The following is a 144179-nucleotide window of genomic DNA, read 5'->3' as shown; positions in this document are numbered from 1 at the left end:
GCCTGAAGGTTATAGTTTGCAGACTCCAGTTATAGGTTTTTTGTGATACCTTCAAACATCTGGTTAAATAAGTTCTATTCCTAGTTTGTGAAGTTTTTTTTTCCCCTTTTTGCTGAATGGATATTAATTTTATGAGATGCTTTTTTGCATCTCTTGGAATGATGATATTATGATATAATTTTTCTCTTTTTAATCTGTGGTTTTTTTGTTTTGTTTTGTTTGTTTGTTTGTTTTCTGATACAGTCTCATTCTCTTGCCCAGGCTGGAGTGCAGTGGCATAATCTTGGCTCACTACAACCTCCACTTCCTGGGTTGAAACAATTCTCCTGCCTCAGCCTCCCGAGTAGCTGGGATTACAGGCACCCACCACGACTTCCAGCTAATGTTTTTATTTTTAGTAGAGATAGGGTCTCACCATGTTGGCCAGGTTGGTCTCAAACTCCTGACCTCCAGTGATTCACCCACCTTGGCCTCCCAAAAAGTGCTGGGATTACAAGCATGAGGCACTGTCCTGAGCCTCTTTTAATCTGTTAGTGTAATGAATTACAACAATTGACTTCAATGTTAAACCAACTTTGCATTCCTGTTGTAAACAGAACTTAGTCATGGTACATTACCTTTTTTATTCATTGCTAGATTTGGTTACTAACATTTTGTTTAGAAATTTGGCATCTATCCATTATTGATACTGGCCTGTCATTTTCATTTTTTCTACTCCTTGTGTCTGGTTATGCTAACCTCGTAAAATATACTGGGCACTGTTTCTTCTTTCTGTACTCTAGACTAGCTTGTGTACATTTGGGTTTATTTGTTCCTTAAATTCCATGGAACTCAACATTAAAATTGTCTGGGCCTAAAGTGTTTTTTTAATGAGAAAATTTTTGACTACTGATTCATTTTTTAGGTCATTATAGAATGAATTCAGTGTTAGATTTATGTAGGAAGTTGTTCATTTTATGTAAATTTTTGGCAGAGAATTGTTCATACTATTCTCTTAATCTCTCCTGAATATGTATTATTTCCCCTTGTTATTCCTAAGGTAGTTTATTTGTACCTTCATTCTTCTTCGTCATTCTTATCAGAGATTGAGTCAATTTTTTTAAAGGACAATTTTTTGTTGTGTTAATCTTTTCTATTGTATTTGTTTTCTGTTTTGTTAATATCTGCCTTTTTCTTTATTTCCCTCTTTGACTTTCTCTGGGTTTATTTTGCTGTACTATCTCTAATTTTATTTAAGTTACTAATTCTCAGCCTTACTTCTTTGCTAGTGTAAGCGTTTTTTTTTTTTTTTATTATACTTTAAGTTCTAGGGTACATGTGCATAATGTGCAGGTTTGTTACATATGTATACTTGTGCCATGTTGGTGTGCTGCACCCATCAACTCGTCAGCACCCATCAACTCGTCATTTACATCAGTTTTAACTCCCAATGCAATCCCTCCCCCCACCCGCCCATAATAGGCCCCGGTGTGTGATGTTCCCCTTCCCGAGTCCAAGTGATCTCACTGTTCGGTTCCCACCTGTGAGTGAGAACATGCGGTGTTTGGTTTTCTGTTCTTGTGATAGTTTGCTAAGAATGATGGTTTCCAGCTGCATCCACGTCCCTACAAAGGACACAGACTCATCCTTTTTTATGGCTGCATAGTATTCCATGGTGTATATGTGCCACATTTTCTTAATCCAGTCTGTCACTGATGGACATTTGGGTTGATTCCAAGTCTTTGCTATTGTGAATAGTGCCGCAATAAACATACGTGTGCATGTGTCTTTATAGCAACATGATTTATAATCCTTTGGGTATACACCCAGTAATGGCATGGCTGGGTCATATGGTACTTCTAGTTCTAGATCCTTAAGGAATCGCCATATTGTTTTCCATAATGGTTGAACTAGTTTACAATCCCACCAACAGTGTAAAAATGTTCCTATTTCTCCACATCCTCTCCAGCACCTGTTGTTTCCTGACTTTTTAATGATTGCCATTCTAACTGGTGTGAGATGGTATCTCATTGTGGTTTTGATTTGCATTTCTCTGATGGCCAGTGATGATGAGCATTTTTTCATGTGTCTGTTGGCTGTATGCATGTCTTCTTTTGAGAAATGTCTGTTCATATCCTTTGCCCACTTTTTGATGGGGTTGTTTGTTTTTTTTCTTGTGAATTTGTTTGAGTTCTTTGTAGGTTCTGGATATTAGTCCCTTGTCAGATGAGTAGATTGCAAAAATTTTCTCCCATTCTGTAGGTTGCCTGTTCACTCTGATGGTAGTTTCTTTTGCTGTGCAGAAGCTCTTTAGTTTAATTAGATCCCATTTGTCAATTTTGGCTTTTGTTGCCATTGCTTTTGATGTTTTAGATATGAAGTCCTTGCCCATGCCTATGTCCTGAATGGTATTACCTAGATTTTCTTCTAGGGTTTTTATGGTATTAGGTCTAACATTTAAGTCTCTAATCCATCTTGAATTAATTTTCGTATAAGGAGTAAGGAAAGGATCCAGTTTCAGCTTTCTACTTATGGCTAGCCAATTTTCCCAGCACCATTTATTAAATAGGGAATCCTTTCCCTGTTTCTTATTTTTCTCAGGTTTGTCAAAGATCAGATGGCTGTAAATGTGTGGTATTATTTCTGAGGACTCTGTTCTGTTCCATTGGTCTATATCTCTGTTTTGGTACCAGTACCATGCTGTTTTGATTACTGTAGCCTTGTAGTATAGTTTGAGGTCAGGTAGCGTGATGCCTCCAGCTTTGTTCTTTTGACTTAGGATTGTCTTGGCAATGTAGGCTCTTTTTTGGTTCCATACGAACTTTAAAGCAGTTTTTCCCAATTCTGTGAAGAAACTCATTGGTAGCTTGATGGGGATGGCATTGAATCTATAAATTACCTTGGGCAATATGGCCATTTTCATGATATTGATTCTTCCTATCCATGAGCATGGTATGTTCTTCCATTTGTTTGTGTCCTCTTTGATTTCACTGAGCAGTGGTTTGTAGTTCTCCTTGAAGAGGTCCTTTACATCCCTTGTAAGTTGGATTCCTAGGTATTTTATTCTCTTTGAAGCAATTGTGAATGGAAGTTCATTCATGATTTGGCTGTTTCTTTGTCTGTTACTGGTGTATAAGAATGCTTGTGATTTTTACACATTAATTTTGTATCCTGAGACTTTGCTGAAGTTGCTTATCAGCTTAAGGAGATTTTGGGGTGAGATGACTGTCTCTCAGACCATAGTGCAATCAGACTAGAACTCAGGACTAAGAAGCTCAATTAAACCGCTCAACTACATGGAAACTGAACAACCTGCTCCCGAATGACTACTGGGTACATAACGAAATGAAGGCAGAAATAAAGATGTTCTTTGAAACCAATGAGAACAAAGATACAACATACCAGAATCTCTGGGACACATTTAAAGCAGTGTGTAGAGGGAAATTTATAGCACTAAATGCCCACAAGAGAAAGCTGGAAAGATCTAAAGTTGGCACTCTAACCTCACAATTAAAAGAACTAGAGAAGCAAGAGCAAACACATTCAAAAGCTAGCAGAAGGCAAGAAATAACTAAGATCAGAGCAGAACTGAAGGAGATAGAGACACAAAAAACCCTCCAAAAAATCAGTGAATCTGTCTTATTTCATACTTTGTATTTGACTCAATGTGGTAGACAAAATTCGAAGACGACACCCCCACAGTGACCCACACCTTAAGCAATCCCCTCCTCTTCAGTGCAGGTAGGACCCGTAACTCAGTAGAATATGGCAAAGATGATAGGATGTCACTTCTGTGATTCTGTTATGTGGCAAAAGTGAAGGGATTTTCCCCCTGTTAGATTAAGGTTTTTGTTCCTTAAAAGAGAGTGGGAAAATAAGTCTAGGAAGATTTTCTGCAGTGACTGCTGTTTCTCTCCCCAAGCCACACCAAGGTAGGAAAGGGATTCTCTCTGCTCTTCCCTATATGTTGTTGTAGATGAGGAAAAGCCTGCGAGAAGTACAAACTCCCCAGGCCCTCAGGTCCAGCACAGACCTGAGCACATCACTAGTCCACACTCAGTCTTTAGGAAATTAACAAATATTTATAGCATAATCTTATCAATTTATATGGCATTCCATGGCATCTTTCCCAAGTAAGCAAGTGCTCAGATACTTATCTCTCTCCAGATTTCAGGTTAGTTGTTTGCTCCGTGTCCTCGGTTTTCTCATTAGTTCAAGAAAAATCATTAATGTGCAGATTGTTCAGCTTTTTTCTTCTTGTAATGGTGAGAGCTGTGTTCTTTCCATCTCTGTCTCTCAGCTGAAACAGTAAGTTTGTTTTCTTTTTATGTGTGGTTTCATTTTTTGAACTTTTAAATTTTGAAAACCTTAGCATCTACAAAAAATATACTGTAATAAGCCCATATGTTCCCATCACCTACGCTGTAGCGATCATCAGCTCAGAACCCGTGTTATTTCACCTATATATCCACTCACTCTCCTAGGTTGTTTTGATGCAAACCCCAGACACCATATAATTTTATCCATAAATATTTGAGTATGTATCTAAAAGATAGACTTTTAACACCACAACAATACTATTATGCTTTAAAAAATAATAACAGGCTGGGTGCTGTGGTTGATGTCTGTAATCCCAGCACTTTGGGAGTCCGAGGTGGACGGATCACGAGGTCAGGAGATCGAGACCATTCTGGCCAACATGGTGAAACCCCATCTCTACTAAAATACAAAACAAAAAAAATTAGCCAGGAGTGGGGGTGTGTGCTTATAGTCCCAGCTACTTGGAAGACTGAGGCAAGGGAATCGAACCTAGGAGGCGGAGGTTACCGTGAGCCGAATTTGTACCACTGCACTCCAGCCTGGTGACAGAGTGAGACTCTGTCTCAAAAAAAAAAAAAATTAATTAATAACACTTCTTTAGTAACAAATATCTAATGTTTAGATTTCCCCACTGTTTCCTTTTTGAGTTTGTTAGAATTGGTATTAGAAGGCCAGCAGTCTCCTTCAACTCAGTGCCAGGGTTCAGGAGGTCCCGGAAGTTTCCTTGCAAGTCGTCTAGTTGAGGAGTAGCCATTGAGAGAATCCCAGATTCTCAAGCATGATCTCTTAGAGCTTTGTTTTCTGCCCCAGCACCCATGATGTGGTTTAAAACAAAACTATGGACTATTGGGCAAAAGCCAGACTGACTGCTCTGCTTACCAAATACCAATGCCATAATAATGGGTCTGGATTTTTTTCCTTGAGAAATGCTGGGAGCCATAGACCAGTTTTTAGTTGGGAATTTTTGTCATCATACTGACACTATACAGACTACACTGACAACAGGGAGGACACTTATAAGACAGTTGCAGTAATCGGGGAAGCAGTAATTAAGACATGATTCTAAGACAGCAGAGAGAGCATATGGAATACATTTAAGAGATCATTAGAAAGTAGAATCTCAGCCGGGCACGGTAGTTCACCCCTGTAATCCCAGCACTTTGGGAGGCCGAGGCAGGCGGATCCCGAGGTCAGGAGTTTGAGACCAGCCTGGCCAATATGGTGAAACCCTGTCTCTACTAAAAATACAAAAAGTAACTAGGCGTGGTGGCGTGCACCGTACTCCTAGCTATTCTGGAGGCTGAGGCAGAAGAATTGCTTGAACCCAGGAGGCGGGGTTGCAGTGAGCCAAAATCGTGCCACTGCACTCCAGCCTGGGTGACAGAGCGAGACTCTGTCACAAAAAAAAAAAAAAAAAAGAAAGTAGAATCTCCAGGACTTGGTGACTGAGTGGATGATGTGAAGAGCACATCATTCACAGAAATATAATGGGATGAAGTGCAGGTTTTCTTTAGGGCTGGAGGTAATAAAAGACAGGAGTTTATTGTTTGGCTGTGTTTGACTTGAGGTGCTTTTGGAACATCTAGTATATTTAATAGACACTTGGAAATAAGTATCTGTGTCAGCAAAGAGGTCTGGGCTGAAAATAGATTTGGGAGTCATCGGGGAAGCAGTGAATATGATTGAGAGACACAGGGCTATTATGTAGATAAAAGGACTAGGAATAGAGCTGCTTCCTTTAGAATAAATCTGTTATCTGCTCTGTATTATACTTTGCTATCTGGGAATCTGTTCCTCAATGTTTGACTCACAGGTGTATTTTCATTTTTAGCGATTGTACTTTTTAACTGAAAATTTAAAATTTGTTTCTATTATTCAGCATGAGTATAAATTACTAATTATATTTTGAGATAAGAATGGGGTTTCTTGAAAGTACAAATCATATATTTTAATATATCTTTTTAATGTATTTTATATATTATATTTATAATAAAGTAAAATATAAATACATATTATTTACATATTATATATTTTAATATATTTCCTAAATATTAGATGTTTTCATTTTTCCAATAGCAACTATAACCCTGTAACTTTTTGCCTCCATAAAGTTAATTTATTATTTTATCTATATGTTTATTGACTCCATTTAGAATTCATAGTAACTTGCAGTTTGCCTACATTTTTTATAAGCCCTGATAATAAATATTTTAGATACACTCAGATTGTCTTACAAGCCTTATTTTGGGCAGTATATTTGGATAATTGAATGCGTGTTATGGTTAACAGACACCTGTTATGGTTATAATTTGTGTTCACTGTAAAGGCTGCTATAGTTAAAATACGGGCTTTAACCTCTGATTGTATTAGCCCTTTATATATATTATAAAGGTCATATATCAAAAACCTTTTATGATAATTACCCATATTCTCTTGCCACTTTTCTTCTCTCATACTCTGACTCACATGCTGTCACCCTCAGAACCCTCCTAAGCCCTTCCAGTCTTCACCCTGTAACTCTGAGTCATTCACTACTTAGTCAGTGCTCCCTTACTACTCATTTGCTTCACTGGTGTAGCACTTACTGTGTGCTTTTAAGATTAAGTGAATATGTGGCTGTGATCTATATTTCTGAATAAATCTAGAAAAGAGGCAGGAGCAGTGGCTCACACCTGTGATCCCAACACTTTGAGAGACTGAGACAGACAGATCACTTGAGCCCAGGAGTTTGAGGCCAGCCTGGACAACATGGCAAAACTCCGTCTCTACGAAAAAATACTTCCCCCCGCCGCCGCCAAAAAAAAAAAAAAAAGCCAAGCATGATGGTGCACATCTGTGGACCCAGCTACTCAGGAGGCTGAGGCAGGCAGATTAATTGAACTCAGGAGGTCGTGGCTGCAGTGAGCCATGATCAGACCACTGCACTCCAGTCTGGGCAACAAAGTGAGATTAAAAAAAAAAAAAATCTGGGAAACTTTTTAAAAACAATATAAAATAGTGAAAATCAAGAGTTATGTTTCTTTTATATATAATTTGAAACCTTTTTGCAAACCAATGTTAGATTTTAAAATAATTTATACCCATCCAGTTCTACAATTGAATTGACTCTTCAACTGTTTAAAAATCTGACAATTGGAAAATTATTGTACATTATGTCTTCTGACATCCTTAAAAAAGATTGATTTAGACTGAGTTCTGTATTGTAAAATTCTTGACATGAAAGTATGATGAGTATATAAATTACGTTATGGCTATTACTTTACATAAATCCTGAAATCACAGAAACAGTGCACAACAAACCTCATAAACTAAGAATGACATAACAAAGTGAGTGTTCAGGGTACCACCAGACTCTGCTCCATTGGCACATAACTGATGAACCCTTTTCTGATTTCAGAACTTCTTTACAGTGATCTGCTATTCATGTTTTGGGATTCTGCCAGTGTGTTAACATATATTCTGCACAAATATCTTTATCCCAGTTTTCTGATATTCATAACTAAGGAAACAAGATGCAGATTGGTGCAGTGGATTTTATACTGTAGTCTACTGGTTTCCAAGGAAAGAAAAAATAGGATACAAGGTAGAAATTATAAGATACAAAAATGAGAAAAATTTCATGCTTCCAATAAGTTCAGAAGCAATTTTTCCATCCCATTTCAGAGAGATAGCTTAACATATGCTCTACCCTTTAGAAAGACTTTCTTTGGTGTTTCATTTTGTTTATTAAATAACCATTACTGATAAAATTTCTTTACAGGCAATCATAATGCCTTATGCATTTCTTTCTCCTTCCTCTGATCTCAGTTTGTGCTATTCTTCTAAGTGTAAATAATTCCCGTGCTTATTAATTAATTGCACTATAGGATATTTTTAGACTGTACTTAGAAATTTCTTCTTTGGGAGCTAAACTCTTCTGGTACATAAGCTGTAGTGTGAGTATCATTTAGGACTATTTACAAAAACTAACATCTTGAAGTCATTTACCAAATAGTACCCTAGTGACTCAACATTTAATGTCGGCATACTTACTTGCTTTGAGTACTTTTGTCTTGTATTTGGAATAAGGTTGTAAAGCAGTTGGAAAGGAAAGGTGATTTGACATATTTTAGGTAGTAGTCACAATGTCCAGTTATCTGCAGTTTTTTGCTTTGATAAATCAGAACTTTAGGTTAGCTGACTTATTTGTTCCCAGAAAAAGAGTTAAAATCAGTTTAAGATTTTTTATGCTGTAAAAAAAATCTAAAATCATATAATTTTCAAATAAGTTTTAAAATAGACAATATGATAAAGTGGCAAAGAACATGGGCTCTGCCTCTGTTCAAATCTGTGAGACTCGGCACCTCAGAGCAGTGTTTTTATCTGTAAAATAGAGTAATAATTGTATTACCACCCAGAAGTTGATGTTAGGATTAAATGAGCTATACAAGAAAATTAACTAGTACAGTACCTTGCACATAGTAAGCACACCATATGTATTAGTAGCAGTGATAGAAGTTCTCATTATTCCTCTTCTATTCAATGTCAAGAGCAGTACCTTGCATACAGGAAGCACTTGGCTTTTTCCTTACTCAGCTTGTCCATCTTCTCCTTGTTGTTCCTTCCAATGAGGTTATAAGACAGATATAACTGGCTAAATCCTAGTGATTTTTACCTCAATTTCTGTAACCTCCTTGTAATTTCCCCTCTACCTAATGAAAGTGCCTCAGAGTTTTGCAAAGGATATACAGATGTGTCCATAAGGGCTGAAGTATAGGCAAAGCTTCTTAGACATTTTCAGTTTATAAAAGAATAAAATATTATCTGTGTTTTTAAACTTTACAGATAACCTGTAGAAATGGTTTTCCTGAAGTTAAGCCAAAAAGAAATGGAGCAAGTCAAAATGCTTCCCTTTTCAAAGTATTACCCCCACCCCAATGAAAAGAAGTTGAGAAATATATATGAAATTTTTGTGGAATAAATATTTATTAATTATATTTAAATTATCAATTACCTAAGCCAGGGCTCCATACATTATGAGGAGAAGTTCCTTTTCGTTTCTTTAAATGCTTGACATCACAGAGGGATGGCTTACACTGTACTCTCCAATAGTGACAAGACAGGACGGTGAGGATGATGCCATTAATAGTGGTGGAGAAGGGCATTGGTGCTCACAATTTGTGTGGAAACTTTCAGATAAAACTGAGATCTCCCAATAGATCTTATATGCAAGTTTAAGATCCCAAAAATAGGTATGTTATTCATCTTTTTTTAATTTCAGAAAGGAAATTTATTGCTCTACTACTTATATTTGGAATTAAATTTTAATCTTAGTTTAAATACTTGACTGGAACTTCAAATAAAATATTAACATCTTCAGGAACATATCAGTTAATTTTGTAAATCCTTGAGGCTATCATTTTTTTAATGTATAATCTCAAAATCCCCAGTTACATGAATTTGTAATGCAGTTGATGACTGTCATGTCAAATGTTCTTAGCCCTTAGGTGAACCACAAATTGAGGATGACATGTTAAAAGAAGAAATGAATGGATTTTCATCCTTTGCAAGGGCACTAAGCCTACATAAACCCGATAAAGTCATCACAAATGGTCCTGAGAAGAACTCCAGTTCCTCCCTGTCCAGTGTGGATTATGCAGCCTCCGGGCCCCGGAAACCGGGCTCTGGAACCCTGTATGGCAGAAGGCCCAGAAGCACATTCCCAAATTCCCACCGGTTTCAGTTAGTCATTTCGAAAGCACCCAGTGGGGATCTTTTGGATAAACATGCTGAACTCTTTTCTAACAAACAATTGCCATTCACTCCCCGCACTTTAAAAACAGAAGCAAAATCTTTCCTGTCACAGTATCGCTATTATACACCTGCCAAAAGAAAAAAGGATTTTACAGATCAACGGATAGAAGCTGAAACCCAAACTGAATTAAGGTATGACACATCAACAACCAATAGTAAATCCTTCAGGAAATTAAATGAAAATTAATGAATTAATATTCCTTGTTTGCTGCTGCCAGCCTTAAGATCTGATAGTGCCCTTTGGATTGGAATGAGATGAATGTGACTTTTCCTTTTCTGTGTGTCACTAGAACTATCAAAGTAATTGCTGAAAAATAGCAAAAAAATATTAAACTGGTCAAGTGCCTTATAAGTATGAATTACATATTTTATTGTTTCAAGCATGGTTCAAGAATTGTGTATGTTTTTAAATATTATACTTTCAGAGAATTCTTAAAATATGTCATCAGACAGCATTGTGTAAATATGCATATTGATTCATGTTAAAAGTGACGAAAATATGGGCTATAGAGGGAAAGAAACTAACCCTTTATCCATCTACCCCTCTGCTCCGTTCCCTACAGATATTCAGGCCAGTCTTCATAGCAACAACTGCCAAGAATAATTTTAAATTGGGATAATTTCTGGAAATTAAGTATAATTTGCCTCAATAATGTTTTCAAATACAATAGTGCCTGGCACAAGGTGAATGTTCAATAAAAGTTTGCCAAATGACTGAAGAAAAAACAAATCTTGTCAAGTTTTGAGATTTAGCAGATTTGTATTATGATTGTTTTTCTAGTATTACATAAACAATTTAACCGGCACTAGGTTTTAGTTGTTTTAGAAAGTGAAAACAATTTAAGATTAGTATTTTTTTTCTTTGGATATAGGTAAGAGGTACAGTAATATCAGATGAGTCTGCAGATATTTTATCAAATAAAATCAAATAATTCAAAATTATGTATTTTATAAGAACAGATGGATCTCATTCTTTTATGTTTGAGTTTATTTTTTCTAGCCAGTAAACCTTGTTACCACAGTGCTTATATTTTGAAGGATTAACAATTATTTATTTTAAATTATTACAGCTTTAAATCTGAGTTGGGGACAGCTGAGACTAAAAATGTGACAGAATCAGAAATGAACATAAAGCAGGTAATAAGTATGAAACCTTTTAGTATTGCTGCATTTGAATTACAGATATTTTTCTGTAAATAGAATATGTACAGCTATTTAGACTGTGAAGAATAATCTGTTGGTGGCACTTATCATACATGATATAGCCAGTATACAGAAGGTCTGCCTGTTTACAAATGGTTATAGCTCTCTCTGAATGGCCAGGTGGATCCTGCCAAATCTGGGAAGTCATTTGTTACTAACATCTTTCCTAGATGATTGGTTGGCTGGCTGGACAGATGGAAGGATCAGTAAAATACCTTAAGTATTGTTTTCAAAGGTGCAGACCTGGATTACTAGAGGAGCCAGCAGAGTAGTGCAGAAGTTGAGTTTTTATACCTTTTTTTTTTTTTTTTTGTAAAGAATTGCCACATATTATATGATTGGAAAGTATACATTTTATAAGAATAAGTAGCTATTATTATGTTTGCCTCTACTTTTTCTAGACCATAAAGCTGTTTATTACAGGGTTTATATTTTGAATTCTTAGCATCATTTCTTTTAAAATATTGCAACTTTGAGTCTGATTTTGAGACAAATTGTTTTATTTTTGGAGTGTCAGTCTTGCACTTGTGTCCTGACTTAAATTTGTTGTTTATAAAAATGGTTTGTCTATTAAAATGTCAAACACAGATCCAGAGATAGAAGAATAAAATATAATCATACTCAACTTACTCCTTCCCTTCTGAAAATGGGTAGAAGGTGGTCGTTTTCCATCTCAGCCATTAATGCTGTTTGACACAGGGCCCTGCCACTTAAGGCCCAAGGACAAATCACTTATCCTCTGAGATGAATTTCCTCATCTGAATTTCCGCATCTAGAAAGCTGAATTTCCTCATCTAGAAAAACTGTACTTAACTTGCAGGATTATTAGGAGGAGTAAATGATGTAGGCAAAGTACCTAGCCTGGGCTAGGGCTTAATAGACTACCTTGAAATTTTGGGAAAGAGTTAACTCTGCAGATAACTACATAAACATGAAACAATATTTATTTACAATCCTGCAAGAAAATGTGTGTCCCCATATTCCATAGTCAGTGCCATCAGTACTTCACTTGAAGAAGCCAGTGGAGTATTAACTGCAATAGATCCACATTTTAACAGCACCTTTAAAACTGTAAAGCAGTGAACATAAATTGTCATGGTAAAGATTAACTCTAACGATGTGAGTAAATGCTTGGCACAGTTTGTGGTGCATAGTAAGGAGTCTATAAAAGTAAGCTGCCATTATTTCTGTTTGTTAATATTATTGTTCATGCTGCCAGCGCTACCACTGCTTCTACATATTTGACATGTTGGCATGTAAAACAGATGAGCTTTTTGAATTTCTGAATAATGAGACTTTGTTCCCTCAGATTTACTTAAAAGTTGAAAATTTGCTTCATTTTTCCCTTTATATGTTTATTTATGGCAATTTCTTAATATTATTTAAATGCCACTCATTAAAATACAAAAAATAAGTCATTTTATCTTTAAGAAAAATGTGCTGAATGGATAGAAAAATTATTCTAAAATATTCTTTGTCATACTGTATAATTTTTATCTATTGGATATCTCTGTTCACTTAAAATTTCTTATATTTCTGCTTTCATAATGTATTTTTAAGCAAAAATGAAGATTTTTTTTTATTGCATCCCCAGGCATCTAACTGTGTGACATATGATGCCAAAGAAAAAATAGCCCTTTTACCTTTACAAGGGCATGACTTAACATGGGATGAGATTAAGGATGATGCTCTTCAGCATTCCTCGCCAAGGTACACAGTTCACAGGAGAAATAATTTCAACTGTCTTTAACTGCCTTCTTGTATAACAGACATATAGTGTTTGCCGCATAAGTACTATTTAATTGCATGCTGTAATCTGTTTTGGTGTGATGTAATTCAATAACAGTTTTAGTTTTACCAAGGAAATTTTACAAATTTTAGTGCCTAGTAAAAGTTTAAATGAGTTAATTTTGCTAATTCATTAGTAAAGGAAAAAGCCACACCAACTTGTATTATTTGTTGTTACTATTCATTAAAAAAATAATTTTCCCCAAGACAGATCCTCTGGCAGTGATGCTAACCAGTTTACATGCCACAAATAATGCTGAAGAGCTTTACTATTTGAGAAGTCATAATTTGTGATTTTGAATATTCATATATGCTAGTGCTTGACCTATCTGTGCTATATGAAGACACTATTTATTTATTTATTTATTTATGAGACAGAGTCTCTCTCTGTTGTCCAGGCTGGAGTGCAGTGGTGCGGTCTGAGCTCACTGCAATGGAGCCACTCTTTAAAAATTACTCATCATGTTGAGTAATTAAGGAATATTATACATTAATTAGCAGGTAGTAGAAAACCTAAAAGATGCCTTGATAGTTTCAGTTGTCAAATGTATTTCCAGTGTCAGAGAATGGATATGAAATGCAGGGCGGGGAAGGGGGTAGAAGAAAGGAAGGAGTAGAGATTAAAAAGAGGGCAAGAACGAGGTGTTAATGTAGCAGATCACTAGGAAAGTACACACAATGCCCTCAGGCTCTGGCTTCTCCCTCAGGCCTTTGCTAGGGAGATCTCACCTGCTAAGGCCATGGAGAGTTCATTGTTAACTTCTCTGTCTTTGAAATTTCTGGTGTTTCAACACATATAACTTGTTATTTATTAATATAAACTGCTCTTGAGCCAGTCTTCATTGAATATTAAGAATGACTTAAGAAAAGGAATATTTATCTTTTCTAATACTTTCTAAAAGAAGTAAAGTAAAATAGTATAATTGAGTATACCTGAATAAAATTTAGCTTCAAATTAATTATTGGTAACATAATTGAGTAACAAAATTTATCATGATGACCAGCTTTAAAAATACTTTCATAGTAATGTATCTATATCTAGCATTATCTATACATTAACCTTAGTCAAATTGTCACTGTTTATACTAGAGAAATGCCACAGTGTAGTTTTGAAAAGAATTGTGAATTTATAAGTAGAAGAGTAGTTTAAAAACCTGTCTTTGCTGCTTACTAATATTAACCTTGGAAAGTTATTCTTAGCCTTTCTGACACTTGGTGAACTCATCAGTAAATAGTAAAAATAATACACAGCCAACATACCTGACTGGGTTGTTTAGAATATTAAATTAGATATAGATATGAGAGTGCTTTAAAAATTGCTGAAACGTGTAATTACAGGTTGAACATCCCACATTTGAAAATCCATAAGTCACAATACTCCAAAATCTGACGTGACACCCAAAGGAAATGCTCAAAGGAAATGAGACACCCAAAGGAAATGAGTAGAGATGCTCAACTACTAAGTATATAATGGAAATATTCCAAAATCCAAAATCTGAAACACTTAGGTTCCAAGAAGGATATTCAGTCTGTACTAATATACAATGTTACTGAATACTTACTGTATGCCAACCATTGTTTTGCTCAACTACTTTAACTTCCTCTTTCTAGGGCAGTGTGTCAGTATTCCCTGAAGCCCCCTGCAACTAGTAAAATCTACTCTGAGTAAGAGCTTTTTTACCTCTTCGTTTTGCATAGTGGAATTAAGAATTAAGAATCATAGAAACCATTATTAAATAAGTCAGGATTGACCAATAATCTCTTTTTTTAAAACTGGCAAGTAATAAATGTACATATTCGTGGAGTACCTAGTGATGTTTTGATACTTACACTGTACAGTGATTAAAACAGTTTAATTAGTATATCCATCATCTCAAAGGTTTTATCATTTCTTTGTGTTGGAAACATTGAGTATCCTTCTTCTAGCTATTTGAAACTATATATTATTGTTAACCATAGTAGTCATCCTATAGTGGTATATAACACTAGAACTTACTCCACCTATCTAGCTATAATTTTGTATCTTGTAACAAATCTCACCTTGTCCCTCACTCCCGTCTACCCTTCCCAGCCTCCAGTATCCTCTGTTCTACCCTCTACTTCTATGAAATCAACTGTTTTTAGCTTCCACATATGAGTGAGAACATGCGGTGTTTAACTTTCTATTGCTGTCTTATTTCACCAGCATCCATCCGTGTTCCATCCATGTTGCCACAAATAACATGATTTTATTTGTTTTTATGGCTGAATAGTATTTCATGGTGTATATATACATTTTCTTTATCCATTCATCTGTGAACACTAATCTGTCTTACAACCAGCTTTGGGATATCAACCATATAATACATGCTAAATTTGAGAAAATGACCTGAATAATTTTCTCAAATTTATTTGAGAAATAATAACTTAACTTTCTGGAGCAATTGTCAATCACGTCGTTTTTATCTCCAGTAGAAGTCTGTCCCTAAGCTAATACCTGATGCTTTTTAATAATTAGTATCCATAATTCTTATTTATAAGTAAAAATAATAAAATAATAAAGAAGAGTTTTAGAGAAATACAGACTTTTAGTAGTTCAGATACTCTTTCCAGAGGTTTCTAATCTCAGCAGTTCTTTGCAGATATTTTACTCGTAGATTTTAATGTTGTTTTAATTAAGTTACTTTTTTAGGGAAAATAATTTATAAAATTTTACTTATTTTTAAATATGCTGTTTTTAAACAAGCAAGACCCTATGAATCAGTTTGAAAGTGTAACTTTTTATTAAACATTTAGATCTATTATTTGATTTGCTTATTAACTCTTCCCTTATATTTTCTTATTCAGTAATTTAGTTACTTGCTACTTAACATTTGATACTAATTCACTAATTTCAGCTAATTAAAACCAAACATACAATAATATCCTAACTTTCTTATAATAGCTACTAAAATATAGTTATAATAGGGAAGTGTGTTCAAGTAGTTAAAAATTACCACAATATTTATGTTCACAAATTTTCCTTTGAGATTTTTGTCTCCAAATGTTTTGAGAGAAAAAATAAATTTTTCTGCTTAGTGAGTTTCTCAACCTTAAGATGAGAAGATGCTGGCCTAGGGCTAGGAGAGGACTTCTTAGTTGAAGCTCCTGCTTCTCTGGACAACTTTCCTTTTCCTTCTTGCAAATGCTTTGCGGAGGGGCTTGTACCTCTGCTGCTGGACCTGGTCAGGAGCCAGAGGAAATTTAAAACATTCCTCGAGAGTGCTTGTTCCCAGTGGATTGCATTTGATTGCCCCTTGTCATTCGTTGGTCTCTTTTTGTGTTGTTTAATTCTGCTTATTTTTTACTGCTATGGATGTTGCAGATATCTTTGAAATTTTACTCTGTTAGGTCATTATCTTTAATAAATATTTATCCTTGCATAATTTGAGAAGGTAGACGTGTTTGTTTTGTAATATTCCCCTTAGTAATATGAGATAGAAGTACATTGGTAATGGTAGAGATAGATATTTCTAATTAGGTACTAATGTTTCTTCTAGTTTTCAGAATAAGTAAGCAATAATTTTTATGCTGTATATTGCCTTCCCTTTACAGCAAAGAAGAACTATTGTATCTGAGTTTCATTGAAGATGTAACAGATGAAATTTTGAAACTTGGTTTATTTTCAAACAGGTTAGTTTTTTAAAATTGTGTTATGGCAATTCAGGAGTACATTAAATATTCTTCATATTTCTTCATATGATGTTAAAATTTTAAAGTTATTTTCCCATATTAGGAAATGAAAAAATATATTGCTTTCTTGGAAACTTATTATTGTAATTGATAGCAAGTTGTAAAGAATGTTTAATTCATACTCTAAGGGAAGTTCACCACTTGGGAGAATTAAAGAATAGAGCTTTTATTCACTTTAATATTATATCCCTTGTATTATAAGTGACTCGTGAAGGAAGATCTTTACCACTTATTTGCAAAGCTCCATAATTCCATTTTACTATCTAAAACTGTCATGAGAATCAAAGGCAATCATTTTTGGTACAACCGTTATTAGTATTAGATCTAGTAAAATGAGAACAAATTAAGAGCTAGGTTTGTGTGCCGCAAGTTAAATGAAAAGTTTGCAAAACCAGATTAGCTATTGCATAGCTTAAGGAAACTGTGTGTCCTGAATTTAGCTTGAACATTTATGTATCTAAGATTCTTTGAGCACTGGGCTCTACTTTATGTTATGTAACCTAGGACCCTATTATGTATACTACTTGCTTTCTCTGTCGTAATAATATGCCAAACGTAGACATTTCTAATAAATTATTTCTATCCTTTACATCAAGTTTTTTAAAAAATTAAAGCAAACATTTTCATTATTGGCATAAAAAGGCATATGAAAAAGACCTAAGATTTTTGATATTAATTTTGTTGACCGCTTTCGTTTTAAAAAGTTGGTAAATAATATTCACATAATATGGGTAAAGAGTTTCAGGATACATAATGAAAAGTTTTGGCAATCTGTATCACGGTATGAATCTTAACACTACTTAACACTACTCAGTCGTGCACTTAATGGTTAAGATGATAAGTTTTGTTGGTTTTTGCCACCACAAGAAAAAAAATACACATACAAAATCGTATTTATGCTTAAAATTTTGTTTTTATCAAGTATAAGACTATTACAGCATTTTTATAAAAGTACCAAAAACCAGAATCAACCTAAATGTTTAATGGTAAATGTTTGGTTGAATAAACTGTGGGCTATATATGAAATGTAAGGTCTGTTTAGGGATTAAAAATGATGTTGAAGTGAATTTACAGATACAGAAAGATGTTAAAGATATGTGTCGTTGATTAGAAAAAACAAAATAGGGCTGGGCGCAGTGGCTGATGCCTGTAATCCCAGCACTTTGGGAGTCCGAGGCGGGTGGATCATGAGGTCAGGAGATCGAGGCTATCCTGGCTAACATGGTGAAACCCCATCTCTATTAAAAACACACAAAAACTTAGCCAGGCCTGGTGGCAGGTGCCTGTAGTCCTAGCTATAGGCTGAGGTAGGAGAATGGCATGAACCCGAGAGGCGGAGCTTGCAGTGAGCTGAGATCGCACCTCGACATTACAGCCTGGGCGACAGAGCGAGACTCTGTCTCAGAAAAAATAAAGAAAAAGATAGAAGAAAAAAACAAGATAGATACCCAAATAGTATGTATCATTTAATTACAATTTGGTAAAGAAATACAAATGAATAGGCCGGGCGCGGTGGCTCAAGCCTGTAATCCCAGCACTTTGGGAGGCCGAGACGGGCGGATCACGAGGTCAGGAGATTGAGACCATCCTGGCCAACGCGCTGAAACCCCGTCTCTACTAAAAATACAAAAAACTAGCCGGGCGTGGTGGCGGGCGCCTGTAGTCCCAGCTACTCCGGAGGCTGAGGCAGGAGAATGGCGTAAACCCGGGAGGCGGAGCTTGCAGTGAGCTGAGATCAGGCCACTGCACTCCAGCTCGGGCGACAGAGCAAGACTCCGTCTCCAAAAAAAAAAAAAAAAAAAAAAAAAGAAATACAAATGAATAGAAAAAATGCCTAGTAGTGAATATTCTAAAATGTTAACAATAGTTGTAAAAAGTAGAATACAGATTTCTTGGGTTTTAAAAAAATTGTGAAATAATTCAGAACTACTAACTCTGAGGTTGGCTCATAACTTCACTGATGCTAGCAAATGATAACAAAGGAAATTAGTTGTTTTTTAAGAAACTGTTGCTACATTCCTGTGATAGAGAGGTGAGCATGGTGCTTTAGAATGAAGACATTCTGTGGAGCCAGACACATGTGGGTTAAGTTCCCCTAATGGTTTTTGACCTCAGGGGAGAGGAAATTACCATCTTAGAGATGTGGCTTTCTCATCTTTAAAATGGTTTTTACACTATCTTTCCCTCCCTACATTGATCAGAATTAGAGGTAAAATGATTATTATGGCTAGCACAGTAGCACTTAATGGAACTTAATAAGTGATAACATTTAAGTTATTATGTGGATTTACCATCAGTGGGAATTTTTAAATTTTTTCATTACTTTTTAAAATTTTGTGACGTACACAATAGGTGTATATAAGGGTCCATGAGATGTTTTGATACAGGCAAGCATTGTGAAATAAGGACGTCACGGAAAATGGGGTATCCATCCTCTCAAGCATTTATCCTTTGAGTTACAAACAATCTGACTACATTCTTTAAGTTATTTTAAATGTACAATTAAGTTATTATTTGACTGTAGTTACCCTGTGGTGCTATCAAATGGTCTTATTGATTCTTTCTATGTTTTGTACCCATTAACTACCCCTCTTCCCCTGCAGCCCTCCACTACCCTTCCCAGCCTCTGTTAACCATCCTTCTACTCTCTATGTCCGTGAGTTCAATTGTTTTGATTTTTAGATCCCACAAATCAGTGGGAGCATGCAATGTTTGTCTTTCTGTGCCAGACTTATTTCACTTAACATAATGATCTCCATTTCCATCCATATTGTTGCAGATGACAGGATCCTACTTTTTTATGACTGAATAGTACTCCATGGTGTATATGTCCTACCTTTTTTTATCCATTCATTTGTTAATGGACACTTAGGCTGCTTCCAAATCTTAGCTATTGTGAACAGTGCTACAACAAACATAAAAATGCAGATATCTCTTCGATATCCTTACTTCCTTCCTTTTGGGATTGCTGGAGCATATGGTAGCTCAATTTCTAGTTTTTTGAGGAACCTCCAAACTGTTCTCCATAGGGGTTGAACTAATAGTTTACATTCTGCTAATAGTGTGCAAGGATTCCCTTTTCTCCACATCGTCACCAGCATTTATTATTGCTTGTTTTTGCATATAAGCCATTTTAACTGGAGTGAGATGATATCTCATTGTAGTTTTGATTTGCATTTCTCTGATGATCAGTGATGTGGAACACCTTTTTATATTCCTGTTTACAATTCATATGTCTTTTGAGAATTGTCTATTCAAATATTTTGTCCATTTTTTTGATTGGATTATTAGATTTTTCCCTATAAACCTAATAGTAAATAGTTGTTTGAGCTCCTTATATATTCTGGTTATTAATTCCTTGTCAGAGGGGTAGTTTGCAAATACTTTCTCCCGTTCTGTGGATTGTTTCTTCACTTTGTTGGTTATATCCTTTGCTGTGCAGAAGCTTTTTAACTTATGATCTCATTTGTCCATGTTTGCTTTTTTGCCTGTGCTTGTAGGATATTACTCAAGAAGTCTTTGCCAGACTAGTCCCTAGAGATTTTCTCCCAATGTTTTCATTTAGTAGTTCCATAGTTTCAGAACTTATATTTAAGCCTTTCATCTATTTTGATTTGATTTTTGTATGTGGTGAGAGATAGGGGTCTAGTTTCATTCTTTTGCATATGGGTATCCAGTTTTCCCATCACCATTTATTGAAGAGACTGCCTTTTCCCCAGTGTATGTTCTTGGCAACTTTGTCAAAAATGAGTTCGCTGTGGGTGTGTGGATTTGTTTCTGAGTTCTCTATTCTGTTCCATTGGTCTGTGTGTCTGTTTTTATGCCTGACCATGCTGTTTTGGTTACTATAGCTCCGTAGTATATTTTGAAGTCAGGTAATATGATCCCACCAGTTTTGTTCTTTTTACTTAGGATAGCTTTGGCTATGCTGGGTCTTTTGTGGTTTCATATATATTTTAGGATTTTTTTTTTTCTATTTCTGTGAATAATGTCACTGGTATTTTGGTAGGGATTGCATTGACTCTGTAGATTGCTTTGGATGGTGTGGATGTTTTAACAATATTGATTCTTCCAATCCATGAATTTGGAATATTTTTCCTTTTTTTTTTTTTTTTTGGTGTCCTTTTCCATTTTGTTCATTGGTGTTTTATACTTTAATATAGGAATTTTTTTAAAGTATAATTTAGGAAGGACTATAAAATATCTCTGTAAAAGGCTTTTCTTTAGGGTTTGGCTGTGTGTGTGTGTGTGTGTGTAAAGATGGGGGTAGAGAGGCTTTGGGTGTTTGCATATGTCTGTGAGATAAACAGCTTTTTGGAGGTGGGGTGAGAAAAAGGAGAATTTTATTCAAAGAAATAAAAGTAGCATACAGTCTTTCAGAAATATGTAACGTGAAGCAAATGCACAATGGAAGAACATAGAACAGGAAAGCATTAGTCTTCAGCTTTACAGAGAAAAAGAATAATCTAAAACACATTTTTCAACCTTTATAGTTTTAGTGTTATGTGGCTAGTTTATATTTAGATGATTTTCTGATTTTGAGACATTAACATTTTTGTTTATCATTTGTAGGTTTTTAGAACGACTGTTCGAGCGACATATAAAACAAAATAAACATTTGGAGGAGGTTTGTCTTTCCCTATAACTTCATTAGAAAAATTCTAATGTAAAAATAATTTTACGGTTTTTTCATACCTTCAAACAATACATTAAAAGCAAGTGCTTTTTTTTCCCTTGAACTTTTTTGAGGGTGGTGGTGGGAGAAGTGAAAGGAAAAGTATTAATCCTGTGAGATTTGCAGCACTGCAGTCAAAATTTAATTTGACTCAATTAATGTAATGATTCTCATCTTTTCTTAATCCTAGGAAAAAATGCGCCACCTGCTGCATGTCCTGAAGGTAGACTTAGGCTGCACATCGGAGGAAAACTCGGTAAAACAAAATGATGTTGATATGTTGAATTTATTTGATTTTGAAAAGGCTAGGAATTCAGAACCAAATGAATTAAAACATGAAAGTGAAGTAACTATTCAGCAGGAACGTCAAGAATACCAAAAGGCTTTGGATATGTTATCGTCTGCACCAAAAGATGAGAACGAGATATTCTCTTCACCAACTGAATTTTTCATGCCTATTTATAAATCAAAGCATTCAGAAGGGGTTATAATTCAGCAGGTGAATGATGAAACGATTCTTGAACCTTCAACTTTGGATGAAAATAATCCAAGTATTTCAGACAGTTTAACAGATCAGGAAACTTCTGTGAATGTCATTGAAGGTGACAGTGACCCTGAAAAGGTTGAGATTTCAAATGGATTATGCAGTCTTAACACATCACTCTCCCATTCTGTTCAGCTCTCCAGTGTTGAAGGTGATAATAATCATGACATGGAATTATCAACTCTTAAAATCATGGAAATGAGCATTGAGGACTGCCCTTTGGATGTTTAATCTTCATTAATAAATACCTCAAATGGCCAGTAACTCAATATTACTTTTCTTCCTTTTTTAAAGTATGTGTATAAGATTTCTGTGTTAGTTTTCTGTGCTGCAATAATAAGTTACCAGAAACCTAGTGCCCTACCATGCCACACGTTTATTTATCCCATAGTTTCTGCAGATCAGGAGTGTAGGCACAGCTTAGTTGGGTCCTCTGCCCTGGGTCTCACAAGGCTACCCCACAATCAAGGCAGTGACTGGGGCTGTGTTCTCATTTAGAGGCTTGTTGGCAGAATTATCTTCCTTGCAGCTGTAGATTTGAGGGCTTCGTTGTCTTGCTGACCAATGGCTAGAGGCTGCCTGTAGTTCTCTGCCACTTGGCCCTTTCCTTAGGGAAGCTATAACATGGCTGCTTGCTTTTTTAAGGATATCAGGAAAACCAGAGAGATTCTGCCAACAAGATGGAGTCTTATATAATGTAACATAATCACAGGAGTGACTTTCTATCACCTTTGCCATGTTCTTTTGGGTAGAAGCAAGTCACAGGTCTTGCCCACACTTAAGGATTGGGAATATATACAAGGGTGTGAATGCCAGAACACAGCAATCACTGGGGTCATCTGAGGACCTGCTGGCCACAATTTCTAAAATCACTTTTCAGAGGAAACATATTTTACCCATGTTCTCAGAGGAACATTTTTACCCAGACATAAGCGGTTTTGTACGCTATGGGAAATGGTTTGTGATCTGGTGTGGGTCTTGAAGCATTGGACCTTGTCTGCAATATCTTTAATTTCGTTTTTCTTGCTTTCCTGCAATATCTACAGCCTCGAGGACCTTTCAGTTGTCAGTGACCCAGGGAATTCTGTCAGCTAGCTGAGATGTTGTCTCTTCTTGTGAGTGCAAACATTTAGTCAGACCTGTCTGAAGCCCTGCCCTCCCCTCCCCTTGTAGCTCATGAATGAGACCCTTACTATTAGAACATGGCCCAGAAGATCCATGTCTAATTATACCTTTTCAACTATTTACAATAATATAATTGAATATTCATGTGCCCGTTATGTACAAAGTTTCATGCCTAGATACTGTGGAGGATAAAAACAATAACCCGTTTTGTTTTTATAAGCTATATTTTAATTTTATGTTTAAAAAAATGCAACCCAAGTATTCTTCTAAAAACTTAGCAGTGACTTCCAAGTATCCTGTTCTTTAACTCAGGCTTTTATCATCCTTTGTCCGAAGCAGTGTTTCCCAAAGGGTGGTATATACCCCTGGAGAGCAGAGAGTTGATTTTTAGTGGTATGTGGATGACAAGTCCATCTCATTCATGGGATGCTGACCATTACCACTGTCTTCAGGATTCAGATGCAGGCACAACCTGCAAAGCACAATATGGTGGGACTGAGCACCCAACCCACTTCTCACCCCCACTGTCAGAATCCCCAACTCACCCTGCTGAAACCCCTCCTTGGCACACCTGCCCCTCAGCCCTCACCTCTGGACTTCTTCCCTTTAACCCTCTAAGCAACACCGTCTCTCCCCTCTTGCAGTCCTCCTAAACCTCCTGAAATAACCTTAGCTCTATTCTTGGTTCCCAGCCTGGGTCTCCCAATCTGTTAGATCTTTACCCCTGTATTTGCTTCTTGGGTTCTATTGTTCCTCAACCCCAGGGTTCCTTTCTTCAGTCCCAAACTCACTCTTTCACAAACCCCCTCTTCCCATTCCCCATGAAACTACCCCAGACCTACTGGCCTGGCCCAAGTTTTCCTTTCTTGGCTGTAGCTACCATCTGTCTTTCTGGAGGCATTCTCAGAAATTTTCTCCTGGCTGGTTTCTCCAACACTTTGATCCGGGCCCCAGACCTGCCCTATTTGACATGTCCAGTCTTCTTCATGCTCGAACTCTGGGTACAGCTTCTTGTCTCTGGGGCCATGACCCATCCTAACTTGGATACCTATTAGGACGATTTGTTGTTATCCTTTAGTTTCTCTTTAAGTTTTAAAAGGTGAGTTAATTTAAATATTAAAAATGATTCTTGAAAAAAGCAAACAACCCCATCAAAAAGTGGGCAAAGGATATGAACAAACACTTCTCAAAACACATTCATACAGCCAACAGACACATGAAAAAATATTCATCATCACTCGCCATCAGAGTAATGCAAATCAAAACCACAATGAGATACTATCTCACACCAGTTACAATGGCAATCATTAAAAAATCAGGAAACAACAGGTGCTGGAGAGGATGTGGAGAAATAGGAACACTTTTACACTGTTGGTGGGACTGTAAACTAGTTCAACCATTGTGGAAAACAGTGTGGCGATTCCTCAAGGATCTAGAACTAGAAATACCATTTGACCCAGCCATCGCATTACTGGGTATATACCCAAAGGATTATGAATCATGCTGCTTATAAAGATACATGCACACGTATGTTTATTGCGGCACTATTCACAATAGTAAAGACTTGGAATCAACCCAAATGTCCATCAGTGACAGACTGGATTAAGAAAATGTGGCACATATACACCATGGAATACTATGCAGCCATAAAAAAGGATGAGTTTGTATCCTTTCTAGGGACATGGATGCAGCTGGAAACCATCATTCTTAGCAAACTATCGCAAGAACAGAAAACCAAACACCGCATGTTCTCACTCATAGGAGGGAATTGAACAATGAGAACACTTGGACACAGGAAGGGGAACATCACACACCGGGGCCTGTTGTTGGGAGGGGACTCGGGGGAGGGATAGCATTAGGAGATATACCTAATGTAAATGATGAGTTAATGGGTACAGCACACCAACATGGCACAAGTATACATATGTAACAAACCTGCACGTTGTGCACATGTACCCTAGAACTTAAAGTATAATAATTTTAAAAAAATTATCCTTGAATGTGGCAAAAGTATTATAATATGAAGGTAGGATGTGAGTGGTAAGTTTGGGAAACAGCACTTAAACTTTCTAGCAGCATCTTTTTTTTTTTTTTTTTATCCCTAAGACATCTTGTTAACATCAAGCAACATCTTTATATCTTCCCCTCTTCCTTCTCACACAGCCCATCAACTGAAGCTGAGAGGCATGATGAATGCTAGCGTGCCTGCTGAGCCAGGTTGCCTGGATTTGATTGCTTTTAAGCTGGGTTTGATTCCTTTTAAGCTGACTTTGAGCTGGGTTACTGAGCTTGTGTGTATTTTCTCGTATCTTGGATGGGGGTAATTATAGAACTTTTATCATAGAGTGCAAGAATTAAATGAGCTTGCATGAGAATTAAATACAGGCTGCTGCTACTTTTTTTTTTTTTTTTTTTTGGCTTTTTTATTTCAGTAGGATTTTGGGAACAGGTGATGTTTGGTTACATGAATTAAGTTCTTCAGAGGTGACTTCTGAGATTTTGGTGCACCCAGCCCCCAGTGTGTAGTCTTTTATCCCTCACTCCCCTCCTACGCTTTACCCCCAGCCCCCAAAGTGCATTGTATTACTCTTATGCCTTTGCATCCTCGTAGCTTAGCTCCCACTTATGAGTGAGAACATACAATGTTTGGTTTTCCAGCCCTGAGTTACTTCACTTACAATAATGGTCTCCAGTTCCATCTAGGTTGCTGCAAATGCCATTATTTCATTCCTTTTTATGGCTGAGTAGTATTCAATTGTGTGTGTGTGTATGTATATATACACATCACATTTTATTTATCCATTCGTTGATCAATGGGCATTTGGGCTGGTTCCATATTTTTGCAGTTGTGAATTGTACTGCTATAAACATGCATGTACAAGTTACATTTTCTGTATAATGACTTCTTTTCCTCTGGGTAGATACGCAGGAGTGGGATTGCTGGATCAAATGGTAGATCTACATTTAGTTCTTTTTTTTTTTTTAACCTTGTTTTATCATGCTTTGTTTTATTGTACTTTGCAGATACTGCAGTTTTACAAATTGAAGGTTTGTGGCAACCCTGCATCCTTGGAGCAAATCTGTCAGCACCATTTTTCCAACAGTACATGCTCACTTTGTGTCTTTGTATCACATTTTGGTAATGCTTGCAATATTTCAAACTTTTTATTATTATTTTTATTTTTTATTATACTTAAGTTCTAGGGTACATGTGCACAACGTGCAGGTTTGTTACATATGTATACGTGTGCCATGTTGGTGTGCTGTACCCATTAACTTGTCATTTACACTAGGTATATCTCCTAATGCTATCCCTTCCCCCTCCCCCTACCCCACAACAGGCCCCGGTGTGTGATGTTCCCCTTCCTGTGTCCAAGTGATCTCATTGTTCAGTTCCCACCTATGAGTGAGAACATGCAGTGTTTGGTTTTCTGTTCTTGTGATAGTTTGCTGAGAATGATGGTTTCCAGCTGCATCCATGTCCCTAGAAAGGACACAAACTCATCCTTTTTTATGGCTGCATAGTATTCCATGGTGTATATGTGCCACAATTTCTTAATCCAGTCTGTCATTGATGGACATTTGGGTTGGTTCCAAGTCTTTACTATTGTGGATAGTGCCACAATAAACATATGTGTGCAAGTGTCTTTATAGCAGCATGATTTATAATCCTTTGGGTATATACCCAGTCATGGGAAGGCTGGGTCAAATGGTATTTCTAGTTCTAGATCTTTGAGGAATCGCCACACTGTCTTCCACAATGGTTAAACTAGTTTACAGTCCCACCAACAGTGTAAAAGTGTTCCTATTTCTCCACATCCTCTCCAGCACCTGTTGTTTCCTGACTTTGTAATGATCTCCATTCTAACTGGTATGAGATGGTATCTCATTGTGGTTTTGATTTGCATTTCTCTGATGGCTCGCAATGATGAGCGTTCTTTCATGTGTCTGTTGGCTGCATAAATGTCTTCTTTTGAGAAGTGTCTGCTCATGTACTTTGTCCACTTTTTGATGGTTTTTTTTTTTTTTCCTTGTAAATTTGTTTGAGTTCTTTGTAGGTTCTGGATATTAGCCCTTTGTCAGATGAGTAGATTGCAAAAATTTTCTCCCATTCTGTAGGTTGCCTGTGCACTGTGATGGTAGTTTCTTTTGCTGTGCAGAAGCTCTTTAGTTTAATTAGATAGTATTTATCAATTTTGGCTTTTGCTGCCATTGCTTTTGGTGTTTTAGACATGAAGTCCTTGCCCATGCCTTGCCCTGAATGGTAGCCTAGGTTTTCTTCTAGGGTTTTTATGATATTAGGTCTAACATTTAAGTCTCTAATCCATCTTGGATTAATTTTCGTATAAGGAGTAAGGAAAGGATCCAGTTTCAGCTTTCTACTTATGGCTAGCCAATTTTCCCAGCACCATTTATTAAATAGGGAATCCTTTCCCCATTTCTTGTTTCTCTCAGGTTTGTCAAAGATCATATGGTTGTAGATGTGTGGTATTATTTCTGAGGGTTCTGTTCTGTTCCATTGGTCTATAGCTCTGTTTTGGTACCAGTACCATGCTGTTTTGGATACTGTAGCATTGTAGTATAGTTTGAGGTCAGGTAGCGTGATGCCTCCAGCTTTGTTCTTTTGACTTAGGATTGGCTTGGCAATGCGGGCTCTTTTTTGGTTCCATATGAACTTTAAAGTAGTTTTTTCCAGTTCTGTGAAGAAAGCCATTGGTAGCTTAATGGGGATGGCATTGAATCTATAAATTACCTTGGGCAGTATGGCCATTATCACAATATTGATTCTTCCTATCCATGAGCATGGAATGTTCTTCCATTTGTTTGTGTCCTCTTTTATTTCATTGAGCAGTGGTTTGTAGTTCTCCTTGAAGAGGTCCTTCACATCCCTTGTAAGTTGGATTCGTAGGTATTTTATTCTCTTGGAAGCAATTGTGAATGGGAGTTCACTCATCATTTGGCTGTCTGTTATTGGTGTATAAGAATGCTAGTGATTTTTGCACATTGATTTTGTATTCTGAGACTTTGCTGAAGTTGCTTATCATCTTAAGAAGATTTTGGGCAGAGACGATGGGGTTTTCTAAACATACAATTATGTCATCTGCAAACAGAGACAATTTGACTTCCTCTTTTCCTAATTGAATACCATTTATTTCTTTCTCTTGCCTGATTGCCCTGGCCAGAACTTCCAACACTACGTTGAATAGGAGTGATGAGAGAGGGCATCCCTGTCTTGTGCTAGTTTTCAAGGGGAATGCTTCCAGTTTTTGCCCATTCAATATGATATTTGCTGTGGGTTTGTCATAAATAACTCTTATTGTTTTGAGATATGTTCCATCAACACCGAATTTATTGAGCGTTTTTATCATGAAGGGCTGTTGAATTTTGTCAAAAGCCTTTTCTGCATCTGTTGAGATAATCATGTGGTTTTTGTCTTTGGTTCTCTTTATATGCTGGATTACATTTATTGATTTGCATATGTTGAACCAGCGTTACATCCCAAGGATGAAGCCCACTTGATCATGGTGGATAAGCTTTTTGATGTGCTGCTGGATTCAGTTTACCAGTATTTTGTTGAGGATTTTGGCATCGATGTTCATCGGGGATATTGGTCTAAAATTCTCTTTTTTTGTTGTATCTTTGCCAGGCTTTGGTATCAGGATGAAATTGGCCTCATAAAATGATTTAGGGAGGATTCCCTCTTTTTCTGTTGTTTGGAATAATTTCAGAAGGAATGATACCAGCTCCTCCTTGTACCTCTGGTAGAATTCGGCTGTGAATCCATCTGGTCCTGGACTTTTTTTGGTTGGTAGGCTATTAATTATTGCCTCAATTTCAGAGCCTGCTATTGGTCTATTCAGGGATTCAACTTCTTCCTGGATTATTCTTGGGAGAGTGTATGTGTCCAGGAATGTATCCATTTCTTCTAGGTTTTCTAGTTTATTTTCGTAGAGGTGTTTATAGTATTCTCTGATGGTAGTTTGTATTTCTGTGGGGTCAGTGGTGATATCCCCTTTATCATTTTTTAATCATGTATATTTGATTCTTCTCTCTTTTCTTCTTTTTTAGTCTTGCTAGCAGTCTACCAATTTTGTTGATCTTTTCAAAAAACCAGCTCCTGGATTCATTGATTTTTTTTGAAGGGTTTTTTGTGTCTCTGTCTCCTTCAGTTCTGCTCTGATCTTAGTTATTTCTTGCCTTCTGCTAGCTTTTGAATGTGTTTGCTCTTGCCTCTCTAGTTCTTTTAATTGTGATGTTAGGGTGTCAATTTTAGATCTTTCCTGCTTTCACCTGTGGGCATTTAGTACTATAAATTTCCATCTACACACTGCTTTAAATGTGTCCCAGAGATTCTGGTATGTTGTATCTTTGTTCTCATTGGTTTCAATGAACATCTTTATTTCTGCCTTCATTTTGTTATGTACCCAGTAGTCATTCAGGAGCAGGTTGTTCAGTTTCCATGTAGTTGAGCGGTTTTGATTGAGTTTCTTAGTCCTGAGTTCTAGTTTGATTGCACTGTGGTCTGAGAGACAGTTTGTTATAATTTCTGTTCCTGTACATTTGCTGAGGAGTGCTTTACTTCCAACTATGTGGTCAATTTTGGAATAAGTGCGATGTGGTGCTGAGAAGAATGTATATGCTGTTGATTTGGGGTGGAGAGTTCTGTAGATGTCTATTAGGTCTACTTGGTGCAGAGTTGAGTTCAATTCCTAGATATCCTTGTTGACTTTCTGTTTCGTTGATCTGTCTAATGTTGACGGTGGGGTGTTAAAGTCTCTCATTATTATTGTGCGCGAGTCTAAGTCTCTTTGTAAGTCTCTAAGGACTTTATGAATCTAGGTGCTCCTGTATTGGGTGCATATATATTTAGGATAGTTAGCTCTTCTTGTTGAATTGATCCCTTTACCATTATGTAATGGCCTTCTTTGTCTCTTTTGATCTTTGTTGATTTAAAGTCTGTTTTATCAGAGACTAGGATTGCAACCCCTGCCTTTTTTTGTTTTCCATTTGCTTGGTAGATCTTCCTCTGTCCCTTTATTTTGAGCCTATGTGTGTCTCTGCATGTGAGATGGGTCTCCTGGATACAGCAAACTGATGGGTCTTGACTCTTTTCCAGTTTGCCATTCTGTGTCTTTTAATTGGAGCATTTAGCCCATTTACATTTAAGGTTAATATTGTCATGTGTGAACTTGATCCTGTCATTATGATGTTAGCTGGTTATTTTGCTCATTAGTTGATGCAGTTTCTTCCTAGCATTGATGGTCTTTAGATTTTGGCATGTTTTTGCAGTGGCTGGTACAGGTTGTTCCTTTCCATGTTTAGTGCTTCCTTCAGGAGCTGTTGTAGGGCAGGCCTGGTTGTGACACAGTCTCTCAGCATTTGCTTATCTGTAAAGGATTTTATTTCTCCTTCACTTATGAAACTTAGTTTGGCTGGATATGAAATTCTGGGTTGAAAATTCTGTTCTTTAAGAATGTTGAATATTGGCCCCCACTCTCTTCTGGCTTGTAGAGTTTCTGCCAAGAGATCTGCTGTTAGTCTGATGGGCTTCCCTTTGTGAGTAACCCGACCTTTCTCTCTGGCTGCCCTTAACATTTTTGCCTTCATTTCAACTTTGATGAATCTGACAATTATGTGTTTTGGAGTTCTTCTTCTCGAGGAGTATCTTTGTGGCATTCTCTGTATTTCCTGAATTTGAATGTTGGCCTGCCTTGCTAGGTTGGGGAAGTTCTCCTGGATAATGTCCGCAGAGTGTTTTCCAACTTGGTTCCATTCTCCCCGTCACTTTCAGGTACACTAATCAGACATAGATTTGGTTTTTTCACATAGTCCCATATTTCTTGGAGGCTTTGTTCATTTCTTGTTATTCTTTTTTCTCTAAACTTCTCTTCTCGCTTCATTTCATTCATTTGACCTTCAATCACTGATACCCTTTCTTCCAGTTGATTGAGTTGGTTACTGAAGCTTGTGCATTTGTTATGTAGTTCTCGTGTCATGGTTTTCATCTCTATCAATTTGTTTAAGAACTTCTCTGCATTGGTTATCTAGTTAGCCATTCATCAAATCTTTTTTCAAGGTTTTTAGTTTCTTTGCGCTGGTTTCGTAATTCCTTCTTTAGCTTGGAGAAGTTTGTCTGGAGTCTTCTCTCAACTCGTCAAAGTCATTCTCCGTCCAGCTTTGTTCCCTTGCTGGCGAGGAGCTGCATTCCTTTGGAGGGGGAGAGGTGCTCTGATTTTTAGAATTTCCAGCTTTTATGTACTGCTTTTTCCCCAAATTTGTGGTTTTATCTACATTTGGTCTTTGATGATGGTGACGTACAGATGGGGTTTTGGTGTGGATGTCCTTTCTGTTTATTTTTCCTTCTAACAGTCAGGACCCTCAGCTGCAGGTCTGCTGGAGTTTACTAGAGGTCCACTCCAGACCCTGTTTGCCTTGGTATCAGTAGGGGAGGCTGCAGAAGAGTGAATATTGCTTAACAGTAAATGTTGCTGTCTGATTGTTCCTCTGAAAGCTTCGTCTCAGAGGTGTACCAGCTGTGTGAGGTGTGAGGTGTCAGTCTGCCCCTAGTGGGTGATGTCTGCCAGTTAGGCTACTCGGGGGTCAGGGACCCACTTTAGCAAACAATCTGTCTGTTGTTAGATCTCAGACTCCATGCTGGGAAAACCACTACTCTCTTCAAAACTGTCAGAGAGGGATATTTATATCTGGAGAGGTTTCTGCTGCCTTTTGTTTGGCTATGCCCTGTCCCCAGAGGTGGAGTCTACAGAGGCAGGCAGGCCTCCTTGAGCTGTGGTGAGCTCCACCCAGTTCTAGCTTCCAGGCCGCTTTGTTTACCTACTTAAGCCTCAGCAATGGCGGGCGCCCCTCCCCCAGCCTCGCTGCCACCTTGCAGTTAGATCTTATACTGCTATGCTAGCAGTGATGGAGGCTCCGTGGGCATGGGACCCTCCGAGCCAGGTGCAGGATATAAGCTCCTGGTGTGCTGTTTGCTAAAGTCCTTGGTAAAGCACAGTATTACGGTGGGAGTGACCCAATTTTCCAGGTGTTGTGTGTCACAGTTGCCCTTGGCTAGAAAAGGGAATTCCCTTCCCGGGTAAGGCGATGCCTCACCCTGCTTCGGCTCTCGCTCACTGGGCTGCACCCACGGTCCTGCACCCACTGTCCAACACGCCCCAGTGAGATGAACCCGGTACCTCAGTTGGAAATGCAGAAATCACCAGTCTTCTGTGTCGCTCACACTGGGAGCTGGAGGCTGGAGCTGTTCCTATTCGGCCATCTTGGTGTGGATCCTACCTTTAGTTCTTGAAGGAATCTCCACATTGTTTTCCATAGTGGTTGCACTAGTTTACATTCCTACTAACAGTGTAAAAGTGTTCCTTTTTCACCACATCCACACCAATATCCACTATTTTTTTTAATTTTCTGATTATGGCCATTCTTGGAGGAGTAAGGTGGTATCACATTGTGGTTTTGATTTGCATTTCCTTGATAATAAGTGAAGTTGAACATTTTTTCATATGTTTTTTGGCTATTTGTATATCTGCTTTTGAGAATTATCTGTTCATGTCCTTAGCCCACTGTTGATGGGACTGAGAGGTGACAACGTGCTAGCAGCCCTCCCTCTCGGTGCCTCCTTGGCCTCAGCGTCCACTCTGGCAGCACTTGAGGAGCCCTTCAGCCTGCCACGGCACTGTGGGAGCCCCTCTCTGGGCTGGCTGAGGCCAGAGCTGCCTCCCTCTGCTTGCGGGGAGGTGTGGAGGGAGAGGCATGGGTGGGAACCAGGGCTGCCCGCAGTGTTTCCCGGCCAGTGCGAGTTCCGGAGGCGCGGACTCCTCCCAGCACATGGAGCGGCCAGCTGGCATCTTAGGCCCAGAGCAGTGAGGGGCTTAGCACCCTGGCCAGCAGGTGCGGAGGTTGCGCCAGGTCCCCCAGCAGTGCTGGCCGCTGGCGCCACACTCAAATTCTCGCTGGGCCTTAGCTTCCACCCCGCTGGGCAGGGCTCCGGACCTGCAGCCTGCCATGTCTGAGCTCCTCCCCCTGCCGTGGGCTCCCGCACAGCCTGAGCCTCCCCGACGGGCACCGCCCCCTGCTCCATGGCACCCCATCCCTTGGACAGCCCAAGGGCTGAGGAGCGCAGGTGGCGCTCGGGACTGGCGGGCAGCTCAGCCTGCAGCCCTGGTGCAGGATCCACTGGGTGAAGCCAGCTGGGCTCCTGAACTGGATGGGGACTTGGAGAACTTTTATATCTAGCTGGAGGATTGTATGTGCACCAGTCAGCACTCTGTATCTAGCTCAGGGTTTGTGAATACACCAACTGGTACTCTGTATCTAGCTAACTCTGTATCTAACTAACTAGCACTCTGTGACTCTGTAGCTCAAGGATTGTAAGCACACTGTCAAAACACACCAGTCAGCTCTCTGTAAAATAGACCAATCAGCTGTCTGTAAAATGGACCAATCAGGAGGGTGTGGGTGGGGCCAGATAAGGGAATAAAAGCCTGCGCCAGCAGTGGCAACCCGCTTGGGTGCCCTTGCACAGGGTGGAAGCTGTATTTTTTCACTCTTTGCAATAAATCTTGCTGCTGCTCACTCTTTGGGTCCATGCTGCGTTTATGAGCTGTAACACTCACAGCTTCACTCCTGAAGCCAGCGAGACCACGAACCCACCAGGAAGAACAAACAACTCCAGACATGCTGTAATACTCACCATGAAGGTCTGCAGCTTCACTCCTGACAGCGAGACCACGAACCCACCAGAAGGAAGAAGCTCCAGACACATCTGAGTGTCTGAAGGAACAAACTCTGGACACATCATCTTTAAGAACTGTAACACTCATTGCAAGGGTCCGCGGCTTCATTCTTGAAGTCAGTGAGACCAAGAACTCACCAATTCCAGACACAGGATTTTTTTTTTTTTCTTGCTGATTTGTTTGAGTTCCTTGTAGATTCTGGATATTAGTCCTTTGTCAGTTGTATAGATTGCAAAGATTTTCTCCCACTCTGTGGGTTGTCTGTTTACTGGTGATTTGCTGTGCAGAAGCATTTTAGTTTACCTGAGTCCCATCTGTTTATCTGCTTTTGTTGCATTTGCTTTTGGGTTCTTGGTCATGAACACTTTGCCTAAGCCAGTGTCTACAAGGGTTTTTCCAATGTTATCTTCTAGAATTTTTATAGTTTCAGGTCTTAGATTTAAGTCTCTGATCCATCTTGAGTTGATTTTTCTATAAGGTGAGAGATGAGGATCGAGTTTCGTTCTTCTACATGTGACTTGCCAATTGTCCCAGCACCATTTGTTGAATAGCTTTGTTGACTGCAAGTATTTGGCTTCATTTCTGGGTTCTCTATTCCATTCCTTTGGTCTATATGCTTTTTTTTTTTTTTTTTTTTTTTGGCAGAGTCTCACTCTGTCACCCAGGCTGGAGTGCAGTGGCACGATCTGGGCTCACTGCAAATTCTGCCTCCTGGGATCAAGTGATTCTCCTACCTCACAGCCTTCCAGTAGCTGGGATTACAGGTGCCTGCCATCATGCCCAGTTACTTTTTGTAGTTTTAGTTTTGTAGTTTCTAGTTTTAGTAGAGACGGGTTTCACCATGTTGGCCAGGCTGGTTTCAAACTCCAGCATAGAAGGTATGTCCCTTTTTATGCTGATTTTGCTGAGGGTTTTAATCATAAAAGGATGCTGGATTTTGTCAAATGCTTTTTCTGGTCTGTTCAGATGATCATGTGATGTTTGTTTTTAATTCTGTTTATGTGGTAGGTCACATTTATTGATTTTCAGATGTTAAACCATCCCCGCAGCCCTGGTATGAAACCCACTTGATCTAATGGATTATCTTTTTGATATGCTGTTGCATTTGGTTAGCTAGGATTTTGTTGAGGATTTTTGCATCTGTGTTCATCAGGGATATTGGTCCATAGTTTTGTTTTCTTGATATGTCCTTTCCTGGTTTTGGTATTAGGGTGATACTGGCCTCATAGAATGATTTAGGGAGGATTCCCTCTTTATCTTTCGGAATAGTGTCAATAGGATTTGTACCAATTCTTCTTTGAATGTCTGATAGAATTCAGCTGTGAATTCACCTGGTCCTGGACTTTTTTTTTTTTTTGTCGGGTTTTTTTTTTTTTTTTTTTTTTTTGACAGAGTCTTGCTCTGTCACCTAGGCTGGAGTGCAGTGGCACGATCTCTGCTCACTGCTGCAACCTCCACTTCTTGGGTTCAAGCGACTCTTCTGCCTCAGCCTCCCAAGTAGCTGGGATTACAGGTGCCCACCACTGTGCAAGGCTAATTTTTGTATTTTTAGTAGAGACAGCGTTTCACCATGTTGGCCAGGCTGGTCTCTTGAACTCCTGACCTCGTAATCCACCCGCCTCAACCTTCCAAAGTGCTGGGATTACAGGTATGAGCCACTGCGCCAAGCCTATTTTTGTTGGTAATTTTTAAATTACCATTTCAATCTTACTGCTTGTTATTGGTCCATTCAGAGTTTCTATTTCTTCCTATTTAATCTAGGAGGGTTGTATATTTCCAGGAATGTATCCATCTCTAGGTTTTTTAGTTTATGCATGTAAAGCTGTTCATAGTAGCCTTGAAACATCTTTTTTGTTTCTGTGGTATCGGTTGTAGTATGTCCTGCTTGTTTCTAATTGAGTTTCTTTGGATCTTCTCTCTCATTTTCTTGGTTAATCTCACTAATGGTCTATCAATTTCATTTATCTTTTCAAAGAACCAGCTTTTTGTTTCATTTATCTTTTATATTGTGGTTTTTTTTTGTGGGGGGGTTCAATTTCATTTAATTCTGCTCTGGTCTTGGTTATTTCTTTACTTCTACTGGGTTTGGGTTTGTTTGATTGTTTCTCTAACTCCTTGAGGTGTGACCTTAGATTGTCTGTCTATGCTCTTTCAGACTTTTTGATGTAGGCATTTAATGCTATGAACTTTACTCTTAGTTCTGCCTTTGCTGTATTCCAGAGGTTTTGATAGTTGTTGTCACTATTATCATTCAGTTCAAATAATTTTTTTTTTTTTTTTTTTTTTTTGAGACGGAGTCTCGCTCTGTCGCCCGGGCTGGAGTGCAGTGGCCGGATCTCAGCCCACTGCAAGCTCCGCCTCCCGGGTTCACGCCATTCTCCCGCCTCAGCCTCCCGAGTAGCTGGGACCACAGGCGCCGCCGCCTCGCCCGGCTAGTTTTTTGTAGTTTTTAGTAGAGACGGGGTTTCACCCTTTTCACCAGGATGGTCTCGATCTCCTGACCTCGTGATCCGCCCGTCTCGGCCTCCCAAAGTGCTGGGATTACAGGCTTGAGCCACCGCGCCCGGCCAAAATAATTTTTTAAATTTCCATCTTGATTTCATTGTTGACTCGATCATTCAGGAGCAGGTTACTGAATTTCCATCTATTGGCATGGTTTTGAGGGTTCCTTTTGGAGTTGATTTTTAATTTTATTCTACTGTGGTCTGTGAGAGTACTTGGTATGATTTTTATTTTTAAAAATGTATTGAGACTTGTGGCCTATCATATATGGTCTATCTTGGAGAATGTTTCATGTGCTGATTAATAGAATGTATACTCTGCAGTTTTTGGGTAGAATGTTCTGTAAGTATCTGTTAAGTCCATTTGTTCTAGGGTATAGTTTAAGTCCATTGTTTCTTTGTTGACTTTTTGTCTTGATGACCTGTCTAGTGCTATCAGTGGAGTATTAAAGTCCCTCACTATTATTGTGTTGCCATTTATCTTATTTCTTAGGTCTAGTAGTAATTGTTTTATAAATTTGGGAGCTCCAGAATGAGGTGCATATATACATTTAGGATTGTGATATTTTCCTGCTAGACTAGTCCTTTTATCATCATATAGTTCCCCTCTTTGTCATTTTTAACTGCTGTTGATTAAAAGTTTGTGTGATATAAAAATAGCTACTCCTGCTTGCTTTTGTTGTCCATTTGCATGGAAAGATATTCCATGGGTAACAAATATCCCATTGGTATTTTGTTAGTAACTTTTTAATTACCATTTCAATCTTGCTGCTTATTATTGGCCTGTTCAAAGTTTCTGTTTCTTGCTGGCTTAATCTAGGAGGGTTGGATATTTCCAGGAATTTATCCAACTCCTCTAGGTTTTCTAGCTATTCCATTCAAGATATTCCATCCAAATGGACACCAAAAGCAAGCAGGAGTTAGCTATTCCACCCCTTTACCTCAGTTTATGTGAGTCTTTATGTGTCAGGTGGGTCTCTTGAAGATAGAATATACTTGGTTGATGAAGTCGTATCCATTCTACCATTTCATATCTTTTAGGTGGAGCATTTAGGCCATTTACATTCAATGTTAGTATTGAGATGTGAGGTACTTTTCTATTCATCATACTGTTTGTTGCCTGAATGCCTTAGTGTTTTTTTTTCCATTGTATTGCAGTGAAAAATTATAGGTCCTGTGAGATTTATGCTTTAAGGATATTCTATTTTGATGATTTCGAGGATTTACGAATTAGAGCTCCCCTTTTAGCAGTTCTTTTTTTTTTTTTTTTTCTGAGACGGAGTCTTGCTCAGTCGCCCAGGCTGGAGTGCAGTGGCGTGATCTCGGCTCACTGCAAGCTCCGCCTCCTGGGTTCACGCGATTCTCCTGCCTCAGCCTCCCGAGTAGCTGGGACTACAGGTGTCTGCCACCACACCCGGCTAATTTTTTTTTTGTATTTTTAGTAGAGACAGGGTTTCACCATGTTAGCCAGGATGGTCTCAATCTCCTGACCTTGTGATCCACCTGCCTCAGCCTCCCAAAGTGCTGGGATTACAGGTGTGAGCCACTGCGCCTGGCCTTTAGTAGTTCTTTTAGTGCTGGCTTGGTAGTGGCAAATTCTCCCAGCATTTGTTTGTCTGAAAAAGACTGTATCTTTCCTTCATTTATGAAGCTTAATTTTGCTGGATACAAAATTCTTGGCTGATAATTGCTTTGTTTAAGGAAGTTAAATATAGAACCCCAGTCCCTTTTAGCTTGTAGGGTTTCTGCTGAGAAATCTGCTATTAATCTGATAGGTTTTCTTTTATAGGTTATGTGATGCTTTTGCCTCATAGCTCCTAAGAGTCTTTCCTTTTTCTTGACTTTAGATAACCTGATGACTATGTGCCCAGGCAATGATCTTTTTGTGATGAATTTCCCAGGTGTTCTTTGAATTTATTGTATTTGGATGTCTAGATCTCTAGCAGAGCTGAGAAAGTTTTCTTCAATTATTCCCTCAGATATGTTTTCCAAACTTCTAGGTTTCTCTTCTTCCTCAGGAACACCAATTATTCTCAGGTTTGGTGATTTAACATAATCCCAAACTTCTTGGAGGTTTTGATCATTTTTTTTAAATTCCTTTTTGTCTTTGTCAGATTAATTTGAAAGCCTTGTCTTTGAGCTTTGAAGTTCCTTTCTTCCACTTGTTCAGTTCTGTTGCTGAGATCTTCCAATGCATTTTGCATTTCTCTAAGTGTGTTCTTCATTTCTAGAAATTGTGCTTTTTGTTTTGTTTTGAGATGGAGATTCACTCTTGTCACCCAGGCTGGAGTGCAATCGCAAAATCTTGGCTACCTGCAACCTCTGCCTCCCAGGTTCAAGCGATTCTCCTATCTCAGCCTCCCAAGTAGCTGGGATTACAGGTGCCCGCCACCACACCTGACTAATTTTTGTATTTTTAGTAGAGACAGGGTTCACCACGTTGGCCAGGCTGGTTTTGAACTCCATCTGCCTCAGCCTCCCAAACTGCTGGGATTGCAGGCGTAAGCCACCACGCCCCAGCCATGATTGTTTTTTACTTATGCTATTTCACTGGAGATTTTTCCATTCTTATCCTATATCTTTTTTTTTTTCTTTGAGAAGGAGTCTTGCTCTGTCACCCAGGCTGGAGTGCAGTGGCACAATCTCGGCTCACTGCAACCTCTGCCTCTCCAGATTTAAGCAATTCTCCTGCCTCAGCCTCCCCAGTAGCTGGGACTACAGGTGCCCACCACCATGCCCAGCTAATTTTTGTATTTTTAGTAGAGACAGGGTTTTGCCATGTTGGCCAGGCTGGTCTTGATCTCCTGACCTCAAGTGATCCACCTGCCTCGGCCTCCTAAAGTGTTGGGATTACAGGCCTGAGCCACCACACCCGGCCCTATATCATTTTTTAAATTTCTTTAAGTTAGACTTCACCCTTCTCTGGTGCCTCCTTGATTGACTTAATAGTTGATCTTCTGAATTCTTTTTTCTGGCAATTCAGAGATTTTATCTTGGCTTGGATCCACTGTTGGTGAGCTAGTGTGATCTTTTGGGGTGTTAAAAAACCTTGTTTTGTCATATTATCAGAATTGTTTTTCTGGTTCCTTCTCATTTGGGTAGAGTATGTGAGGGAAGATCTAGGACTCAAGGGCTGCTGTTCAGATTCCTTTTGTACCACGGGTTGCTCCTTTGGTGTGGTGCTCTCCCCTTTTCCCTAAGGATGGTGCATCCTGAGAGCCAAAATGCAGTGACTGTTATTTTTCTTCTAGATCTAGTCACCCAGCAGAGCTACTGGGCTCTGGGCTGATGCTGGGGAGTGTCTGCAAAAAGTCCTGAGATGTGATTTATCTTCAGGTCTTTCAGCCATGGATACCAGCACCTGCTCAAGTGGAGGTAGCAGGAGAGTGAAGTGGACCCTGTGAGGGTCCTTGGTTGTATTTTTGTTAAGTGCACTGGTTTTGTGTTGGTTGGCCTTTACTTTCTGTAAAGTTTCCCCACAAAACACTGACCAGTTTAACTTCAGTTGCTTTCTGAGTGTGAGCCACTGCCCGACAGGAGTGAGAATTTATTCTCCGATCTCACCAGCAGGGTGCAGTAGGGAGAAAAGTTGCCCTATAATTTCTTGGAGTACAGAACACATACAGATATGGTTTGGTTCTGTACCACTGCTTACCTTTCAGGGCCCCTGTGGTTTGAGTAAGCTTTGGGGGCACAAACTAAAAGTTAACACCAAGAGTATTGCTTCCATGGGTAAATATTACTAAAAGTCAACATACAAGTGAACTTTTAGAGCGTATTTTTTATTTGGGAACTACCTGAAATACACAGAAAACTATGCCACCACTTTAACAATCCAAGGACTTCAAATGTTTTCTAAAATCCTCTCTACCCAAGTATCCCCAAAATATGCAAACTTTGATCTGAATTTCCTAACATTTCCTCATTTTTCGTTTGTTTTTTTTGAGACAAGAGTCTTACTCTGGAGTGCAGAGGCGAGATCTCGGCTCACTGCAACCTTTGCCTCCCAGGTTCAAGCAATTCTCCTGCCTCCGCCTCCCTGAGTAGCTGGGATTACAGACACGTGCCACCATGCCCAGCTAAGTTTTGTATTTTTAGTAGAGATGGGGTTTCACCATGTTGGCCAGGCTGGTCTCTTAACTCCCAACATCGTGATCCACCTGCCTCGGCCTCGGCCTCCCAAAGTGCTGGGATTATAGGGGTGAGCCACCACGACCGGCCGTCCTCATTTTTCTATAAATAATTTTAGATAGTAGGGTAAGTGGAGCTCTTATCTACAGGAATTTGAAAAGCTCATATTGAGAAATGGTTTCCCAGGCAAATTTCTAACGCAGCTATTCCTCTACTTTTGAAATGTCCATCCCTCAGCTCAAAAGAAAGCCCCCTGCAATTTAGATTCTTTAAAAAAAAAATTAAACTGGAAAGGGATAGTTTTAGCTTGTTCACATGAAATCTTGCTGATAAGCAAGTTCAACTACATTTCTATCCAAAAGAGTTCCTTTAAAAAGTCTGACTTACAGCCAGGCACAGTGGCTCATGCCTGTAATCCCAACACTTTGGGAGGCCGAGGCGGGCGGATCCCCTGAGGTCAGGAGTTTGAGACGAGCCTGGCCAACATGGTGAAACCCCATCTCTACTAAAAATAAAAAATTAGCCGAGCGTAATGGTGCACATCTGTAATCCCAGTTACTTGGGAGGCCAAGGCAGGAGAATCACTTGAACCCAGAAGGCAGAGGTTGCAGTGAGCCAAGATCATGCCATTGCACTCCAGTCTGGGCCATGGAGCAAAACTCCGTCTCCAAAAAAACAAACAAACAAAAAAAAGTCTTACTTACAATAGTAATTCCTGTTTCCATTTGTTCATGCAGATCTCAAACAATAAACCTGCTCTTGTCAAGTTGCAGCTAATCTGCAGTTTATTTTACAGTACATAGTTGTATATTTAAATTTTCTTAATATTGTGAACATTAACATCTCAACCACTCTGAAATGACTATTGTCTTCTGATGGTGAAAGCTTCACAGAAAAGCTGGCCACGTCATGCTGTCATCACTCAGTCCCACAACACCACACTCTCCTCTCTCCTGTATTTCTGACTAGACATTGCTTTCTGGACGTTTCTAAGGAAGCACAGGCCCAGCTTCTAATTTGGCCAAAGGGTTTTAAAGACTAAATTCTAGCATTTTCTGAATGCTTCACAGTAGATGTTCCAGAAGAAATTAATAATAGATGGCTACAATAAGCATTCCAAATGATATTCTAAAATGAGTACTTTCTGGCCGGACACAGTGACTCACGCCTATAATCCCAGCACTTTGGGAGGCCAAGGCAGACAGATCACTTGAGGTCAGGTGTTGGAGACCAGCCTGGCCAACATGGTGAAACCCCGTCTCCACTAAAAATACAAAACTTAGCCGGGCATAGTGGTGCATGCCTGTAATCCCAGCTACTCAGGGGCTGAGGCAGAAGAATGGCTCGAACCCAGGAGGCAGAGGTTGCAGTGAGCTGAGATCGTGCCACTGCACTGTAGCCTGGGCAACAGAGCAAGGCTCCATCTCAAAAATAAAAAATAAAATGAGTACTTTCTGTGCTCAAAACTATCAGCTAAACTATTTCATCAAAAGACCCCACTAATCAGGAAAACTGATGCCAAAGATACCAAAATTGATCAGTGGAAAACACTGGTTTATAACTCTACGTTTTGTAGAAGTGCACATTTTGATAATTTGTATTAAAGACACTAAGATACATGAAGCACTGTGTAAGTTTGGCAGACATTAATATACTAATTTCAGAGGCGGTAAACCTATGAACCCTCAATGTTCTAGTTTGCTCTTGAAAATCACACTATTTCAAAGCTTAGTAATGTGGATAGATTTTTATTCAGAAATCCTTTCATATTCACTAACTGCAATTAAAAGTTTAAAATTACATGGCTCTTAGGAACGATGTCAAACATGCAACATTTTAAGACTGATAGATTTAAACAGTAATTTTGCCCTCAGAAGTTTACTTATCAAATTATTACAACAGGAACACAAATAGACCATATATTACTCTTTAATTAGATTTGTTTTATAATATGTTCTTGTCAATGAGCTACGTCAAACTGTTTAAACCTGATAGAAAAGCATTTTCACAAAAACGTACCATGGAGAGGGAGGGGGAAGGGAAGAAGCACTTTTTCTAGAGATGGGAAATAGTCCCAGTAAAAAATTCTTACTCCTTTCTTCTAAGGAGCTCGTTCTGAATATTTTCACTTAGTTCTATTGTTCTTTAAACAGGACTTTAAAAAGAATTTTGTATTTACAAAATTTACATTTTGTTGCTACAAAATGTAATTTACGTTGTAAAATAAAAATGTAAAATTTTAATTTTGTTCCTACATGAGAAGTGTGCATACTGTCGATTAGTTTTCATTAATATCTTCTGAGTTTCCTCTTAGGTGGTTGGTTTCTGAGTAAGGCAGAGTTAGGCTGGTGCACACACTATTTAGGAAGTCCTGTCTCGTGGCTGACAACATACTTGTAGTGCTCAAAGAAGTGAGTTAAGGAGTGACATGGGAATCAAAATGATGCCTAGAATAGTGTAATTTAGGAAACAGCCCTAGATTTGATATTTTGGAAGCTTTTCATTTTAAGAAGAGACCCCAAAAAGAAGGAAAAAGGAAAGGGTTCCTCCACTAAATATTCCATTCATCCGTACCTACTCAACGGTCATTCTGACGAGGCCATCTTAATCTGGGCCAGAGATGACACTCTCCCCCTGTAACTCAGCCTGGTTCTGTCTGTTGGGATGTGCCTAAACGGGATGGGTGAGGGGGCACTAAACAGCTAACACCTACCAGGGAATTAAGGAGCTAAAATGCAAGTACCTCTTGAATACCATAGCAATCTCTGTGCACAAATTTGGACTGTACTTTGTGGGAGAAGAGGTGAAAACTATTATTAACTATTCCCTTCCTTCAACCAAAAGGAAAAATAAGCCTCTTCAAGGCTTCTTTTAATGATACTATAATGCTGAATTTATGTATGAAAAAGAAACAATACAGGTTTAGGTGGGAAAAACCCCAAGGAAACAGAGTAAGTCACTGGCTGTGAGAGGACTTGAATTCCCTGGGGACAGTGCTGTGGGGTCAGCCCCCATACTTCAAGCCCCTGCTCTCCATCCCAGCACCTCAGTCTGAGTATAGATAATACTGCATTTTTGTAAAGACAAAGCCTTCATGCATTTACCGTCACACTCCCCCTACTCTTGTCCTAGTCATCTTACATACTCTTAGTCCTTAATCTCTCCCAAAACACTTCTCAGGGCCCACTGTTATTGTGCCATCTACAAAACAACACATACATAAAAACTCAGATACGTTTTTAACAAAAAAAGTGCTTAAAACCACCCTAGGCAATTGTTTTTCACTTCATTTTCAACCAATAAAATCAAATTCATTTAGATATGAGTAATACTGAAAACATAATGTTTATTCTCTTACATTTTAAATAATGTGCCTTCATCCCCAACTTTACATTAACTGACTCATTTCAGTATCTAAATAAGTTGAGCTCTCATTTGAAAAATGGAGAAGGTACAACTATATACAATTTTTAGGATAAAAAATGTTCTGGATAGAAAAATCCTTTTGATGTTTCAAAATAACACTTATAGATTCTCAGTATAGTTTTCAGTTTGGTAACTAAACCATTAAGTAACCAAGGTTTTCAAAAAATTACAAAAGATAACAACATGATTTTTAAATACAAAGTTATATAGGAGCCACTCATATCTGTGGATCATCCCTACACAAAGTTGCTTCTCACTAGAAAATCCCTAAATATTTATCATAAAATAAAACTCCATTATCAAAAATTAGTTTAAGATAGAAATCTATGCGCTTTAATGATTGCCAGAATTGCCCAGCATAGCTTCAGTAAAATAGAGCATTGTCTAGAAAGTACAATCTCCAAAATGTGTGCAAGTACTGCAAACCGGACAGACCAGGGCAGGGCAAGGCCCTTGAAACCAAGTCCTCCTTGAGCACCTTTCCCAGGTTAGAAACCCGTCTTCAGCCTGTGCTTCGCACATTTCCTTCAGTGCGCTGCCATTCAGACTGCACCATTTACGTCCCAGTGCCACGCTGCGTGGATCAAGTGTCAAGGGGGGAAAAGTATGAGTTAGGCAAGCGCTTTTTTTTTAAAGCTGTAAACGCTTCACATGACTGGCCCCGTAAGAAATCTGGGAGCTTAGATGAGCCTGGAGCTTTTCAGGAACTGGATGAGGACTCTGTACACAAACGTGTACTGGCAGAGAGTCTGCACCAGCATCATTCTCTGTTGCCTCAGCATGTCCAGTACTCTCGGGATGTCCAGTACCTAGGTTGAGAGAAATGGTAATGAAGATAATGCGTTCCCCTTGGGAGAGAGAAAGGATGGGAGGACACTAGTGTCCTGGCAGAAACCTGGTTAGGAGATGCACACAGTCTCTTTTCCACCTTAACATCTTCTAGAAATAAGCCATGATTGCCTACTTCTGATTTTCGGATTAGTTTTAACTATAAATAGAATGTCCATGCAGACTATTGCTTCAACATTCCCTGGGTATAGCTCACTGACTCTGTATGGTTGGACATAATTACCGTATCTCACTAAATACCAAGATTCTACAAAAACATAGTGTGCTATCAATATCTAGCTATTTCCCTCAAGGGCTCTGGGCAGCATGAATCATCCTTGAAATGTAAACAGAAAAAAAGAGTTCTGAGCTCAAATTTGAAAAATCTTGGGCAAGTAAAACAAAATTAAACAGCTTTATTTATCGTATGACTTCTCAGTCTTTAATATGCTAATTAGTACTGAGACTCTCCAAGAAGACACAGCCTTTTGCAGGGAACATTAGTAACATCTTGAGGCCACCAGAGTCCAAGGAAATGTGCACAAAAAGAGCTATTAGGTCACTACGTCCCTCTCTTCCCCAGCCTTGTTTCCACCCAAAAAGGCCAGGTGATCATAAGTGCCATCACCTCATTGTGTTCCAGGCAGGCGATCATGATCTCCGACAAAATAACCACGCCAGTCCTTCCTACCCCAGCACTGCAGTGGACCAACAACGGAGGGTTTGGGCTTTGGGGATCACTTGTGCTATTTGTATGGCGTCGAACAGACTGGATCTCTTCAAGATACGCTGTGGAAAATCAAAGAAATAGAAAAATACTCAAGGATCAAGGCGTATCACATTGACGACTCAATCTTCATATTCTCTCCACTGATTAACAGGACTGCAGATAAAGAGCACTGGGTACCAGTGAACCAAACCCAACCACCAAGTCACTACCTCTGCCCACTTTCTGGTCTACAAAATGAAATGGGGGAGATACTCAGTCAGTTGTGGCATTCTACTCACTACCAAATCATAATTTATAAACCTCTTATTAACCCTCCCCAAAACACTTGTATTTTTTATGTTAAAACAAGTCCAAAGCTTATATGAGAGAACATAAAGGAAATATTTCAGAAACATAAATGTTCCTCTCTGTTTAACAGCTCCAGAGGCAGCTGTCCTGGGAACAAACTTAAAGTCACTCACATAAAAATCCCTTGAGGTCTTCTGGACAGCCATGCTCAGGCCAGTCTGTATACTGGAGGTGCCAGACGGTCCTCTCTTGCCCGGTAAGGAGGTGCTTCATCTTCAGGCCCGTGGTGGCATAGCAGCCAGAGTCTGTGCGGAAGCGGGTCGTGATCTTAAACCTTCCATAGGTGACAGTGTTGTGCCTGGAACCAAGTCGTGGCCAATACCTAAAGCTCTTCTCCCTTCCACCCTCCTGTTAAAGACGAGCACGGTTAAATGACTCGAGGTCCGGCAATGGATGCCCTTCTCACACAGATGGCACATCTGAAACAAAACCACAACCCTACCCTGCCTTTTTCTCCACAGGTCAGGATTCTAGATGATTAACATTAACTGTTCTTCAGAGGCTGAGAAAATCACTTAAGAGAAATGAATACCTACCTCTTCTGCTGTCACCATTGCTATAATTGCAATTCCCTGTTCCCATACCATCTGCCAAAAATCTTGACAGGTATTCTGTAATGGTCCCTGTGTGGCAATATAATCCCATTCAATTCCACTGACAGAGACCTGGGATTAGAAAAAGTTAAAAAAATTGACATGTGTGTATAATATACATAGGTATGTATGCATACATTCATGGTAGTACTAAAAAAGTTGTTTAAAAAAGTAAAAAAGTAGTAAACTGGATTATTCAGCAGAATAAGGAAAGACTTTTCATCTTTTCCCTTGTGAATACAATTTGCATTACTGACATTTTTATAAACTTAGGTACTGTGAATATACATAATATCTATGCAACCTGCTAACCTTGCTGAATCTCAGTTCTCATTTATAAAATAAAAATGCTGCCTACCCTCATAGGGTCGTTGTGAGGACTGAGTCAGTATCTATGGTACCTGGTATATAACTCAATAAGTAGCTATTATTACAGCCATGGTTCCTCTTCTTTAAAAAAAAAAAAAAAAAACTTCCTACTTAAGATAGTCTCACCTCTGAACTTCTGAGTCAAGGTCACTCTCCACAAAAATATTAAGTTTTCACTTAAGATTTAAATTCCTTGAGAGCAGTCTAATACAACAGTAATTACTAGATTTGCAGTTAAGAGACCTGGGTTAAATCTTGGCTTCACCAATGTTGAGTGATGACAATAACTGTCTCCAAACGCTCACTAAATGTAAAACCCAGTGCCAAGCCTTGTGCCACATGTACTCTCACTCAGGGCTGCCAGTCCCCTAGTCACTGCTCCACATCATCTCACTGAGCACCCAGTGGCTGCCACTGTGAATGAGTAGCAGATTATAACAGTGAATAAGTACTAGGGAAGAGGAGGGGGCTAGTGAGAAGCCGGCAGGGTAGGTGTCATCATTTATTTATTTCCATATAACTGAGATGAGGTCACACAACACAGCTTATAAAGTGAGGTCCCACTTCATTTTAGATCTAGGAGTCAGACCCAGGTCTATCAAATTCTTTCCTCTATTCTGCAAGTGGCTGCTGAAGATTTTGAAATATCACTACAGAACTACAGTATCATTCATTCTTATCCATCTAGTCATAAGAGACTGGATGAGTTATTTCAAAGAAATGCTCGGTTTTTAAGTAAAGTATGCTGATATTATATTTAAAAATAAAATAGTATGTGCATAGATTCCCAAAAGCCATCAAGGGGTACTGGCATTCACAGGCAGACTTCCAGGCTCCAGAAAGCCTTGGTGTCAGCTTGTTCCCTTCTCAAATAATACTTGCAAACTAAAGAAAAAAAAACACCACCTGTCCACACTTACTCCTTCACTCACCATGAGATTTCTCCTTCCCAAAATAAAGAATTGAATGTGGCCAGCATGAACAAAGGGTACAATGAGGAAGAGGGAACATCTGGCTTTATCCTATCATGTGTTGTGAATCATCATTTTGTCCATTTTCATGGCAGTGATATTACCCCAGATAAGGTGCCAAGAACATACACTGGGAAGGAGACACATAGTCTCTTAAATACATGGGGTGGGAAAACTTGATACCATAAGCAGAAAAATAAAACTAGACCCCCTATCTCTCATCATAAACATTACCCCAGTTTAATGACATTATACTGGTTCCAGGAAAAAAGCACTTCTTCAAAGAACAAAATGATACTTAAAAATTATTACAAAGAGTATGCAAAGAGAACAGATGGCAACTTTTGAAAGCTTTTGTGAACGCCATCAAAAAGCCAAGACACTTCTGTTACATAAAAATGTATGTCGGTATGTGATGAGGAAAAACCAGCAATTCAGTGGCTTCCAGAAGAATTTATGAGCTAAAAAGAGGTCTTCAGATTTAGAAGGACAAAGTTCTAAAGCCAGGCAACAGAAGGTCAAGGCCGTAGGGAGCCATGATCACACCACTGCACTCCACCAGTCTGGGCGACAGAGCAAGACTCCATCTCAAAAAAGGCAAAAGAAAAAAAGCCAGGCAAATAAGTGTGCCCTGAGTGTTGGGGGCAGAGTGGTTTCGCACATGGAGAGACATGACTTTGGCTCTGTCTGACAGACACTTTTTACCTAGCACTGGTGTGTGGATTTCCCAGCTTGTAGTACAGTTTGTCACAAATGTTCAAAACTAGAGTGTTTATCTAAAACAATAAAATGAAAATAAATTTTAAAGTATCTGCATTCTAAACAGACATGAATATAATTCTTACCATTCTTGTAATTTAACTGAAACTGCATGTGCTGTTTATTACTTGAGGCGTTCCTCTCACCTTAATATGTGATGCATTGATGTAACCAGTGTTGTTTTCTTTAGTTGGGACCAACTCCACTCTCGCATCGTCATAAGGAAGAACATCTTGGAATCGATTTCTTTCTGCATTTTCAGGGAGTCGTGCTGTTGAGCACTCCCCATCAACCAGCCGTTTCTTAAGAATTCTTTCATATTCTGTGAATACCATTCCTTGTTCTAATCGTTGTTCCAGAATTTTACACTACAAAACAGAATATGTGGAATAACATGAATACAGCCACATGTCGTGGCTACCTTTTGACTGTATATTTGGAATTTTGTTTTCTGCTTCACATCTAGCACTGTCTAATATTGAAAATTCTAGGTTGGGCACAGTGGCTCATGCCTGTAATCCTAGCACTTTGGGAGGCCAAGGAGGGAGGATCACTTGCGCCTAAGAGTTCAGGACCAGCCTGAGCAACACAGTGAGACCCCATCCCTGCAAAAAATTAAAAAATGAGCCAGGTGTGGTGGTGCATGCCTGTGGTCCCAGCTACTTGGGAGGATGAGGCAAGAGGACTGCTTGAGCCCAGGAGGTTCAGGCTGCAGTGAACCATGAGGTTCACTATCTCAAAAAAACCAAAACAAATAAAAACAAAAACAAAATTCTAGGTGAAAACAAAGTTAAAATTTTAACAAGCCACAACAACAAGAGTTAAAAGAACAAAAGACAATCATTTTGGTGAGAAATATAATGCAAAGTTTTGTTTAAAGTTGAAAATTGGCCTAAAGAAATTTGTTGAATTCATTTTCTCTAGATCTGTGGTCAATTTTGTGACCCCTAATAGATGGAATTCTCCTGGGGAACAGTAAATCTAGGGGACGGATAATGAGTTCCAACATCTATGAACACGTTTTCATTTTATATCATACGATATATAAAAGACTAAAGCAGTAGGAAATATTGGAAACTACCTCCAGGATCCCGTTGTAAAGCAAATGTATGCCTATTTGATTTAGATGTAATAAAACCTCTTAGAAAATACACCTCAGGCACAATAGGAAGTTTTGAAAAATTGAGAAACTACTCTCGAGGTAAGCTTTCAATATAATAAAGTCAATGTCTGCTGTCTTTCCTATGTATGCTCCTGTATTCTTGTAGATTTCTTCTCACTTTAAGGCCATCAAAATCAAGACTGCCCCAAAAGGCCAGGAGAAGGTAAAAAAGAACACTGAGAAACAAACAAAAAAATCAGCATTCAAACCTGAAATTATCTATAGACATTAGCTATACATTTGCCCCAATTTTGAGGCCCATATTACAAAATTCCTTAACAATCATTTATTATTAAATTGCGTTAGAAAATTCACCAAAAGCTCATGAAGGCATTTGCGTAGTATTTACCGGTTGTTCCAGAGAAGGCACAAAGCCCCGTGTGCCCCCATACGTACCCTTTCATCATTTGTTGCTCTGGTAGCCACTTCCTTTCCTTCATCAGGCAGAGGCACTCGAGATAGGGAGAGTCCGTTTAGGGCAGCCAGTTTAAGAGGACCAATTTTTTTTGCATCTACTCGAGTCTTTTTCATTCCCTGTAAAAGAATTTATAGTATATATGAAATATACACAAATACAACCCCTGTGAAAAGAAATTTCAATGCACTGAAGACCAGGAACACACAAAGGGAGTGTTCTCCTTTCACAATAAACCCAGAAAGATTACACTCCTTCACACACCACTTGTTTACCAAACATTAGTAGGAAGACATTCCTTTCAAGGCCAAAGCCCTGATAAGTCTTCCAGATAGAAGGTTTTGAAACACGATTGGTTACAAAGTTCTGTTGTAATGAAAGGTGAGGCTCCAGGCAGACCGCATTCCTTTTAAAACAAGACAGATGTAAAAAATCAGCTGAAGTCCAAAAAAAAAAAAAGCTTTAAATGCAATCACTTGACTATAATAAGCTTTTATCGTTTTTTGTTTTTGTTTTGTTTTTTTGAGACAGGGTCTCACTCTGTCACCCAGGCTGGATGGAATACAGTGGCACCATCCTAGCTCACTGCAGCCTCAACCTCCAGTCTCAAGCAATCCCACCTGAACCTCTCGAGTACCTGGGAATACCAGCACATGCCACCATGCCCAACTAATCTCTGTGTTTTTTGCAGAGATGGGGTCTCACTATGTTGCACAGGCTGGTCTCGAACTCCCAAACTTAAGCAATCCTCCTGTGGTGGCCTCCCAAAGTGCTCGAGATTACAGGCATGTGCCACTATGCCTGGCCAGCTTTTATAATTTTTAAAATAAATTCTTTAAGTCATTCTGAAAAAATTAAATGCTTTCTGCAGCAGCCCCCTTTGTGTGTTGAAGCTCCCTCCTCATATGCTACTCTACGTTCTAGCGCAGACTTGGATGACCCGGGTTAGATCACACTACCTCTCAGAACGGCTACATTTTTAAACAAGGAAAATAAAACAGAGCTAAAATCTCCATCATGACACCAGGAGGACAGGACAGAAGAGAAGGCATCAACAAAATCTTATCTCCTGAAATCAGGTGCTTCCTAAAGTTATTATTAGAGCATGATTTTCCTCTCTGAGAATAATAAGCATAAGAACGCTAAGTTGACCAGGCGCGGGGGCTCACACCTGTAATCCTAGCATTTTGGGAGGCCGAGGCGAGCGGATCATGAGGTCAGGAGATTGAGACCATCTTGGCCAACATGGTGAAACCCCATCTCTACTAAAAATACAAAAATTAGCTGGGTGTGGTGGCGCATGCCTGTAATCCCAGCTACTAGGGAGGCTGAGGCAGGAGAATGGCTTGAACCCAGGAGGCAGAGATTACAGTGAGCTGAGATCGTGCTACTGCACTCCAGCCTGGGGGCAGAGTGAGACTCCGTCTCAAAAAAAAAATGCTAAGTTTCGTTGGATATACTGCACTTCCTTGGAAGACATCAATATGATGAGTAGCCCCAACCGGAAAAAAATGTTTCTGCCCTGTAAACAAAATCAGTGTTATTCCAGCTCTCTCAACCTGTAACAGGCCAGGAAGCCCCATGATAATGGCGCAAGAACAGAGGGAAAAGGCATCTTGGTAAGAGGGGAAAAAATCCTAAAAGATTGCTGCTATAATTGGAGACTATGATTGGTACCTAACTCAAAAGGCTAAGTGGATTAATTTTTAATTTTATAATTCATATTTGATAATGAGTTCCCCACATAATGCAGTCTAGACTAGAAACAGCAGAGGCCTGGGTTCACATCTGGCCTCTAACTGACCAACTTCTTTCAGGCAAGTCACTTTTCCTCTGTAAGCCTCACCTAGACAGAAAGAGACAGATACACTCAGACACAGGCATACAGACTAAAAAGTTCCTGCTTAGGCTGAAATTTAATGGTTCTAACGTGCAGAAAACAGTGATGTGCTGGTAATATTTAACAACTGGCTCTTAGAAGGAAGTTTTGATTGGTATTTGCCCATATCCATGGTGTAAATACTCCCATCACAGCCAATTTCAAACTGTTAATGTCACATCAATTGGCTCACAAGATTCCTGAAAATTTAAGTCGGCTCTTGCCAGCCAATATGAGCTAGCTCCCGCACTTCTCTGCCTGAAAATGACTCAAAATATCCCACACTGGGACACGCTGGATAAAGTTGATTGGCTGTGAGGTCAGTTCAAAGCCAGTAATGGAAGAATGTTGTATGTAGTCAAAACTAGCCTTGAATATGCCTTAATTAGCCCTTAGAATATAAGCATACGATTTTAATGCATACCCTGCACAGTGATTTCTTATGTGAGAACCACTGCACTAAAGGGTACAACAAAAAGAAAATCTTTATGTAGATGTATGAGCGCCCAAACCAGTCTGCCTTTAAGATAACAATCAGGTCGCTGGAGGTGGAGATGGGTGGAGAATTCTAAAATCATTCCTACTTGTCTGCAGTTTATTTCACTGTTTTTAATACTAAACCTCCATAACCTTAATTCACATTAGAAAATTTGTTGTAACCATTAAGATAATGGCAACCCCATGTTACTATGAAAGGTCAGAGGAGACAACAGGGGATTGGCCTCTTCCACTCTTGAAAACCATTAAGTTAAATGTATGATGGCACCTCACAGTAATGTTAATATTGACTAAGCTCTTTCAATGTGCCAGAACCTCATTTTATTCCCCCAACAATTCTCTGGGGTCCTCTCATTTACAAATGTAAAAACTGAGTCACAGAGAGATTAAATAGCTTGTCTGAGGCCACATGGCTGCCTCTTTTATAAGGTAATCAGTGTCAAAACAAATAAAAGCAAATCTTTGGTTAAAATCAGTTATGCTGAATCATATAATTCAGGAGGCATTTTTTCATGCCTAACTGCATGTGGGACATAATGCCATGAAGCAGGCAGAGCAGGGATGACCGTCCTCATGATCTGAGGTTATCTGATGTGGTAGCTGAGGTTCTGACGCATGAAGGGTCCTGACCGTGTCACCACGAACTAACAAATGGCAGGCTCTAGACTCAGCCCCAAGGTTTTTAACTCGTAGGACCTTTGCTCTTTCCTGTGACCACAGTTGCCATACCCATTCTTTAAGTAGAATCCTTTAAGCAAAAAGGACCAAAACCATAATTCACATAATTTTACTAATATTGTGGTCTTAAAAGTAAATGGGAGAGAAAAGTTCTTTTAAGAGAACCAAACTGATCAACGTCCTCAGATTTAACTGGCCCTACCAGACCCCATTCAAAACATACAGGGATAAAATAGGCCTGAGTACTGCTAGCTGTAGCATTTGGGGAAAGTACTTGAGTCACCATAAAAACAGACAGTTCTTGGAGGGGGACGGAGCAAGATGGCCGAATAGGAACAGCTCCAGTCTCCAACTCCCAGCGCAAGCGACACAGAAGACCAGTGAGTTCTGCATTTTCAACTGAGGTACTGGGGTCATCTCACTAGGGAGTGCCAGACAATCGGTGCTGGTCAGCTGCTGCAGCCCGACCAGCGAGAGCTGAAGCAGGGCAAGGCATCGCCTCACCTGGGAAGCGCAAGGGGGAAGGGAATCCCTTTTCCTAGCCAGGGGAACTGAGACACACAACACCTGGAAAATCGGATAACTCCCACCCCAATACTGCGCTTTAAGCAAACGGGCACACCAGGAGATTATATCCCACACCTGGCCAGGAGGGTCCCACTCCCACAGAGCCTCCCTCATTGCTAGCACAGCAGTCTGCGATCTAACTGCAAGGCAGCAGCGAGGCTGGGGGAGGGGCGCCCACCATTGCTGAGGCTTAAGTAGGTAAACAAAGCCCCTGGGAAGCTTGAACTGGGTGGAGCTCACAGCAGCTCAAGGAAGCCTGCCTGTCTCTGTAGACTCCACCTCTGGGGACAGGGCACAGCTAAACAACAACAACAAAAAAAGCAACAGAAACCTCTGCAGACGCAAACGACTCTGTCTGACACCTTTGAAGAGAGCAGTGGATCTCTCAACATGGAGGTTGAGATCTGAGAAGGGGCAGACTGTCTGCTCAAGTGGGTCCCTGACCCCTGAGTAGCCTAACTGGGAGACATCCCCCACTAGGGGCAGTCTGACACCCGACACCTCACACGGTGGAGTACACCCCTGAGAGGAAGCTTCCAAAGTAAGAATCAGACAGGTACACTCGCTGTTCAGCAATATTCTATCTTCTGCAACCTCTGCTGCTGATACCCAGGCAAACAGGGTCTGGAGTGGACCTCAAACAATCTCCAACAGACCTACAGCTGAGGGTCCTGACTGTTAGAAGGAAAACTATCAAACAGGAAGGACACCTATACCAAAACCCCATCAGTACGTCACTATCATCAAGGACCAGAGGCAGATAAAACCACAAAGATGGGGAAAAAGCAAGGCAGAAAAGCTGGAAATTCAAAAAATAAGAGCGCATCTCCCCCTGCAAAGGAATGCAGCTCATCGCCAGCAACGGATCAAAGCTGGTCAGAGAATGACTTTGACGAGATGAGAGAAGAAGGCTTCAGTCCATCAAACTTCTCAAAGCTAAAGGAGGAATTACGTACCCAGTGCAAAGAAACTAAAAATCTTGAAAAAAGAGTGGAAGAACTGATAGCTAGAATAATTAATGCAGAGAAGGTCATAAACGAAATGACAGAGATGAAAACCATGACACGAGAAATATGTGACAAATGCACAAGCTTCAGTAACCGACTTGATCAACTGGAAGAAAGTGTATCAGTGATTGAGGATCAAATGAATGAAATGAAGCGAGAAGAGAAACCAAAGGAAAAAAGAAGAAAAAGAAATGAACAAAGCCTGCAAGAAGTATGGGATTATGTAAAAAGACCAAATCTACGTCTGATTGGGGTGCCTGAAAGTGAGGGGGGAAATGGAACCAAGTTGGAAAACACTCTTCAGGATATCATCCAGGAGAACTTCCCCAACCTAGTAGGGCAGGCCAACATTCAAATTCAGGAAATACAGAGAATGCCACAAAGATACTCCTCGAGAAGAGCAACTCCAAGACACATAATTGCCAGATTCACCAAAGTTGAAATGAAGGAAAAAATCTTAAGGGCAGCCAGAGAGAAAGGTCGGGTTACCCACAAAGGGAAGCCCATCAGACTAACAGCAGATCTCTCAGCAGAAACTCTACAAGCCAGAAGAGAGTGGGGGCCAATATTCAACATTCTTAAAGAAAAGAATTTTAAACCCAGAATTTCATATCCAGCCAAACTAAATTTCATAAGTGAAGGAGAAATAAAATCCTTTACAGATAAGCAAATGCTTAGAGATTTTGTCACCACCAGGCCTGCCTTACAAGAGACCCTGAAGGAAGCACTAAACATGGAAAGGAACAACCCGTACCAGCCATTGCAAAAACATGCCAAAATGTAAAGACCATCGAGGCTAGGAAGAAACTGCATCAACTAACGAACAAAATAACCAGTTAATATCATAATGGCAGGATCAAGTTCACACATAACAATATTAACCTTAAATGTAAATGGACTAAATGCTCCAATTAAAAGGCACAGACTGGCAAACTGGATAAAGAGTCAAGACCCATCAGTCTGCTGTCTTCAGGAGACCCATCTCACATGCAGAGACATACATAGGCTCAAAATAAAGGGATGGAGGAAGATCTACCAAGCAAATGGAGAACAAAAAAAAGCAGGGGTTGCAATCCTAGTCTCTGATAAAACAGACTTTAAACCATCAAAGATCAAAAGAGACAAAGAAGGCCATTACATAATGGTAAAGGGATCAATTCAACAGGAAGAGCTAACTATCCTAAATATATATGCACCCAATACAGGAGCACCCAGATTCATAAAGCAAGTCCTTAGAGACTTACAAAGAGACTTAGACTCCCATACAATAATAATGGGAGACTTCAACACTCCACTGTCAACATTAGACAGATCAACGAGATAGGAAGTTAACAAGGATATCTAGGAATTGAACTCATCTCTGCACCAAGCGGACCTAATAGACATCTACAGAACTCTCCACCCCAAATCAACAGCATATACATTCTTCTCAGCACCACATCGCACTTATTCCAAAATTGACCACATAATTGGAAGTAAAGCACTCCTCAGCAAATGTACAAGAACAGAAATTATAACAAACTGTCTCTCAGACCACAGTGCAATCAAACTAGAACTCAGGACTAAGAAACTCAATCAAAACCGCTCAACTACATGGAAACTGAACAACCTGCTCCTGAATGCCTACTGGGTACATAACGAAATGAAGGCAGAAATAAAGATGTTCTTTGAAACCAATGAGAACAAAGATACAACATACCAGAACCCCTGGGACACATTTAAAGCAGTGTGTAGAGGGAAATTTATAGCACTAAATGCCCACAAGAGAAAGCTGGAAAGATCTAAAATTGATACTCTAACATCACAATTAAAAGAACTAGAGAGGCAAGAGCAAACACATTCAAAAGCGAGCAGAAGGCAAGAAATAACTAAGATCAGAGCAGAACTGAAGGAGATAGAGACATAAAAAACCCTCCAAAAAATCAATGAATCCAGGAGTTGGTTTTTTGAAAAGATCAACAAAATTGACAGACCGCTAGCAAGACTAATAAAGAAGAAAAGAGAGAAGAATCAAATAGACGTAATAAAAAATGATAAAGGGGATATCACCACCGACCCCACAGAAATACAAACTACCATCAGAGAATACTATAAACACCTCTACGCAAATAAACTAGAAAATCTAGAAGAAATGGATAATTTCCTGGACACTTACACTCTTCCAAGACTAAACCAGGAAGAAGGTGAATCCCTGAATAGACCAGTAGCAGGCTCTGAAATTGAGGCAATAATTAATAGCCTACCAACCAAAAAAAGTCCAGGACCAGATGGATTCACAGCTGAATTCTACCAGAGGTACAAGGAGGAGCTGGTACCATTCCTTCTGAAACTATTCCAATCAATAGAAAAAGAGGGAATCCTCCCTAACTCATTTTATGAGGCCAACATCATCCTGATACCAAAGCCTGGCAGAGACACAACAAAAAAAGAGAATTTTAGACCAATATCCCTGATGAACATCGATGCAAAAATCCTCAATAAAATACTGGCAAACCAGATTCAGCAGCACATCAAAAAGCTTATCCACCATGATCAAGTGGGCTTCATCCGTGGGATGCAAAGCTGGTTCAACATTCGCAAATCAATAAACGTAATCCAGCATATAAACAGAACCAAAGACAAAAACCACATGATTATCTCAATGGATGCAGAAAAGGCTTTTGACAAAATTCAACAGCCCTTCATGCTAAAAACGCTCAACAAATTCGGTATTGATGGAACGTACCTCAAAATAATAAGAGCTATTTATGACAAACCCACAGCCAGTATCATACTGAATGTGCAAAAACTGGAAAAATTCCCTTTGAAAACTGGCACAAGACAGGGATGCCCTCTCTCACCACTCCTATTCAACATAGTGTTGGAAGTTCTGGCTAGGGCAATCAGGCAAGAGAAAGAAATAAAGGGTATTCAGTTAGGAAAAGAAGAAGTCAAATTGTCCCTGGTTGCAGATGACATGATTGTATATTTAGAAAACCCCATTGTCTCAGCCCAAAATCTCAAGCTGATAAGCAACTTCAGCAAAGTCTCAGGATACAAAATCAATGTGCAAAAATCACAAACATTCTTATACACCAGTAACAGACAAACAGAGAGCCAAATCATGAATGAACTTCCATTCACAATTGCTTCAAAGAGAATAAAATACCTAGGAATCCAACTTACAAGGGATGTAAAGGACCTCTTCAAGGAGAACTACAAACCACTGCTCAGTGAAAGAGGACACAAACAAATGGAAGAACATACCATGCTCATGGATAGGAAGAATCAATATCGTGAAAATGGCCATACTGCCCAAGGTTAGTTATAGATTCAATGCCATCCCCATCAAGCTACCAATGAGTTTCTTCACAGAATTGGAAAAAACTGCTTTAAAGTTCACATGGAACCAAAAAAGAGCCCGCATTGCCAAGACAATCCTAAGTCAAAAGAACAAAGCTGGAGGCATCACGCTACCTGACTTCAAACTATACTACAAGGCTACAGTAACCAAAACAGCATGGTACTGGTACCAAAACAGAGCTATAGACCAATGGAACAGAACAGAGTCCTCAGAAATAATACCACACATCTACAACCATATGATCTTTGACAAACCTGAGAGAAACAAGAAATGGGGAAAGGATTCCCTATTTAATAAATGGTGCTGGGAAAATTGGCTAGCCATAAGTAGAAAGCTGAAACTGGATCCTTTCCTTACTCCTTATACGAAAATTAATTCAAGATGGATTACAGACTTAAATGTTAGACCTAATACCATAAAAACCCTAGAAGAAAACCTAGGTAGTACCATTCAGGACATAGGCATGGGCAAGGACTTCATGTCTAAAACACCAAAAGCAACAGCAGCAAAAGCCAAAATTGACAAATGGGATTTAATTAAACTAAATAGCTTCTGCACAGCAAAAGAAACTACCATCAGAGTGAACAGGCAACCTACAGAATGGGAGAAAATTTTTGCAATCTACTCATCTGACAAAGAGCTAATATCCAGAATCTACAAAGAACTCAAACAAATTTACAAGAAAAAAACAACCCCATCAAAAAGTGGGCAAAGGATATGAACAGACATTTCTCAAAAGAAGACATGCATACAGCCAACAGACACATGAAAAAATGCTCATCATCACTGGCCATCAGAGAAATGCAAATCAAAACCACAATGAGATACCATCTCACATCAGTTAGAATGGCAATCATTAAAAAGTCAGGAAACAACAGGTGCTGGAGAGGATGTGGAGAAATAGGAACACTTTTACACTGTTGGTGGGACTGTAAACTAGTTTAACCATTATGGAAAACAGTATGGCGATTCCTCAAGGATCTAGAACTAGATGTACCATATGACCCAGCCATCCCACTACTGGGTATATACCTAAAGGATTATAAATCATGCTGCTATAAAGACACATGCACACGTATGTTTACTGCGGCACTATTCACAATAGCAAAGACTTGGAATCAACCCAAATGTCCATCTGTGACAGACTGGATTAAGAAAATGTGGCACATATACACCATGGAATACTATGCAGCCATAAAAAAAGGATGAGTTTGTGTCCTTTGTAGGGACATGGATGCAGTTGGAAACCATCATTCTTAGCAAACTATCACAAGAACAGAAAACCAAACACTGCATGTTCTCACTCATAGGTGGCAACTGAACAATGAGATCACTTGGACTCGGGAAGGGGAACATCACACACCGGGGCCTATCATGGGGAGGGGGGAGGGAGAAGGGATTGCATTGGGAGTTATACCTGATATAAATGACGAATTGATGGGTACTGACGAGTTGATGGGTGCAGCACACCAACATGGCTCAAGTATACATATGTAACAAACCTGCCCGTTATGCACATGTACCCTAGAACTTAAAGTATAATTAAAAAAAAAAAAAAAAAACAGTTCTTATTGCAATGGGAGGGTGTGAAGTATAAAAGGACTCTGTCCAGCTGGCTCCGGGATTCAGGTAGAGTTACTTTGGAAAATCTACCCACATCTTATCCCTGAATCACTGCTCCCTACACTCTTAAATCTGTGTCCGCTGAAGGCATTGGCCTTTACTGTTCAGGTACGTGAGTTATGTTGTACACTTGTGAAAAACTTAAAAATCAACTTAAAATTCAAACCCAAAACTTATTAAAAGAAAGCAAATTTAGGCCAGGTGTGGTGGCTCACACCTGTAATCCCAGCACTTTGGGAAGCTGAGGCAGGCAGATCAGGAGGTCAGGAGATGGAGACCATCCTGGCTAACACGGTGAAACCCCATCTCTACTAAAAATACAAAAAATTAACCGGGTATGGTGGCGGGTGCCTATAGTCCCAGCTACTCGTGAGGCTGAGGCAAGGGAATTGCTTGAACCCGGGAGGCAGAGGAGGCAGTGAGGCGAGATCGCACCACTGCACTCCAGCCTGGGCAACAGAGCAAGACTCTTCTCAAAAGAAAAAAAAAAGCAAATTTAAATCTATGGTACTTTTTTTGTTAAGTAGGTTTTTGTACATTAATCTCTTTCATAAGCACTATAATAGTGTGGGTTTTTTCCTGTTTAGCAAGATGTTTGCAGCATCTTAAAGGATCTCATACACTAGGCCAGAACCACACTTGAAATGAGCCCTCCTGTCTGAGTTTGCAATTTAGCAGTGACGGGGGGAGGAGAACCCTAGTTGCCAGGACACTGGAAGCCAATGGGAGATAGGATGGAGGCCCTAATTAAGTTAGCCTGACTCAAGTGCAGGGCATGAGGAGTGGAGATGTGGGCCAGAAAAAGCTGGAAGCCTGAGCACTGTAACAAAATAACTTCGGGTGGACACACTTCATCACAAGGCCACAAATGCTTAGTCCCAGGTTGAGGACTGAGTTTAAAAGTTTCAGTGAAAGACAGACTAGCAAGGCTTCAACAAGTAATTATGACTTAATAGAATATATACAGTATACTTCAATGCAGAACATACATTGACAATGTAGATGATAACAGAACGGGCTGCTAAGTATGGGTTTAAAATTCCAGTTCAGTCACTCATTAGTCATGTGACCTTGAAAAGTTAGTTAATATCTAAGTCTGTTTCTTCAAGTGTAAAACAGGCATAACAATAGGCTTACTGTAAATAGACCAGAAAAGTAGAGGAAACGCTTGGCCCATGGTAAATGCTCCAAGGATGGCAGCTAGAGATGACGCTACTATGTTTTATATTTTGCTTCAAAGTAGGTAAAAAGTGTTTAATTCATATTTATTTATTAGGCTGAATATTAAAGAACTGCATCTTCTACAAGGGACTTTCCTTAGATTTTCAGTTGAATTCATTTTCTTTTAAATTTAAGAAACCTGGACGTCTCAGGATTTGCCTTGACAAAATGCCATCTTCCCAACTCCAGGATCACTCTGGAGAATCACAGCCAAGATATGTAAACTATATCCACACACACTCCAACCTGGAGAATTATATTAGGATTGGGAACACTTTCCTGGATGCTTTTCTCAGATTATCTCTTCAACAAACTAAACAAATGCACTCCTGGGGTGCTGCATCACCCACAGTATTTTTAATGGGTGGCTAAAGCAATCCTGGCTAAAGTTATGAAATCTTAACTGTCTTTCCCTTAACACTGCGTTACTAAAACCTTTTATCTTTTCCATTCCTTTCGACAAAGCCCTGTGAATTTACCTTTTCACTTCATCTATAATAATTATCTCCAATAAAACCACTAAAATTCAAGTGGATCCCCATGATTTCCATATGTAAATTTAAATGTGTTCAAAATTAGACAAAAAGACAGTGACGTGGGGGAATGAAGAACGTTAGAAGAACAAGAGGAGCTGAAAAACACGGGACGTGATGAGTCAAAGAACCGCCAGGGCGAAGGCGCGGTCCCCTGGCCGGGCACTGCTCGCTGCGTGGCTTACCCCCAGGGGCGGGAGCCCTTCCACGATGTTCTTCTTTCCAGAGAGGAGGTCCGACACCGGCCTCTTCTTCAGGGAGTCCCTCCGGGTTCGGTAGCGGCCAGACGTGGTGAGGTCGGACTCCGACATGGAGGGCGTCAGCAGCCCATCTCTCCAGGGCCGCTGGGCCTCTGCGGTCGTGCGGACGGGACTACTGTCCATCATCCTCTTCTCTGAGTCCGGGACGTGGGCCTTGGGCTCGAGGATGTGCAGGGGCCCCGCGAGCAGGGCGCGAGGGCAGCCAGGTGGGTCCTGGGTCAGGCCAGGCCGGGGCTCGCGAGCACGTCCAGGGGTCGCCCGGGTCCCGCTCTCCTCCTCGAAGTCCTCGTCCTCTTCCTCCTCGCTGCTGTGGATCAGCATGGTGGCGTCTGACAGGGACTTCTCATGGCCGTATCTCAAACCCTCCGCCTCCTCCGGCCCTTCCAGCTTCGTTCTCTCCGTGAAAACGCTGGGCTGGGAGCCCGCCGAGAGGACTCGCGGCACCACCTCCGCCGCCGACGCGGACAGGGTCCGCTCCTTGAGCCGCAGGCCCTCCAGGCAGTGGCTAAGCCCGGCCACCTCGATGCTGTTCCGCTTGTGCAGCTGCGCGTGGCGCGCGGCGGTGAGGGGCTCGCTGACTTCCTGCAGCGAGTGCGCCACGGGCAAGCTGTCCTCCTGGAACGTCTGCACCGAGTGGTGCACGCGCCGCGTGATGAGGTCGGGGTTGCTGCTGCTGATGTACAAGTGGCGGGACAGGTCGGGCGTGCTGTTGGCTGGCCTGGGGGGCGGGTAAGGTGGGGGTGGCCGGTACACCTGCGTCCGCATGATGTTGGGGGCCGGGTAGTCCTGCGCCTGCAGCTGCGCGTTCGTCAGCTCGGGCACGCTGACCGCGCCCACCACGGGCCGCCGCTCGACTGGGTAGGGGTAGGGAGACGGGCTGTGGAAGCTGTAGCTCAGGCTGAACGGGCAGTGCGCGGTCGGCGGCGAGGGGAGCTGCGCGTGCTCGCGGATCTCGGGCTGGCTGTAGACCAGCGCCGCGGGCCTGCTGTAGGCGTACGAGCTGCCGATGTTGAGGTTTCGCAGCGAGTGGCTCTGCCGTTCCGCATGCACCAGGCCCCTGTTGAGCTGCTTCATCACAGTCTCATAGTCTGGGGTGGGGCGGTAGGACGGGGGTATCAGGGCGCTGTGCCGATGGGATGGGACGTAGTCAGGCCTCATGACGTCACTCCCGGTGATGCTTGGGTTGGACGACATGGGTGAGGGCTGCAAGTAGGGCTGAGGATTATTTAAGGAGTTGGTGCTGTGTGCACTGTAGACACTGCCGTTACGAATCCGACCATTGAGGTCAATCTGGCCTCTATCCAAGCTTGTCTGAGAGTGACAGTAGTATCCGTTCTGGTTGGGCACAAAGAGGTTATCTAGAAAAAGAATGAGTTCAAAATGAGATTTTTTTTAATTGGATTAATTACTCCAACCAAATATTGAGATCGGCCCTTACCTCTGAGGACATTTTGAACACAGCTTGTAAAAATCCATGCTAAAATGACCTAGCTTTAGCCACACTATCTGAGTGACCCTGGGAGTTCGGCTTCCTCATCTATAGGATGGGGATGGCTCTGCCTACTTAAGGGGTGGCATTCATTGGGTGACAAAGTAAGACCCTGTCTTAAACCACACACACAGCAGACCAGCAGACTTTTTGGAACTCTGGGGAAGTTGAGGCAGAGATACCATTCAAGGCACTGGGCTGGGGACTCTTTCTTCCCTGGGTAGGGATGTGGCCTTGCTGCTGCTGAGCCAGTTCAAGCACCGGCTGTCTGTAAGCATTTCCTTAATGGAATTTTTGATTGATTGTTCTTCCCAAATGAATACACCAGCTTCGACTGTAAAAGGGTAATGGTATAGCAAGATCTGAGCTTCTCTGGTCCAACAGTGTCATCAGCAGCCACACAGCCCATAAAGTGTCCAGAGCCAAGAGGAGTCACATTAAAACAGCAGCAGCTGCCCCCTGCCCTGGCCCCCATGTTTCAGGAAGATCCAGACCTGCAGCTAACAGAATCAGTTTAACCTAATCTTACAATAGCTATGCATGTGTCCCTGCCCAGGGATGACAGGGGCCATGTTTCTTCTAGTCAATTTGTAGCTCACCTGCCTTCTGTTACTGAGGATGATTTCTAACCCTAGATGATTTCTAACACTCAGCAGCCAACTCCTTCAAATAACAATTTCCTCTGAAAGGCATTATTTTTGTGCTTCAAAAGTTCCATAGTGATTTAAGTGATACTTAATATGCCACAATGGGGTGGGTACAATTTATTCTGGTGGCACATAAGGCTGTGAGGAAATAGCATTCAAACCTCCATGGTATTCTTCTGCTGACACATAGCACTTCCTTGTCACTGTGCTTTCCTTGTCTATGCAAAGCTTGGTCATGGCTCCATCTCTGCAATCCCCCTTTTCTCACTGCTGTCACAGCTTGGGCCCCTACCCCAGGCTTGTCTGAACTAGCTCTATATCCACCTAGTCTCCCTGCTTCTGCACCCCACAAACCATCTAGCCATTTATGGGACTGTTATGTGGAAAAGGCAATATACTGAGAATAGAAGGGGAAAAAGACAGTTGGAATACAGGCAAGAAAAGGGGAAAGGTATGCATGAAATCACCATAATTCAAGGAAGGGAGAAGAGATAAAAGGTTACAGGAGTCCAGAGGAAGGAATGATCATTTCCAGCCTGGGTTGGGTTGATGGGGACAAGGAAGAGAGAACCAAGAACCACCTCGCAGAAGACATGGCAGTTAAGGGGACTTGAGGGGTAAGTGGGTGAGGTGGGCATGTCCAGCTTCCATCAGAAGTGAGGTCTCTCAACCTCTCAGAGCAGGCAGGATTACGCCTCCTCACCCCTTGATACCAGGCACAGCAATGCGACTAGTAATGGTCAAGGGTAAGTGCGCAGAGGGTTAAAAGCCAGCTTCCAGGCTCTCTTCCAGCTGCAACACTGACCAACAACATTCCAGAGAGAAGAGGCTCTCCAGCTCAAGCTCCTACTGCAGACTCCCAGGGGGCAGAGCCCTCCTGCTAGTGCAGTGTGCAATGGACAGGTGACCCTTACTATTACTTCCCTGAGAGTTTGGAATGGAATATTTTCTCAGCACAGCACAGCCCTGCCTATCCGGTCTGGATGGCATGTGAACATAAGGGTGCATGGGGTAAGGGTACCTGGGGGTGCAGAGCAGCACTGGCAAAGCCAGGGAGCACCCCCGGGCAAGATGGGGTGGCTGGAGTGTCAGATAGCTACAGAGGAATAAAATAACTTGGGAAGTAAGGGTGGAAGAGCAGGCTCAGTGAATATTGTGTGAAGTCTCGAACACTAGGCAAAAGAATGATCCTGTAGCCAGGCACGGTGGCTCATGCCTGTAACACCAGCACTTTGGGAGGTGAGGCGGGCAGATCACCTGAGGCTGGGAGTTCAAGACCAGCCTGACCAACATGGAGAAACCCCATCTCTACTAAAAATACAAAATTAGCTGGGTGTGGTGCCATGCCTGTAATCCCAGCTACTTGGGAGGCTGGGGCAGGAAAATCACTTGAACCTAGGAGGTGGAGGTTGCAGTGAGCTAAAATCACACCACTGCACTCTAGCCTGGGCAACAAGAGCGAAACTCTGTCTCCGAAAAGAAAAGTTAAATGTGGATGAGACCCCTGGGAAGCTCACAGAGGGAAGGAAGAGGCCACAGGACAGACCTGCAGGGCACACCAAACAATACTGATGGGAAGCAGGAGGGAAAAACCCAGCATGCCAGAAGGAGAGTTTCCAGAAGGTACAAAGGCTTGAACGTGATGGTGAGGGGATGTGGGGGTGCCAGGAGCCTTGGAGAGGGCTGCTTTAACAGAGTGGCAAAGGCAGAAGAGTGGGTGGTAACCAGCAAGCAGAAGCAGCACACAAAGAGTACTCTTAGAAGTCATTGAGAAAGGATGGGTGTGGTGGCTCATGCCTGTAATCCCAGGACTTTGGGAGGCTGAGTTGGGCAGAACACGAGGTCAGGAGATCGAGACCACCCTGGCTAACACGGTGAAACCCTGTCTCTACTAAAAATAAAAAAAATTAGCCATGTGTGGTGGCGGGGGCCTGTAGTCCCAGCTACTCGGGAGGCTGAGGCAGGAAAACAGCGTGAACCTGGGAGGCAGAGCTTGCAGTGAGTCGAGACCCCACCACTGCACTCCAGCCTGGGTGACAGAGCGAGACTCTGTCTCAAAAAAAAAAGAAGTCAGTGAGAAAGGAAAGCAGATCACTCAAACCATCACTTAAAGCGAGGAGAACAAACAATATTAGGATGTTTATAGACAGAGGAAAGAGAATGAAGGGCGAAATGAGACACAATGCAGAGGACAGCCAGGTCCCGGAAGTGGGAGGGGCCAGGATTGCAAGTACCAGACAAGGGCAGAACGCGAGAGGGAGGAAATAGAAGAACATGGCGAGGGGGGCACTCTCGGGCTCTACATCCAAAGCCCTCCTCCCTACTACCCACCTCACTGCATGAAAACGCTCATCTTTACACCAGGGCCGACACAAGCAATAGTCACATCCCACCTTCTGGTCCCTTCATGCATCACTCCCTACCAGGTCCTTACCCGAGAGGGAACCTGGACCACTCTACTCTCCAAACACGCACTGCTTCATTCTGAGCATGGCGTTCACTATCCCCAAAACTAGGAACAGCAACCCCAGTCAAGTCCCTGCCTTTCTACCTGCCGAAATCCACCCATCTTTTCAGATACAGAAAGTTCTTCTCAGTCTCCCCAATGTGATGAGTCTTTCTTCCATTGAGGAGCATGGTAATTGCACATGCTGTCTCAGAAAAACTATCATATTCAAGTTATTTGTGCCAGGAGTGGTGGCTCAGGCCTATAATCCCAGCACTTGGAAAGGCAGAGGCAGGAGGACAGCCTGGGCCCAGGAGATTGAGACCAGACTGAACATATAGCAAGACCCCATTCTCCACAAAAAGGGGTTCGGGGGAGAAAGACAAAGTTATTTGTACACCTGTCTTCAACTATCAGATTCTAAGTTTTTTTTTTTTTTATTTTTTATTTTATTTGAGATAGTCTCCCGCTATCATCCAGGCTGGAATGCAGTAGCGCAATCTTGGCTCACTGCAACCTCCACCCCCACCTTGGGCTTAAGCAATTCTCCCACCTCAGCCTCCTGAGTAGCCAGGACCACAGGCGCATACCACCACGCCCAGTTTTTTTTGTTTGTTTTTTTTTTTTTTTTTGATAGAGACTGGGTCTGGCCCTGTGGCCCAGGTTGAAGATAAGCTTCTTAAGATGTGGAAATACTCATCTGCATAAACCTCCTTAGCATTTGGTATAGCCCCACTGCTTAAACTTCAGCTTGGGAGTTTGTTACAAATACAATTCCTTATACTTCTCAAGTGAAAACTGCAGTAGTCACATGTTTAACTTTTACAACAGGAAAGCCTCTGGCAGGGGAAGAAAAGTAACCCTGGGAATTCTTTGTCAGATAGCAAAGAAGCACTTAAAGGCTAATAGAGTGGTGGTAAAAGGACATGGGAACCAGTTTGATAGTTTCCCATTGGCCAAATTTGAGATCAGTGGCGCATCAAAATTTGATACTGCATTTTTTTTACATATATTCAAGAACCCGAATATATGTAGTGGCTCACACCTGTAATCCCAGCAATCTGGGAGGCTGAGGGGGGGGGCGGATCACCTGAGGTCAGGAGTTTGAGACCAGTCTGGCCAACATGGCGAAATCCCATCTCTACTAAAAATTACAAAAATTAGCCAGGCATGGTGGCGCACCTGTAGTCCCAGCTACTTGGGAAGCTGAGGCACCAGAATCGCTTGAATCTGGTAGGTGGATGTTGCAGTGAGCTGAGACACGCCACTGCACTCTAGCCTGGGTGACAGATTGAGACTTTGTCTCAAAAAAAAAAAAAAAAAAAAAAAAAAACTGGATATATTGGCTTCTTTTATGAATCCAGGATAGCTATTATCATGATGCAATTTGGGGTGCAACTTCAGCCAAAAACTGTCCAGGTTTCACAATCTCCAAGCATTCACAGATTTATCCATAGTAATAACTATATAAGGCATGGCAGAAACAGTGTACTTTACCTTGGGAAGAAGCATATGGTTCTGTATAATGTCCATTATAGTGCAGCTGTGGTGGGGGAGGCATCACGTAGGGCTGGGGTTTAGGCTAAGAAATGGAGAGTTGGACACAGGGTTAAAACACATTGCTTATATAATACAGGTAAAGTTATTATCCACTGGATTCTTTCTGTTAAAAATAAACTTCTGGTCCGGGCGCGGTGGCTCAAGCCTGTAATCCCAGCACTTTGGGAGGCCGAGACGGGTGGATCACGAGGTCAGGAGATCGAGACCATCCTGGCTAACACGGTGAAACCCCATCTCTACTAAAAAATACAAAAAAACTAGCTGGGCGATGTGGCGGGCGCCTGTAGTCCCAGTTACTCAGTTACTCGGGAGGCTGAGGCAGGAGAATGGCGTAAACCCAGGAGGTGGAGCTTGCAGTGAGCTGAGATCTGGCCACTGCACTCCAGCCCAGGCTACAGAGCGAGACTCCGTCTCAAAAAAAAAAAAACAACTTCTGAAGGAATTAAATATATTATATATAGAAAATAAACATGAAGACACAGTGTTTCTATGTTTCCCCAAATGGCAATGCCAAGCCCTATGACTGATACCAAGGGCATTAGGCTCCACAAGAAAATCTGCATCTAAAAAGCTTAGAGCAAGAAGGAATAGATACAGATTTCCTTGTATAAACATTTGAACATAAGAAGCTTATATGTATTATAATCAATCTTATTAAAGTCATCTAATATTTTAAATATATACCAGCTTAGGATTACTCTTAAGTTCTTAATATTAAGGTCAGACCTAATATTCAAATATGTATAATATAATAATATAAATACTAGATTGGACCTATGGGAAAAAATCACCATTTCTTTGGTTAAAAATGATGAAATATCAATACACTTTTATGGTTCAAACTCAAAATTAACAGTATTGAAAGCATATTTTATTAAGGAAAAACATCACTAAAATACAAAAGCAATCATATTTTCCTTGTTTCTTACCAGAGACATCCTTGAAGAAGACCTCCTCCTGATTGGGTTCACTGTGACAGTCTGAGTTTGCCTATAAAATAGGATGTCTCTGAGAAGAGCACATACACATTGTCTCTTAAATTCTACCAAAACAAGATTAGGAACGTAAAATAATAAATCTTCTAAGGCAAAAAAAAAAGACAAGCTATCTAAGTCATGAAGTCAGAGAAAAGAAGGGAGTTTTTTTTTAACCAAAAAAAAATAGCTGGGAGTGGTGGTATGCGCCTGTTTCTCTCTCAGTCCTTTCCTGCTACCCCAACCCCTCAACCTGCCCTGTGGTTTCAGGCTCCCCACACAGTATCATCACCTGGACCCACAAAGGGATCAGAGCATCTTTGCCAGGCCCATCCAAGTAAACCTTTGGATTAGCCATAAGCAGTGGGGAAAGAGACAAGGCTGTATCACCCACACACTTGCCACAGGAGAAGTGGGATTCAGTGCAAATGCAAATGTGTTTTCTCCTGTGCATTGGGGGAGCCCTGGATCTCTCCACCAACCTTCCTCCTGGGGAACCATCCACTGTCAACCCAGAAGCCTCAAGCAGTAAGAACTGCCTTTAATTAAAAGCCTGTTAACCACAGACCACAAACATAATAAAGAAATGAATTTATAATTTTAGTGACAAGAAACTACATTTCCAAGTGCAGTAAGCATGCTCCTGTAGTCCCAGCCTCTTGGGAGCATCTTGGGCCCAGGAGTTCAAGACCAGCCCAGACAACATAGCAAGACCCCATCTTTTAAAAAACTCAAATATAAAAAAAAATTCAAACATATATATTTTTAAAATCTACATTTCCTCTAAGGAATCAAAGGAAAGCAAGGCACAAGATTTGGTTCAGTGAGCCAATGGTAAACCCATTTATCTTTCTTTGCAAGAAATTTTTGATTTGTTTTGAATATACTTTTTAAAAAACACCTAGTGGCTCACACCTGTAATCCCAAACTTTCAGAGGACAAGGCAGGTGGATCACCTGAAGTCAGGAGTTTGAGACCAGCCTGGCCAATATGGTGAAACCTCGTTTCTACTGAAAATACAAAAACTAGCTGGGAGTGGTGGTGGGTGCCTATACCGAGCTACTCGGGAGTCTGAGGCAGGGGAGTCACTTGAACCCAGGAGGCAGAGGCTGCAGTGAGCTGAGATTGCGCCATTGCACTCCAGCCTGGGCAACAAGAGCGAGATTCCAGTCAAAAAAAAAAAAAAAAAAGCACCTAAATGTATTAGGGAGTGCTGACGAATACTCATCTGATAATGTGAGATTTTAAACTATTCACATGGTAAGTTCTATCTTTAAATAAACAATAAAGTAAAAAAAGGAACAAGAAACAGAAAAGCCCATTTGTAACTTGATTTTAAATACAGTCAAGATTTTTTTTTTCTTCTGTGTGGTTTTACTGCAAGATCTGGGAACCTACACACTTGAATTCTTGGCTTTGTGGATAACATGTAGTTTGTCAAAGCACTTTTTCTTAGACCTTTTACCACCTATTCCTGGTTCATGTACTTATGTAACATATAATTACTGATTAAAAAAGTATTTTGTGACCTTTGGTTACAGTGTTCTAAGGACTAATTACTAGAAAATCCATCATGACAAAGTGAATATTCAATCCATTTAAGCAAATTTACCATAATATCAAGCCTCACGTCTCATAAATTAACATTACTCTTAACACTCTGAAAACTAGTATATTCAAAAACCCTGAATATTAACTTATTTTTATAAGACTCTTGAGATAAAAAGAAAACTAGTACATACTAGTTTTAACATCAGGTGTTTACAACTGCTTTTACTAGCTTTTATAAATAATTTCATATTCCTTGTTATTGGAAAGTATTCAGGCTGTTAATGAAAAATAAATGTCTCTTTTCCAAAAGATATTCCATTCTTCCAGTATTTATTTTGGTGAGACAAGTCTGCGTGGTGTGTCTGGGTTTTAAAACAAAAAACAAAAAAACAAATACTCTTTAACTGCACATTAATATATTCCTTAAAATTAGTGCCCACAAATTAGCTGGACATGGTGGCAGGCGTCTGTAATCCCAGCTACTCAGGAGGCTGGGGCAGGAGAATCGCTTGAACCAAGGGGGCGGAGGTTGCAGTGAACTGAAATCACGCCACTGCACTCCAGCCTGGGAGACAGAGTGAGACTCCGTCTCAAAAAAAAAAAAAAAAAAAAAAAAAAGATAGTACCCAGAATTTGAAGACACTGCATTTTTGCAGCCTTGAAATTTACTTTGTCTCTGGTTATTCTTCATTGTCAGGACTAGATTTAGGCAAACTGGGTCCTCTGAATATTGTGTTCAGTCTAGCAGAGACTCACTGTCCAGATGGACTGAACTTAAACTTTTAAAGTACTATAAATTCACAAGGGTTGCCGACAGAATTCTCTGTCAACGAACTCCAACAACATGTCTATAATTGCCCAGCCTGGGGCAAAAATAAAACACAAAACCCAAGGATGCAGAGCTTCAGCACATGGGCGGCCCTCCCACACTGATAGCTATCTTGGCGCTCTTGCCAGCAGCACCCAGTGTGGAGGCGAACACTGCCCACTGTAGTAGCCGGCTCTACTAACAAAACAAACTACAAAAGCATGTACCTGCCAAAGTGCTTGACCCAGGCAGCCACACCATCAGTTCTAATAGTCTAACCTTCTCTTTCTTCTTGGCGTTGTTCTAATAAATGCAGTTTACTCCGAGACCAACTATCCTCAACTTGGCAGACAAGAGAAAACCATGTAACTATTGGTTGTGGTTTCCAAACGTTTTGGGCAGTTACTATGTTGCTGGGTGCTGCTAAATAACTGAGAAGAAATCACTAGAATCTGTGCACCAAAGAAGACAAAATAAAAATTAAAAAGGCTGAGCCAGGCATGGTGGCGTATGCCTGTGTAGTCCCAGCGACTTGGGAGGCTGAGGCGGGAGGATCCCTTGAATCCAGGAGTTCATGGCTGTAGTGCACTATGATCACATCTGTGAATTCCCACCATATTCTACCTGGGAAACTGGGACACTAGGACCTTGTGTCTTTAAAAAAAAAAAAAAAGAAAGAAAACAGGCTGCCAGCCCAAGTAAAATCAATATTACGTATTGAAACTGTGCTAAGGACTGTACGAGATTATCTCGTGGAATGTGAACACCAACCCCACAAGGGAGGTCCAGTTATCCTGATTTTACAGATAAGGAAAGTGATACGTAGGTTCAGTAAGTTGCTCCTGGTCACATGGCAAACAAGTAGTAGAACCGGCATTTGAACCAGCAGGTCTGTCGGATTCCTGAGTGTATGTGTCTAACAATCATGTATTCAACCTGCTCCCCAGCCCCAACTAATCTGTAAGCTCCATTGGAGGCAAGATGTGGTATCCCTGGTGCCTTTGCTGAGCAAGTGAATGACTAACAAGTGAGGACTAAAGTGATGCTTATTACTAAGCATTTACAGCTGAGCTTATATTTCTAAGCCTCGTCTGAATTTTGCTTTTTAAGTTTCCTTTCTTATATGATGAAAGGGAGTTAAGATTTTGACAAACAAACAAAAAAAAATGCCATTGATAGCTCATAAACTAATAGATAGTTCAAGGAATAGATTCCTTCCTGTAATCCCAGGTACTTAGGAGGCTGAGATGTAAGGATTGCTTGAGGCCAGGGGTTTATGACCAGCCTGGGCAACATAGCAAGACCCCATCTCTAAAAAACTAAAAAAAAAAAATTAGCCAGGCATGGTGGCACACGCTTATAATCCTGGCTACTCCAGAAGCTGAGGGCTGAGGCCACTGGATCCCTTGAGCCCAGGAGTCTGAGGTTACAGTGAGCTATGATCACACCACTGCACTCCAACCTGGAAGACAGAGTAAGACCCCATCTCTTTAAAAAAAAAAAAAAAAAAAAAGTGTTAGATGGTGGAAATACCTAGCAAATGTTTGTCTCAATGACTTACCTTTTGAGCTCACTATAGTAAGGGTAAGGAAGAATAAATGCTCTCCTCCCAGCCTACACTTGGGTAGACCAGGGCTACATCCAAGCTGCTTACAGGTCACTGACTTGGCTCTGAGATGCCTGCTCCTACTGTTCACCCCCTACCAAACCCCGCCTTAGGTGTAGCTTCCTGGCATTGTGGGCAAGAGGAACAAAGCCAGCAGAGACCATCTAACTGGGAAGGAATACTGATGGAGGGAGAGGCCCTGGCATCACTCCATCCCCATGACATGTGTGATTTTCTTGTTTTTGGAGACGGGGTCTTGCTTGGTCACCCAGGCTGGAGTGCAGTGGTGTGATCCTGGCTCACTGCAACCTTCACCTCCCAGGCTCAAGCGATTCTCCTACCTCAGGCTTCCGAGCAGCTGGGATTATAGGCGCCCGCCACCATGTCTGGCTAAGTTTTGCATTTTTAGTAGAGATGGGGTTTCACCATGTTGGCCAGGCTAGTCTTGAACTCCTGGCCTCAGATAATCCACCTGCCTCAGCCTCCCAAAGTGCTGGGATTACAGGCATGAATCACCGCACCCGGCCGACATGTGTGGTTTTCTAGGGTGACACTGACCTTTATCCATCTAAGAACCCACTCAGAAAAAGCCGCTGCCTCTCCTCAGCTCCACCAGGGGTCCATGTCCCCATACCCAGAGGTCCCACTGTCTGGCCTTGTGGCTGCTCCTCCACTCCCCTCCCACCTCTTCCTGCCCTGCTCCTTCACATGGATCCATGGGAACTACTGGGTCCTCTCCACACTTCTGGGACTCAGGGGACTGGAATGGGATAGGGGCTGTTCCATCTTCTTCCAGACTTCCTATAGTCTCTTCAAGCCCTGCAGTAGGCCAAGAAGAAGACAGGGTAAATCCTTTCCCTTTCCAGGCAGGGCCTACTCCAGTCAGTCTCCTGATTACAAAAGTCTCCGGAACCAAGGTGGACACTGGCTGCTATGTTCACCGACACCCCTGAGTTGCAGGGAGCACTCACCAGTCATCTCACTGCGCTCAGCGAGTGGCCTGCTGCGGTCTGAAATACACGTTTCCCTTCTGGAGAAAGTCTCTTGAACCCTCTATCACTTGGCTTTGCAGGTTCAAGGATACCATCCTCACTTTCCCTCAAAGAAAAGGCCAAGGGAGCCCCCTACACCAAGGGGCCTCTCAAGACTCCCCGACTCTCCCAGCCTTTTTCTTATATAAATCAGGGAAGCTGATTACAGCATGACCAGTTCTGGGGCTTGGAGTGAGAGAGAGTGGGTTTGAAGCAGATTTCTGACCTAACAGGTTGGCATTATTATCTCATTTAATTTCCAATTCGACCCTAAAGGAATATTAAGGATAAAAGTCTCATTATCCTCACTTTATAATTTTTAAAAGACAGATTGTTATCCATCTAACATTTTTAAGGTTTGGATAACGATCATTCTGTTATCTAAGGTACTTTGTTAGGGGGTGGAGGGGGAAGGCTGTTGGATCATGCCATTGTATAAATACTAAAATATAGTTATCTGGGTCCAGGTTAGATGAGTCACATAAGGCCATCCCAAACAACAATAAACTACAGATCAGGACTGCAGGTGAAGGGGACATCCTGGGATTACAGTTCCCCTTTCTGTGCAAGTCGAGTCTATCTCCTGGGCCACTAGTCACCCCAGCCCAAACCAGAAGCCACTGTCCAGTTCCAGGCCAGTTGCAGTTTTGTTAAATGCCTATCACGCTTTAGTTTACCCATCTGGCCCATGATAACAAGTCTACCAATACTTCAGAATCATAATATTGGAACATGACTAAACAGTCTATATTGAGAGCCTTTAAAACATGGTCGTAACAATTAAAGTTCTTTTCATTTTATTATCAAGCAAAATTTTAAAAGCTAATATTGAAAGCTTCATTTACTTTACGTGGGAAACAAACACTCACAATGAAATATTATTAGTTCCCTACAGAATGAATCATAAGTAATTACATAGGAATAGCTCATGGAAATTGACTGCCACAATCTATCGGATATATAGAGATTGAAAACAAACTTTGGAAAACAGCCCTTTAAACATAATTATTCCATTTTGAAAAGAATCAGGTGTTTCTTATTTAGGTATAATATATGCAACTGATGATATTAATGTAGTTTTATTCACACTTGCCAATAAATAGCAATATTCCAAAAACTAGAGCTGAATTTCTAAGACTGAATCATTCACCATAATCAATCATTTGTTGCTTTTCCCTCTTCCCTCTTTTACTTATTACAAGTTGTTAATTTGCAAAAAAAAAAAAAAAAAAAAAAAAAAGGCACTAACCACCAGCCAATATGGATGCCTCATGGAAAGGGATTATGTTTTATGGTTTATTCAGATTGTAGATTCTCCACTATTTTCCAGAGAAGAAATGAACTGAGGTAATAATGGCTCGATATTATGAACTTATTAAAGTCTTTAAAATGAAAATGCTGTGGTTCAACAGACTGCATTATCTACTGCTTGAATCTTAGAACTTACTTCTGCATAGAAATCATGCCACATATGGCTGGATAACCAGGCCAGCCCCGGGGAACCCCAAAGGCAACGAGCACTGTTGAACATCACCACCAGGGGGAACACTTTCATATGCAAATACACCCAGGCAGCTAGCGGAAACCAGTTCCCACATTTACAAAGAAAGCAGGTTCCGGCCGGGCGCGGTGGCTCAAGCCTGTAATCCCAGCACTTTGGGAGGCCGAGACAGGCGGATCACGAGGTCAGGAGATCGAGACCATCCTGGCTAATACGGTGAAACTCCCGTCTCTACTAAAAAATACAAAAAAATAGCCGGGCGAGGTGGCGGGCGCCTGTAGTCCCAGCTACTTGGGAGGCTGAGGCAGGAGAATGGCGTAAACCCGGGGGGCGGAGCTTGCAGTGAGCTGAGATCCGGCCACTGAACTCCAGCCTGGGCGACAGAGCAAGACTCCGTCTCAAAAAAAAAAAAAAAAAAAAAAAAAAAAAAAGAAAGAAAGCAGGTTCCTCCTCCCTGTCAGTGCTTACGAAAATCCCATCACCAGAACAGTGGTGGGGACTCGGATGCAAACATGGTGCAGGGGAAGGCAGAGAAGAGACAGGGACTCGGCCACACGTGCAAACCACTGGGCAGCTCCCTGTCCGGGTGGGCATCTCTGCATGTTATCTTTACACTGTTGTTCCTGCCCAGAGTTTCTCTCACACCCTGCAAGACAGAAGGCACTTCCATAGCCTTTCTCCTTCCTTCCTGGTACTAAGGGGCAAAATGCCCTTGTTACACTTTCCCTCCACCCCGTGCCTCATTTACAATCTGTAATAAAAGGAAGAGACAAAGGAGCAAAAGGGCTCTTCTCCCCTGTGACTCCCATCACTGCCACACTCCAGCTCCCATCGTTCACTAAGCCCTTACACACCGGGCACCTTGCCAGATAGGGGACACGAAGATGAGGAAGAGGGGACCCTGCCCTCATGGAGCTCCATCAAACAAGAGAGAAAGATCAAATCCACATGAAAAGAGCAGGCAGGAACTACTCTAAGAGGCTAGCACAGCAGTTAAGAGCACAGACTCGAGTCTTGCTGCTCCACTTACTAGTTGTGTGGCAGGGCAAGACATTTCACTTCTCTAAGTCTCCATACCTTCATCAATAATGGGATAGTAATAATTGTGCCCAACAGGGTTACTGTAAGGATTAAAGAAAATAAAAGCTCTCAGTATAATGCTTGACATAGAGCAAGCATTTACTAAATTATTGTTACGAATTATTCAGATCATTGTTACAAAAGACAGAAAAAAACAGAACTTTCAGAGTGGTATTGAGGACTATACAAACTGTATGCTTGGTAGTGTCTACAGGGGCTGTATTTTAAACTCAATCTTGAAGAATGACTAAGTCTGTCAGAGAAGGGAAGGAAGGACATTTTAGCAAAGGCCTGGGCTGGGAGCATTCACATGATAAGGAAAGACTTTTTCCTGGAGTCAGACTCCAAGGCCACTGGGCTTGGGCAGCTAAGTCCAGAGAAGGACCTGAGGAGTCTGCCCTTAATCCTGTAGCCAGGACAGGGCAGGTGAGAGGCACATACTCAGATTTGTTCCTGACATGTAACTTCAACAGCAGTGCTACATATTTTGCTTATCTATCTAGAAGACTGCATACAGGTGAGATAGGGCATGGGGGGCCAAGTGGGAGGCAGCTCCAGGAGGCGCCTCCAGAAATGGTGCAAGGACAAGAGGACAGCTTAAAGAAAGGTTGTGAGAATTGAACGAAACATTTCAGGCCTCAGCTTAGATGTCACTTGGCTGGGTAGCCTTTCCTATCTTGGCAGTTCTGGGTGAGGTACCATTTTCCTAAGGGATCTTACAGCACCAGCACCAAGACATCTCGAATCAGAGCTCTTAACACTTGTATCTACAGATTAGTTGAACAAATTAATTAAGGCCGATAGTGAGCCAGGCCCTTGCTTGACACGGGGAATATAGCACTGAAGGCAGGGAAGAATGTCTGTCCTCATGCACTGCTGTAGAGCTTACCTGCTGGCAGGGGATATAGGCAAACAAGCAAACAAACAAATACAGAAATTCACATGGTGCTAAGTGCTATAAAGAACAAAACAAAGTTAGAGGGCAAAGAGACAGATTGTAGTGGAAGGGGAGTACCATAGGACAATCAGGGACAGCCTCTGAAGAGGGTCATATCTGACCAGACAGCAGATAGCAGGCTGTAATGAGGGAGCAAGGCAGGTGGAGACCTGGGAAAACAGCAAGGACAGTGTCCCCTAGGGCGAGGCACATCTGTAGCCTAGCCAGGATACCACTGTGGCTGGAACAGAGCAAGCAAGGAGGAGGATAAAAGACACAAGGTTGGAACCAGACAAGCACCACACTGTGTATGGTTTCATACTTTTATTAGAAGTAAAATGGGGCCAGGCATGGTGGCTCACACTTGTCTAGCACTTTGGGAAGCCGGGGCAGGAGGATCCCTCAAGTCCAGAAGTTTGAGACCAGTCTGGACAACATAAGGAGATCCCGCCTCTATAAAAAATATCAAAAAATTAACCAGGTGTGGTGGTACACAACCATCTACTCAGGAGGCGGAGGTGGGAGGATCACCTGAGCCCAAGGAGGTTGAGAGGCTGCTGTGAGCCATGATCATGCCACTGTACTTAGCCTGGGTGACAGAGCTGACTCAAAAACAAACTAAAAAAATTACTTAAAAAAAGAAGTGGAATGCCAAAGGAGGGTTAAGAAGAGTGACAGGATCTGGGCTGGGTGCTGTGGCTCATGCCTGTAATCCTGGCACTTTGGGAGGCCGAGGTGGGTAGATCACGAGGTCAGGAGTTTGAGACCATCCTGGCCAACATGGTGAAACCCCATCTCTACTAAAAATACAAAAAATTAGCTGGGCGTGGTGGCACGCACCTGTAGTCCTAGCTACTCAGGAGGCTGAGGCAGGAGAATCACTTGAACCCGGGAGGCGGAGGCTGCAGTGAGCCAAGATCATGCCATTGCACTCTAGCCTGGGCAACAGAGCAAGACTCTTATCTCAAAAAAAAAAAAAGAGTGACAGGATCTGATTCAGGTTAAAATGAGATCATTCTGGCTGACATATGGAAAATAAGCTACAGGTAGTGAAGGCACAGAAACAAGAAAGTCAGAAGGCTACCATAATATTCTGACGAGAAGCAGTGGCAGCTAGCACCAAGCTGCTAGCACGAGTGGTAAAAATGGTCAGGTTTCATACCACATCCAATTCATCAGCAAGTTCTGCCAGCTGTACCTTCAGAATACACAGGCAGTAGTATATATTCACCACAACTTTCAGAGTGGTATTGAGGACTAAGCAAACTAAATGCTTGCGGTAGGGTGCAGAAGTCAAGAGCTCAGGGAGGGCCGGGCACGGCGACTCACATCTGTAATCCCAGCACTTTGGGAGGCCGAGGCAGGCAGATCACCTGAGGTCGGGAGTTCAAGACCAGCCTGGCCAACATGAAGAAACCCTGTCTCTACTGAAAATACAAAATTAGCGGTGTGTGGTGGCACATGCCTGTAATCCCAGCTACTCGGGAGGCTGAGGCAGGAGAATCACTTGAACCAGGAGCTCAGCGGGAGGACAGGCTAGGAGAAGCCCCCTAGAGGAGCGGATTTGGAGAAAAGGCCTCAGGACCAAACCAGCGAACGTGACTGAGAAGAAACAGTCTAGAAAGAGGAAGCCTAGCAGCAGGTGGTGTCCTGGCAGCCAAAGAGCAGGATTCAGGAAGGATGGAATGAGCTGTCGGAGGATCAGTACTGCAGAGCGGTCAAGTGAAAGAACTCATAAAATGATCACTGGACAAAAGTCACCTCACCACAACAAGCAGTGTCAGTAAGGTGGAAGCTTAGGGGAAACAGGATGGAAGGAAGGAAATAAACAAGCATACACAACTCTCTTGAGGCAACCTGCTATTAAGGAAAGCACAGATATGGTGCAGAGGCTGGAGGGGAATAGAGATGAAGGACAATATTTTACATGTGCAATATCACCGTGTGCTTTATTGATCCGTCAGACAGTGAAAAACCCATGTAGGCTAAGAAAAATGCACACCAGGAAGGAGGGGCACAAATTCTTCAGGTGGCTGGAAAAGCTGAATAATCTTTAATGATTCAAAATGCTGACCAGAGGATTGATTTAAACAAATAAAGGATATTATTCCCTTTTTACCTTTCAAGAATTAGAACCGTTCTCGTAACTAGTTGAAATAAATCTTAGAGGCATACAATGTAGTTATTAGAAGTTGGTCCAAAGCTAAAATGAGGAAAATAGCTACAGGATCAAAAAAAAAATATCAATTGATAAAATGTCTTTCTTGATGATACAGTATACTCAAGATTACAATTTCTAAATTCATTATTTTTGATAATTTCCACGAGCAGGACATACTTACAGGTTACACTGGTTTAGTCTGTAAAACTTGTGTCGCGCAACACAGAGTCTCCAAATGTATTTTGCAGTTTCCATGTCTTCCTAGCAAACAAAATAGGCATAAAGCAGTATGAAAGCACACACACAACTTGATACATTTAATGCAGAGTTTGTCTAAATACATAATGGGTGACATCATATGACAAAGTCACTTTCAGGACACTATAAGCCTTTCATTTTCCAACACTATGCCCATGGTATGAATACTACAAGTAGGATTTAACTTAGGAAGACAAAACAATCTGTTCTAACAGTGTGATTCTCATATTAAACAGTTTCAAAATGACATGGGAATCTAAAAACTATAAAAATACCAACTTTTATTCTTGCCAAATATACTCAGACATTTTTAAACAAAAATATGACTCAGTAACTCAATATTGCCTTTGTCAAGAGAGCAAAAGCAAATAACTGTTAAATAACATTTCTTCAGAGCTATTCATTTATCCATGAAATTTAAGATATCAATGCTTACTTTCTCCCCCACTTAACCCCTGAGGTTTAATTTAAAGGTTATCATGATCCGACAGTAGTTATCCAAAGACTCATTCATTCAGCATTTACTGAGCAGCCATTTTTTGCCAACTGCCATTTTGCAAAATGCTATATGATAAAACAGCATGTTTTATACAATTACGAAATATTGTAATTTTAATGCTGCCCTGCCTCCAAACACATACAAGCATGCAGAAGTAGAACTTGTTAACTTTTAGGAAAAACATTCCATGCAGACCCCTAATGTTTACTCACAGTTTGAAATTGGATGGTCTCCTCTTTATTTGCCAGTTCTAATGCAAAAAAGGACTTGTTGTGGGACATGTTGGCAATGTCATGCCACCTAAAGAACAGCAAATAGAGAACGGCAATGTGAGTGCCTGTGGGCAAAACAAGGAGATAGAATATACAAGTTTTCCCTAAGCCTGACGTGTAAGTTAGCATTTGGTGACATTTTTGAGAAAAACAAAAAACAAAAAACACGAGACCAGCCTGGCCAACATGGTGAAACCCTGTCTCTATTAAAAATACAAAAACTAGGCCAGGCATGGTGGCTCACACCTGCAATCCCAGCATTTTGGGAGGCCGAGGCAGGTGGATCACCTGAGGTCAGGAGTTTCAGACTCCTGGCCAACATGGTGAAACCCTGTCTCTACTAATACAAAAAAGTTAGCTGGGCGTGGTGGTAGGCACCTGCAATCCCGGCTACTTGGGAGGCTGAGGCAGGAGAATTGCTTGAACCCAGGAGGTGGAGGTTGTAGTGAGCTGAGACAGCACCATTGCACTCCAGCCTAGGCAACAAAAACGAAACTCCGTCTTTAAAAAAAAAAAAAATTACAAAAACTAGGCCAGGTGAGGTGGCAAGCACCTGTAATCCCAGCTACTCAGGAGGCTGAGGCAGAAGAATCATTCCTCTGAACCCAGGAGGCAGAGGTTGCAGTGAGCTGAGACAGCACCATTGCACTCCAGCCTAGGCAACAAAAACAAAACTCTGTCTTAAAAAAAAAAAAAAGAAATTACAAAAACAAGGCCAGGCAAGGTGGCAGGCACCTGTAATCCCAGCTACTCAGGAGGCTGAGGCAGAAGAATCGTCTGAACCCAGGAGGCAGAGGTTGCAGTGAGCCAAGATTGCACCATTGCATACCAGCCTGGGCAACAGAGCGAGACTCCGTCTCAAAAAAAAAAAAAAAAAACAGTGGTTTTAATCAGCTAGCATGAATGTTCTAATTGAAGTGACAGCAGCTAGTTGTAAAAGGTAAACTCATGTATACTAAATGAGGGAAAAGAGAATTTAAAAGATGTAAAATGTATCATTCTCATGTGTCAGATTTGCTTGATGGAAGATCCCTGTCTTAGCTGATTGCCAATGCCTTATTTACTCATTCAACAAAATAAAAGACACCTATTATAACAATGCCAGAAATTGCAGTCGGTCCTAGGGACACTAAGATTAGTGAAGTACAGTGCTTCCCTCAAAAGAGCACAGGTGATGGCCGGGCGTGGTGGCTCAAGCCTGTAATCCCAGCACTTTGGGAGGCCGAGACGGGTGGATCACGAGGTCAGGAGATCGAGACCATCCTGGTCTACACGGTGAAACCCCGTCTCTACTAAAAATACAAAAAACTAGCCGGGCGAGATGGCGGGCGCCTGTGGTCCCAGCTACTCGGGAGGCTGAGGCAGGAGAATGGTGTAGACCCGGGAGGCGGAGCTTGTAGTGAGCCGAGATCGCGCCACTGCACTCCAGCCTGGGCGACAGAGCGAGACTCCGTCTCAAAAAAAAAAAAAAAAAAAAAAAAAAGAGCACAGGTGGAGGGGAAAGGTGGGAGAAAGAACACAGAAGCCAGTAAGAACCTTTAAGTGCTGCAGGTATTAAAATAAGGCACAAAAGTTGGGGAGGTGTGCTCTGAAAAGCTTCAGGGTGAAGATAAATTTGAAATGCCAGGAACTCAAAGAGTGAACTATTCTGGAAGTGATCACTACGATTCAAAATCTCATACTTTCTAATTTTATCATATTAGCTTTTATATGTTAATATTTGATTTTATTACATAATCTCAGAATGTCATAAAAAGAAAAAATTATGGAAGAAAAAATTTTATCCTTCTCCATTAGATTTATTTTAAATGTATTAAAATAAATCAACTTAGTAGTGATTCAGTGTTTGTTAAATCTAAAGATTATTAGCATCACAGTAAGGCAACTGTGAAAATTCCCATCCAGTGATAAAGGAAGCCAGGCAGATGCCTCAAGTTTCCATGTGACACTTTGGGCACCATCAGAGCCCTGCCCTTCAGGTGAAGCCACAGATCAATTTTCCTCTCCTCCCCCTGACCCCCAACTCAGCATGTTGGGAAGGGTTAATATAAGTGGTGTGGGGACAAGAGAGCAACTGCCAAAGGGGAGCCACCCAGCTCAGGGCAATGCATTCTAGAAGTGGGGTTCTGCTCCCCAAGTGATGGGTACTCTCTGAGGTCATAATCACCATGGAGAATTCATGGCTCAAGAGGCAGTAAAGCAAAGGAAGTGAGGGAGGAGATGTCAGTTTAGAGAAAAAGCTCTTCAAAGGCAAAACTAGTTCTCAAGAAGAAATGGTAGGAGTGGTTTAGAAAGCTTGAGTAATGTGTGTGTTGCGATGCTGGCAGTGAGTAGGGGGTGGAGAGAATAAAAGCATTTAATACAGTAATTAAGAGCCCACACATAAAGTGGAGGACCCCAAGTTATAGTCCTAGTTATGCCAATTAATAACTGAGGGACCATGGACAAATCACAACTTTTCTAAGCCTCAATTATCACATGTGCAAAGAGGTGGTGATACCTACTGCTGAGAGTGTTATGAAGATTACACTAAAAAAATTCACATAAAATGCTCAGCATAGTTTATCTGACTCATGATAAGCACTCAACAAATGGTAGACATGAAGGAACCAAAAATCAAAAGTTATAGAATATGTTTTCCTGCCTTATAAAAACAATATAAGCTTTTGGTTGGACACCATGGCTCACGCCTGTAATCCCATCACCTTTGGAGGCCAAAGAGGGAGAATCGCTTGAGTCCAGGAGTTAGAGACCAGCCTGGGCAACACAGCGAGACCTCATCTCTATAAAATAAAATAAATAATAAATATAAATGTAAAAACAATATAAACTTTTAATTTTCACTACTCTGTACCCAATTTACTGAACTGGGTAAATAGAATCTCAGAGTAAAACTGCAAGTATTTCTACGAAATGAACTTTGGATTTTCCAAATTACAGATTTTAAGGAATTAAAGGCAGGGATTGTACAATATGGACCAACTTACTATCTTTAAGATACAAATTAGAACACAGAATACTATAAAGGAAATTAAAATCACCTGTAGTTTCATTGTTCGGAGTCAGTTACTATTAGTACATTGCTACATATGCTTTCCATCTTTCTTCACATTCCAAGATTTCCACAAATGAATAGTATCTTTTTTTATATCAGCAAAAAAACCAACATTATAAAAAATTATTGAAATTTGCTTAGATACTGGTATTTTAGGAATTTTGGTACAAAACTAGAGTCAAAACAAAGATCTATATTTTTCATAGGAAAAAGCCCTATAGGCCGGGCACAGTGGGCTCACCCCTGGAATCCCAGCACTCTGGGAGGCAGGCAGATAGCCTTAGCCCAAGAGTTTGAGACTAGCCTGGGCAACATGGCGAAGCTGTCTCTACAAAAAATACAAAAATGAGCCAGGCATGGTGGCATTAGCCTGTAGTCCTAGCTACTCAGGAAGCTGGGATGGGAGGATCACTTCAGCCTGGGAGGTCAAGGCTGCAGTGAGTGGTGACTATACCACTGTACTCTAGCCTGGGCAACAGAGTGAGACCTTGTCTCACAGTAAATAAATTAACCAATAAATAGTGCTGGAAACCACAGCTCAAATTAAAAATTCACATCAAAACAAAGAATGGCCTCCATATGGCACAAAAAGGGTCACACATTTTTAAGCATTTTATAATAGGCCGTCATTATAGGCATTATATTCTGGAAATTTCGTTTTGAAGAAAGTGGCTTACTGAAAAGGACTGTTGCATTCCAATGGTATTTTTTTTTCTAGGAAAGGAATTATTTCCATTTTTTAATGAGACCTTGGTATAGACTTGTGAACAATTTAACTGCTGTAAGTACTAAAAAAATATATCACCAACAGGAGTCATAGAAAATATACAAAAAGAGGTAAGAAAAATACCTAAATACCACAGGATGCCTTCCATTCTTGTGTTTCACAAAGATACCTTCAAGACACGCTCCAATGGATATGTCACTTCCTTGGCTATCCTAAAAGGAGAAAGCAAAAGAAGAAACACCCAGGAAGCAGATGCAGAGGAACTGCTGCTACAGAGTTCCCTGGACTGGCTTCCCAGATGCAGAAAGTTCAGAAGATCTACAGAGTAACTATGCAGGAAGACAAAAGTCTGAATGAGATCTATGATCTTATAGATATGTATAAAAATTGAAAAAGTTTGGCCCTCCTTAGGAACTCTATTTCAAGACCATTTCAAAGTATGAACCACAAAATGGGAATGCATTTTGCCACAAAATTTTGGTCACCAGGACCTCGGCTTTTAAGTTTCCAGAGTTTTGCATGTCCTCAGCCTTTGCACATAAGGACATCCTTGGATTTCCCCACGATTTTCTCAAATTTGTGAGCCTAACTTTAAAGAACCCCAGCCACTGAGCCACAGTTACCTTAGCAGGGTAGCTCTCTTCTCCATAGCCATCCATTCTCTCTACCTCCTGCATGTATAGCATTTCAGCATCAGGAGCTGCGAGCCCTCTATAACCCAAAAGAAGCAAGATTGTTCACAAAGCAAGCTTAAAATGGTTTAAAATAAAGCTTTTCTTAAAACCTATGTATCAATTTAGCATAGGACATTACAAACATTTCAAGTTTCTAAGCATCTATAATTGGTTATATCAACATATTGATATTTACTGAAAACCAGTATGTGTAAAGCACCGTACTGAATGCTGAGGGTATCACATGAGATCCTGCTCTCTATACTTAAGGCAGATGAGTGGGAAGGTAGGGGATAAAAAAACTTCCTAAAAAAATCTTCAGGTGAAATCTTGAACTTCTCTTAAATCACCAAGTAATTGCTTATTATCCCAAATATCAGGGCTGGGCACGGTGACTCATGCCTGTAACCTCAGCACCTTGGGAAGCCAAGGAGAAAGGACCACCCGAGGCCAGCAGTTTGAGACCAGCCTGGGCAACATAGTGAGACCTTATCACTACAAAAAAAAAAAAAAAAAATGTTTAAATTAGCCAGGCATGGTGGTGCAACATCTATAGTCCCAGCTGCTTGGAAGGTTGAGGTGGGAAGACTGCTTGAACCCAGGAGTTCAAGGATGCAGTGAGCTATGATTGCTCCACTGCACACCAGTCTGGGCAACAAAAACAAAAAACAAAAAACAAAAAACAAAAACAAAAACAACAAAATATCAGGCATTACTGAGAATTATGTGCTAAATGTTGAATACAGGGAATAAGGGTATGAGGAGGCTACATGAAAACCCCTTTTCGCTCAGGTGAGTGGAGTGCAGCACTACTAGGATGGGTAGGAAGGCAGCGTGGGTACAGGAGGAGTGCCCAAGTGCATGCAGACTTGCATCTCCAGCCTCATCTTTCGATGCTCCCCTCTGTGCTCAAGGCACCCACACTGCAGCCATCCCAAACTCTGCCATCTCTTCAGATAGAGTATGTTCCCTAGCCCCTCTGGGCTTTTGCACATGAGAATCCCTCTTCTTGGTATGCCTGTGACTCACTTGTGGATCTGGCCAATCCCTAATATCCTTCAAGACTCTGTCTATGTATCATTTCCTCTGGGTCGCCTTCTGGGATTCCCCAGTGCCCCAATTCTGTGTAGTCCCAACACATTCCACCCGTACCCCTCTAACTGCACTCATTATCTTCTTATATGTATTATCATTACTATAGTGGGTTGTCCTGCCAGCCCTCATATTGCAGGGCTGGGAATGCACACTTAGAAGACAAGAAATTATTCTATTTATCTTTGTGCCATAGCATCCAGCACTCTTACTCTGCCTAATACAGAGTAAGAACACTAAGCTATCTTTTAAAGAAATGCACAAATGAATAAATGGAAGTGACAAAAGTCAGGGCAATGTGTGCCTGAGTCAGGATCAATTAAGCTAAAAAAGAAATGGTTCATGTGGACAGCAGAAGGTAAAGCTGGGAAGGCAGGATTTAACCAATTTATGGGAGGCCTTTAATCCCAGAGTAATGAACTCGGGCTAGCAGGAAGCATGAAAATACCCACAAGCACGTGGAAGGAGAAGGAGAGAGGTAAGAGGAAAGTGATATGCTAGGGAGATTAATCTTTTGTGAGCCACTGTGTGGATTTGAGTGGAGAGAGACTAGAAGCAAAAGTTTATTTTATTTGGAAGGGGATAAGCAATAGGTTCTAACGAAACTGACCTGCTTTCAATTCCCACCTTTACCACATGTAGAGGTAACTAAATCTTTCTCTTTTTTTGGCTCTGTCACCAGGTTGGAGTGCAGTGGCACCATCTCAGCTCATTGCAACCTCTGCCTCCCGGGTTCAAGCAAATCCCCTGCCTCAGCCTTCTGAGTAGCTGAGACTACCGGTGTATGCCACAACATCTGGCTAATATTTTGTATTTTAGTGGAGACAGGGTTTCATCATGTTTGCCAGGATATTCTCGATCTCCTGACTTCATGATCTGCCCACCTCAGCCTCCCAAAGTGCTGGGATTATAGGCTTGAGCCACTGCTGCCGGCCAGAGATAACTAAATCTTTTTGAGTTTGGTTTCCCCATCTGTAAGATAGAGATAATAATGTTTATCTTAATGAGTAGTTATAAGAATTTAATGGTAGAGTACAGACAGTCCTCAACTTATGATGGTTCAACTGAATGACTTTTCAACTTTACAATGGTACAAAGGTGATACAAATTCAGTAGGAATTGTACTTCGAGGACCCGTACAACTATTCTGTTTTTCACTTTCAGTACTGTATTCAACAAATTATATGAGATATTCAACATTATAAAATATATTACAGGCTTTGTGTTAGATGATTTTGCCCAACCGTATGCTGATGTAAGTGTTCTGAGAACAGGTAGGGTAGGCTAGGCTAAGCTATGATGTTCAGCAGGACTGGTCTATTAAATACATCTTGACTTACAGTATTTTCAACTTACTATGGGTTTATCAGGACTTAACCCCATCCTAAGTCAAGGAGCATCTGTATGTGGAAATGTGTGGTAGTTGGTTTAGAATGAAACCTAGCATTCTCTAGAAGAGTATTTTTTCTTATAGGCAACACAGAGATTCACCATGAAAGAATGTCAATATGTACAAGTATACAAAGGTATGCAGAAGCATAGTTCAGAGTAATAAGCACCATAGCTCTTAGCGTAGCTCCCCAGATGACAGACACAGCTTCCGTAGGTATACAGAGGGAAGTAACCCTGGACTTGCTAAGCTATATCATAAAAGAAAACAAATCATCCTAATTTTACATTAACCTATACAGGATGAGGTTATCAAATAAACCTTTACTATACACAGTAAAAAATGGGCACCCATCAATGACTGGCTGCTTTCAACTTCCTCAGTGTCCTCACTGCTAAAAAAGGACAATAAATGAGTAATATGAGTAAGTGCTTACTTAGAACAGCACATGGCACATAGTGAGTACTATGTAAATGTTGGCTACTTGTAATAGCAGTGGCAGTAATGTTCCAAATTTAGTTGGGCAAATACATATTAATCATGTAAATTAAATATTTAATTGAATATTTCAAATTCAAGCAGACATTGGTTCTATGCTATTTCCATGTCTTATTTCTTAGAGTTACCTGTATTTCTGATGTAGTAAGGCCACTTTTTGGGTTGCTTCTTCCAGTACTTTTTCATCTTGTAACCATCCCTGAAGAAAACACACAGTGGTAAGTACGTGACAATTCACCCAAATTTCTTAGAAGGAATCATGGCTATTGACTGTTAATGACTCTTGTCACTATCTGGCAAAATTATGACTATTGTTAATATATGGGAGCTTTGCTTACATAGGTAATCACCTTTCTAAGGAATTAAGTGGCTTCTTCACAGGAGCCAAAAAAAAAAAAAAAACTTGCCCCACCTTCTCAATTCATCCCTGGGAAAGTTTCAGCTCAGTTATTTCAAGTTGGTGACAGTAGTCAGCCAGTCCTGAGCCCAGCAAGATAAAAACATCTTATGTGTTCTCTGGCTGGCTGTATAGACACTCAGAAGAGCATACCACACCTTCCTTAGTTGTTGCAATGCAGTTTCCATGTCCTTTCCATCAGTAATGACTTTATAAAAGTAGAAGGCAGTGTCTTTGTCATCTACTTTTTAAATTGTTGATGAGAAGTGACATTCATTCCTCAATATAATTTTGTAAGCTTTCAAAACTTCAGTTAAAAGCAAAACCTGTGCATGCTTCCTGAGAAGCTGAAAATGAATCCCTCTTTTTAAACTCACATTCAAATAGAAAACAAATATCTCTAGGCACAGTGCAGTCACTATAGACTCTTCAGATTCTGTGGGTTCACAAGGACCAAGATGACTACAATGGAGAAAGCAGTCACACTTGAGATGTTTATAAGAGGGAATTTTTTTTTATAATCCTATTCCTGACAGTAAGTCTATCATACGGATTTCATTTCAGGGATTATTAAGGGTATAGGAATGAACTGTTTGTTTTAAAAAGCTCAGTGTCAAAAGAAGTCTTACCACAGGAAACAAGGCAAATTTCTGAAGAAAGTCCTGGGATTCATACTGATCAAAGTCACCAAAATCAGCTATATAGAATGACAAAAACTCACATGTTAATTATATTTAAATTTCATTGCAAAATATGCGCAACAAAATTCAACATGCCGTATATATAGATGGTATGCTAATATTTCAGAAGTCAAATTTTTTATAACTATAAAAAGTATATTTTAAAAGTATCTTTTTAAAAATGTTAATTAGGCAGACATGAGTCTTAGCTTGGAAAAATGCCTATGAATTAAATAAAAAAACAAGTTGCAAGCTATATGTAATATGATCTCATTTTTATAGTTAAAATGCAAACAAAACCTACTCTGTAATCATATATGCTTGCTTATGTACAGAAAAATATCAAGGAGAAACCAAATTGTCAACAGTAGTGATGAAATGGACTTAGAACACTTGAATATATTACAGCAAGATATATTTGTTTTGAAATTTTTAATTTTTTTAAAAAATTGACAATTCAGAAAAATGCTTACGAAAAAGTAATTCTTAAAGCCAAAAAGGATACTTAAGAAAATCCAAAGTACCTTGAAAAGGAATGTGGCTGTATGTGCATCAGGCATTTGTTTAAAAATGATGCATGTCTCCATGCCTGCTAATAGCTGAAGGAGTTTTATTAATAATTATTCTGATTAAATTTCACTCCCAAGGCGAAATGCCAGTTATTGTTTGAAATAACGCCCCGTCAGAAACCTTCCCGGCCAGGCACAGTGGCTCACACCTATAATCCCAGCACTTCAGTAAGCCAAGGAGGGAGGAGAGCTTGAGCCCAAGAGATAGCAAGACCCTATCTCTACAGAAAAGTTTAAAAATTAGCCAGGATGGTAGCGCACACCTGTAGTCACAGCTACTTGGGAGGCTCAGGTGGGAGGTTCACTTGAGCCCAGTAGGTTGTGGCTGCAGTGCGCCACGATCACATCACTGCACTCGAGCCGAGGCAACAGAGTAAGACTGTCTCCAGAAAAAAGAAAATACACACATACATGTAAATACATGTATATCAGACAGGTAAAAATGAAAAAAATAAATAATTCAAAAATGCTGGTGAAATGCAGAATCTTTATTTATATACGTACATTTTAAAGATAAGGTCTTGCTGTGTTGCCCAGGCTGGTCTCGAACTCCTGGACTCAAGCAATCCTCCCATGTTGGCCTCCCAAAGTGCTGGGATTAGAGGCATGAGACACCACACCCAGCCATCTTTATCTATTATGATTGATGCTATTACTGCATAATCCAGGACAACCATTTAAGAAACCAAACAAGTGGGAGTGTGGTGAGGGATAAAAGACTATATATGGGGTACAGGGTACACTGTTCAGGTGATGGGTACACCCAAATTTCAGAAATCACCACTAAAGAATTAATTCATGTAACCATGGCCAGGCACAGTGGCTCACAGCTGTAATCCCAGCACTTTGGAAGGCTGAGGCAGGTGGATCACCTGAGGTCAGGAGTTTGAGACCAGCCTGGCCAACATGTTGAAACCCCATCTCTACTAAAAATACAAAAATTAGTTGGGTGTGTGGGGTGGCAGGTATCTGCAATCCCATGTACTCAGGAAGCTGAGGCAGGAGAATTGCTTGAACCCAGGAGGCGGAGGTTGCAGTGAGCTGAGATCGTGCCACTGCACTCCAGCCTGGTCCACAGAGTGAGACTCCATCTCAAAAAAAAAAGTAACTAAATAAATAAGAACTTATTCATGTAACCAAACACCACCTGTTCCCCAAAAACCTATTGAAATAAGTAAATAAGAAGAAACCACACAAATGAAGTGTACTTAAACTATAAGTGAATATAACCTCATCAAACTCACTGACTGGCATGTCTTTCTTCTTAAAATATGACCTATTAGCAGATAAAGTCTTTGAACTAGATGACTACATAGCATAGTATTAATAAATGTATATGTATATAGTCATATGTCACTTAATGATGGGAATATGTTGAGAAAGGCATCATTAGGAGATGTGCAAACATCAGAGTACACTTACACGAACCTAGGTGGTGTAGCCTACTACACACCTAGGCTATACTGTATAGACTATTGCTCATAGAAGCCTGTACAGTATGTTACTGTACTGAATACTGTAGGCAATTGTAACACAATGATATTTGTGTATCTAAACACAGAAAAGGTACACTAAAAATACAGTGTTATAATTTTATGGGACCACTGTCTTATATGAGGTCTTTTGTTGACCGAAACGTCATTTGGTATGTGATTGAATATATGTGTGTGTATACTTCTATTTATTGTATTGTTTCCTCTGTTGACATATAACATGATTAACTTCCAGAAGTCTCACATTTCATTGAGGTATTCCAAGTTCATTTTTTCCCAAAAGGAAGCCCCTTGGATAACAGAATATTTCGCTAATATGTAAATACTACTAAAGATGTATATAGACAGTCAGTTAACTTAAAAATCCCTTGCTATTTTGTTGCAACACATTTTAATCTGATAGAACTATTTCATTATGAATTGATCTTATTTACCTTGAACAGCTAAGCCTGCTAGCTGAATTGCTTGTTCTAAGGTACAAGTAATACTTCCTTCCAAGATATCTTTCTTCAGTTGCAGATAATACTGATACCTATAAAAAAAAAAATGTCAGTTTTATAAGGTTAATGTCAATATTATCTCATTGAGACACAATGCATTTAACCATAATTTGGTAGAGAAGCATAAACCAGCAAAACAAAACCTTAATCCCACTTTTTTTTTTTTTTTTTTAAGATAGGGTCTCCCTCTGTTGCCCAGGCTCAAGTGCAGTGGCATGATCACTGCTCACTGTAGCCTCGACCTCCCTAAGCTTAGGTGATCCTCGCACCTCAGCTTCCTGAGTAGCTGGGACTACAGATGCACACCACTATGCCTGGCAAATTTTTCTATTTTTTGTAGAGATGGAGTTTCACCATGTTGCCCAGGCTAGTCTCAAACTCCTGGGCTCAAGTAATCCTAGTGCTTGGATTCAAAATGCTGGGACTACAGACATGAACCACCATGCAGAGCCCCTAGATGGTTTCAAACAAGGATGACAAAGTCCTCAACCATATGACACTTACACATACACTTTAATCAATCTAATGAGTTACTTATCCCAGATTATAGTCATTTCAAAACTAAAACGATCCTATAAGACAATTAGTCATCTGCTCCATGCCCTGTAAAACAGTCCCTACAATTTCTTTTTAGTTGGAGAAATGGAAAGCCAGTGGCCAATCTTTACTTTAAAAACTGACTAGTAACTTGGTAATATAAGACTTTGCTTACCTTGTTTGGTGGAAGTTCCCTAGCACTGGAAAGTAAAGCCAGAGAAAAATGGTTTCTGATATTTCAGACCAGGCTGATATTAAAATATTTCTGATGAAATCCCTCAAAACAGCTGTTAAGATGCTTTCTTAATATCTGGTAATGTGGGTTTACTTCTGTTTACCACCCTGTTTGTACTTTCAATATATAGGGCATCAGTTACCAGAACAAGGTTTAGAGTCAAGCAGACCTGAACTCTCCAAATTAGTATGCTGCATGAACTTGGGCAAGTCATAATCTGTGAATTCAAATTCTATCGCCAGTAAAATGAGGGTACCATCACCCCTTCACAGGACTGAACATATTCCAATAATAATATATGTAAATGACTAAGAGCATAGCCGGCAAACAGCAGCTGTATCAATCACATACTTGAAGCCACTCACTTCTCCATTTTGATAAAACTCGAAGGTGAAGATTTACTACTTCCTTTTATTTATTTGCTCAACAGGTAATTACTGGGGTCTACTATATGTTAAGCATTATTCTAGATGCTGGGGATACAGTGCTAAATGGAGATCACAGACACTCTGCCAGAGCAGTCTATGGAGCCATCTGGAATCCAAAATGTCCTCCATATTTGGTGCCTGTGAAGTGCAACCCAGTTACAGTTCATGTTTGAATTCCTCTGAGAGCCCACCCCTTTAATCATTTCATATGAGTCTTCATCATCTTATTTCAGCCACAGACATGTAAACTTCTGTTCTTTATTACCGAAGAACCTGACCAAAACACCATCCATTCAAGTAAGAAGAATTTGGATCCACCTTTTCCCCTTCCACCTGCTAACAGCCAAACCCATGGATTTCCCTCCATTAGCTAATGGGATGCTGGCAGTTGTGGGATCCATCAGACAGAAAAACTTGAGATTTTCTATAAAGCAGCTCTTTTCAAAAGCTTATCTGAGGAAGATTGTGTTTAGGGAAGTCTGTCTATTGAACATGCTATTCACAGAGTCCATTCTAAATATTCTAGGCCTTTTCCTTAAATCAAAAACACTAGAAAGGGCCAGGTGCGGCGGCTCACACCTATAATCCCAGCACTTTGGGAGGCCAAGGCAGGCGGATCACTTGAGGTCAGGAGTTGGAGACCAGGCTGGCCAACATGGTGAAACCCCATCTCTAGTAAAAATACAAAAATTAGCCAGGCGTGGTGGCACACACCTGTAGTCCCAGCTACTTGGGAGGCTGAGGCGGGAGAATCGCTTGAATCCAGGAAGCGGAGGTTGCAGTGAGCTGAGATGGTGCCATTGCACTCCAGCCTGGGCATCACAGAGAGACTCCGTCTCAAAAAACAAAAAACATGAAAAGCAATATACTTGAACCCAATTAATGTAGCCTTCCACAGCCTTACATTGTACTGTTACGAGAATTGTACATATTTGCTTTAACTTATTCATTTCTGGTTCACTGTCTTACATAAAATCACACCTGAAAGTTTCTGTTTAAATGATATACCAGGAAAATGTGTCATGCCTGAAAAGAGGTATGCTTCTCTGTGTTACATAATGAATGATGGAACTCAGATTTCTTCTTTTGCTTTGGCAGCCATTAAGCTCACAGCTAAAATCCAGGCATAGTCACAATCATTATTATCCCTCTTAATTGCTTTCTCCACTATTTAATAATAGCTACCTTTAAGTGATGAAGAGCTGGAGCTCAGAGATTAAGCAACATGCTCAAATGCATAGAGCTAGACTGAGATGGAGTTTGAATCCCCAGGTCCGAATGACCCAAAGGTCTTGTTCTTAACCACGACAAATCTATAGTTATAGATGTTTCTAGTATTTTTATTCATTTAGTATTTTACACGACAGTCCACAAAACACAATGGTTGAGAGCAAGGACTCAGGAGCCAGCCTGCTTCAGTCCCAATTCCGTACATACTAGCAGTGTGACCTTGGGCAAGGTGTTCAACCCTTCTGTGTCTTGGTTTCCTCATCTACGAAACAGAGATAATAGCACCTACATCATAGGATTTGTTATGAGAATTAAATTAATAAAGTACTTGGGACAGTGTTTAATATACAGTAAAAAACATAAGCGGTTATTATATGTTATTGTATTATCCCTCAAATCCTTTAATGGAAGCAACTAGGGATGGATGAATGGACGGATGGATGGATGGATGGATGGATGGATACACAGACAGATAGTTTTTTTTTTTTTTTTTTTTGAGACAGGGTCTTGCTCTATAGTCCAGGCTGGAGTGCAGTGGCATAATCATGGCTCACTACAGCCTCAACCTCCTGGACTCAAGTGATCCTCAAGCCTCAGCCTCCTGAGTAGCTGGGACCACAGGTGTACACCACCACACCTGGCTAAATTGTTTTTAATTTTTTATAGAAACAGGTCTCAAACTCCTGAGCTCAAGCGATCCTCCCACCTCGGCCATCCAAAGTGCCTGGATTACAGGCATGAGCCACTACACCCAGCCATAAATATATTTTTCTTAAAGAAGTATTTACTGTAGGAGCAGATGGCCAAGAAATTTCACTTCAGTGGTATTATCACTCTTTGCTAAAATTTCTATATATTGGTGGGGCTGAAGATGGCTTATAAATATGTTATTTCAATATTTTTGCAGGCCGGGTACGGTGGCTCATGCCTGTAATCCTAGCACTTTGGGAGACCGAGGCGGGTGGATCATGAGGTCAGAAGATTGAGACCATCGTAGCCAACATGGTGAAACCCCATCTCTACTAAAAATACAAAAATTAGTCGGGCATGGTGGTGAGCACCTGCAATCCCAGCTATTTCAGAGGCTGAGGCAGGAGAATCGCTTGAACCCGGGAGTCGGACGTTGCAGTGAGCCAAGATCACGCCACTGCACTCCAGCCTGGCAACTGAGCAACAAGAAGAATGAAATAATAGGAAAAAAACAAAGCAGTAATAAAATGTAACACGCAGACCTGAATTCAAAACTGTCAGCCAAGGAACAAAAGAAATTGCACATTTTAATTCAAAAGCAAGTATTGTATAAACTTGCCCGAAAGTAAAAATATGCTGATCAAATATTTTATCTAAATCTTTATCAAGTTACTGATCAACTTTCCAATATAAAATATTTCATACAATATATGACAAGAATTATATAATAAATTAGGTGACCCCATTTTGCACAACAGAAATTCCAAATAATGTATGAAGAGGCAGCTTTTTCTCTTCATCTGTTTTTCTTAGACTAGTAATAGAAGGCAATGTGTAGGCAGTGGCATTTTTATTTTTTAAGTGTTATTTTGGAAATTCTGAAATATATGTATAGATATTAAGTATAGTGACCCCATCTCCTTATCATGGTGCCTCACCCATCAACCTTATGCTTACCATGTTTTCTCCATCCATCCTCTCCTGTGCCCCCTCCACCACCAGTGTTTTACAGCAAATCCCAGACGTCATGCCACCTGTAAGTACTTCAGTACATATCCCTAAAAGGTAAGCTTTATTTTTTAAAAACGTAACTACATTTTTATCACACCCAACAAAACGAATATCTTCATACTGAGTACTCAATACCTGATTCGTATGCAATTTTCATGATGGCCTCAAAAATGCATTTTTACAATTTTCTTAAATTAGAATCCAAACAAGGTCTACAGATTACATTTAATGGATATTTCTAAATCTCTCTTGCTATAAAAAAGAAAGTTTTTATTCCCTTTTATTTTCATGTTATTAACAGAAATGGAACCATTTGTCATGTAGAATTTCCTACCTTCTGGACTTTTGTGGTCGTAGTCTCCTGGGGTCATTTGGCAAGTTTACATGCTCTCACATTTTTCCTGAAAACTGATCATTAGATTTAGAGCAGCACTGTCTAAAAGAACATTCTACAGTGATAGAAATTATCTGTATCTGCGCTGCCCAATATAGTAGCCATTAGCCGCATGTGGCTATTCAGTACCTGAACTGTAGCTAGTGCAAGAAAAATTTTAATTGTATTAATTTTAATTAACTATAAATAGCCACATATAGCTAACAACTACCTTACTGAACAGTGCAGACTAGAGGCTTGCTTTGATACAAGTTCATTTTAGTCATTTAACCTGGTGGTGCCTGGTACTTCCTGATGCATCACATCAGAAGAAATGGTATTTGGTTGTCCCACTTACAGTGATGCCGACATTGCACACTGAGTTCAGATGATGCCAGCCTGTTCCTTTTACCCAAAGGTTTTAGCCAATACTGATGATTGTTACCTCTTTATACAATCTATAAAGATAGGATAAACTTACTGCCATTCAGAATAATGAATTGTATTCTAGTAAGTTTCAAAGGTGACCAATGAGGTTATTTTTTTAAGTATTATGAATTCGTGAATTTTAAAAGATATATTTGATGTGTTTTAATTCATGCAGTTGTGTTCTTTTTTTTGTTTGTTTTATTTTGTTTGAGATGGGGTCTCACCGTTGTCCAGGCTGGAGTATAGTGGCACAATCTCAGCTCACTGCAACCTCTGCCTCCCAGGTTCAAGCGATTCTCCTGCCTCAGCCTCCTGAGTAGCTGGGATTAGAGGCGGGCACCACCACGCTCGGCTAATTTTTGTATTTTTAGTTGAGACGGGGTTTCACCATGTTGGCCAGGCTGGTCTCAAACTCCTGACTTCAAGTGATCCAACCGCCTCGGCCTCCCAAAGTACTAGGATTACAGGCGTGAGCCACCGTGCCCAGCCTAGTTGTTTTCTTTATGATAGTAGAAATTTCCAGGCTTTGTGCAGTAGCAGTATCGTAGCCAGTGAGGTTCAAATGAGGCACAATTATTGATGATTGAAACAAAATTTCCTCTTTTGCAAGTAAAAACTCCAGGCACCAGAGTGTTTGTTTGCTCTGCCATGTGAGGACCCAGCCGGAAGTTCTGCAAGCCAGGAAGGGAGCCCTCATGAGACCTCAACTATGCTCAGATCTCCAAACTGAGAAAATACATCAGCTACTCAGTCTATAATATTTTGTTATGGCAGCTCACACTAAGATATGTTCACAGGTCGTTTTTGCTAGATATATAATCATTGCCTCCTATTTCCTTTCCTTGAGGATGTTAAATGTTACTTTTTGTCTGTTGGCATGAAGTGTTTTTCCAGAAGTCTGACACCAATCTTATTTTCTTAATTTTATAACAGCTTTAGTGTGGGTGCCCAATTTCTGGTGACTCTGCAGAATGTGTTGGCACTGACTGCTCTGGACTGACCATGCCAGGTACACAGTATGTCTTTTTAATACAGAGCTTCAAGTCATTTTCCTTTCAAGGAAGTTTTTAAAATGTGTTATAGCTAGAATATAGAATTTGTTATATAGTTTTTGGAATTTGTTCTTTGCCAATGTTTTGACTTAGATCATACTGTTAGAAGAATGTTTTGGCTTTTTCCTTTAGGGAATCCTATTACATCTATTTTTTAATCTTGTCTTCTATACTTTTATAGTTTCTATCATTTCAAAATTTCTAGTTGTTTTTGCAGCTATTTTCATATTCACCTGTTACATAGCCAAATTATTCCCAAGCTTTTCTAATTCAGATTTAAATGGTTCTTTCATATCATCTGTTATTTTCTTAATTTTTAAAGTTCATTTTGTAGTATTAGGTGCCAGTTTTCTGCTGCTTTGTGGTCGTATTTTTCTGTTAAGTCTGTACTTTCTAAAGGTATATTATTCAGATTGTTGTTCTCCCCCTTTGTTTTCTTTTTTCTTTTTTTTTTTTTTTCCGAAACAGAGTTTCACTCTTGGTGCCCAGGCTGGAGTGCAGCAGTGCCAACTCAGCTCACTGCAACCTCAGCCTCCTGAGTTCAAGCAATTCTCCTGCCTCAGCCTCCCAAGTAGCTGGGATTAGAAGCGTGTGCCACCACACTTGGCTAATTTTGTATTTTTAGTAGAGACAGGGTTTCTCCATGTTGATCAGGCTGATCTTGAACTCCTGACCTCAGGTGATCTGCCCCCCTCGGCCTCCCAAAGTGCTGGGATTACAGGTGTAAGCCACCACGCACCACTCCCCCTTTGTTTTCTTACAATATCTTTGGGTGGGTTTTTTTTAAACACCATTTTTGAGGTATAATTGGCATACAAATAAGCTGTTCAAATTTCAAGTGTACAATTTGGACACATGCATATATCCATGAAACCATCACTACAAGATGAGGAACATACCACCTGTAAAAGTTTGCTTGCACCCCTCATAATCTGTCTATCCAATTCCTACCCCGTTCCTAGGAAACCACTCATCTGCTTTCTGACTATGGATGTGATAGAACTCCGGATATCTTGGACCAAAAGGTAACCTAGTACATGGGAAGGACACACTGAGGATACTGGAGCACTAAGAGAAAGAGCGAGCGTCCGTGAAGACTCTGTGGAGCTGTCAGACAAGCTCTGCAAGGCTGACTTCTGAACTTCTCTCACAGAAGTCAATGATATTTAGGGTTTTTGTTATATATAGCTATACTTAATCCTTACTGATACAACTTCTCTATCAGGCACTCCTATACCTAATCAACGAGCAATCCTACTGATTGACTCTAATAGGCCCATTCTCTCTCAATACAGTTAATGCCTTTCTGTTCAGTTCTATATTGTAAACCTACGCCTAGATTATGGCACAGGTATTCCTAAACTGGTCTCCTGCCTATAGTTTTGCCATCTTTGATCTACCTTCTATGATGGGTGATCTTTGTAAAATATAAATTTAATGATTCCATTAAATTTGAAAATCTCTTCCTCATTGTACCATGACTTTATTGATAATGCCTATTTTTTAAATCTCCTTTCTAAGTAATACCTGAAACTTCCTGAAGACACGTAATCATTTTGATTACTCCCCCTGCTTTGCAAAAACTATTCTCTCTAGAACATTTCTAAAGTCAATTTAAATGTCAGTCTCTCTACCTTTCCTGTTCAAGTTCCCCTTGCCCCACCCCAGGAATCCACAGCTTTAATTAAAGCATTTATTATCATGGGATACTGTAACTATTTATATGAACTGCCAATTCCACCAGACTGTGAGCAGCTCCTCCAGGGTGGGATTAAAGCATATTCACCTCCCACTCTATTCAACACAGTTCTTAAGAGAGTATCTTCAGTAAATGTTTAAATGAGTTAAAGTGATCAGTTCAGGCTTTTTCCTTCTGGTTTCCATTTTCTCTTCATTATTTCTATCTCAGACTTTTACAGCCAGTTTGTGTTTATCCCTACCACTGGATCCTTACTGCTTTGACTTTCCATTCTCTCCTAATCATTAACTGGCAGACTCAAACAGCACTCCACAAACACGGGACAGTACCAGGTTCTCACTGTCCGCAAGGTACTGTGTAAGATATCATTAAGTAAAGCTAAAGAAAACATGGGCTTAAAACCTAGGAAAAAGATACCTGCAAAAATCCTAATAATAGGGTATGACAATTACAATCTTAACACAAGTAGAATCAAATTCTAGGTCGTAAGCCAAAACTCATTCTGTCCTGGGGTCATAGATGCTTCTTGGAGGAGGTACCTTCTGAACCACAACTCAGGAGGCAAACAGGATTCCAGTAAATACATGTGAGAGAAAGATCTAGGACACAAAGACGAAAGGGCATGCTGTATGTTTCGGGCCCTTGAAGTAGCTCAGCTTGGCTCAAAAGTAACATTAAATAGGCTTAAAAAGATAAGGCAGTGATGGGATTCAGAGAACTTTGAAAAGTAGGCTCAAGAACTCAAATTCTATTCCTTTTTTCATTGTCTTCAGGGGGAAAAAGAATAAGAACACTTAGTTCCTCTATTCTGCTCCTTAATATCATCTTCCCTTTCTGCTTTTGTACCTATTAAGTGCACTTATCGGCCAAAATTTCCTGATCTTAAACACTTCCCTCCCTCTCCTCTGTACTCCCTCCCCAGTCTGTCTACAGAATATAGCTAGAGGAAGAGAATTCTAGGAGCCTTTCAGCACATTTCCTTGAGGAATGAACACAGACTTTGTGACTAATTTTCTAAAATATCTTCTCTCCTTTCCTAATTACAAAGGATCAGAAACAACACAAACATTAAAGGTAACATCACTACAGGAAGAGTGCACAGCTAGAGTAAATCCATCATTCTTCCCTTTAATTATTCCTTTGTGCCTAGTGAACCCATAAGTTACCCAACATGTAGTAAAACACTCTGACATGCCACATATGAGAACCTCTTTGTAATATCATAGCTAAAAATGTGGGGCGAGAGGCAAAGTTTCAAACTTATCTTCTGACTTCAACCTTAGTTTCACTTTTTACATCTCACTAGACTATTTCCTAAAAACAAACGGCATGTAATTTCTCACCTGGTAATCTCCTGCTGCAGCTGAGAAACTGAAGGCACATAAAACACCACTCCAAAATAGACGGTCGGTTCCAATGCATATTTATCCAGCTGCTTCTTCAAAGGTTTTTCCAAATCTACCCACCGGCGCTGATTTTGCTTGTTGTAGTACCAGAGGCTGAAGTAAGTGACCTAGAAAGACAGAAGGTCACTGAAGGAGGCAATAACATACAAAAGGATTTCAATGACTTCAGCCGCACTAATCCATGAACCAAGAACAAATGACAGCAGTCTCTTATTGCCTTTCTTCTCAGAGAGGAACAGCAGCAAAAACTGAAGGAAAGGAAGGAGGTAAGACCTATCTGTAACTAGCTACTCATATTCAGGAAACAGGCAAAAATCCAATTGCACTTGCATATCATTTACTGAACTCTGCCCCAAAAAAATGCATTCATGACCTAGACACTAGAATGTAGTGGGTTTTATATGCAGGTTTTAAAAACAACAATTTTATATGCAGGTTTTAAAAACAACAACAATACAGAAGAATTTATTCTTGGTTTTTCTATTACTAAAACACTAAATATGTCATATATATGTATATATACATATATACGTGTATTTGTCATATATGTATATATACATCTATACATACATGTATTTATCATATATGTATATATGTATATTTATCATACATATATACCATATATACACATATACACATATATGTATATACATATATTTGAGATAGAGTCTCACTCTGTTGCCCAGGCTACAGTGCAGTGGCGCAATCTCAGCTCACTGCAACCTCCACCTCCCAGGTTCAAGGCATTCTCCTGCCTCAGCCTCCAGAATAGCCAAGATTATAGCATGCACCAGCACACCCAGCTAATTTTTTGTATTTTTAGTAGAGAGAGGGTTTACCATGTCGGTCAGGCTGATCTCAAACTGCTGACATCAGCTGATCCACCCACCTCGGCCTCCCAAAGTGCTAGGTGTATAGGCATGAGCCACTGCACTCAGTCTCATAATTTATATTTTTAAATAATCACAACTGGGGTTCTACCCAGTGGAATGCTGAGTAAACAGTGTTAAACCAACTTTTCACTACTCTTAGTTTTGGTTTCTATAAAAGAAATTATTTTTTGTAAGTACCATGAATTCCAGTATTCAGTTCTAGTATTCAGATGCAATTGCAACTCTTCTTTACCCCTTTGTCCTCAAAATTTCATTAGATATACATTTAAAACAATTATAATGCTGTGAAGGTGAATTAACTCTCTCTACACACACACACACACACACACACACACACACACACACACACACACAGTGCATGAGAAAAGCTATGACTAATCCTTAGTGTATTACTCAGAAGTTTAAAGAAAATGCCCAGATGTCTTAGCATTTATATCTCACTGGCTGTGTAATGAAACTGTTAAGGTAAATCAATACTAGCCCTGGGCCTGGTCAACCTGAAAGGGTATTAATGCACTTATGTGACAGCCTCAAGCCACTGCTAATACTTGCCTCAAAATCAATCTACAGATCAAGACAATTGGAAAATCACCACTTTGTAGCTGTAAACTCCAGAAAAACACTGTCCCAACAGAACTTAGTGTGATGATAGAAATGATCTACATCTCACTGTCCAATAAAGCAGCCACTAGCCACATGTGGCTACTGAGCAACTGAAATGTGGTAGTGCCACCGAGGAGCTGTATTTTTAATATTATACAAGTTTAATTGACTTAAATAGCTACAAGTATCTAGTGGCTACTGTATTGGACAGTATAGATTTAAAGCAACAAGAAAACTGAGAAATAATAGGCCATTTCTTTGAACTGCAATCGTTATTCAAGTAAAAAATAAAACTTTAATCTGCAAGGGAAAAGATTATGCAAACATGCCCTCAATAGTCATTTTATTATTTTTTAACAAGGTAAGAACTATACCTTTAAAATGACTTGATCAAATAAATTCAACAAGAATGAGGAATGTGCCCATTTTCCCCTATATCCACAAGTCCCTAGAATACTGCTGGAATTCAATAAATTTTGTTGAATGAAAAGAGGGAATATTCTCTTGCTTCTTAGTTGCCACCCAAGTCATCACACAAGAATGGAATATTTTGAACATTTCCTATGTACCTGGTTCTATTCCAAGAACTGTAGAGATACCATAGATTAAATCACCATCACTAATTTATGACGTAGGTATTTTTTATCTGTGTAAAACCTCAAAGCCAGTGTTTCCCCCAAGTATTGTCCCTGGACTACCTCTATCAGAAGTACCTAGAGGGTTTCCTGGGCCCTAAAAAGCTACTAAACTCCTAGGTAATTCTTGTGTCCTTTAAAGTTGGATAACTTTGCACTACACTACACTGCTCCTCCAAAGTTATGCAAGAGAAAGTTATATAAAACCTTATCTTTGGCTGGGCATGGTGGCTCACACCTGGAATGCCAGCACTTTAGGAGGTTGAAGTGGGAAGATTTCTTGAGCCCAGGAGTTTGAGACCAATCTGGGCAACATGGCAAAACACTGCCTCTGCAAAAAATACAAAAAATTAGCCAGAAGTGGTAGCGTGCGCCTGTAGTCTCATCTACTTGGCAGGTTGATCACTTGAACCCAGGAGGTAGACAGAGGCTGCAGTAAGCTAAGATTGCATCACTGCACTCCAGCCTGGGTAACAAAGTGAGACCCTGCCTTAAAAAATAATAATAATAATAATAAATCCTTGACAAGCTGCATGGAAATAAAATTTTTGAAAATCCAAGCACATTGTAATATTTCTGAAAGGCCAAGTCCCATTGTTAATTATATTCTGAAGTTATGACATTTTAAAATGAATTGCTTATTATCTGTAAGCACAGAATATGTGTCACACATTTATAGAAAACAAGAACTGTTCTTTTCTTCTTTTAAACTGAAACTTATAGAAAACAAAAATCTGGTTTAATAGAAAGAGCTTGATGCTGAAGTCCAAAGTTCTGAGTTTGATTTCCAGCAGTTACTTACTAGGAGTGAAATGGTAAAGTCAATCAGTCCAATTTGGTTTTCTCAAGTGTCAAATAAAGTAATACCTCCCTCACAATGCTATCATGAGGACTGGATAAGGGAAAACTATGTAAGTGCATTTTCGTACTAGAAAACCATTATATTTTATTTTTTGAGAGAGAGTCTCACTCTATCACTTAGGCGGGAGTGTACTGGCATGATCACAGTTCACTGCAACTTCGAACTCTCAGGCTCAAGTGATCCTTCCACCCCAAACTCCTAAGTAGTTAGACAGCAGATGCATGCCAACACACTAGTAAATTTTTTTTTTTTTTTTTTTTTGGTCAAGACAGGGTCTCACTATGTTGCCCAGGCTGGTCTTAAACTCCCAGCTTCAAATGATCCTCCTGTCTCAGCTTCTCAAAGTGCTGGGATTATAGGAGTATGCCACCGTGCCAGCCTGAAAACCACTATATATTTTTAAATATTATTTAGTTCACTCATTCTCTCCACTACCAACAAAATCAATTATTGACTCCTCCCCTCAGAAGACTTTTAAAATTACCTACATGTATTTGGTTACAGCAAAAAACATTTCTGTTACTATGTTTGTTTTCTGCTCCATCTTAGAACACAAGTTTTGGACTGAATGTACCACATTTGGTCTATAATGCCAGATTAGGAATCCTTTAGGATCTAAAACAGTTTGGTATGTCTTTTTTTTTTTTCTTTTTTTTTGATATGGAGTTTCACTCTTGTTGCCCAGGCTAGAGTGCAATGGTGCAATCTCAGCTCACTGCAACCTCTGCCTTCCGGTTTCAAGCGATTCTCCTGCCTCAGCCTCCTGAGTAGCTAGGATTATAGGCACCTGCCACCACGCCCAGTTAATTTTTTTTTTTTTTTTTTTTTTTTTTTTTTTTTTTTAGTAGAGACGGGGTTTCACCATGTTGGCCAGGCTGGTCTTGAACTCTTGATTTTGTGATCTGCCTGCCTCAGCCTCCCAAAGTGCTGGGATTATAGGCATGAGCCACCGCACCCAGCTGTATGTCACCATTTTTAACCAAAATGAAAAGGTCTTAAAAATACACTTTGAATAAATTAACTTTCCCTTTAAATACAGTTGGACTAGACTGTTCCAAATACAAAAACAGAATTATAAAATTTTAGGTTTATTGTATAATTTGTGGTTGTACCATTTGTGAATGGACTGTAATATAATTAAAATAACAGCCAAACAATCTGCTAGCATTCTGTTAAAAAGTACATTCTGAAAGGAAAACTGTTAAAATGTGCTAACTTCATCAGTGCATCTATTACTCATGCAACATGAATTAGAAAATCAAATAGAACTGAACAAATACATTTGTTGAAATTGCATCATAATTAGTTTTTCACAAATTATAGACCACAGAAGAGAGTAGCAAGAACCTTATCTAAAGGTACAAACAGCTGAAAAGAATGGTAGGCTTAGGCCGGGCATGGTGAATTGCACCTGTAATCCCAGCACTTTGAGAGGCTGAGGCCAGTGGATCACTTGAGGTCAGGAGTTCGAGACTGGCCTGGCCAACATGGTGAAACTCCACCTCTACTAAAAATACAAAAAATGAGCCGAGTATGGTGGAGGGTGCCTGTAATCCCAGCTACTCAGGAGGCTGAGACAAGAGAATCGCTTGAACCCAGGAGGCGGAAGTGAGCCGAGATCGTGCCACTGCACCACTGCACTTCAGTCTGGGCAACAGAGCAAGATGGTCTCAAAAAGAAAAGAAAAGAAAAGAAAAAAGAATGGTGGACTCAGTAAATTCTTTGTTGGTTAGCTCTTTTAAATAAAGGAGTCTAAGATTTGGGACATTTGAATATTGACTTTGTAGCTTGTCATGGATAGATTATTTACAGGACTTTCTTGTGCATAACTATTGTAGTTAAAGTATTTGCTTTGGGATCTGCCCCAATGTTCAAGTTCTATCTTAAGAAGTAGTGAAAGCTAGCCAAAAATCAAATTTGTATCTTGTTAAATACCTCTAAGGAGGTATTATATTTCTAAAATTGCTGCTAGAAATGTTTATATACATATGGGTAACTAAATTATTGTAACATTATAATCCTGGGATTGAAAGCTCTCTTAGAATGTCTACACATATATAATCAAGTTACAACATCTGACTCCATGAGATTTTATGACTATAATATCATCTGTTTCTAAAATAGGTAGGTGGAACTTGAACAACGAAATATTGTGATTAAATTCTCATCAGGCAAGGATTTTTCCTGGATAAGACCTTTTTTTTTTTTTTTTTTTGGCTTGTCTTGAATAACAACCTTAAGAATCTGAATAATTAACTTTCCAAAATAATTTAAAATCCATTCAAAAAACAAACAAGATGGGGGATGAGCACGAAAATCAAAGAAAAGGAGAGAATACTTTCTAACTCAATCAATAGGCCAGCATTACCCCAATACCAAAGCCAGACAAAAGATAACCACAAGAAAACTATAGCCCGACATCCCTTATAAATATAGATGCAAAAATTATAAGCAAATATTAACAAACTGAGTCTAACAGCACACTAAAAGGATTACACACCACGACTAAGTGGGATTCATCCCAGGACTGCAAGGGTGGTAAAACATACCCCCCAAAATCATTATACCACATTGCTAAGACAAAAGAAATAAAACACACATGACCATCTCAATTGATTCAGAAAAAGCATTTGACAAAATCCAACATCCTTAATGATAAAATAAAACACCTAGAAAACTAGGAATAGAAGAATAGAGAAGAGCTTCTCAACACGTCAATGAGCACTTAGGAAAAATCCACAGCTAATACCATACTCCATGGTGAAAGACTGAAAGCTTTCCCCCTAAGATCAGTAACAAGACAAGGATGCCCATGTTCACCACTGCCATTTGACGTTGTACTGAAGATTCTAACCAGAGCAATTATGCAAGAAAAATAAAAGTCATTTAAACTGGAAAGAAGTAGTAAAACTATCTCTATGCATAGACGAAAAAATCCTATACTTAGAAAATCCTTCAAATCCATCCCCCAACCCTGACAGACACACACACACCCCTACTCGAGATAATAAATTCAGTGAAATTTGCAGGGTACAAAATCAACATGCAAAAAATCAGCTGCTATATACCAGCAATGTACATGTCAAAAAAAGAAAACAATTCCCTTTATAGTAATATCCGAAAGAACAAAATATGTAGGAATAAATTTGACCAAGAAGGTGAAAAGGCATATACTGAACACAACTAAACAGTGCTAAAAGAAATTAAGGAAAATCTAAATAAATAGAAAGATATCCCATGCTCATATATTGAAATACTTAATATTGTTAAGGTACAGCAGTACTACCCAAAGTAATCTTCAAATTCAAATGCAATACCTATCACAATTCCAATATGCTTTTTCCTAGAGATGAAAAGCCAAACCTCAAATTCACATGGGCCTGCAAGGGGCTCCATCCACATAGCCAAAACAATACTGAAAAGGAATAACAAAATTGGAGGACTCACACTTCCTTGTTTCAAACCTTATTACAAGGCTATAGTAATCAAAACAGTGTGTTGGCCGGGCGTGGTGGCTCAAGCCTGTAATCCCAGCACTTTGGGAGGCCGAGACGGGCGGATCACGAGGTCAGAAGATCGAGACCATCCTGGCTAACACGGTGAAACCCCGTCTCTACTAAAAATACAAAAGCTAGCCGGGCGAGGTGGCGGGCACCTGTAGTCTCAGCTACTTGGGAGGCTGAGGCAGGAGAATGGCATAAACCCGGGAGGCGGAGCTTGCAGTGAGCTGAGATCCGGCCACTGCACTCCAGTCCCGGCAACAGAGTGAGACTCTGCCTCAAAAAAAAAAAAAAAAAAAAAAAAACAGTGTGGTACTGGCATAAGGAGAGACATATAGACAAATAGAATAGAGAGTCCAGAAATGAACCTATGTATCTACAGTCAACTGATTTTAAATAAGGGTGCCAAGACCAGCTGGTGGGAAAAAGAATACTCTCTTTAACAAATAGTGCTGGGACAACTGAAGATCCACATAGAAAAGAATGAAGTTGGATCCCTACTCCACACCATATATATAAATTAAGTAAATATAAGAAGTGCCCCGTAAAATAGTTTAGAAGAAAACATTAGGGTAAATCTCTGTGATCTTGAACTTGGGAATAAATGTTTGAATATAACACCAAAAACATGAGCAACAAAGAAAAAAATAGATCAACTTATTTCAAAATTACAAAACTTGCCAGGCACAGTGGCTCATGCCTGTAATCCTAGCACTTTGGGAGGCTAAAGTGGGAGAAACTTGAGGTCAAGAGTTCGAGACCAGCCTGGGCAACAAAGCAAGACACTGTCTCTACAAAAAATTTTAAAGTTAGCTGGGTGTGGTGGCACACACCTGTAGTCCCAGCTACTCAAGAGGCTAAAGTGGGAGGATCACTTGGGCTCAGGAGACCAAGGCTTCAGTGAGCTATAATTATACCACTGCATTCCAGCCTGGGCGATGGAGCAAGACCCTCTTAAACACACACACATACACACACGCACAAAATTTAGAACTTTCATGCAAAAAACCATATCAGGCTAGGCATGGTCACTCACAGCTATAAACCTAACATTTTGGGAGGCTGAGGCAGAAGGATTGCTTGAGCTCAGAAGTTTGAGACAATCCTGGACAACACAGTGAGACCTTGCCTCCATAAAAACTAAAATTAGCTGAGTATGGTGGCACACACCTGTAGTCCCAGCTATTTAAGTGGCTGACGTGGAAGGATCACTTTAAGCCCAACAGATCAAGGCTGCAGTGAGCCATGATTGTGCCACTGCACTTCAACCTGGGCAACAGAGCAAGACCCTGTCTCAAAAAAATAATAATAATAAATGAAGAAAGTAAAAAAAAATCTACAGAACAAAGGAGAAAATATTTGCAAATTATCTATCTGATAAAGGTCTACTATTTGAAATGTATAAAATAACTCTTACGTTCAAAAAGAAACAACCCAACTTTAAAATGGGCAAAGAACTTAGACCCTTTTTGAAAAAAGATATGAATGGCCAACAAGCACATGAAAAGATGCTCAACATTATTGGTCATTAGGGAAATGCAACTCAGAACCATAATGAGATACCACTTCATACCAACTAGGATGGCTGTAATTTAAAAAAAAAGGAAGTAAACATTGATGAGGAGCAACTGGAACCCTTATACATTGCCAGTAGGAACAGAAAATGGTTCAGCTGCTGTGGAAAAGTTTGGTGGATCCTCAAAATACTAAATATAGAATCACCAGATGATCCAGCAATTCCTTTCCTAGGTACATACCCAAAAGAACTGAAAAACAGGTGCTGAAGCAAACACATGTATATGCATATGCACAGCAGGACTATCTGCAGGTGGAAACAAGCCAAATGTCCATCAATAGATGAATGGATAAACAAGCTTGTGGTGTATAAATATAATGAATATTCAGCCATAAAACACAATGATGTATTGGTTCATGCTACAATGTGGATGACATTCAAAAATATTATGCTAAGCAAAAGCAGCCAGAAGACGAATATTGTATAATTCTGTTTATATGAAATATCCAAATAAATCTCACAGGTGTGGTGGCTCACACCTGTATATCCAAGGTGCTTGGAGGCCAAGGCAGGAGAATTGCTTGAGGCCAGGAGTTCAAGACTAAAATATATAAATTCAGAGAGACAGACAGAAAGTAAATTGGTGGTTGCCAGGGGCAGGGAAGAATAGAGAATGACTGCCTATGGGATACAGAATTTCCTTTGGGGGTGATAAAAATTTTTTACAACTAGATAGTATTATAAATGTACTAAATGCCAATGAGCTGTTTACTTTAAAATGGTTAGTTGTGGCCAGGCACAGTGGCTCACATCTATAATCCCAGCACTTTGGGAGGCTGAGGCAGATCATGAGGTCAGGAGTTCAAGACCAGCCTGACCAACATGGTGAAACCCTGTTTCTACTAAATATACAAAAAAAAAATAGCTGGGCATGGTGGCATGCGCCTGTAATCCCAGCTACTTGGGAGGCTAAGACAGGGGAACTGCTTGAACCCGGGAAGCAGAGGTTGCAGTGAGCCAAGATCACACCACTGCACTTCAGCTTGGGCAACAGAGCGAGACTATCTCAAAAAAAAAAAAAAAAAAAATGGTTAGTTGTACATTATGTGAATTTTGTCTCAGTAAAAAAATGTTTTTAAAGATCAGAAATATTCGTAATAAAAATCAAGTAAATAATTTTATTTTTATTACAATAATTTTTGGGGAACAGGTGGTGTTTGGTTACATGAATAAATTCTTTAGTGGTGATTTCTAAGATTTTGGTGCACCCATCACCTGAGTAGTATACACTGTACCCAATCTGTAGTGTTTTTATCACTCACTCCTTTTATTCCCACCCTTCCCCTGGAAACTCCAAAGTCCATAATATCATTCTCATGCCTTTGCAACCCCACAGCTTAGCTCCCACTTATAAATGAGAACATATGATGTTTGATTTTCCATTCCTGAGTTATTCACTTAGTATAAAGGTCTCCAACTCCATCTAGGTTGCTGCAAATGCCGTTATTTCGTTCCTGAGTAGTATTCCATGGTGTGTGTGTGTGTGTGTGTGTGTGTGTGTGTGTGTGTGTGTGTGTCACATTTTCCTTATCCACTAATTGGTTGATGGACATTTAGGCTGGTTCCATATTTCTGCAATTGCGAATTGTGCTACTATAAACATGGGTGTGCAAATGTCTTTTTCATACAGTGACTTATTTTCCTCCTAGTAGATACCCAGTAGTGGGATTGCTGGATCAAATGGTAGTTCTACTTTTAGTTCTTTAAGGAAGCTCCACATTATTTTCCATAGTGGTTGTACTAGTTTACATTACCACCAGCAGTGTAAAAGTGTTCCCTTCTCACCACATTGATACCAACATCTATTATTCTTTGATTTTTTTTTTTTATAATGGCCATTATTGCAGGAGTAAGGTGGTATAGCACTGTGGTTTTATTTGCATTTTCCTCATAATTAGTGATGTTGACCAGTTTTCCATAAGTTTGTTGGCCATTTGTATATCTTCTTTTGAGAATTGTCTATTCATGTCTTTAGCCCATGTTTTGATAGGATTATTTGGTTTTTTTTCACTGCTTTGTCTGAGTTTCTTGTGGATTCTGGGTATTAGTCCTTTGTCAGATGCATAGTTTGCAAATACTTTCTCCCTCTCTGTGGACTGTCTGTTTACTGATTACTTCTTTTGCTGTGCAGAAGCCTTTTAGTTTAACTAAATCTCATCTATTTATCTTTGTTTTCGTTGCATTTGTTTTCGGGTTATTGGTCACGAACTCTTTGCCTAGGCCAATGTCTAGAAGGATTTTTCTGATGTTATCATTCAGAATTTTAATAGTTTCAGGTCTTAGATGTAAGTCTTTGAACCTGCTTGAGTTGATTTTTATATAAGGTGAGAGATGAGGATCCAGTTTCATTCTTCTATATATGGCTTGTCAATTATCCCAGCACCATTTGCTGAATAGGGTGTCCTTTCCCCACTTTATGTTTTTGTTTGCTTTGCTAAAGATCAGTTCGCTGTGAGTATTTGGCTTTATTTATGGGTTCTCTATTCTGTTCCATTGACCTATGTTTTTATACCAGTACCATGCTGTTTTGGTAATTATAGGCTTGCAGTCCAGCTGAAAGTCAGGTAATGTGATGCCTCCATATTTGTTCTTTCTACTTAGTCTTGCTTTGGCTATGGGGGCTCTTTTTTGGTTCCATGTAAATTTTAGGATTGTTTTTTCTAGTTCTGTGAAGAAAGATGATGGTATTTTGATGGGAATTGCATTGAATTTATATATTGCTTTTGGCAATATGGTCATTTTCACAATATTGATTCTATCCATCCATGAGCATGGGATGTGTTTCTATTCGTTTGTGTCATCTATGATTTCTTTCAGCAGTGTTTTGTAGTTTTCCTTGTAGAGATCTTTCACCTCCTTGGCTAGGTATATTCCTGAGTATTTCATTTCTTTTTCCAGCTGTTACAAAAGAAGTTGAGTTCTTGATTTCATTCTCAGTTTCCTCACTGTTGGTGTATAGCAGTGCTACTGATTTGTGTACATGAACTTTGTATCCTAAAACTTTACTGATATGGTTTGGCTGTGTCCTCACCTAAATCTCATCTTGAATTTCCACGTTGTGGGAGGGACCTGGTGGGAGGTAACTCAATCATGGGGGCAGCTCTTTCTGGTGATAGTGAGTAAGTCTCATGAGATCTGATGGTTTTAAAAATAGGCGTTTCCCTACACAAACTCTCTTCTCTTGTCTGCCACCATGTGAGACACGCCTTTCATCTTCCACCATGATTGTGAGGCCTTTCCAACCATGTGGAACTGTAAGTCCATTAAACCTTTCTTTTGTAAATTGCCCAGTCTTGGCTATGACTATCAGCAGCATGAAAACAAACTAAAACATTTACTGAATTCATTTATCAATATAGGACCTTTTTGGAAGAGTCTTTGGGGTTTTCTAGGTATACATTCATGTCATCAGTGAATAGTGACAGTCTGACTTCCTCTTTACCAATTTGGATGCCCTTTCTTTCTTTCTCTTGTCTGATTGCTCTGGATAGGACTTCCAGTACTACGCTGAATACAAGTGGTGAAAGTTGATATCCATGTCTTGTTCCAGTTTTCAGGTGGAATGCTTTCAACTTTTCCCCATTCAGTATGTTAGCTGTGGGTTTGTCATAGATGGCTTTTACTACCTTCAGGTATGTCCCTTCTATGCCAATTTTACTGAGGGTTTTAATCATAAAGGAATGCTGGATTTTGTCAAATGCTTTTTCCGCATCTACTGAGATGATCATATTGTTTGTAATCCTGTTTATGTGGTCTATCACATTTACTGACTTGCGGATACTAAACCAACCCTACATCCCTGGTATGAAACCCACTTGATCATGGTGTGTTATTTTTTTAATATGATGTTAGATTCAGAAAGCTAGTATTTTGTTGAGAATTTTTGCATCTATGTTCATCAGGGATACTGGTCTCTAGTCTTTTTTGGAACAAAGCCTCCAAGAAATTTTAGATTATGTTAAATGACCAAACATAATAATAATTGGTATTCCTGAGGAAGAAGAGAAATCTAAAAGTTGGGGAAACTTATTTGAGGGAATAATCAAGAAAAACTTCCCTGGTCTTGCTAGAGATTTAGACATCCAAATACAAGAGGCTCAAAGAACACCCAGGAAATACATCACAAAAAGATCATCACCTAGGCACACAGTCATCAGATTATCTCAAGTCAAGACAGAATAAAGAATCTTAAAGGTCAGGTGTGGTGGCTCAAACTTGTAATCCCAGCACTTTAGGAGGCCAAGGTAGGCAGATCACTTGAGGTAAGGAGTTTGAGACCAGCCTGGCCAACATGGTGAAGCCCCAACTCTACTAAAAATATAAAAATCAGCCAGGCATGGTGGCAGGAACCTGTAATCCCAGCTACTCGGAAGGCCGAGGCCAGAGAATCGCTTGAACCCAGGAGGCGGAGGTTGCAGTGCGCGGAAATCACACCATGCACTTCAGTCTGGGCGACAGAGTGAGACACCATTTCAAGGAAAAAAAAAAAAAAGAAAGAAAAAGAAGAATCTTAAGAGCTGTGAGGCAAAAGCACCAAGTAGCCTATAAAGGAAACTCTATTAGATTAACAGCAGATTTCTCAGCAGAAACTCTACAAGCCAGAAGGGATTGGGGTCCTATCTTAGCCTCCTTAAACAAAACAATTACCAGCCAAGAATTTTGTATCCAGCAAAACCAAGCTTCATAAATGAAGGAGAGATAAAGTCTTTTTCAGACAAACAAATGCTGAAATAATTTGCCACTACCAAGCCAGCATTACAAGAAATGCTGAAAGGAGCTCTTAATCTTGAAACAAAACCTCAAAATACACCAAAATAGAACCTCCTTAAAGCATAAATCTCACAGGGCCTATAAAATAGTAACAAAATGGGAAAAAATCAAATTATTCAGGCAGTAACTAGCACAATGAATAGAGCAGTACCTCACATCTCAGTACTAACCTTGGATGTAAATGGTCCTAAATGCTCCCCTTAAAAGATACAGAATGGCAGAATGGATAAAAATCCACCAACCAACTATCTGCTGTGTTCAAGAGACTCATCTAACACATAGGAACACACATAAACTTAGGTAAAGGAATAGAAAAAGATATTCCATGTTAATGGAAACCAAAAGCAAGCTATTCTTATATCAGGCAAATCAGGCTTTAAAGCAATGACAGTTAAAAAAGACAAAGAGGGACATTACAGAATGATAAACGGTCTAGTCCAACAGGAAAATATCACTATCCTAGATATATATGCACCTAACACTGGAGCTCCCAAATTTACAAAACAATTACTACTAGACCAAAAAAATGAGATAGATGGCAACATAATAATAGTGGGGGACTTCAATACTCCACTGACAGCACTAGACAGGTCATCAAGACAGAAAGTCAACAAAGAAACAATGGACTTAAACTATACCCTAGAACAAATAAACTTAACAGATATTTACAGAACATTCTACCCAACAACTACAGAGTATACATTATTTTCATCAAAACATGGAACATTCTCCAAGATAGACCATATGATAGGCCACAAAACAAGGCTCAACAAATTTTAAAAATTCAAAATTACATCAAGTACTCTCTCAGACCACAACGGAATAAAACTGGAAATTAACTCCAAAAGTAATCCTCAAAACTATACAAATAAATGGAAATTGAATAATATGCTCCTGAATAATTTTGGATCAACAACAAAATAAAGATGGAAATTAAAAAGTTCTTTGAACTGAACGATAATAGTGACACAACCTATAAAACCTCTGGGATACAGCTGGGCACAGTGGCTCACGCCTGTAATCCCAACACTTTGGGAGGCTGAGGTGAGCAGATCACGAGATCAGGAGTTCAAGACCAGCCTGGCCAACACAGTGAAACCCCATCTCAACTAAAATTACAAAAATTAGCCAGGCATGGCAGTGCGTGCCTGTAGTCCCAGCAGGAGGCTGAGGCAGGAGAATTGCTTGAACCCAGGAGGCGGGGGTTGTGGTGAGCCGAGGTGGCACCACTGTACTCCAACCTGGGCAACAGAGTGAGACTCCATCTCAAACAAACAAAAAACCTCTGTGATACAGCAAAAGCAGTTCTAAAAGCATTAAATATATGTTAAATACATATTAAATCATAGCATTAAATGCCTATCTCAAAAAGTCTGAAAGAGCACACAAATAATCTATGCTCACACGTCAAGGAACTAGAGAAACAAGACCAACCAAACCCCAAACCAGCAGAAGAAAAGAAATAACAAAGATCAGAGTAGAACCAAAAGAAATTGAAACAAAACAAAATACAAACAAAAAGTTGGTTCTTTGAAAAGATAAACAAAATTGATTGACCATTAGTGAGATTAACCAAGAAAAGAGAATATCTAAATAAACTCAATTAGAAATGAACTGGAAGATATTACAACCAATACCACAGAAATGCAAAAGATCATTCAAGCCTACTATGAACACCTTTGTGCGCATAAACTAGAACACCTAAGGGAGATGGATAAAATCCTGGAAATAGACAACTCTCCTAGATTAAACCAGGAAGAAATAGAAACTCTGGACAGACCAATAACAAGTATTGAGGCTGAAATGGTAACAAAACTGCCAACAAAAAACAAGTCCAGGACCAGATGGAGTCAGAGCTGAATTCTATCACAATTCAAAGAAGAATTGGTACAAATCCTACTGAAACTATTCCAAAAAACAGAGAAAGAGGGAATCCTCCCTAAATCATTCTATGAAGCCAGCATTACCCTGATACCAAAACCAGGAAAGGACACAACAAGTAGAGATTTTTTTCAGCTTTATTTTAAAATGTTTAAACACAACAAATTCAGTTCATTAAGTCTAAGGAAAAAAATGAGCCAGAAATAGACAAGCCTAACTATGAGTTCATTACAATTTCTATTTTCTAATATCTATACTTAGGTCAAGATTTTGTGCAGTTTGACAGTTAACTGGCAACCTCATGTGAACATAATTGAAGAACAGAGAATAGGGAAAAATGTGTTTGAGCAATCAAAAATACATGTTAAAGTCAATGTTATAAACCATATGCCCTTGACAAAGCAGAAATTTCTCCTATCTCTTTTATAGATTTTTTTTTCTTATTTTATACAAACTTTTAATGAGTTTAGTGATTTGGTTACCCAATCCAAAGCAGATTAAAAGATGACAAATTAAAGGAAAAGCGTTTATTAAATAATAGCAAGTTGGCAGTAGAGGGAAGTGATGGGCAATATTCTTTTTAGCAAAGGAGAATACGTACTTACAAACAAAAACCCCTTAAATAGAATTTACAAAGAATTACAAATGTACGGGAGTCTGGAGTTATTTACTAAAGAAACAAATAACTCCAAACATTAATTAGTCACGTATTCAACAACAATCACTGTTCCTAAAAGCAGAGTTGGTATCTTTTATTGAAGACAGATAGATGTTTATAAATTGTTTCCAAAACTTAGCACTCCAAATAGTTTGGACGAAGGAGTCAGCCTTGTTTATCAGGCAAAGTAAGTTATGAAGTGCTTCATTTCCCAAAGATAATTGGAAAATAACTTATTTTATATATAGCTTTACAGTACTCTAGCCAATTTAATTGTGGTTTCATTACTTCACTTACAAGTGCAAGCATATTTTCCAAAGCCAACCATGAAAGCTGTTTCCATTTCTGCTGTTTTGGTACCTATTATTTGTTTTTTGAAAGGTTTAACGAGTAGCATAGAAGCTAATTACAGTCATGTGCTGCATAACAATGTTTTAGTCAACGACAGACCACAAATGTGATGGTGGTCCCCTAAGACTGTAACAGAGTTGAAAAATTCCTATCACACAGTGATGTTGTAGTTGTTAAGTTGCAGTGCAATGCATTACTCACATGTTTGTAGTGATGCTGGTATAAACAAACCTATTGTGCTACCAATTGTACAAAAGCATAGCACATACAACTATGTACAGTACATAACACTGGATGACAATAAATGACATTACTGATTTATGCATTTATTATACTTTTTATTTAGAATGTACTCCTATTTATAAAAAAAAGTTAATTGTAGGCCAGGTGCGGTAGCTCCCACCCGTAATCTCAGCACTTTGGGAGACTGAGGCTGGAGGATCACTTGAGCCAAGGAGTTCAAGAACAGCCTGGGCAACATAGTGAGACCCCATCACAACAAAAAATACAAAAATCGGCCAGGTGTAGTGGTGTAGACCCAACTAGGAGGCTGAGGCAGGAGGACTGCTTGAGCCCAGGAGTTTGAGGCTGCAGTGAGATGTGATTGAGCCACTGCACTCCAGCCTGGGTGACAGAATGAGACCCTGTTTCCAAAAAAAAAAAAAAGTGAACTGGAAATCAGCCTCTGGAGGTTTCCAGAAGGCAGCATTGTTATCATAGGGGATGACAGAGCCATGCATGTTACCACCCCTGAAAACTGTCCAGGAGGACAAGATGTGGAGGTGAAAGAAAGTGATATTGATGATCCTGACCCCGTTTAGGGCTAGGCTAATATGTGTGTCTTAGTTTTTAACACAGAAGTTTAAAAAGTGACCGGGTATGGTGGCTCATGCCTGGAATCCCAGCATTGTGGGAGGCCAAGGTGAGTGGATCACTTGTGGCGAGGAATTCAAGATCAGCCCCACCAACATGGCAAAAACCCACCTCTGCTAAAAATTTAAAAAAAAAAAAAAAAGGGCTTGGTGGCGCACACCTGTAATCCCAGCTACTTGGGAGGCTGAGGCACAAAAATGGCTCGAACCCAAGAGGCAGAGGTTGCAGTAAGCCAAGATCACGTAACTGTACCCCAGCCTGGGCAACAAAGTAAGACTGTGTCTCAAGAAAAAAAAAGTTTAAAAGGTAAAAAACAAAAAAACACTTTAAAATAGAAAAAAGTTTATAGAGTAAGGATACAAATATTTTTGTATAGCTGTAAAATGTGTCTGTGTTTTAAACTATGTTATTACAAAAGTCAAAAGTTCAAAAAATTTTTAAGTTTGTAAAGCAAAAACATTATAGTCAGCTAAGGTTAATTTATTATTAAAGGCCAGGTGCAGTGGCTCATGCCTGTAATCCCAGCACTTTAGGACGCTGAGATGGGAGGATCACCTAAGGTCAGGAGTTCAAGACAAGCTTGGCCAACATGCTGAAACCCCGTCTCTACTAAAAACACAAAAATTAGCCAGGCGTGGTGGTGCAAGCCTGTAATTCCAGCTACTCGGGAGGCTGAGGCTACTTGGGAGAATGCTTGAGCCCGGAAATTGAAGCTGCAGAGAGCCATGATTGTGTCACTGCACTTCAACGTGGGCAACAGAGTGAGACTCTGCCTTAAAAAAAAAAAAATTATTAAAGAAAAAACTGTGAAACATTTAATGTAGCCTAGCTGTACAGTGTTTCTAGAGGCTACAATAGTGTCCTACTACTATAGTGCAACTTCCTAGGCCTTCATATTCACTCACTGACTCACCCAGAGCAACTTTTAGTTCTGTAAGCTCCATTCATGGTAAGTACCCTATACAGGTGTATCTTTTTAATCTTTTACACCACATTTTTACTGCACCTTTTCTATGCTTAGATATGTTTTTAAGTACACAAATACCGTTGTTATAATTACCTACAGTATTCAGTACAGTAACATGTTGGACAGGTTTATGGCCTACCAGGACTAGACTACAGCATATAGCAGGTGTGTAGCAGGCTATACCACATAGGTTTAAGTATTCCCTGTAATGTTCGCACAACAATGAAATTGCCTAACGAATTTCTTAGAACATTTCCCTGTCCTTAAGTGACATATGGCTGTAATTCCTCTGGGCGACTATGCCTGAGATTCCAATAGCTGCCACTAGCATGGTGTGGTACAAAGAGCACTAGATTTGCAGGCAAAAGGCTTGGCCTTTGACTCCTGGCTTTACCACTTGCCAACTCTGGAGTATCTCACTTCCTCATTGAGTCTGTTTCTTAATAGGGAAAATAACATGTACCCTCCCTTCCTCAAAATTGTGGTGAAGAACTTTGTAAGTTCTAATTGTATTGATAATGCTGAAAAGCACTCTTATCTTTGTTTGGTACATATATTTGGCAGATAGAATCTCTTCAGGTATGATAGAAAATAGAACAAAACTTGAATCAAGCATGCTTCTTCCTTGAAAATATCACTATTTAAATAATAGTCAAACTAATTTCTTCCTTTAAAGTCTGAATATACCAAGACTTTTATTAAAAGAAACGCAAAAAATTTGGTATAGACAGGCCTCATGTGCCTGAAATTTCAACTAGTGCCTTGGTCTAGGGTATCTTCCCAGAAGCACGCATCCTCTCTTCCTTGAGTCCAAATCTTCTAGACTATGTATGTACTGTTAACGGAGTTCATTTAACTGTAACAGAAGTTTTCCAGCAGACTAGCCTTTAGTTACTGGCATTCAATTCATGTCTCCTGCCATGCTTTGTTATATAACTTCCCAGTGCTTTTCCTGATAAGAAACTTTACCTCCACGTGGCTTCTCTTTCTCCGTAGCTGCATCCACTCTCACTGGTGGTCAAAGCAAGTTGACTTGACCTGCGGACTCATTCCAGCAGAAGTTGTTAAATCACTGAATCTTCTAGCATCCCCTAGATCAATTCTCATTTGTCACTGTAGAGATTTTTATGAAACTTTCATTGTCAGGTGTGTTTACATTCTCCCTTCCTTTCCTATTTTGTTATGAACAAATATATCAGGATAGTTTTCAAAAAGTTATTCAATGATTTCTTCACAGTTGTTTAAATTTTTTTCATAGCTACTCCTCTAAAATTGTACAGAAAACTGTGCCTGCTTTGTAAACTATACTAAAAATAAAAGTTAAAACAAACCTGGCTTCTTTTCAGCACAATATGGTTGACTTACCTTACATGAACTGATGTTGACTAAGAACAAAGTGATTTGATAACCAAGTTTTTTGTTCAAAGCAAAGGAGAGTTTACAAATTTGAGCTGGGGAAAAAAATGTGCAGCACCCCAAATCACAGTCCTCTAAGGAGACATTAGCTATTATAAGCAGGTCCAAATCCTGTCAGAATGTAAACCCTTTCCTAATCCCTAAGTCATTTCTCGTCTAATTATTTTAAGAGTCTTTTTGGTTGTACTATTTTTAAAGTAGAGCAGAGGGACACACAAATTAGCTGAAGGGTTTCTAAAGCCACTGATGCATTGGGTTGATAAAAGTTAATCCCATCTAAAATTGCAAATATAATTTTATCCTGATGCCTTTCTTAGACTAGGCAAAAGTCAGAAGACTTTTCATCAGGAAAGAGATAAGAGAAGATAGCACTAGATACAGTCTATCCCAGGAAGAGATCATCTAACCACGGTAGTTAACAAGTATTAACCTAATTCAAGCCTGGAGCTTACCTTTACAGAGCCTGCCATAAATAATGAAGTATCGTACTTCTTCCTTGTGACAGATAATGGCGGTCATATTGCCTCAAAGCAGGCAGCATTTTTTCCTTTTCTGTTTAATTTTAATCAGTTTTCTTCTATACTTGATCAAATAATATATATTTCACAGCCAAAGTGGTAATATGTAACATCATTATACTCTATTACAACTAAATGAAGACTCAAGAAAATAATCAAGAGTACATCTTGGCCTTCTAAATTATTCTGAAATTATACTGAAGTCCAAGTAACTGAACTCCTTGTGTGGCTAGATTTTTGTTGTTGCTGTAGCATTTAACTTTCAGGAAGAGTCAAATGATAAGCCAATTTCAGGGACTGAAAGACCGTAGAGGCACAAATTGAGATCCTGTCCATATGGATGAACTACTTATCTCTTTTCTATTTACTATCCTGGACAATCAGATGCTATGAATATGATGCCTCCAAAACACAAATAAACATACTCTATTTCTAACTGGAAGAATGTTTAGAAAGACTGATCTATTCATTCAGTGAATATTGACTGAATACCTACTACATGTCAATCACTGTTTTGGGAACTAGGAATACAGCATTGAACAAGAGAACAAAATTCCTGACCTCACATAACTTAATTCCAGTAGGGAAAGACAGACAAATAAGCAAAATATATAGTATGCCAGATACTGATAAGTGCTATGGAGAAAGATCTTGAATTATAAGATTAAGACAATATCAACATATTGTTTTTAAAGAGTAAACTAGGATTAAAGGGGAAATTTTAGTACAGTCACATGTCCCTTAACGATGTGGGAATGCATCATTAGGCTATTTCATTGTGTGAACATCATGGAGTGTACTTACACAAACCTAGATGGTATAGCCTCCTACACATTTAGGGCATGTGATATAGCCTATTGCTGCTAGGCTACAAACCTGTATAGCACGTTATTGTAGTGAATATTGTAGGCAACTGAAACACAGTGGTACTTGTGTATGTACACTTATGTAAACATAGGAAAGGTATAGTAAAACTGCAGTATTAAAATTTTATGGGACCACCATCTTATAAGCAGTCTGTCATTGACCAAAATGTCATATGCAGCACATGACTGTATATACATATTACCAACAAGAATGACAGGGATAATTGAGATGTTACTGCACAAAGTTTCAATACAGGCAAAAGCTAATGTGCTCTATGTGCTACCACATAAAAGGTCGTTTAGTTTATGACCCACATAACCAAAGATAAACCAGAACTACTTATTCTTCAATCACAGCCTGGGCTCATCAGGAAAGGCAGCTAGCACTTCAATGGACTCACTGCCTCTACCTTCCTTCTTGCTTGGATGAAGAATCTGAATCTAGAAGCCCACCAAATTCATCCAACAGCACAAGCAGATGTTGCTTTGGAAAACATCTCAGCAGAGAACTCTCCTGGGATGTATTTCATCAGTCTGATACTTCCAACTCTGCCAGGGAATAAGCTCACCAAAGGCTTCTCATCAAACAGCTCTGCCCTAAACACCTCGGGGATTCCCCAATAGTGTCTTACTGGCCTAATGACACTCGTTCCTTCTCATGCTTACCTTTCTTTGCCTGACGTGAGTGCAAAAACCTATCTTAAGCAAGATAATTGTAAAAATAAAAAAATTAAATAACAAATATCTCCAGAGTACTTACAACAACTACTGTCACATTTAGGAGGCCACTCTGTGCCAGGCTGTCATTAAGGGCATGAGCTCCAGAGCAAGCCACCTGTCACTTGTCAAAGATTATAATCTAGGAAGAAAGATACTGTTCAAGGAGCCAGAACTACTCTAGCTGTGGTTTCTGCCATGTAACCATGAGCAAGTTACTTAATACCTTTGTGTCTCAGTTTTCCCATCAGTAAAATGGAGATGGGCATGAGTGCCTCATATAGAGGATTTTTGTGAAGATCAAAATAAGCAAAAACATTTAAAGCACATGCAAACAAGTGCTCAAGTAATATGAGATCTTCTTATCATGGTTTTCTAGTCCCTTTAAACAGTATCAAATTTCATATTACATTTATTTAGTAGAGGAGATCCTATACTTAAATACTTCTTTCACTAGTAGGATTCTGTCTTTAGGAACTTTTCCTTTTCTTTACCTTTTTCTTTCTTTTTTTTTTTTTCTTGAGACGCAGTCTCGCTCTGTTGCCCAGGCTGGAGTGCAATGGCACAATCTCAACTCACTGCAACCTCCGCCTCCTCGTTTCAAGCAATTGTCCTGCCTCAGCTTCCCGAGTAGCTAGCTGGGATTACAAGGAACTGCCACCACGCCTGGTTTATATATATATATATATATTGTTTTTTTTTTTTTTGAGATGGAGTTTCACTCTTGTTGCCCAGGCTGGAGTGCAATGGCACAATCTTGACTCACTACAACCTCTGCCTCCCAGGTTCAAGCGATTCTCCTGCCTCCGCCTCCTGAGTAGCTGGGATTACAGGCATGCACCACCACGCCCAGCAATTTTGTATTTTTAGTAGAGACAGGGTTTCTCCATGTTGGTCAGGCTGGTCTTGAATTCCCGACCTCAGGTGATCCACCCACCTCGGCCTCTCAAAGTGCTGGGATTACAGGCATGAGCCACCACGCCTGGCCTTCTTTCCCTTTATTTCCTTTTAAAGTAAATAGACAATACCAACATTTGGATTGCTTTTCTTTTAGGAAAATTGCAATGGCTCCATGGAAAAGTAGTATATTGAGAGAAAAGTGCTAAACCAAGAGCTGGAATACCTGAATTCTAGCAGGGGGCTGTCACCAACTAGCTGCCCTAACCAGGCATTAGTTGTGTAGCATCATACAGAGAAATCTGCATTCTACTGAAGGGTAGCAGACATTTTACAAATAATAACACAATTTTAGACATATTCACTATTAAATATGCTTTATTTTTCTGTTATCATACTGTGTAGTTTAAGTATTCTTTCCTTAAGTCACTAAACATAAATTTGACTTCAAAATAAGCGTCAATCATAAAAACACAGGTGAGTCAAGTATGCATGTGTCTACATATTATTTGTAAGTGCAAATTACAAGGGAATGAGAAGGTTATTTTCTAGATATTTCACACCAAACTTGGAGGAAGAGAAAGGATGTTATGGTGAGTATCTTAATCCTCAGCAGTGTAGCTCTACACTCAGTTACCTGACTTAACAATAATACCTCTCCAGTGATTTTCCTCCAACCCATTATTATCTCTCAATATATTATTCCAACTAACAAATTTACATGATGAAACAGAAAGTGGAAATGGCTAAAGAATACTAAAAAAGAGCTGCCAGGTAATGAGTGTCCTATAGATGTTATTGGTCTTTGGTCTACTCCATCAATGAGATGGTGGAAGGAAACAAAGCTGATTATACACAGGGTTAAACATACGTAAAGCAACTAGCACAGGGCATGGCATATGGTCAGTACCCAATATATAGCTATCATTCTTACTATTACATGCAGCCATATCACACACAAAAGAAATCCCAGGGCAGTTGGTTTCCTTACTTCACACAGGTAGTCTGTAGGGATTTGAACCCGAGTCCATTGAACACCAAAACTTTACCTCTTTGCTTCCAAAACCCACCTTGCCAATTGTTGTTGAATTGAATGGTATAAAGTTCAATGCACTGAAAATTAACTTGACATTGAGATTCATTTGACAAGTCAATGAAGTCTGAGCCATTTAAGTAACTGCAACATAACAAGTTGTTTTTATTTTCATTTTTTTCTGGAGACAGGGTCTTACTCTGCCATCCAGGTTAGAGTACAGTGGCATGATCATGGCTCACCGCAGCCTTGCCTTCCTGGGCTCAAGTGATCCTCCCACCTCAGCCTCTAGAGTAGCTGAAACTACAGGCATATGCTACCATGTCCAGCTAATTTTTTAATTCTTTGTATAGATAGGGTCTCACTATGTTCCCCAGGCTGGTGTTGAACTCCTGGACTCAAGCAATCTTACTGCCTCAGCCTGTCAAAGTGCTGTGATTACAGGCATGAGTCACCTTACCCAGCCAACAAGTTGTTTTTAGATTCACATGAGCTTGCCACTCAGCATGAGATTACCTGTATATTTTGTTAGCCTACTCAGTCAAAACTTATTTAAAATAACACAACTACTCTGCCCCATTTATAAATCTCAACACTATACACCTTTTAATGACTACATTTGGGTAATCTACTATAGAAAGTGGTACAAACCCTCGATAGGAAGTTATTTCTACTACATGCTGCCAATTCTCATGAAGGATTTGTGACATACATAGTTTCTTCTAGTAATATTAGCATCTTAGGCAAAAATTTAAATTGCCTCTGAATGTTCTGTCAATTCATTAAAAGATAAAGGAAATCTAAGTGACATTTGTTTACGAACAAATTGCTCAGAGAACTGAACAGGAAAATATTTGCTAAATAAGAGAATGATGAATCCTTGTTAATAGAAAAGAAAATGCCATGTTCACATAAGGTGTGTATCTGACAAGAAGAATGACATAGAGGGCTCAACAATTGGCCTGGGAACTTGATTAATGTATAAAGGAAGAATGAATCATCCATTCAATTCCTGAAGATTCATCACATACCTGCTGCCTAGAAGGAAAGATAGACATGGATCTACCATCAGCAGTACAGTGGGGGAATTCCCACTCATGACCTCCCCTCTGTCCCCCTGAACGGGGCTTTTTCCTTAATAGTAAGTTGTCCCACTGAAGAATGAATGGCCCTTCCTGAGACCTAAAGATGAAGGCCAAAGAGAAAAGGGCATTTGTAGTAGAAGGGTCGGCGAGGGGAGGAACTATATTCAGAGGCAAATGATTATTTTTTAATTATGAAGGTCTTGAATTGTTCACAAATATTCCATCCTTCCAGCATCTTCACCCTGGGAAGTAGAAGACCAGGGAAGAAAGATCCTGCTGTGTGACAAGGGGAGAGAAAGGGAGAGACTGCCTTAACCAGGAAGCCTCCACGCCCACAGCCTAGGCCCACGGATGGACTCGGGGGAGAGAGTGGCTATGAACCACCTGAAATTGTATACAGAATTCTGTGTTTACATCAGATCTCAAAGCGGGCCATGACCGCCATCAATTTAAAGGTCAAAGTTCGTGCACAAGTCTGACGTAAAATCTCAAATCCTGGGTTTTTTGCTTATCAGCTATGTAATCACTCGAACTTTTCATAACTTCAGTTTCCTAATTTGAAAATGGAAAAGATAATGCAACGCCTAACTCATTGTGAAGATTAAATGAGGCAAATTAAGCTTCCAGCACAATAATGCTCACTTACCCAAAAGGAAAGTCAAAGCTTCTAGAGATACTAGAAGGAATGGAATCTGAATCTATACACCAATGACAGTGACAGCACTTAGAGTCCCCCAAAACACCACCAGTTCCTTCATGTCCACCATTTTGTAACTCACCTTACAAATCTCAAATGAGTAAATTCATGCTTAATTCCACATGGTCCTGAGACTATACTACTGTGACAGACTGTTGGTAAGAAAATAAGGACATCTGGTATCTCAAGGGAAAAATCCAATACTGGAAGTAAAACATCTTAGGCTAGTAGCCTTTAAGTTTATTAGGCACTAAGCCTAGGTTGAATAATACTCCATTCTTCAAATAAACAGGTTTCCAAATTCTGCAATAACTTGTGATTATAGAATAGACTTTAAAATGCACATCCTCCATGTTTGTATGTGTAATTTCCATACTTATTTATATGGCTAATTCTTAATTACCTAGACCAAAGAAGAAAAGTAACAGAAAACCTAAACATCAAGAAAAATCCCTGATCATTTGCAATTGGTGTTAGACTTGGGAAAGCTTTCTCTATCTAGGTGAGAGGCCAACCTAACATATTTGCTTCAGATGGTCCAATAGCTCTAACTGAAAATATTCACAGATTCTTGTCTCTACCTCAGTCTTATTTGTTTTATAACATACACACCTAAATGAATAACTACTCGGCCCAAAAGGTAAAAAAGTTTCTGGGTACTAGACTTTTACTTTATACATATTTCAGCTATTTTTAGAGTCCAAATGAAAACAGCTAGTACATAAGGAAATAAGCATGAAATTCTTGATGTCTACTCAGATAACAGTCAAGATAAGGTCAGTGGATATTTGGAATACCTAAGATACTAATTTAAAATAAAACACTTTGATGGCCAAGAACACTTTCTAAAGTTGTGCTTGAGGGTTATGGTTTGCGTTATATGCTTGATTCCTCTCTAACAAATCCTCTAGCCAAAAAATATCCCCATCCGCCATAAGGTGCTATGAGAAGTATCTGTTCAAAGTCCAGTGAGGAAGCTGACACTCCCTTGACACAGCAATCTTACCTCAGAGAGTCACTACAACTAGATCACTTTCTAAGTGTTTCAGAAGAAGCCCCAAAGTAAAAAAGAGTCTAAAGAAAATGGTGCTTTTCTATTTGAATACAAAACCTTGGAAATGTTTAACTCTCTCCAGGAAATAAAATCAGAGCAAATAAAGGCAGACTTAATTGTACTGCTGTCCATATTTATCAATCTAAATTCAAAACTCTTAATTTTTAAACTAAGTAAACATTAATTCAGCAACAACATACTGTAAGGTGAAAGGCACTATCCCAGACCCTGGCAATGCTCCAGTCAACAAGATTCCTACCTTGATGGAGCTTATATTCTATGGAACAAAAACTTGACATTGTGTGTAACGCACTGAACACACAATTTAAAAAACATTTTGTAAAGATCTATGATAAACCGAAGCCTATAATTAAGAAATAAGAGGCTACCATATACATTTTGCTAGACTTTCATCTTCAACAAAATACCTTGCAGGTAATTTTTAGCAGTGGCTCAGTCTTTAACTCAACTTCAAAACAACAGTTATGTATGAAGGCCATATATGGGAACAACAATAAAGAGGCCCCAATACACACACACACCCCTCAGAAACAGGTGAAAGAAAACTGTCCTCTAAGTTATAAAACTAACACAATAAACCATAGCAAAAACATCAAAAAAAAAAAAAAATCTTGAAGAGACTTCCATGGTTTCAGAACTTCCCCATATCCTGAGGATTAAAAACCTTTTTAGGCTGGGTGTGGTGGCTCATGCCTGCAATCCCAGCACTTTGGGAGGCCGAGGCGGGTGGATCACCTGAGGTCAGGAGTTCGAGACCAGCTTGGCCAACGTAGTAAAATCCCATCTCTACTACAAATACAAAAATTAGCCAGGAGTGGTGGCAGGCGCCTGTAATCACAGCTACTTGGGAGGCTGAGGTGAGAGAATTGCTTGAACCCAGGAGGCAGAAGTTGCAGTGAGCTGAGATCGTGCCATGTGCACTCCAGCCTGGGCGACAGAGCAAGACTCCATCTCACCAAAAAATAAAAGAAAGAAAAGAAAAGAAAAGAAAAGAATTCCTATGAAGAGAATAAAGATGAACACTTACTAAGAGTTTCCCAAATACCAGGTCCTTTGCTAAATGTTTTACATTTAACACTGAATCCTTATAGCCACTATCAAGTAGGTACTATTATTATCCCCAACTTACAGATGAAAAATCAATGACCTTGGGAAATTAAGTGATTTAATAATTACTTAAATTACAGCACTTGGATGCAACCTAGGTGTTTCTGACTACTGCAGACTGTCTTAACCACTTTGCTAAGCATCCATCTCAAGAGGCAGACAGGGACTAAAGCACCACTGAAGCACTGCCCAGAGGAAAGGGTGTCCTGACTTAAAGAAATTTGTCTGGTCCTAGAGGCAGCAATTCTCTGCTTATAAAAATATGTACTTTTTCTTTTCAGAGTCTCACTCTGTCGCCCAGGCTGGAGGCTGGAGTGCAGTGGCGCAATCTCAGCTCGTTGCAACGTCTGCCTCTCGGGTTCAAGTGATTCTCCTGTCTCAGCCTTCCAAGTAGCTGGGACTACAGGCATACACCAACACGCCCAGGTAATTTTTTTGTATTTTTAGTAGAGATGGGGTTTCACGATGTTGGCCAGGACAGGCTGGTCTTGAACTCCTAACCTCAGGTGATCCGCCCACCCCAGCCTCCCAAAGTGCTGGGATTACAGGCATGAACCACCACACCTGGCCTACTTATGAAAATATCTACTTTTTCAAGGCAACACCTCTTCTGATTCCATGTTCACCATGAAACTTCTGGTTTGTTCTGGCTCCCATGTGCCCTAACTATAGGAAAATCTTAGCCTGGGAAGAGGGCACACATACGTGGGACCCTTGGCAGTTCCTTACTGCTTATAAATTACTAAACTTGGGTCCTGGTTTTACATATCATTCTCAGTGAGCTAGATTAAATCAGGTCTTCCCATGACATGAGATTTTTGAGCTTGGCTCTTGCATTCTGGACTGTGCTGATTCCATCAAGGTGATGCCCCAGGCAGTGGCCGTGCCCAGGTGGGCACCCTCTTGTCTCACCACCCCCTTCAAGCCTCTACAGCATATACTTTCAAAATTTGAGAGAATTTTCTAGCTCCCCTTAAACTCCAAAAGGACTCAAAGCCTCTCTTGAAAAAATGTTTTGAAACTCAGAAGAATGATAGGCAGGGAATTCCAACAGCTTTGAGAAACTATTGCTATAATGAACAGCAACATTTTCCTAATGGAATAATTCATTTTCCCATTTTTAAAAGTTACTTTCTGTAGTTCAAATATGGTGAACTGAGAAGAAAGTTAGCAACCTAAGTTAACTATATTGGATATATGTATGTTAACCATGTTGCTTTTAATTTAATATATCTTACACACTTGTAAAAATATGAAGGCTAAAAATACAAACAAAAAAATATACCCATAAACCCAGTGTAAGAAACACTACTGATATAGCTGAAACCCCTGGGTATAGTGTTATAGTAATATTATTGTGCGGCCCTTGTACCTGTCATTATAGGGCCGTGCACGGTGGCTCACTCCTGTAATCCCAGCACTTTGGGAGGCCAAGGTGAACAGATCATGTGAGGTCAGGAGTTCGAGACCAGCCTGGCCAACATGATAAAACCCTGTCTCTACTTAAAAAAAAAAAAAAAATTAGTTGGGTGTGGTGGTAGGTACCTGTAATCCCAGCTACTGGGGAGGCTGAGGCAGGAGAACCACTTGGACCTGGGAGGCAGAGGTTGCAGTGAACCGAGATCGCACCACTGCACTCTAGCCTAGGCAATAAGAGTGAAACTCCATCTCAAAAAAAAAAATTGTCATTATAGAAGTGAAATGGTATTCAATTAAGCAAGAGGAAAGACTTTTCCCTCCATTTATATTTGGACAGTAAAAAAGTTTTTCACCCAAATCTATAAGATATGATAATTCCAAATTTGCTTGGTGAGAGAATAGTGCAAGAAACCAACATACTGATATTTCTTGGTATGAATCAGAGACTATATGTACAAACTAGAAACAGGTGTGACCCCACTCAGATTATTTCTGAACAGTCATTTGGTAAGATTAGGCCTGACGCTTGAGCCATCTGTTTATATGCTACAGAGCCGAGCTACTGGGGCTTTCAAAGGAAAAGTTTGCCACACAAACTTTCTACCCATGACTGTTACTGAATGTTGGAAATTGTGCAACAGACTCTCCAAGGGCAAAACATTTTCTAGGGACCATGCCTGTTTCCTCTTCCGGTAAAAATCAGACTCAAAATACACCCACAGCTATATAAAGTTACTAGTTCCTTGAGACTGATAACTTCTAACAATGGATGGCAATTTCTCTGGACTTATTAACAGAAGGAAGGCAATGCCTGTGGGTTCAGTTCTCCCTGTATTTACTGAACACATTCCACACCTGGTATAAAAATAAACCGGGGCCAGGCGCGGTGGCTCATGCCTGTAATCCCAGCACTCTGGGAGGCCGAGACGGGTGGATCACGAGGTCAGGAGATCGAGACCATCCTGGCTAACACAGTGAAACCCCGTCTCTACTAAAAATACAAAAAAATTAGCCGTGTGTGGTGGCGGCACCTGTAGCCCCAGCTACTTGGGAGGCTGAGGCAGAAGAATGGCGTGAACCCGGGAGGCGGAGCTTGCAGTGAGCTGAGATTGCGCCACTGCACTCCAGCCTGGGCGACAGAGCGCTGTCTCAAAATAAATAAATAAATAAACAAACAAACCATAGTTCTTCAAGACGCTGACTCTAGGCGTTACAGACAGACCTAGTGCATGAGGAAGAAAATCACAGGAAGAAGAAAGCATAATAGGAAAAAAAAAGTCGAAGCAAGCAAAATAAATAAATAAATAGAATAAGCCACTAAGCCAAGCAAGGAGGCACACGCCTATAATCCCACCTACTCAGGAGGCTGAGGCAGGAAGATAACTAGAGGAAAGAACTCCCAGACCAGCCTGGGCAACACAGCAAGACTCCATCTCAAAAACACAAGTTTTAAAAAAAAATTAGCTGGGTGTGGTTGTGTACCTATAGTCCCAGCTCTTGGCAGACTAAGTCAAAAGGATCACTTGAGCCTAGGAGTTTGAGGATGTATTGAGCTACGATGGTGCCAATGTACTCCAGCCTGGGTGATGGAGTGACACCCCATCCCTATGAAAGAATAAATGCAAGTAAACAGGGACTGGTTACTGAGGCCTGCTGTTCTGGTTTTCTTTCTTCTTCTTGGGCAGTTTAATCTCAGTTTCCTTCCAACACTCTCCCCTCCTCTAATGTACCATAAGGGGTCGGCAATGTCCTCTTTTTCTCCCCTGGAGAGCCTCATACCATCTTCTGGCTTTAATGAACTCACTTAGGCTGATACTTCCCAATCTCTTCCCTCCAACCTGGATCTCGTGCCTGAACTCCAGATCAGCAGATCCATCTGTCTATTCAACACCTCCAATTGGCACCTCAAACACCTCAAACTCAGTATTTCCAAAACCGAGCTCACGACACGCTCCTCCTTGCCCCTAACAGATCTGCACTTCCTTTCACGTTTCCTCTCTGTTATAGCCCCACCATCTACTGAAAACCTGAATATCAACCTGGACCCATACTAACCCCTGCCTATTACTCGGTAGGTCCTGAATGTCTCCAGATTCCAACCACCTCTCTCCAACCCTATCCAACTCCAGGTGGCTACCATCTGTACCTGAACCACGCCCTTCGAATCATTCTCCAAAGGCCTCACTCTTCACAGAAACAAATGTACCACACCTGTTTACACCCTTCATTAAACTTCCCCACTACGCTCAGGATAAATCCAAATCCTTTAACAAAAAATCCTCATTTGCTGCCTTTACAGTCAGCCTTTCCTCCACGCACTTCAGGCTTCAGGTAGACCAGCTCCCTCTGCGTCTTTGGCCCTGTGCAGTTCTCTTTGTTGGAACTCTTCCAGCCCCTGATAGGACTCCCTTGCCCCATCCTCAGGTCACAGCTCAGAATCAACTTCCCTGAGCAGCCTTCCCTTTGCTGCACCTCCCTCTGGCCTATGACACAACCTCTACTTCCCTTATCACAGCATGCATCATGCCTGTTTTCTTATTGGCAACAACACCGGGGTGAGCTTCCAAGTATGTATGTGCTTGGCACTTACGCGTGTTCAGTACTGAGTTATCATATAAGTGACTGGATGGTCACCAGGAGCAAAGTTCATCTATTCCTGACTTTTTAGGTGGAATAACCAGTTTCTCTAACTTTCCCTTACCCCAGAACCAGGCAGCCAAAGGTAGGGAGGGTCCTAGGTTTAATTAGAGACCTTTCTTCACAGGCCTTGCATAACATTTTAAATTTAAGACATTATATGGATACATAAGTACTCCATAACTTCCTACCAACTAGATTAGGGGTTTCCTGGGCAAACCTCCCAATCAGTACTCTAACAGTTAGTAGAGCTTATGGCCTTATGCTACTCTGAGAATTACGTGTCACAGTCATTCCCATGCTTCAGATGGAGAACCAGGGCTCAGAAATATCACATAACTTGCCCAAGGTAATAGAAGTAGATGGTAAGAAACTAGAACTCAAACTGAGTTCAGGTAATATGTCTCTAGAACCTTGATCTGACCTATAAGAATATAGTCAATGAATTTTCTGTTTACTCAATGAATGTTGAAAGAATGAAGTCAGGAGCTGGACATGGTGGCACATACCTATTGCGGGAGGATCACTTGAGCCTAGGAATTTGAAACCAACCTGGGCAACATAGCTAGACCTTGCCTCTAAAAAAATAAAAATGAACAAAAAAGAAAGAATGAAGTCAGTAAACTGTACTAGAGATAGGGATGACCTAGTATATCACAGGGGGTATATTAGAAAATAGAAATTTGAACAACCCAGAGTGTATTGACATTTGATTCTGGATTACGTTTGGGGGGAATATAAACATATTCAAAATAAGAACCATTAGTTATTATAGGGCACCCCAAGGGAAGACTTCTTGCTCTAATCTATTCCTGCTTCATGAGGAGGGAACCTACAGGCTCAACTCAGACATCCCAGCCAGGGACACACAGTGAGCGGCCAGTGGGCTAGAACACACAGCCAGCATGCCCAAAGAGAAGCCTGCAGTGTCTTTTTTTTTTTTTTTTTTTGAGACAGAGTTTCGCTCTTGTTGCCCAGGTTGGAGTGCAGTGGTGTGCTCTCAGCTCACTGCAACCTCCACCTCCTGGGTATAAGCGATTCTCCTGCCTCAGCCTCCCCAGTAGCTGGGATTACAGGGACCCACCACCAGGCCCAGCTAATTTTTTTTTTTTTTTGACCTGGTGTCTTGCTCTGTAGCCCAGGCTGGAGTGCAGTGGCACAATCTCGGCTCACTGTAGCCTCTGCCTCCCAGGTTCAAGTGATTCTCCTGCCTCAGCCTCCCGAGTAGCTGGGACTACAGGTGCCCACCACCACATCCGCTAATTTTTGTATTTTTAGTAGAGATGGGGGTTTCACCATATTAGCCAGGCTGGTCTCGAACTCCTGACCTTGTGATTCGCCAGCCTCGGCCTCCCAAAGTGCTGGGATAACAGGCGTGAGCCACCGCGCCCGGCCTTGTATTTTTAGTAGAGACGAGGTTTCACCATGTTGACCAGGCTGGTCTCGAACTCCTGACCTCAGGTGATAGACCCACCTCGGTCTCTCAGTGCTGGGATTCTAGGCATGAGCCACCCGCGCCCGGCCTGCAGTCTTTAGGTGGCTTACCTCCCGCAGCTCCAGCCTCTGGGCCACGGCCTCGAGGCTCTCCTGGCCAGTGCTCTCCACGGACAGGGTGAACTCCACAAACTCGTTATTAAGCAGCTGGATCCGGGCAACCAGGCAGCTTTTGCTAGACACCGTGTAGCGCCGGGTGCGTTTCAGTTTCAACCCAAATGGCAGTGGCATCTTCTTCTTTCTTCAAGAGTGGGGGAGCAAAGAGGGAAAAGCTACCCCCACCAACCCAGCTGTGGTGACGCCAGGAGAAAGCAATCCTCTCCGAATGGGACGAACACTGTTCGGCCTCCAGCTGCTCACCCAGCAGCCGCTGCCGCCATTAAAAAGCAACGGAGTCTCCAATGGCCCGAGGAAGGGAGCATCGACGCCAGCGCTGGGAAAAGAGGAACGCCGTTACTTAAGCAAAGGTAACGCTGGGCTTTGCTTAATATAAAGAAAAGCCAGTCAAGCTGTGTCCAAATAATAAGCCGTCCCCACCCGCTGGAAAAAGGAGGCACTAACAGGACCCGGGAGGCAGGGTGGAATTTTATCTCAAAGTTGTGTTGGGCTCAGGGTCAGACTCCACCCTTCACTGTATCCTACAAATTGGGATAGCAAGCTGGGCCATCGTCAGGATTCAATGAGATAATGGCCAGCACTACTATAATCCCAAATGTTAGTATTCGTGGTCCTCTTCCTATTTTGGATAAGGTGGTGTTTCTTCATAGGTAACTCTTTCAGGTTGTAGTACTCCAAATGTCAGAGTTCTTTAGTCCTTAAGTGAGAAAAGTGCAAAATACCCCAAAAGAGTTAGGTTCCAGTCCCAATCCCTTTAGAAAATTAACCCTGAAGGCAAATGGGAGGAATAAGCCCCACTAAGAATGGCAGGTGTGTGGTTCAAACGCGGTGATGTGCCTAACAAGCGCTTGTGGAAGTATTCACGTCATCAAATTGATTTACTGATAAACATCATAAAATACCCTACAAATGCTCGTTATCCATTCATTTACCACTAGAAGAGTGGCAGTTCTGAAAATCCAGACCCCGGACCCTCTCCAGGGTGGGGACGCCCAAACAGGCCTTCACCTAAGCGGAGCCGCGGCCCAGAAGGGGAGGCGGGCGAGGCCTTCCACGCCATCCTGAGTTAATGAGCGGCCGGTGGGGGCAACAAACCCAGGAAGCCCACGGGGTCTTGGAGCACTCAGGCCCCGGCTTCTTCCGCGTCTTCCCCTTGGGAAGAGCAAGCGGCGTTGCCAGGCCAACCAGTAGACTTTCGGAGGCCCCGGAACCCTCTTTCTGCAGCCGCGTTTCTGGACGGACGCGCTCTAAAAGGACCGGTCCCTCTGCTCCCGAAGGAAACATTTAAAGGGACCAGCGCGAGCCCTACTGGCGGTGGAGAGGTTGGGCGGACCCTGTGTGATACCCGCTTTGGAGCCACAGGACCTCGAAATACGCTCCTTGCAACGTGTTTTATAGAGCGAGGTCTTGCTTTGCCACCCAGGGTGGACTGCAGTGGCGCCATCGTAGCTCACCGCAGCCTCGAACACTTGGGCTCAAGCGATCCTCCCGCCTCAGCCTCCCGAGTAGCTGGGACCACAGGTGCGCGCCACCACGCCGGGCTCTAACAGTTTTTAACCAGATCTGTTGATGGTAACTTCTGGGCCGAGGCAAATGGGAGTGAGCACCAGCTGGGAATTTTTGTATCAGCTGGATTAGTTTTTTTCCCCCTAGACGAGTCTACAAAATCCCGGATATTTCCAGGGTCCTGAGACGGTTCCCCACCTTCTTCTGCGCAGAGGTTGCCTGTTGGGGATGAATCGCTTAGCGAGACCCAGCTATCGCTGGCTACGCTGAGCTCCGGCCCCGGACCGCGCGGAGAGGCAGGATCTGCTCCCGACCCTCTCATCTGGCAGGCAGAACCAAGGCTTCAGGAAGAGAAGCGGCTTTCGCAGTTTCACGCTAGGACGGGCTAAGCTAGGAATCGATCCCAAATTCCACACTCCCAGTCCTCTGCTGGGTCCTGCTCTCCTGACTGCGTCTCAGGCCCAGAGGTGATGGGGCACACTGCGTTAGGGAATAGCAGAGCTGGAGAAAAGGGTTCGGCTACTACCCTCAGCTTTGCCAAACTTAACATTTTGAAATTCCATTCCACAAATGTGTATTGCGTCTCTGGGTACAAGGCAGCGTAATGAGCATCGTGAGAAATCTAAGACGAATCCCTAAGCCGTCGCTGTCTTTAAGGAGATTACGACCATGCTATAATTACATACAGAGCTGTATCTCTAATAAGGACCCAACCACGGTTTTATCTGGCTAGTTTTTTGTTTGTTTTGAGCTCTGGTTATTCCCCATAGCCAGGAAAATCAAAATATTAAAAACAAGGGATGGGGCAGGCCGGAAGAAAAAAACAAAGCTGGAACTACCTAAAGCACTGTGTTAATTAACAGCATTTGCTGCGTGCCTTCTGTAGGTAAAAACACCATACTATAGAGGGAAACAGAAAATAAATATTAAAAAGATACGGTTTCCACTTCCAGTAGTTTCCAATGCTCTTTGATGTTTCGGGGTATAAACTAAATAAGTAAGTAAAAGCAAGATGGAAAGAAAATTAGCAAATGACAACTTTAAATAATAAGCTTTTAACTAGAAAAGAAACCAAGAGTGTGAATATTTAAGGATTATAAATATGCATACTAAACACCCTTTCATGAGATCAGATGGCGGCTTTCAATTTTATATAAAAATTATGGTAACTGGAAACCGGGTGGATTAAGTAGTGTAGACGAACAGACAAGATACTGCATATGTGTAGAGGAAAGATAAATATTTGTATTAGGTGCCATTCAAATATGGTAGTCTTTTCACTACGTAGAACTACGCCTTGAAAGCAATAGATACTACACTGTATAACTTAATTATTAACTTAAGCTCTGATTAAGCAAACTCAGTAAAACGTTCAATTGTCCTTGAGACTTGAAATGTATTACTGCATCAGGGATAAAGGAAAAGTCAAATTATTTTGGTACATAAAATTGAAAAAGTTGCAGTCTGTGTGTATACGGTGCATCCCCCCAAGATCTATCCATAAGAATGGCTTGCTTTTTGCTTATTTATATAAAACCCACTATGTTAAAACAATGATTTTGTTTAATAATTTACAAATTTATCAATGATTTACACATCTTAATTTTCAGTAATATGCAGTATTTGTTGCCAAATGATGTAATACAATTATCAATGTCTGAAGATAATAAAACCAAGATGAGTACAAATTTAAGAGTTCTTTGGGGAGGGCTGTTTCAGGTATAAAATAATATGCAACAATATGAAAGTGATTGGGTCTGGAATTATAATTTACTAAAGTAAACATAATTTATTAATAGCTATTAAAGGAAAACTAGATGATTTTGTTTCTCTACAAAATCTTTCCGTTTTGTGGTAAGAAAACGCATACTAGATTCTGCTTCAGTACAAGTTTACAAAAGGCAGTCTGAAGTATTTGTGAATTCATTTTAATTTTCCCTCTCTATATCCCTTTCCAAAAGTTTCTCAAATACACTTTACCTCTCAATCTTATAGCAATTCCCCTTCCTATTAAGGTCGTCACCACATGTAATTTTGCCAACGTTGCTTTAAAATAAAATAAGCACTAAAAGGAGAGAGTATGTGACATTTTTAGAGTAATATCTATAGCTATAGCATTAAACCCATGTTTCTCACGGAGAAAACATCTGTGCGTAGATGCTCCAGAATAAAATGCCCTAGAAACAAAACGGACTATATTGAGAGTAAAATTACTGTCGTATCCCAAACTTAAAAAAATAAATAAACTGTCAGCAACTATTAGGGATACAGCAGTTGTCACTTGGAGCACACGAATGTTTTGAATGTGTTTGTGAGCATACGCTATTATTATAAGGCTTTCTCAGCAAAAAATAGGACGAGCATGCCAACAGCGGCCAATCTAATCAGGATTTGCAGAAATCACAAGTCGGAATTTGCAGATCCAAGAATTCTTTTTTCCAGAGTAAACATTCTACTCCAAAAACAAACCCAGGCGTTAGCAAACAGCCCTTCCCTGCGCCCCTTCTCGCCAAAGTTATCTGGCGAATTTCACGTTTACATTTTCTGAGAGGCACAAATATGCCTAACACATTTAAAACCCTGATCCAGAATTAACCCGCTACAATCGGCCAGGGCGTTCAGAATAGAAGTTCAAGACCCCTTTTAGAAATTACTCAAGTACATGAGAGCGAACCTGGAAAAGCAAGACTTTTCTCTTTGTTACGCTCCCGCTACGGATCTGGCCGCCGCGCCCCATTCTCCGGGACTCCGGGGCCGCCGGCGCGCTCCGGGGTCCCGGCGAGCGGACACACCCCACCGCTCGTGCCGGGGCCCGCCCCTCCCGCCGGCCAGGGCCCGCGCCCTCACCTGCTCCCGCTCCCGCATCCTCGGGGCCGCGCGCCCCGCTCAGCGACCCGCCTCCCGGGACCCCGCCGCGCGGTCGCCGCAGCCGCACCCGCACGCCAGTCCGCGCCGCGGCGCGCTCATGGGGCTCGCACGCCTCACTTCCTGTCTCCAACAACCCGGCCCGCAGACCATTCCCCTGGGCAGAGTCCGGCGGTGGCGACGGCGAGGGGCGAGGTCTGAAGGTGGGACCGGCCGGCGAGGAGCGCCCCACAAAGAAGCCTTGCGGGGGCGAGGGGTGGCAGCAGGACGGACAGAATGTCGGACCGACGCGGGACGCGCGGCCGGAGCAGCGGGGCGGCCAGGCCCGGGCGTCCCTCCCCCTGGGCCGGGCGGGCGGATCTGGGGAGGCGGCGGCGGCCCGTGACCTCAGAGAGTTGGAATGCGGGCAGCCGCGCGGGGGAGGCGCGGACAGCTGCGCCCGGCCGCCGGGGAGGGGGCGCGCCGCTGCTTTTTTTAATCGTATGATCACTTATTTTAAGAGTTTCCAAATAAAGCTAGGCTTTTAATAAAATGAGAGGAGGGGGTATTAGATTCTAGATAAAAAGTTTTATTCTTGTGTTATTAGGTAGGCTGTAAAATGCTGTTATTGATGGTTATTCGTTTACTCTGGTATATTTCTTAATAGTATTGGAATACAGTTCTTCTTTTGCTGCTTGCTCCTAAGGTTATGCCCCATATCGCTAGACACTTCCAGTACTGGGTGGGAAAGCCCCCCCACCAGAAATGGTTCATATGCCTCAAATAACCTGTCAGTCCCCAAAAGGGAGCTGTCTGCTTATGCAATACAGAGCAGAACTGTTAAGGATGGAGATTTGACCAAGTTGTCTGGGTTCAAATCCCGGCTCCAACATTTACTAGCTGGATGACTTTGTGCAAATTTCTTAATTTCTCTTTACCTGTTTCCTCTCCTATAAAACAAGGATATTAATATATTTGCACCGCAGGGGTGGGGGAAATAAATACTAAGCAATATCCAATAACTTTTGTAAAGCTTATATGAAGTGTTTTGTTTGTTTGTTACACAGTATTCTGGTACTGCATTATTGTTATTACTGTATTGCAGCACTTAAGCTGAGGAATAAAACTGTGACTCTAACACTATTACAATAGTATAAGAACTTTTCTTGGCATGTGGAACAGAGAACCTTTTAATTTATGTAAATTTTAATTTCAATGATTTTGTTTTAATGCTGTTGTTTCTGGAAAGCTTTTTAAAGTATTGTTTCATGTAAATATCATTTTCTTAAACAACCAAAACTTTTTAATACTTAACTATGCATGAGACGTGGTCCCTGCACAACACGGACTTTTGGTTTAGTGGGTAATAAACACAAATACACACCACATACGCAGTACAAGGCCAAAGTGGGGAGCACTGTCATAAAGGTATGAGTGCTATCCAAGAGCAAAGCCCAACAAGGTGCATCTTGGGTCATTTAGCTAAAGGGAAATAAGATTACCTGTGTTTCTAAGGGAAAAAAATAGATCAATTCTGTTTGTAATTGATATTTCAACTGAACTCTACGAGGGAGTCAATTTGTGTGCGAGGAAAGAAAAGAGATCTGAAAAGAAGTCCCTTTGCTGGCTTCCCAAGGTAGAAAAATTGGAATCGTGTGATTTCTCCCATTCTCATCTCCATCATCAAGACCTGGTATTTCCTCCTTTGAAATGTCTCATGAATTCTTTGTTTCCTTTCTGTTTCCCCTGGAATATTCCAAATCCAAACCCTCATCATTTTACATCCGGATTATTGCAACAAGGGTGGTCTCCTGGCATCCGGTTTCTCGGTTCTCTCTTATTTCCTTGCTAATACCAGGCTTCCTTCTCTTATCACTCCTGATGGACTCCCAAGGTTAAGTTCTTCTGCCTGACCTATCGGGACTTTCCAAACGGGCCTCTCTGACCACCCATATCGCTTTCTGCCCCTGTCAAGCTTTGCCACTGGCCAGCAGCCCCTTCTGCCCTCCTTCCATTTGTCTAAGCCTTCTGCATCTCTGCAAGTAAGACTGCTTCCAGGACGACTTTCTAGCCACACCATTCCACAGTGATCTCCACACTTGGCAAGCACTGTAAAAGTTGTTTCATGAAGGCTTCTTTTATATCTCCTAGGATTCCCAGGACAGTACTGGGCAAAGAGTAGGCACTAAATAAAAACTTGTTAATTGAATCAGGAAGAAAATAAAAGAATTTTAAAAATAGAAAATGACTGTAAAACCCAAGAGATGTTAGACAACTGAGTTGAACTTCCTCCCTCACAGTCCACAGATGTCATTTACTGACCAAGTACCTAAGCTCTATTTTCCCTCAGCTATGTTAATTTGGCAGTAACATTCATGGGAAGGCACTTGAATAATGCCTTCAAAGTATTAGACATAAAATTATTATTAGCTTGTGTTTCATATATAAGGAAGTGAGATAATTTATATGGTGCCACCCCCAAAGATACAAAAGGGTGTATGTAAAAAGTCCGCTTCTCACCCTGCCTGCTAGACACCTAGCTCTTCTCCTAGGAGTTAACCAGTGTTCCCTCATTCCTCTGTATCCTTATAGAGATGTTCTGCAGAGTTACAAACAACTACATATAACTATCTTTACCCCCTCTTGTTATCCAGAAGGTGGCATACTTATACATATTCTTACACTGGAAGCTATTTCTTACTAAAATAAATAAATTAAAATGTAAAAAGAAAGCCCAGCACATAAAATGATGAAAGACAAAAAGATGAGAGGAGGCTGGGCACAGTGGCTTACGTCTGTAATCCCAGAACTTTGGGAAGCCTGGGAGGGCAGATCACCTGAGGTCAGGATGTCGAGACCAACCTGGCCAACATGGAGAAACCCTGTCTCTACTAAAAATACAAAAATTAGCTGGACATGGTAGAGCACACCTGTAGTCCCAGCTACTGGGGAGGCTGAGGCATGAGAATCGCTTGAGCCCAGGAGGCACAGGTTGTGGCGAGCCAAGATCACGCCATTGCACTCCAGCCTGGGTGACAGAGCAAGACTCTGTCTCAAAAAAAAAAAAAAAGGACAGGAAATTGTGGTTTGGTGGGTGCACTGACTAGTGTTTTCTTAAAAGTTCAAAAGTTAATCTGTTTTGATAGCATGGTGAATACCCACTGTATAAATTATCATCATCTGCAAAAATCCAAATTGAATGAATGCCCTGCCACACAAAGATAATGATTCCTGGCTGGGTGCAGTGGCTTACGCCTGTAATCCTAGCACTTTGGGAGGCCGAAGCGGGTGGATCATGAGGTCAGGAGTTCAGGACCAGCTAGACCAATATGGTGAAACCCTGTCTCTACTGAAAAAAAATACAAAAATTATGCCAGGTGTGGTGGCTCACGCCTGTAATCCCAGCACTTTGGGAGGCCGAGGCGGGTAGATCGCAAGGTCAGGAGATGGAGACCATCCTGGCTAACACAGTGAAACCCCATCTCTACTAAAAATATAAAAAATTAGCTGGGCGTGGTGATGGGCGCCTGTAGTCCCAGCTACTTGGGAGGCTGAGGCAAGAGAATGGCGTGAACCCGGGAGGCAGAGCTTGCAGTGAGCCAAGATGGCGCCACTGCACTCCAGCCTGGGCGACAGAATGAGACTCTGTCTCAAAACAAAAACAAAAACAAAAAAACAAAAATTAGCCGGGTGGGTGGCACATGCCTGTAGTCCCAGCGACTCAGGAGGCTGAGGCAGGAGAATCGCTTGAACCCGGGAGGCGGAGGTTGCAGTGAGCCGAGATAGTGCCACTGCACTCCAGCCTGGGTGACAGAGTGAGACTCCATCTCAAAAAAAAAAAAAAAAAAGATAATGATCCCTGAGGAAGGAGACAGTGAGGGCTAGAACTAGAAATGTGAAGTCTTTGGTCTCTGAATCTGCCCCTAAGTTCTGTCACCACACTCAACACTGTGTCACATGCAACACCTTTCCAGTTGCAAAAGAGTAATCATTTTATGGATAGATTCCCCTGGACATCAGAGAAATGATGATCTTGGCAGTGAGTTTGTTCAAATGGAGAAGCATGTCTACCTCAGTAGCAAGTGACTGCTGTGACTGTAATTCCCAACACTTAGGGCCTTTGATCCAAGCCTGTCTATGCCATGTGATAATCACTATTGGAAAACACTTGTCCATTCAGCCCACATATATTTAGAAGCCAGGTGCTGCAAGGAGAAAGGTAAATAGATGTATACCCCTGTCCTCAAACACCATGTGACCAACAGGTGAATATGTAATTGTAATAGGTGAGGAAATTTATACATGGTTATACTTTATAGTCTGAATGGACTAGTAATGTCTGGTTAACCACTGTGATCAGCTTCTGCTTGAGTCTGGAAGGACAAAAAAAAAGGTTGACTACTCAAAGAAAAGCAAAGCTTTGGGCTGAGCACGGTGGCTCACACCTAGCACTCTGGGAGGTCAAGGCAGTCGGATCATGAGGTCAAGAGAGCGAGACCATCCTGGCCAACATGGTGAAACCCTGTCTCTACTAAAAATACAAAAATTAGCTGGGTGTGGTGGCACGCACCTGTCGTCCCAGCTACTCAGGAGGCTGAGGCAGGAGAATCCTTTGAACCCAGGAGGTGGAGGTTGCAGTGAGCTGAGATCATGCCACTGCACTCCAGCTTGGCGACAGAGGAAGACTCCATCTCAAGAAAAAAAAAAGAAAGAAAGAAAAGAAAAGCTTTTCAGGCAGGAGGACACCCCCACCTCACCTTCCCCCACCCCCTACTGCTTCTACACACTTACAAATATGCGTGCACGTGCAAAGAATGCGCAACATCCAGCTGAAATACAACCTGAGAAGAGATTGCAGATGTGGTTGGGGGGCAATGTTAGAAGACTCATGGCTCCATGGAGATGGGGTTGGTACTCAGTCAGCCCTTCTGACTTCAAAGCCAATCCTCTTTTCAGTCATCTTCTCTTTTTGGAAGACAGCCCGGAGCCCTCTTAGCTGGCACTTTGGGTTTGTTGAAATCTGGTCTTGATAGGAAAACGTGTTGTTTCCCCTGAATCAGAGAACATTTCCAAGCTGGGAAAAAAAAACTGTCCAGTTTTGTCTTTTTCAAGCCTAGCACTCCTACTCCCTCTAATGGCTTCTCTTAGGGCATCATCATGAACATCTTCTTCGAGATGTGATGTGATTTGTGAAGCTGCAGTTTACAGGGAAGTGCCTGGAACTGCCCTGGACCACCAAATAAACCATTGGTTTAGTGGGTCTGCTCCTCCTGTGATCTAGACATTGCAACATCTTAGATCTAAAGGTGGGAGGTCTCAAGCAATCTTTCAGTCTCTTTTCATAGCTGTCCTAAAAGTTAGGTCCTTGTCCTAAAAGTTAACGCTCTATTGAATACATTTTAATAAGTTTCCCTACTCTGAATATGTTTTAATTAAAACATTACTTTTTATTAAATGTTATTTTCAATATTATGTAAATATTGACCGAGAATTGGGTACCCAGTAATGGTAAAAAAGTGTTTTTGTTCTTAGTTCTGTAATGGGTGGTAAAGGAATAAAAGTAATTCATCTGTCTTTTGGATTGTGAGTGTCATGAAAGCAGGGAGTTGGTTTTGCTCCTCTTTGCGCTCTGGCTCCTGGCACTGTATCCCAGTGTAGGTACTTAATTTTTAATTAGCAAGCATAGTACTGCTATGAGCCAGGCACAGTTCAATACGCTTCACAAATATTAATTTATTTCATCCTTATAGTAACCCTTTGCAGGTGAAACTAGTATCATACCTACATCACAGATAAGGAAACTGAGGCACAGAGATGAGCGGCAATCTGCCTAAGGTCTCAGAGGGAGTGGCAGAGCCAGGATTCAGACCCAGACGGTCTGGCTGCAGTGCCCTCATTCTCTGTCATTCTGCTCTGCTGCCTGTCATCAATGTTGAATGAGTGTATGATCACTGGATTTATCCTTGAGGAATGCTTTTGTAAATTAGGTCTTTAATTTCTTTTACCCTATAAATATGTAATGAGTGCTCTGTGTCCAGCATCCTGAAAGGTGGGAGAAATATAAAGCCCTACAGAGAGTTTATAATTTTGTTAGGGAAGACACACACACACACACACACACACGAAATAACATTGCACAGAATATATTATTATACTAATAGCTTCCATATAGATGCCATAGGAATTCACAAGGATTATATGAGATTATTAAAGGACCGTATGACAGACCCTCGGTAGCCCCACAACTCCTGCTCCTGCTGTCCACACACTGTACAACCCGCTCCTGACCCCTACTGTGGATTGCTTAGGTAATAAATTTGGCAACAATAAGAGGTTTGGCAGATGTAATTGAGGTTGTCAATCAGTTGATTTTGGGGTCAGGTCCCGGGTGGGCCTACTTAATTAAATGAAGGCCCTTGGCTGGTCTCAAACTTCTGGTCTCAAGTGATCCTCCCACCTCTACTTC

The 144179-nt window shown here is 40.6% G+C and overlaps 2 protein-coding genes across 6 annotated transcripts in view; one reads left to right on the top strand and one right to left on the bottom strand.

The window, feature by feature from the left end:
- The window catches only part of SPATA7 (spermatogenesis associated 7), a 60183-nt gene extending 37901 nt beyond the window's left edge, over positions 1 to 22282 (top strand). For all 5 annotated transcript variants that reach the window (XM_023205390.1, XM_023205391.1, XM_023205392.1 and 2 more), the window contains 7 exons: positions 9779 to 10224; positions 11163 to 11229; positions 12890 to 13005; positions 14695 to 14748; positions 16657 to 16734; positions 21367 to 21421; positions 21660 to 22282. In XM_023205390.1, the coding sequence (XP_023061158.1) occupies positions 9779 to 10224; positions 11163 to 11229; positions 12890 to 13005; positions 14695 to 14748; positions 16657 to 16734; positions 21367 to 21421; positions 21660 to 22244 (1401 nt within the window). In that variant the 3' untranslated portion in view covers positions 22245 to 22282. The remainder of the gene's footprint in view (positions 1 to 9778; positions 10225 to 11162; positions 11230 to 12889; positions 13006 to 14694; positions 14749 to 16656; positions 16735 to 21366; positions 21422 to 21659) is intronic.
- Positions 22283 to 44253: 21971 nt separating this feature from the next.
- On the bottom strand, positions 44254 to 133477 carry PTPN21 (protein tyrosine phosphatase non-receptor type 21). The gene is made up of 18 exons (XM_023205395.1): positions 133298 to 133477; positions 100654 to 100823; positions 91561 to 91658; positions 89014 to 89081; positions 88116 to 88186; positions 84957 to 85044; positions 84457 to 84545; positions 80492 to 80579; positions 79704 to 79783; positions 68803 to 68863; positions 67811 to 67895; positions 61657 to 63089; positions 50104 to 50241; positions 48692 to 48913; positions 46390 to 46518; positions 45967 to 46201; positions 45404 to 45564; positions 44254 to 44756 (listed from the first exon to the last, which is right to left on the bottom strand). Exons 1-18 carry the CDS (start codon positions 133475 to 133477, stop codon positions 44628 to 44630), a joined length of 3525 nt encoding a protein of 1174 aa, XP_023061163.1. The 3' UTR covers positions 44254 to 44627.
- Between the last annotated feature and the right edge of the window lie 10702 nt (positions 133478 to 144179).

The sequence above is a fragment of the Piliocolobus tephrosceles genome, chromosome 6 (genome assembly GCF_002776525.5).
Source record: "Piliocolobus tephrosceles isolate RC106 chromosome 6, ASM277652v3, whole genome shotgun sequence".
Lineage (NCBI taxonomy): Eukaryota > Metazoa > Chordata > Mammalia > Primates > Cercopithecidae > Piliocolobus > Piliocolobus tephrosceles.
This window is presented reverse-complemented; position numbering and strand designations above follow the sequence as displayed.

Bases quoted from the DNA above. Each gene is read 5' to 3' on its own strand.
- PTPN21 (XM_023205395.1), bottom strand. From the start codon at position 133,477: ATGCCACTGCCATTTGGGTTGAAACTGAAACGCACCCGGCGCTACACG. The intron at 91,659-100,653 runs GTGAGAAATTAC...TTTTTTTTATAG, and splicing joins CTGCAGCAGGAGATTACCAG to GTATCAGTATTATCTGCAAC. The intron at 45,565-45,966 runs GTGAGTGACTTT...GATTTTCCACAG, and splicing joins AGACCTCAAGGGATTTTTAT to CGTATCTTGAAGAGATCCAG.